This window comes from Hypomesus transpacificus, chromosome 4 (assembly GCF_021917145.1).
Source record: "Hypomesus transpacificus isolate Combined female chromosome 4, fHypTra1, whole genome shotgun sequence".
NCBI classification, from domain to species: domain Eukaryota; kingdom Metazoa; phylum Chordata; class Actinopteri; order Osmeriformes; family Osmeridae; genus Hypomesus; species Hypomesus transpacificus.
The window spans coordinates 535,790-677,258 of NC_061063.1; the positions used below are offsets into that span (position 1 = coordinate 535,790).

Genomic DNA, 141,469 nt, shown 5'->3' on the forward strand with positions numbered 1-141,469 from the left:
ACCCACTCTCTCCCTTTCTCTCTTTTTACACTCCCCCCTCTCTCTATATTTCACATCTGCTGATTATGTTTTCGGGGGGGACAAGGGAGACGAGCTATATAAGGAAAAGAGAGAGAGGGGAGATAAGGGAGAGAGAGAGTAGACTGTAGAGATAAGGAGATGTATAAAGGAGAATGAGAGATGTTTGAGAGACTGAAAGCCCAGGTGCAGTGCGAAGGGAAGAGTGAGGATGAGATGATGCAAGTCAAGTGGAGACAAAAGCGTCTGCTAAATGAAAGTGAATAAATGTTCTCATAATGATCCGATGGAAGAAAAACTCCATCCAGCTGTTAATTTAGGCCCACAGCAGCTCCCAAATACACCAGACTCTGATCCTTCGACCGCACATGCCCCAGTTATTATTTCAGACAGGCATTAACCGCGTCTACCATTTGAGCCAGTTGGCGACGCCAAATATAGCCAACCTTAATGCATGTACCGTACATCGTTAACTGTTCAGACTGCCTGACGCTCCAACTAGACTGTCATCATTTGTCACCACCATTGTGAAGGAGTTAGTTAACCGATTCAGGCTTCACGTTCTCTAAACTGTATCCACGTGTCACGCCATTGTCACAAAAATACATTCATTCGCGAGGTAAATCAAGGTATAGGCCTAATACGTTCATTGCACAGCCGACACAGTTCAAAAAAGTTTGTGAAGCTTAAAGAGGGACTTACTTTACGATTAACTTACTGTCTGATGAACTTACTTTATCGACAAATTCGGCATCTCTCTGTCGTGGATGTCTATGCTTCGGTTTGTCCGGTTTGTCCGGTTGTTCCGCGGCACATAGCGGTATGACCAGGCACAGACAGATGAGCAGGCAAGCCGGTGTGCCGTCCATATTCCCTTCGTTATTACAGCATAAAGAAGCCCAGGGCGCCGGTCTCTCATCGTCTCTCCCCCCGCCAGCGGAGGTGGGGTGGGGGCAGGATGTGGCGAGGAGAGACGGGTAGACTAGACCCAGAGAGCAGAGAACAGTGCACGACTCATTCAGAAAACCCCGAAATCCGTCCTCGGGGATTTCTGGAATTTTCAATAGTCTCTGTCAAACTTCCAAACGTGATGGAGAAGTACTGAAGCAAACTCCACAAAGATAAAACAGCCGCATCAGCGAATCCATGTACACATTCAGAAGTTGCAATAGGCCTACCTACCTACAAGTGGAATTAGGTATTTGCTTTACTATTAAATATTGGTAATATTTTAATGTGTATTTTAATACTAACTAATACTCCACTCTCTCTTTCTTTCTTTCTCTGTTTGTATCTCTATCTCCACTTATCTCACAATCCTAGGTCTGCAATAAACTTTTCATGATTACAGTCATTCGCTGCGCGCGGCACGCAGACCTATGATTATGATTTTTAATTGATGTTCTTACTGTGCTCGGCTGTGCAATGTGACTGCAGCGTGAACCCCGCGCTTTAACACCCGCTACTGTAACCACCGCAGTACAGCGAGCTGATTGTATGAAGAGGGGAGGTGTGAGTGTGCGGATGGAAAAAGTGGATATGTGTGTGTGTGTGTGTGCGTGTGTCTGTCTGTGTGTCTAAAAGGGATTGTGTGTGGTGTGTTTGTATGATGTGTGAGTGTGGGTGTGCGCGCGGGAGAGTTATATAACTCAGGTAATGAGTCTGAAAGCATCCCCACTGCCAAGTGACATTCGGTAGGTATTGTGGGTGTATGGGGGAGAGGTGAGGAGGGGAGAGTATGGGAGAGGGTACAGGGGGGAAGGGAGAGGAGAAGAGGGGAGAGTGAGGGGAGGGGAGAGGAGAGGAGAAGAGAGGAGGGAGAGGGGAGAGGAGAGGAGGGGAGACAACAAAAAGGAGTACATCAGAGCTAGTTAAAGATAGTTGCCCAGAACTGTGAAGCTAAGCTACCTCTTTGAAGACCCCATCTATCTCCACTTGCCACATTGGTCCTGGCCCTGGTCCATGGTATTGTGGGTGTATGGGTTGAGGTGTGTGGGGGGGGGGGGGGCTACATACACACTGGTATTGTCTGTCTGAGGTTGTCTGTCTGTAAGTCTGTCCGTAGGTCAGTAGTCATGTGGAGGTGAGTCTGGGGTGAGGTTTAGGTGTCTGTGAAGGCGGTTCCAGAGGTCTTCTCCCTCCACAGGCTCCAGCATGCTCAGAGGAGACTCCAGCTGCAGCCCCTCTCTCACCCCTGCTCCACCAAGGCACTCTCTGAGGAGCGGTTGGAAGCCAGTGCCCAATGTTGAGCCCGTTCCTTGCGTTTCGACAGCAAAAGCCTTGGCTCCTGGCCAGGGCCGCCGTATAGGGGGGAAAAGTTAGGACGATTCTAAGGGCCCCTGACTGACAAGGGCCCCCAAAAATAGGCAAAAAGTAATATCAAATTATATTAAATTATATAAACCATCATCAAGTATATGATACATTTAAAGTATAATAATACAATGAATGATCTCTTTGTTTTCACTTGTGTTTGGCAATAAAGGTTCAATATCCCTATTGACCAAATGGGGGGGGGGGGGGCCATGGGGCCCGAAATTCCTGGCGGCGCCCCTGCTCCTGGCCAGGAAAACTGGTTCCAAAGCGGCACCAACTCTGAGCTGGTCTCGAACCGTTCCACTTACGTCAGGGGCTGGGGGTGAGGTTATTGTGACTCACCATGACCTGAATTTGTGACAGCCTTTTTAAAAGAAAATAAGCTTTAGGGAAGAATTGACATTGATTTTGCTTCTACTTTAGTTTCAGTAACAGCATTTAACATCTACACAGTGGTAAAAGACTCCCCAAAAACTTGAGGGGAGCTTCAAGAACAAAGCTTGTATTTCTCAAAATGCATCACGAGATGGCTACGGAGGGGTCAACAGAAATGTCGGACAAGTAAACAACAAACTAAGGAAGTCACCATAGCGCTAGTTTTTCTGACTGTGTAAATCGGCACTAGCAATAGCCCAGTGCCAGAACTAGGTTTGCGTTGGTGGAATGAGGAGATATCTATGGCGACACCTACACAGGAAGAGCTGAAAGGACTGGGGTTGAGGGAGAGAAGGCCGGGGGGGGGGGCTTATGTCTGTCTGTGGTAGTTAAGGAGAAAGATTATTGTTTGAGTGATGTGTGTGTGTGTGTGTGTGTGTTTGTGTGTGTGTGTGTGTGTGTTTGTGTGTGTGTGTGTGTGTGTGTGTGTGTTTGTGTGATGTACTGAGACGCCTGAGATCCCTGAGGACCCGTCGAGACAGTGGAGGGCTGAGGCAACATCAAACAGAGACCATCGTCCCTGCGGCAGAAACCCGACACATGATCTGCCGCACAACAGGGGGGCCACGCCGCAGAGCACAGATGAAAGAGAGAAGCACGCGTCTGTGATGGAGCTGGGGAAGACAGAGAGAGAGAGGGAGAGAGAGAGACAGAGAGGGACATCACACACCATCGGGGCCTGCTTCACACCCTGACAATTGGATCAACTGCTACACGTTGTCCACTCTCACGAGTGTCCTACGCAGTACACTCAACTGACCAGCAGATGGCACTTTAACTTAATAATAATAACCAGTTGGACTCCGCAATAAGTCTGTAGGACTTCATCCAATTTATTCTGCTTTAACTATGGAGAAATACCAGACCGGGCATGAATCTCAATGTCGGATAAGGGTTCAAGAACTTCCGCCTCTTTTACTTCACCCTCACTTTTTCTTTCTCCTTCTCTTTCACTTCCTCTTGCTTCACCTCTTCCCTCTCCTCCTTTTCCTTTACCTCCTTTTCACCTCCTCCTTTGCTCCCTCTTTCTCGTCATCTTTGTCCCCCTTCTCTCCCTCTTTTCCCTCCCCTTCCTTCTCCTGCTCCACTTCCTCCTCCTCCCCCACCCTTGTGTTTTCATCCATCCAGGGTACAGAGTCAGGGAGGCCCCGAAGACCCCACTGACTCAAGCTCGTTAAAATCTCGGCAATTCGGAGCTTTGCCGAGTCAAGTCCCAATTCAGCTATGAGATGTTAACTTGCCGCGTGCTAATGAGCGCCCGCTTGATGCGATGAATACTAAGTGTTAATTACTAATACGACACGGAACACAGTGGAGGAACAGGCACGTCTGACGGTCGCCTGGAAAACAGCCGATACCTGGAACACTGTTGCCTGTCTCCGGGAGGTGGCACTCCATGTGCCATGTGACGGCCGGGCAAGTTGTCTTTTGACTCTGACAAAATCTTTTGTCGTTTCAAAAGAGACAAGACGCGAGGTTGTGTAACTGCCTTTTTTTGTAAGAAAAGGGAAGGTCCGTCTTCACTACTGGTGTGGCTTCTGTCTCGGTCGTGGAGTTTATAAGCATCTATCAGCAAGTAACAGTAAACACGGCAAACACAGCGCTAAGAAACAACAGCTTTTCAGCAGGTCGATGAATAATTAATGAAGTCCTCGTATGTGATGTCTAAGATGGTCCTGACGTCTTTCTTCCTGGTCTAAGCAAGGGACACAGGGACACTGGCTAGACAGAACCACAATACTGCAACACAGCAATCGCTGTCTATCAATATAATAACAAGACAAAACAAAATAATAGTATTGAGAAAACAATATCAATGAGACTGTCTGTAGTGTAGTCAAATCCATATTGGTGTCTGTTCTTTGAAGCCATTGGTGATAACTAGCTCTGGACAGTTCACCTCCCTGTCCTTCCCCCCATTGTTCCTAACCATGATATATTTAATAACTCTTCTGTACACTCACTCTCCTCTTCACCTTTCTTCTGTTCTCTCTCTATTCCCATCTCTCTCTCCCCCCTCTCTCTATCTCTCTCTCTGTTGCCCTCAGTGCCTCATGGTCCCTCAGACCTGGTCTTAGAAACCCACCAATTAGGAGCTGAGCTGTGGACCGCAGCCGTCGCCATGCCGATACATCTTTGGAGACATTAGAGATAAACCCTAGTAGGAACGCACCACACACACACATACAAAAGACACCCACTCACAGGCACACACATTCCCAGGACACACATACTCACAAGACACACATACATACACAAGGAACACATACACACAAGGGACAACTAAGAGGGATGGAAGACACACAGACACACACACACACACACACACACACACACACACACACACACACACACATGGTCTGTCTGTTCCTGTAAACAGCCTGAAGGCTAAAGTCTGTGATTGGCTGCTTCCAGGTTTCTTTTGCTGACCTGCAGGCACAGTCCTCAGATCTTCTCCTGGTGGGTCTCGAACCCACAACCTCCTCAGCTGGTGCACCTGTGTCATGTTTATTTGATTGAACCTTTATTTAACCAGGAAAGGCTCTTGAGATTACAAATCTCTTTTTCAAGACCGTCCTGGCCAAGATAGGCAGCAGCGAGTCGTTTCATAGTCACAAGCAGACAACAAAAACAAATGGAAAGTCTCAATAATTAATCAAAAACCCAACAATGATAGTTAAAAACATTTACAGGACAAGGAATCAGCTTTCATCGATGACTTCAAGACATTTAGTGGGACAAGTCTTTCCATTTGTAGGCTACTTTGTAAGTCATTCCAAGCCGATACATAAAAGCCCCTTTTGCCACGATTAGTTCTAGCATTAGGGACAGTTAGTAAAATAAGGTCCTGTGATCGAAGTGAATACCAGTTATATTTAAAACAAACAAAGATTCACAAATAAGATGGGAGACACCCCAGAATGGCGTCATAGATAAAAAACGATGGCAGTGACTAAGTCTACGGGTGCACAGAGAAGGCCAGTCAACCCTTTTCTATCGAGTGCAGTGATGAGTAACAGTTTTACAGTTCAGAACGAATCTCAATGCTCCACGGTAAAGGGTGTCAATCGATTTCAAACACTGTACAAAAGCATTCATATTCTAAAAAGTGGCTAACACCACCCTCCTTTTAGGCTCAGAAGAAAAACAAGCCTTATTTCTTGACTAAAATCCTAGTTTTAGCATCAGTGGTTTTGTAAGTTGCTGAATATAGGGGTTGAAAAAAAAGACTTTGTCTTTTAGTCATCAAGTAAAATCCCAAGAAATGTATATGAAGTAACAGAGTCAATTGCATCGCCCTGAAGAGTAGAAATTGGGAGAAGCTTCTGGGCCTTTTTGGTTTTGGTCTTGTGAACGGTAAGCACAAGCTTCAACTGCGACAGGAAGGTTTGAATAGTAGCATTTTGCCCATTTTTATCAAGATCATTTGTATATAAACTGTAAATAAGAGGGGACCGAGGACAGAGCCGACAGGCACCATTACAGACAACTGTTTTGTCAGATGAAAGATTCTCAAATTGAGTGTACTGTGTCCTGTCAGACAGATGGTTTGCATGTTCAGAGATACCTATATTCACCAGTCTCTTCTTCAGGATTGCAAAGATACCTGTATCAGAGTCACACACGGTGTCATTTTTTACCAAGAGCATCCGTGGTATCATTCACCACCTTAATGACTGCTGTAATTGTGCTATGTTTCTTTCTGAAGCCTGACTGATACATTGATAAAATGGAATTTGCGTACAGAAACTCCTTAAGCTACCCACTAACAAGAGTTTCAAGGATTTTTGCCAATGGTGACAGTTTTGAGATTGGCCTACAATTGTTTTGTATAAAGTGTAGGAAAGGTAGAACAAATGCTGACTTCCAGATCCGGGAATTTAGAGGTTCAGCTATGAAGTTCGGGTGTAAATGCTTTTTGTAGTTCAAAGTTTGTTTGGCAACAAGAAGACCAGACAGCATGGTTCCTGTGGTGTGTTATGCAGTTGGCAGACTGTAAGTATCAATTGGGCATCCAGTTTCCCACAACACATGTGCCAAGTCAAAGTCTGAAGTATTTTCAGAAGTTCAGCCCTGATTGGAGCATGTGATCTTTGTTTCCCAGCTCTGTGAACGAGAGGGTTACCATCAAAGGGCCTGCATGATGATTTGTCCCTGATTGGGCATCTGAGTTGAGTGTGGGGTATGGGAACAGCAAGATTTCTCTCTGCAGTGACTCAATCAATCCATCCCATAATAGAAGCTTCCTTTTGCTCAGTTTCCAAGGCAACCAGGGGTTGAAGGCGACTGTTACGTTCCCCAGTGTTGTGGTTGTGTGTTTGTGTTTCCCCAAGGTTCCCTCGCTAATTGAAGCGCTGGCTCCTCCCCCCCCTCATCAGTGACTGCAGCTGGAGCCACGCGTATAAAGACCGCAGCATAATGCTTCTCGGGTCTCTTTTTGTCTTGGTAGAGCTGCCCGTTGACTGTGGTCTGTTTGGTTGGGTTGCGCTATTTGGTTGTATTGGACTATTCTGCTCTGTGTATATAATAATTATTGTTCTTCTGTTCCCAGGGGGAAGGGGAAAGCGCCTTGGGGAGTGTTAGGCAAGAGGCCCATGGGCACACATCACCCGTAGCTGAAACCTTGTTAAACACACTAGGTAAGACCTGGGCGGACCACCCCCTGTGTTTCTGGTTAGCGCGCCGGCTGGCGTTTGAGTTAGGAGTGTGACTTCTTTTACTTTCATTGTTTTGGTTCCGTCCAGCCCTTTCCCCCCCACTACCGTGTTTGGCAAAATAAAGCCCCTTTTAAACGGTACCTCGGCCTTGTCTGTTCTTACACCTGCGACTCCATCACGCCTGTTCTCTGGCTACCGGGTGGGCTCACTAGCAGCGGGGCGTTGCGTCCCCTCTAACAAGAGGCGCACGTAACAGCGACCATAGCCCACCGAGAGACCACCAGGTTGTGTGGCGTATTAAACCCCCCTAAATGAACCATGGATCTCTCTCATTGAGTCCCTCCATGTATTCATTCCTCCTTGTTCTTCATACAAGTCAAACCAAAAAATGCATCCAGTCGTTTTGGACTTGTGAACCATGAGCTGGGGTCTGATCAGTTTCCAAGGCAAGTCAAAGGTATCTGCTGCAGAGGTCACCTGGTTATGTACATATATTAGTAAGGATTTATCCAGAAGCATCTAGAAAGTTAGCTAACTAAAATATGTATGTGGTGAGTCAAATGACAACCACAATTCTTCCGACCCTGTGTCGATGATATAAATGAAGGATGAACAAATAAATAAAGGATTCCTGATTTGTCCAGGAGCATCTAGTGAGGTCGGGGGGGGGGGGGGGGGGGGGGGGACGACACACAGACATCAGAGAGAGAAACACAGACGCACGGATGGAGAGAACAGAACATAGCTGAGGGAAACAGATTAGAGAGAAGCTTGTCGTCCTGCCATCATCTGCTTGTTAAGAGCAACGCTCTTCTAAGCAGCCAATCCTGGGAGGCGGTGGCTCAGCGGAACCTTGATTATGCAGATTTATGGAGATGGCAGGCCAGACTGACTGTGAGTGACAAAAGAAGAAGAGAAGAGAGAGATTTTCAAGCCAATGCGCCGAAACAAGTTCTGGATGCAATCACCTAATTACATCTGCCATCTTAATGACATCAGACTCTCAGCCAGTTAGACAGCCAGCCATCCTGTTAGCCAGTCAGTCAGTCGGCCAACCAGTCAGCCATCCAATTAGCCGTCCAGTTAGCCAGCCAGCCAGCCAGTCAACCTTGTCAGATACGTAACCAGTCAGTCGGTGGTCCAGCCATCCAACCAGTCAGTTAGCCATTTAGTATCCACGCGAGTGTCATACATCTAGTGCATCTAGAAAGTACAGCTGAACATCATGGATCAGAAGTAGTTCTGACCGCATTTCCGTGGTCAGAGTCTGGTCTGTTCCTGGCACAGTGCAACAGTGACCACATCTCAACAGGCATCCATCCATCCACCCATCTAGCATCCATCCATCCATTTCTAGGTGAAGCCAGTCCAATTGCTGTCAGTCAGCTGGTTGCTGTTGCTGTTGCTGGTGAAGCTGTAAAGAGAAAGCTTTGCAGAGTCAGAGGCCTCCTGTCCATCTCAGGACTTCTAACGTATCTGTTGGCAACCAAGACCGGTTGCTGGCATTGACTGACTGGCTGGCTGGCAGAGTTGCTAGCGCATTAGCTAACTTGTTAGCTTAGCAGATGAAAAGGAAACCGTCTGTTGAGCCTATTAGCATTGACCTCCCACACCTTTGTTTGGTACAGAGCAGGGAAGAGGAGAACAGAGGACGGGAGGAGGGGACAGGAGAGAAAAAGAAGGTAGGAGAGGAAACAGTTGAGAGGAAGGGAGAAGTGAGGAGAGGAGAGGAGGGACAGCAGAGCTAGTTAAGTAGATAGTTGCCCAGCACTGTAAAGCTGAGCTACCTCTTTGAAGACCCGATTAGCATGAGCTCTAACGCTGGCATTGATCCTGGCCCTGGTCCTGGGGAAGAGCTTGCAGTCCGGGCCTTCGTATTGATATTAAAAAAGGTTTTTAATCTCAGGGGAAACATATGCAAAGTAGCTGAAATTTTACTCTGGTGCAATTACTTTGAATTGTGAGCTGTCCTTGCCAGAGAGAGAAAAAAAAGAAAAGGTTTTATGTTTTTGTGGTGTGTTATGGTCTATGAAACTCTTCAAAAGAAAGGAAATTCAAAAGACCACCACAACCCTAACGCAACCGATGTACGAGCGAGGTGTTTTGTGTGACAACTGCAGCGCTGTAACAGGTGTAATGGCTGTGTAGAGGAACAAACCTTGTTTGTGCGTCGCTAAAGTTTGTGTTGGCACCCTCTGTTTCCATGTTAACACTGCTGAGAACGTGATTATAAACGACATTTCATGGCAGCTTTCATCCAAGGATGTTGTTTGGTACCACCCTGTGGAGACCAGAAAAAATGGGTTTCAAGGCAGCAACCTGCCAGAACTGGAAAACCATTTCTCCGTTTAATCACCACGGTCACTAGCCAAGCAGGAAATGACATTCCTGGGTTCTGGATTGCTGATGCATATCTCTCCAGCACCGAGGCAGCAGGAAGTTACGTAATCTCGCAGAATGGGGTCAGAGGTCGGCCTGATGCCCCTGTGACCTGACAGGAAGTGTGTGCCAGGAGGAAAGTGGGTCTTGGACTGTTGCAGCCGGTAAAACAAGATGAAGGTGAAGACGCAGGGAGGGTTCGATGTAGTTTGTTTTTGTGGATGTTTGATTTAAAATGAGAACATTCCACAAAGGCGCTCCATGGACAGACCGAGCCCAGTGTGAGTGAGAACGTTCTGTGTAACACAACGCCACCAAATATTTCTCTTCCCTCTCCCGGCCCCGCGACAGACAAACATCAAAGCAATTCACATGTTGACGATGTCGTGAAGGTTGGAGCTAAGATTAGGTACGATCTACTCTCAGAGGGGAGTGAGAGGAGACACATGGGTTGGCACGCACTTGGTTGCTACTCCCTGTTCCTCTCTCCTGCTGAAGGATCTGCTCTAGTTCCTCTAGCACCTCTAGTACCTCTAGTACCTGTAGTACCTCTACATTTACATGTATTCATTGAGCAGATGCTTTTATCCAAAGCGACTTCCAAGAGAGAGCTTTACAAAGTGCATAGGTCACTGATAATAACAACAAGATAGCCCCAAAGCATTGCGGGTAGCCAAAAACAAGAAGCACACATTGTGAACAACCAACACATAAGTGCCAAAGGGAAGTACCTCTAGCTCCTCTAGCACCTCTAGTTCCTCTAGTTCCTCTAGCACCACTAGCCCTTGTGTTGTCTTAACATTATGTATACTCCCCTTGTCTTAAGGGTCAAAAATGACCCACCTTCAAAAAAAAAACTAATATAAAGCAGCTTGGTTGGATTTTAAACCCCTAATATATTTAGCATTAGGAAACAACCTGTCATTCATCACAAACTTTGTGGATATGTGGGTTTTACTTCTTCACATTGCAGAAAGACTGCATTTAATCAGTGGACAACTATTCATTTTTGTTACAACAGACCTGTCATAACTGTTTTCTTTACTAAAGTAGAGGTGTAATATTGCATCATGCTCTGGGTTGTATTATTCCCCATTTTCTTCTTCATATACCTCCTCTTCTAAATCATTGTTCTCTTGTTCCTTCTGGACATCTGAAAATATCAGTAAAACAACCTGTAGATCTGAGAGATGAGACCCTGACCCTGTTGGACACTGAAATATGCAGTCATGGCTTCAGCAAATAATACTGGAGGTACTGTCATTTGCAGGACCTTTGTAGCCTCTGACTGCATTCCCCATTAGTATACAATGCTTAGAAGACATTTTTATTTTGTCAGAAATTTGGTTTAGTTTGTCAGAAATGTATATTTTGTCTGTGAACTTGAGTCATGTATGGGATCGTGGAAGGGAGATGCCACACCTGCACACGGACGTTTTGGTTTTGTCTGAGTTCAATCAGTATCACAAATAATCTAAATATCTTATTGTATGTGTGTGTGTGTGTGTGTCTATGTGTGTCTCTCAGTTGTTTTTGTGGTGTGTATAATGGTTTTATAACTCTACCTCTAGCACCTCTAGCACCTCTTGTACCTCTAGTACCTCTAGCACCTCTAGTACCTCTAGTAATTTGTCCAGTACATCTAGTTTCTCTGGTTCCTCTCCTGCTGCAGGATCTGCTCTATTACAATACCATTACAATTTTCCTTTCACAACTGGGGGGAGAAGTTGGACACTTGCCTGATCCCGCCCTCGAAAACCAAAAAAGGCATCATGGGAAAGAAAGACAGATTGTGCAAAGCATTGTGGGAATCAGGAACACAGTCAGCGAAACTGCTGGAGTGGGTTCAATCTAACAGCAAATCTACTATAATTGTATGTTTACATAGTGTATTTGTTTTCAGGGTTGTGGTACAGCTTTGATGTAGGGTGTGTCTAGAAGGAGAAGTGAACCATTATTTGGACAACTTTGATGTGTACATGTATATGTCCATCCTTTTAGATTTTTGAGGATTAGAATGCTTATGGTGACAAGTGGGCTTCCTGTCTCTGGGTTTCAATGAAATGTCTGCTGTGCGATGTGACTTGAACGGATGCTGTCAAAGCACAGACACACATACTTAATCCAAATCCAGTCGATGTGCGCTAAATATTGAGTGTTTGTGGTGCCTTTGAATGTCATTGCTTTTAAAAAAAGAAAATCTTCCAATCTCATGGAAATACCTTTTGATCAAAGTTTGCCATGTCTGTTGACAGGAAGTGTTCCCGCTGGATCCTGTCCGTCAGGTGTGTGGAGAGAGACATGATCTGTAAGCATAATCACTGGGGACTAACTCTCTTACACACTAAAAGATAGCGTGTCAAACAGCAAAGTAATAGCTACATCAACCAGGACTCTAATCAAAGCAGCACTCGGGGAGAAATCACTTTGAAGAGATTGGTTACCATGGTTCTTGAAAAGTAATGATTTGGTCTTGGTACTCATTTCCCTCCAATTATATCAAGTGAAGTGTTTCCATCATGATTTAGCCCACTCAGGGCTGAAGGGTGAGGAACGGCAAGCCGCCTGGGACAAACCGAACCTTCAGAGAATGCAATTAATTTTCCAGGTGGCTGACATTAAATGGTGTGAGATAGTTGGGATACTCCTGAGAATGTTCTACTCTCTACTCACCGGAAGACATACGAGTTTTGACCCCTGCTAATTACCCGGGAGGGGACTGACAGAGATTCAGGGACAAGGTGTCCATTCGTCACCTTTATTTGACAGATGACATTAATACTACATTCATGCAGGTCCCCACCAGTGGACGACCAACGTGACACAACGAGCCACAGACAGAGGAAGCAGTCACAGGCATCAGCACAGATCAGCACCAGCAGCTAGCAGGGGAAGGGGGTTGGGGGGTGAGGGGAGGTGAGGGGAAAGGGGAAGGGGAAGGGGAAAGGGGCCTAACCTGGAAGTAATTCCAGGGGCATACATTCACAATGTACTCAGATTAACTGTGATCCAGAGATTACATTTGTCAAATACCATCAGGCATTCCACAGAAACGTCTCCTATGTATGAAAACAAAAGGCAACACAGTTTCATAATATCATAATATCATATTAATGTACTATCATAATATCACAACAGCATATAATCCTATTATCATAATAGCATAACATAATTTCATGATACAGTCAGCATTTCACAATACCATAGGATCATAGTACATATTATCATAATACATATCATCACAGTATATTATTGATGTGTCACGACCATCACAAAACATTCTTTGATCCATCATTTATATGAACTGTATACACACACCCCACCTTCCCTCTTCATAACAGGAGTACTTATGCAAGCCAGCTTTACACACAACCACAAGATACAGCACATATCCACAGGTCAATAAATATTTCTGTATATACCACCCAGTTGAGAAATAATACGTACAAAACAGGAAACCTATTATGAGAAAGTCCCCAATCCGCTGGGCTGGGAGCTGTTACAAAAAGGTCAATTGGACACCACATCTTGGAGGACTCTGTGTGTGTGTGTGTGTGTGTGTGTGTATGTGTGTATGTGTGTGTGTGTGTGAGTCAGACATGGTAGTCTGTAGGCCTGAGGGGAAATCATTATTGTCCATTGCATATAGATGAAACAGTTTGTAAATATAACCTGTTACATGTCTCTTGGGCATGTTCTTAGTCATCCCTCTCTCTGTCTTCTCTTCCTTCTCTCCGATTCTTTCCTCCTGCCCCTGGACCTCCCTTTGAACCACAGCAGAACTCATTTCCGGAACAAATCTTCAGTTCCCAAAAGAATCAATAAGGACCCTGGTCTCTGTCAAACAGCCTTCACCCTCTGGTGTTTCGGCCACAACCTGTCTGTCTCACCTGTCTATGTCTCACCTGTCTATGTCTCACCTATCTTTGCCTCACCTGTCTGTCTCACCTGTCGCACCTGTCTTTCTCACTCCTCACACCCATTTTTCTTTAGTGAACAGACATTTTCTCCACCCTTGCGATGGACAGTTGTATTTGCAGGAGCAATGTTTACCATTTGTGGATAGAGAGAAAAAAGTCTGACCTGAGCCTCCTTTAGTGATCATTTATGATTACACCATATTCCCAGTGTTCTTGAACATTCTGTAACTTGAGGTAAAGGTAACTGTGTGTTGTATATGTGCGTGTGTGTGCATGTGTCTATGTGCGTGAATGTATCTACGTGAGTGTGTGTGTCTATGTGCATGTGTGTGCAACAATCCTGACAACCACGTCAACAAACTTCTTTCCAGGGTTCGACCCTTATCTGGAACCCCTCTCTTCCTGTAGAGAGGTGTAGCTCAGTGATGTCATCTGACTACAGGTCATGAGGTCACATGTTCAAATCCCCCTGTGTGCTGCTTTGGCTAAAAGTGCTAAATGAACACAATGATGTTTTCTGTGGGGAACAAAGGATTCACATTTTCACCGGGTTCTGAAAATGGTGGCCCATACCTTAACCTCCTGACACCTGAAACACAAAGCTGTTCAAATGTTTACATTTTACATAACATCAATTCTTGGGTTTGGCAAAACAAACATGTTTATAAGAAGAAGAAAAAATGCAACAGAGTTTTCTTATTGGTTAACAGTTCTGCATCTATAACCTAAGGAACCACCTAGGATTACATGCTACTCCTGAGGTCGTCCATATTTGTGACTTCATCAGAAAACCCATGGGCGAATTAAATAAACACAAAGGGCTGTGTGGTTTTCAGGATCGTCCAATCGTCTTTCAAAGAAGGACCAAACATAGATCCTTCATGTCAAGCCCCTGCCCCAACATGGCTCAGCAGTGATATCTATGCAGGAGAGTTGGGGGCTGCTCATTGGCTTAACACAAGTGATGTCATTAAACCGAGAGGGGTTCCTTACAGAATGACAGTTAAAAAAGACAAATCAAAATAAAGATCTGTGAGAGTGTGTGAGACAACATGGTTTCTTTGAAGAGCCCGCCAATGTTTGCAGAGATTCAAATCAAATCCAACTTTATTGATTATCCATGTTCTTGTTTAACAAGCAACAGCACTCCACTGTTGCACTCTGGGAAGGTGTTGGCAGTGAGATGAGTCCACTGAGGTAATCGACTGTCACAGCATTAACAACCTGTTTCACCAGCTGATCTGGTCATTAGATTGTATCTGCAGTGTGTGTGTGAGTATGTGTGAGTATATGTGTGTGTGTATTTGTATGTGTGTGTGGGTATATGTGTGCATTTGTACGTGTGTGTATATGTATGAGTATAGGTGTGTGTGCATTTGTACGTGTGTGTGTGTTGCCAGATGAATCCTCTGTTTACATCTGGATAAAGTTCAAAAGCATAATTGCGATTATTGACACAGAAGGGATCGTCAAAAACAATTATACCACACATGATGACAACATCATATACGAGTTCATAATCCTCCATTTCTCTTCTTTAAATAGGGAAAGGACATAAGCAGGACATTTCTTCAGGTCAGCACGAGGTCAAACCCTTACATGTACACTATTTACACCATATTAGTGGAGGCTGAAGAAACCAGCAGGCTGTACATAAGTGAGTTACTGAAGACTTACTGAACAAGTTTACCTCAGTATATCGTGCATCCTGAGACAGCCATGAAACAGCTTTACCCTGGATGAAAACCATTTAGTCACACGCACACACTCACGCACTCTCTCTCACACACACACTGAACGGGCTCTTTCATGTGGAGCTGCTAGGGTTGCGTGTCATGGGACCTGGTTTGCACCAGCGGTGTTATGAGTGTTTACAAGGGGGTCATGTGGGCCCAGCCCGCTGAGAGCCCAGTCATGCTGAGCAGGCACGGTGATTAGAATCCACTGCTCTGGGGGCAGACATACACTTTATTATTAGGACAGTGGGGTGGGAAGGGGGCTATGTCATGTATACTATTAGGAGGGTAGGGGGGGAAGGGGGAGGTCGGAGGGAGGTTAAGGGGAATGGAGGGTTATTTATAATATTGGGGGCATTCTGTATCATGTTAGGAGGAGGGGTAGGACATGTACAGTGTGTTGTGTGTGTAGTGTACTATATGACATGAATGTGGAGGATTCGAGGTAGGGTTTTTCTGGTGTGGGTGCATAGCCAGGAGATAGGATGGCAGGGGATAAGATTCAGGCTGTTAGGTGGGCTTGTCGTTTGTAGTCTTTTCAGGTTATCAGCGTGGAGGGTGAGGGGGTGAGGATGAGGAGGGGTGTAAGGGAAAATAAGTGGGGGAGGAAATGAAGAGGGGTGGAGGGGTGAGGAGGTGCAGTACACAGTGAGCACATGATCAACATTCAGGCTAAAATACTGAGGTCACTTCCTGAAATTGAACCTGAAAGTCCCATGGGGGGGGGGGGGGGGGGGGGGGAGCTGTTGTAGTCACGTGACCATCTCAGCCCCTTCCCCCTTACAGGTCAAAGTTCATTAAGCTGAGGTCAGAGTTCAGCTGAGGATTGTGGAGTTTGGCATGGTAAACAAAACCCTGTAGGGCTTTTTAACACCTGTAGAGGGGCGCAATTCTAGTTCATGACACCACCTTGACCTCCCATATCCAGATTCCAGCACTGTAGCACTTTGGTCCAGATCCCAGTCTGAAGACCAGATTAAAAAACCTCAACCTCGTTTTCACTCGGCATAAAACACAACAAGGACGACCCCCCGATCGCCTGGAGATCGTGTGGAGGTGGTGCGGAGCTCGCGGTGACGGCAACCCGGAGGTCATCCGCTGATGTTCCTGGTGAGCCCCAGGTTGCTGCAGACGTTCCTGACGCTGTAGCAGCAGATGATCTCCCTGAAGGTCTTCCTCATCTCCTGGCTCCTGAAGGCGTAGATCAGGGGGTCGATGACGGAGTTGCACATGATCAGGATCAGGTACATGTTGAAGTGGGACATGAAGCACACGCAGTAGAGGTTCCGCGGGCAGGAGATCATCAGGATGAGGTGGAGGAAGAAGGGCGCCCAGCACACGATGAAGATCCCCAGGAGGATGGTGAGGGTGATGGCCCCTTTCATGCTCGTCCGCTGGTGGATGGAGTTGTAGCCGGGCAGCGCGGCGATGCGCTTGACGTGCGAGCGCGCCAACATGAACATGTGGCTGTAGAGCGAGGCCATGAGCACCAGCATGGCAAAGAACATGGACACCAGGCACACGATGACGGGCGTGGAGTCGGAGTAGACGATGAACACGATGCCGCAGCCGGTGCAGAATGTCCAGATGGCGGCGATGATGGCGGCGGCGCGGCGCAGGGTCATGATGTTGTGGTAGCGCAGCGCGTAGAAGATGGTGACGTAGCGGTCCACGGCGATGGCCAGCAGGCTGCACATGGACGCCACCACGGAGATGCAGATCATGGAGTCAAACACGTTGTCCATCTGGCGGATGAAGTGGTCGTCCACGACCAGGCGTCTGGGGGCGGGACAGGAAGTCAGGTTAGAGAACCAAGGGAAATGATCACTGGCCGTCAGGAAAATAGACCGTCGCTAGCTAACATTTGCCAATAATGAACACACTGAACTCATATCGACCAACGTTGAAGATCGTAAATTAATATTGACCAATGTTGAAGATCATGAACTCATATTGACAAATGTTGAACAACATACACTAATATTGACCAATTTTTAATGAAACTGACCAAGAATTATTCAGAGCATTGATTATCCTTAACCAACATCAACCAAAAATGACCAGAAGTCACAAACATTAAAGAGTTCACACCAATGCCAAATAACACATCGACCAACATTGCATCCACCAACATCACATCAGCCACCCATGTCCTACTTGTTGTTGAGGAGGTAAATGATGATGGTTTCCCAAGCGTTGGACACACTGACTAGCATGTCTGCCACGGCCAGACTGCACACAAAGAAGTACATAGGAGAGTGCAGGTTTTTGTTCTTCACGATGGCAGCAATCACCAGAATGTTCTCAAGCAGACTGATGATGCCCAGAATCAGGAACACCTGGAGAGAGAGGACAGCAAAAATGTTAGCAGTATGTAGGATACATGTCGTTTTGCTCTTGACCCATCAAAACTTTATCGACACGTCTGTGAGGTCACAAGTCGTCTCTCAACGCATCCACGCGTCCAGTGCCGTAGGGATTTGAACCGCCCACCCTCTCACCTCCACAGCGATGTTGAGCTGCTCACAGGCCTTTGGCTTGTGGATGGAGGGCGGGGCCTCAGTCGTGTTGCCATAGTAACCGTCGTCGTAGTGAGAGCTGTGATTGATGTAGAGGGCCCAGAAGGGTGGGTTCAGGGTGGCGTAGGAGGAGTTCATGTCCGCAGACAGAAGAGGGGCTCCACTCGTCTCTGGCTGGGCAGGGAGGCTACAACAACATAAAAACAGCATAATGCGTTTAGAAATGAGATCACATATATAATAATAGTCATATTAGAAAATTGCTTGTCTTAGTTCCGTAATAAATCCTGACAAGCGGAAACATAAAGTCCACATCGCAGCCAAACTGGTTTATTGGGTTTGTGTTTTATCAGTAGAATCTGCGACTGTCCTGCCGGCCAGTAAAGGGATTCAGGGGCACTTTACTCCCACTACAATTTAATCTTCCTTCTTATCCGGTCAGACACAAATGGTTGGCTGATTTCCCCTGATTTATTTGGGATCATGTAAACAACCCTACTGATGGCACATGGCTGTCCTGGGGCTAGCGGGTAGCTAGTAAGTTCCACACTGTAGATACAAGGGTTGAGCACTCAGCTAACTGGGTACAGGGCGGTACTGCTAAAAGATGCTAGCTGGCCCCTTCAGAAGATATAGAAACTGAATGCTAACAGCATGGCCGCGGGAACTAGGGGTGCTGAAGGTGCTGCAGAACCCCCTGACAGCACGAGAGTAAAAAATGATATGACTCGAAAATCCACCACCGCGCCTGCGCGGCACAGCCCGTGAACTGTGAACTGGTGAACAGTGAACTGGCCATCGAGAGCACCGGGAGAAGAATAACGAAGGAAAACCAGGCTAAGAAACGTAAGGGTGGGGCTGAACAATTAAGAGACAAAAAGACATCACCTTCACTAAACAAGGTTTTACCAATTGAAAAACGGCTATGTTTATTTTACATAAAGCTCAACTATTTTGCTGTTCAAATAAAGGCCTAAAAATGTGGGTTGCGCGCTAGGCGCGCTCGCATTAACTATCCAAATTCCGAACTAGCATCACATCAAACACAGAATGTGCTTGCATTAGCAGGGCTAATGTAGATAGCCCCCTCAGAAGACACATGGACAGAAAGCTAATAGCTGGCTAGCTAGACCCCTTGGAACATTCGTGGACCGAATGCAGATAGCTAGCTCGTACCCTCAGAAGATACAAGGACTGAATGCTAATAGATGGCTAGCCACCCTGAGAATATACAGGGACTGAATGCAAATAGCTAGCTCGTACCCTCAGAATATACAGGGACTGAATGCTGATAGCTAGCTACAGGTACAGTGATGAGATACAGAGGGCCCTCTGTCATCTGACCAGGAGGAGGATGAGCTGAATCGTGAAGCTAGATCAGCTTATTAACTCTCTGCTGGATGTGAACAGTTCTGGGATCGTGACTGTCTGCCATAGAGTCTCCTTTATGTTCTTTCTAGGTCACGGAACAAACAGACACACACAGAAGGACATGGAGCGACACACACGCTGACACACCCCACACACACGCCAATGCTAACACTCTCCCACACTAGCCTTTTCCAGCTTGGCATGCTGAAGGCCGTGAGACACATCTCAGTGAGATAGAAAGATCTAGACTGTATCAGACTGAGTCACCTGTCTAATTGGTTGCTGGCAATGGGTTGTGTGTCCTTGTAATGGAAGAACACTGCAGAGGTGGGGAATTGAATGCAGAGTTATATAGCCAATTAGAATTAAGCATTTGACCAAGCAGTAGAGCAGGATATTATGAATCTCTTTCTTCTTATTTATGTTTAATTAACGTGTTTTTTTTACGTGACTGAACTGCCAGACTGGAAGGTACATTCGATAGATCTCATACCTGCAGGTTCCCTGCCTTCTCTTCCTACACACAGCCACACACACACAGCCACACATACACACAGCCACACATACACACACAGCCACACACACACACACAGCCACGCACACACACACAGCCACACATACACACACAGCCACAAACACACAGCCATACATACACACACAGCCACACACACACACACAGCCACGCACACACACACACACAGCCACACACACACAGCCGCACAGCCACATACACACACAGCCACACACACACACAGCCACACACACACACACACAGCCACACACACACAGTTACCTACACAGCCACACACACAGCCACACACACAGCCACACACACAAACAAACGCAAACTCATGCAAGATGCACAAGGACAAATAACCTTCATACTGTTCATCTGTAGACAAAAAGTCTAATGATCACACACATAAACAGACAAACACACACGCAGACGCACCTACACACATCATGTGTTTCTCACTCATACAGGAGATAAAGCACAGTGTGGCCCCGTTCCCATCCCAATGTGCAATTGACACACACACACGCACGATGGGCGGCTAATAATAGCAGAAAATAAAGTAGTCACAGGGTTATGTGACAATGAGGCCCTCCGAATGAAAGGATGTGGAAGTTCCGGAGAACACACTTTCTCTCACTTCCTCTCTTTCTTTCCAACCCCAATCCCCCCGCCCCCCCCCCCCCAACCCGCTGTCACCTCCGCACCATTCGCCCACCATTACCCCCCCCCCCACCCCTTCAAAGTCCTGGAGGCGCAAGCAGGCGTGAGCTCCAGAGAACACACATTCTCTCACCCCCCCCCCCCCCCCCAACGACAACATTGACAGTTCACCAGTAACACCTGTGACAGTGGTGCCCGTTAACTGGTTACAACTAAACTGGGGGTCACGTGGTGTGTGGGGGGAGTCAGGGGGAGTCAGGGGGAGTCAGAGGGAGTCAGAGGGAGTCAGGGGCAGTCAGGGGGAGTCAGAGGGAGTCAGAGTTTACAGTAACTTAGTTAACTCTTGGTGTCAGTGAGAGATGGTTCTGGACACGTGTCAGAAGACTTGACACTGAACTGCAAAGAGAAAAGATGAGGAGAGGAGAACTAGGAAAGAGAGGAGAGGAGATTAAGGGAGAGAATTGGTGAAGAGAGGAGATGAGGGGAAAGGAGAGCTAGGAAATCAGGGAGAGGACAGGATGCACCCAGGCAACATTGAAATCATCACATCTTCTCAGAAGGCGAGCATTCGAACCTAATCCACTGTAGCAGTATTATGGGATGTTGTGACCTGCAGGTGGTGATAGCATAGTTGGGATGTGCTGTTAGACAGCTGAAGTGTGTTACTGTTCACTGTTCCTCTGTTCCTTGACGGTTAATCTCTGTTAGTTGTCCTTCTTCTGTCTTCCTCTCAAAACAGGTCACATATATGTTATCACACAAACACTATGGTACGCTCTCTCTCTTTCTCTCTCTCTCTCTCTCTCTCTCTCTCTCTCTCTCTCTCTCTCTCTCTCTCTCTCTCTCTCTCTCTCTCCTCCCCCCTTCTTTCACTTTCTCTCTCTCTCTCTCTCTCTCTCTCTCCCCCTTTCTCTCACTTTCTCTCTTTCTCTCTCTCTCTCTCTCTCTCTCTCTCTCTCTCTCTCTCTCTCTCTCTCTCTCTCTCTCTCTCCTCTCTCTCTCTCTCTCTCTCTCTCTCTCTCTCTCTCTCTCCTTCACTCATCTCTGCAACCAAGTAGATAGTCCTGTGTGTGTGTGCACGGTTGCATGTGTATGTGTGTGTGCATGTATGTGCATGTTTGTTTGTACGTGTGTGTATGTATGCAATATCCTAAACACTGATCCTCTCATAGTTGTGTGTGTGTGTGTGTGTGCAAGCATCTGTGGGAATGCTGAAGGCTTTTATGAGACATCAAAGCAATAATTACAGATAAATCACAGGGACTATTATCACCGTGACAACACCATCGTCAGTGCGACATGTGACCCTGCTGGGTAAAGAGTGTGGTCCCAGCTACACAACAGCACACTCACATGAGACCCACGAGCCACCAGCCGTCTCCTCCCTTCCTACCCTCCTTCCCTCTCTCCCTCCCTCCTACGCCTCCCTTCCTACCCTCCTTCCCTCTCTCCCTCCCTCCAACCCTCCCTTCCTTCCCTCCTTCCCTCTATCCCTCCCTCCCACCCTCCCTTCCTACATTCCTTCCCTCTCTCCCCCTCCCTCCTACCCTCTTTCCCTCTCTCTCTCTCTCTCCCTCCCTCCCTCCTATCCTTCCCTGTCTCCTCCCTTCCACCATCAAACCTTCTTACCCTCCTATGCTCGTTCCCTCCCTCATGTCTCAGTCTCTTCCTTATATCTCCTTCTACTTCCCTCTCTCTCTCTCCCTCTCTCTGCCCTTCCCACTTTCCTTCCAAGTGACTTCATGGAACACAAGTCTAATTCTTGAGCCTTTAAACTCCCACTCCTCTCCGCTTAACTCCACAGAGCGTGTCTGCCCTCCCCTCGCCACCCCATCCCCCTCCTCTACTGCACCCCACCCAAGCAGAGTACAGAGCACACCCACGCATGACTGACTCAATTCCTTCTCTCCCTCTCTCTCTCTCTGTCTGTCTGTCTATCTCTCTCCCTTTCTGTGGCTCTCCCTCTCTCTCTCTCTCTCTGTCTGTCTGTCTGTCTGTCTGTCTGTCTGTCTGTCTATCTCTCTCCCTTTCTGTCTCTCTCCCTCTCTGTCTTCCTCTCTCCCTCCCTCTCGCTCTCCCTTTGTCTTTCTGTCTCTTCCCCTCTGTTTCTTTCTCCCCCTCTTTCTCTCCCTCTCTGCAGCACTCTCCCTCTTTCTCTCTCCTTTCTCTCTCTCTCTCTCTCTCTATGTATATATCTCGATCTGGATCTGTATCTCTCGCTATCTCTCTCCCTCTCTTTTATCACACAATCTCATACACACACACACTTTTTCTCTCTCACACACAAGTGAGCTCTCTCCATCACACCCACACACCCTCCCACCCCCCACCCTCTCAGTCCCCTACCTAGGTGTCTGTGTGCTGGCCGGTTACCAGAGACTCGTCTCTGGAACCGCTCGTGTCTGTGGTGCACCGCTGCACCACAGAGACAAACACAGACAGGACGGCTGTTGACACAACAAGCAGGGCAGATGGTCCAGCAATGCTGTCAGGACACACATTACGCTCATTCAGCTTTCATCACAGGAGACGTTCAGGTGGTGGCTGTAATGAGACAGCCACCACAATGTAACTGACCTACTGTTGTTGAAATGGTATTCGTTCGGCAGAGGTCTTCATCCAAAGTGACATGCAAATAGTGTATACAGAAGGTAGCCTGCAGCCAAGGATCCGAAATGTGTGGTGCTTCTAATAGTGTTTCAGTGGTCAGATTTAAGTGAGTCATCTGACAGCATCTTACTGCAGATCAAGAGGTAGTGGTTTCGACACCCAGTCTGTCTATTTTGAATAAAAGCGGCTAATTAGTATATAAAGTGTTAACAACAAACATCAATCATGCATATCAATAACTACACCTATTTAGTCCACTGTTGAATATTGTCCACACGAGATCACTTGTAAATCCCTTAAATCTAAACAAATATTTAGCCTCCAGTCGCATCGATCGGTTCCATCCCCTTGTATTGATTACTCTGGCGGAAGAATGGTGTTGTTCTTTCTGATGTCGCTTTCACTGAAACAATGGAAACAACACAGTGAACGACTGACAGCACGTGAAAGCTAATTAGTCACTACCGTCCTGCAAACAGTCAATACCATCCCCACCAAACCCCCTCCGCGTGGCCAAACCCCCTCCGCGGATTTCAGCACCAACACTCACGGACAGCAACCGATTCACCCCGATGTTCTCTGAAAGTCTGTCTCTCTCTCCATCCATCCCTCTCTCAACCGCCCCCCCCCCCCACCACCACCACCACCACCACCACCACCACCATGGATCTGTCTCTTGCTTTGTCTTGGTCTCTCTGTCTATCTATGTCTCTCCTTCTCCCTATCTTTTTGTCTCTACCTCATCTCTCTCTCTCTCTCTCTCTCTCTCTCGCTCTCTCTCTCTCTCTCTCTCTCTCTCTCTCTCTCTCTCTCTCTCTCACTCTCTCTCTCTCTCTCTCTCTCTCTCTCTCTCTCTTTCCCGATCGGGAGGTTGAGTCGCCTATAGACGTAGCCTGGTTCTCGTTCTCATAACGGCGGGGACAGACAACATGTCAGACAACGAGGCAAAAGCAAATAACGCGCCAAAAGTACCCTTAATGTAAATACAACGTCACCAGCTACTTAACGTTAACAGAGTAATAAACAAAACAAAACAAAAAACATTATTTTATAGTGCACCCTACCTCACACCCGCACGGTTTCCATTGAGATGGTTCGAAAGGACGCGCTTGGCTGGCTCGTGAAGCGTTAGTAACAGAGCGCACCGGTAGTCCTTCTCCCGCGCGCGATTACACACAGCCTCCCGGTATCCTGTCCACCGCTTCCAAAGAGCGCGCAGGATTGAACTTGAGCTATATATAGGCTAGATGCCGGAGGAGTGGAACCCCTCCTTCGTTGCGCTGTGCCGTCAATAGCCTACGACGTGCCTATGCAGGGCAGCACTTTCATACCGATTGTGCTCGCTGTGGGAGAGCACACATCTAGCGCTCAGAACTATTTACACTAATAAAAAGTCTCAGCGGAATTGTTCAAATTTCATGTGTTTTCTTTTTATGGAACAGTTCTATCAGTAAGAATAATTTACTGTTTTGAACAAACAGCAAAACGGAGCTGGGAGGTGGTCTCTGGAACCCTATTTTCGGGCGTGTAATTGTCCATTCTTGCAAATTGTTTTATTTGGGCCTAAAGTAGGCCTACATATTAATACGCAATGGAGACCTGTAAAGCCCGATATCCATATTATAGGCCCACAGCTTAGTTCCATTGAATAGGCCTGCTCTGTTCAAATAAAATAATTAGGCTACTCTTTAGGGTTATCAGTCTAATGTCCTGTTAAAAATAATCAACATTTTTAAATAACCAACCATTGGTGAAATATGAGTTATTTAAATGAGTAGGTAAGATCGTTTCCCGCGTTCAAAAGGATTTGTTTTCAAGTGCGTCCGCACCAACGTCTAACTTTAAGTTCTCTCTTCGTTAAGTCATGTGGTGCCACATAAAGACAGCATTATTGTAGAACATAAAGCAGACAACAGTCGCATTTGGAAAAGCCTACTATTTTCGGCATCAGTGTCCTTTAGTAGCCTATGCAGGACATATGCAGCGTGATCAACAACATGTATGCTACATTTCTTTCATTAGCAGACGCTTTTATTCAAAGCGACACACAAATAGTGTTTACAGAAAGTACAGCAGAAGACCAAGGGTCAGTAGTGAATGGCAGTATTTCGAGTTGAGGACCGTCTGTGAACAATACGCTAATGGGCCTATCCTCCTTATACTAGGATTACCTCATAATGCATGCAAGTGCTACAAAAAGGCCTATAGGTCGATCTTGCGTGTGACAACACACAGATGGCACACACACAAACACAGACGCCCTGGACACGCACTCCGTGTACGATTACGCTTCAGTTTAGGGCAGAGAAGGTTATATTGTCTATTCGGGAATTTGACGACCATATCCACCAAACATGAGACAAACTCATAATTCTATGAACCAAGCCGTGCAATGCAGATGTTTTGACAGCCGAGTTCTGAGTTAGGGGAAGGTTTTCCTTACACAGTTACGTAATAGCGGAGCTCTGTTACGCCACTGGATTTTGTCCATGTCACCTCGCAACATTCTGTTGCTTTAGTTACGACGTGACTTGTGGCCTGTAGCCTACTAAATAAATAAATACATCTAAATAAAAAAGGCCGACTCTCCACTCAAAAAATGTGAGATGACATTAGCTATAATATGACCTATTCATACAGTTCGATTTTCTACATCACATGTTTACAGAGTTCCATTGATTCAAGCAGTTGCAAAAGAAAATAGTGCCGTTTTTAAAACATGCCTTGAAGGAAATAAGCACTGTATGTTTCATTGTAAAAATGTGTAGCAAAATGTTGCAGGATGTTTCTGTGCATGTTGAAGATTACCCTCAGTAGCTCTTTTTCCTACACACACATGTACACACACATGCACAGACACACACACTCACACACTCACACCTGTCCCATAAAACAGGTCACACATATGTTATCACACAAACACATTGGTACACACTCTCTCTCTCTCTCTCTCTCTCTCTCTCTCTCTCTCTCTCTCTCTCTCTCTCTCTCTCACACACACACACACACACACACACATTTTATCACTAACGTTATCATACACAGATATACATTATTTTACATTTTACATTTAATCCTTATTTCTCACACACACACCACACACACCGCACACACACACACCTGACCCAGAAAAGAGGTGGCGTGAAACATGAATGAGAGAGAGAGAGAGATGTCAACATCAGCAGGAGACCACATTACTGTAATCTGTGTTGGTAAGAAGAGAAGGAAGGAGACTGAGAGGGAGACAGGGAGGGAGACAGAGAGACAGGGAGGGAGACAGAGAGACAGGGAGGGAGACAGAGAGACAGGGAGGGAGACAGAGAGACAGGGAGGGAGACAGAGAGACAGGGAGGGAGAGAGAGAGACAGGGAGGGAGGGAGAGAGACAGGGAGGGAGACAGAGAGACAGGGAGGGAGACAGAGAGACAGGGAGGGAGACAGAGAGACAGGGAGGGAGACAGAGAGACAGGGAGGGAGAGAGAGAGACAGGGAGGGAGGGAGAGAGACAGGGAGGGAGACAGAGAGACAGGGAGGGAGACAGAGAGACAGGGAGGGAGACAGAGAGACAGGGAGGGAGACAGAGAGACAGGGAGGGAGACAGAGAGACAGGGAGGGAGGGAGAGAGACAGGGAGGGAAACAGGAAGGGAGAGAGGGTCTGTTGTCACCAATTAGTTGGTGTTACACCTATGGCGACACCTAAACATCTCACCTCTGCTCTGATACACACATACACCACACACACGAACACACACAGAAGCATGAACACATACACAGAAGCATTAACACACACACACGTACACACACCTCGTTCTTTGCTGTCTGCAAAGGTACTGTACTGTGCCCACATAGATCACAGTCTGTAAAAGACTGTATTCCTGTTCCCCACGAGTCTCACACACACACACCACACTCTCCGTAATGGACATGGACCATAGTCATCTCACCTTCGACATACAGCACACACATGCAGAGCACACGCACACACAGACACAAGCGAAACAGCCACACACTCTCGCAACCCCCCCCCCCCTCCTCCTACCTCCCTCTGCTCTTCTTCTTCACTTAAGAGGGAGGAGGGGGGCTGAGTGATGGCTGCCAGATGGGAACTGACCTATTGAAGGGAAATGACTCATGAGATAACTAGTTCTCTTGCTGAAAGACTCCTCGTCTTGCTCTCTCTCCTCCTGCTCCTCCTCCTCAGTCTCATCCTCAATTTCCTCCCATTCCTCCTCTTCCTCCCCCTCTCCCTCTTCCACTTCCTCCTCTTCTGTCTCCTCCTCTTCCTCCAACCGGTCAGACACAGCTCTCTTCATACAATCAGTGAACGATCTGCGTCTTGTCGCCGCGGGCTACGGTCCAGACTCCTGTTGTTTTCAGATCTGCCGTCCAGATCCTGGTTCCTCTCCAAGCTGCAGAGCCCTCCGGCTGCCATCCTCCAGAGAGACTCCTGCCATACTGCATACTGTAGATATGACATCATTCTAGACAGCCATGTTCGGTTTAGAGCTAATCAAATGCTGTCCGTCATGAAAGCGATTGCAAGGGTGCTTCATACATACACACACACCAGAACAAAAAAGAAGTCACTGGGAGAATGAGGTAGACAGATAAAAGCATACTTTGAAAAAGAGAGGGACTGTTCCAACAAACTCTCTTTCTCCCTCTCTCTTTTTCTGTTTCTCTCTCTCTCTCTCTCTCTCTCTCTCTCTCTCTCTCTCTCTCTCTCTCTCTCTCTCTCTCTCTCTCTCTCACACACAACACACATATACTTTCTCTTCCAGTCTCAGGAATCATCCATGTGTATGTGTTTGTGTCTCCATAGCGATCTGTGTGTGTGTGTGTTTGTAGTGATCAGCATTCATGTCTCCAAAGTGATCAGGGTGTGTGTGTCTGTAGTGACCAGTATGCGTGGGTGTCTCCATAGTGACGTGTGTGACAGCTTCCGCTTGCTGTTGGAGCATCTTTAATCATACATAATAGAGAGTGTTGATGTGGTGGCGGAGTCACAGCACACTGGTGATTGGTGTAATTAATGCTCATCAGCACTGACTGAAGAGGCTTCCTGGTGAGATGCACTGGAGACATACAGTATATGGAATATTTATAATTAGCATACCAACCTATAGGTGTTAGGCCTCTGTGTTTCAAAGTGTTCACTCAACCTAGCCTAACAGAACGAGAGCAATCACAACACAACACAAACAAAAGCATTTCAAATAGATCAATTATAAAATATAAAATAAGGTTGATGGAGTATGCGACAACAACTAAAAGGGTTGGTGAAAGAAGCTTCACGAATCAGTTAACGTTAGCCGACGTGAGGTGTAGATGAACGGATGCTGAACTGTTCAGCAACTGAACGGTCGGACAACGTGTACTCTTTCGAAAACGGGAGGTTTTACATATTGAGATTTACATACGAACGTCTCAAGACCATTTCCCCTAGGGGAGAGGGGTGAAGAGGGAGATGATGGCAGGATGATCAGTCCTTAAGTATCTCGAGGCCTTTTCTGCAAGGTGGGGATTTTCTAAATGTCGGAGAGTGAACTGAGTTGGCAGCCAGTGACTTTTGAGGCAAAGCACCGAGTTGCAAGCATGCTGTCTGCATTGCGCTGCTGTTATACTGCCAGACCAAACAGATATTGAAAAAGTGAGGACACTTTTCATCACAGCCAAGTAGAGACATGGAGCATCCCTCTTCCAGGCGTTTATAGCTAGAGCAAGAAACAGAGTCTTGGATGTACTACACACAACACGATCAGAACCAGATGGGTTACATAACATGGGCTACCGTCTATCTATCATGTGTGGGAGAGGGGAAAGGAGAGGTTGGAAAGAGAAATAACTGATTAATGACAGTTATTGTGTTATAACAACGATCTGATTAACGGCTTAAGGTTTCATAACTGTACATTTACATTTATTCATTTAGCAGACGCTTTTATCCAAAGAGACTTCCAAGAGAGAGCTTTACAAAGTGCATAGGTCATTGATAATAACAACAAGATAGTCCCATTGCGGGTAGCCAAAACAAGAAGCACACATTGTGAACAACCAACATATAAGCGCCAAAGGGAAGAACCTACGAGCATGAGAGCATGTAGTTAAGCAAGTTACAATTAAACAACATGAATCTCTAAGTGCAATTGTACCTGTAGAAAAAGCAAGCAACAGTAAAAATAAAAATAAGATTAACTAAAATAGAATATTTCGCAGCGAATACAACAGTTTAAATCAGTTACCACTAACCAACAAGGGCAACAAAGTCTCTAAGCAAGAGTCATTGTGATCCATGAGGAAACAAGCATTGGGTTCAGCAAACCATTCCTAAGTATCGTTGTACTGTAGTTACAGCTTTCTCAATCGTTTTGGTTCAGTTCTTAAATTCACATTATTTCGTACTTTTTTCAAAACAAGTTCAAATATCTAAACAATGAGTTTTGATTTTAGCATATTGCATGTTTTGTGAAAGAGTAATTACAACCGTGTATAATTTGCATTGTGGCCTGCTGATTAAAACGGATGAGTCGATTCTTAGTGAAATTCTCCTACTCTTCACAACTTCTTGGTCATTCAACATGAGAGCCATCACATGGAAAATTATCCATTCAAATATCGAAATCTGTAAGACATGCATGTATAGTCTATCAGGGGCGTTTCTACACGGGGGCCCACAGGGGCCAGTGCCCCTGTAAAAATGTCCCTGGCCCCACCTGTGGCCCCCCTGAGCTGACTGAAAAAAACATGTTTTTCTTCTTCTGGTAGTCATCATGAACCGAGGAAGGGACATTGCAGCCTTTTTTGCCCCACTAAATAAAAAAGTTAGAGAAACATATCAAGGTATTGAGAGAGTTGAGGAGCTGGAAGAGGGAGAGCCAGCATTTTGTATAATTTTTATGTAAAGCAAAATTAAAGTATTTATGTTTAAATATCCTTTGTGTCTGTTTTTTAATGTGCCCGTCTGATTAAACACTGCCCCCCCCCCCCCCCCCCTTGGCCCCCCCAGTAAAATTAGTCTAGAGCCGCCACTGAAGTCCATTAATTAAACAGGGATCCACTTGATCTCCATCATAACAAGTATAACAGTGTTCTGTCTTTGTGAGTCCTTCTCAAATTGCTTTTGCCTTGATAAACACCACAAGCACTCAACACGGCAAACAAAATTACATTTGGTCTCAATGGATACAAATCATTTATATAGCTGCGAGTCTCTTCTGACCACGTTAAACCTCTTTGCACAATTGTTTATCCAGAAATCCCTCTTCATTCATGCATAACAGGTATAGCCTACACCCTGCAATGCGCCTTGTAAGGAGATGTTTTCCTCACTGCGTTGACGCATCCAGTGTAGCTGCTGATAGCATGTGGTTGGAATGACAAGAAGGAACAGAGCCATCAACCAAAACATACATCTAACATACATCCAACATAAAAACATACATCCAACATAAAAACATACATCCAACATAAAAACATACATCCAACATAAAAACATACATCAAACATAAAAACATACAACTTTGTGTGTTTTGGATTTGAATTAGTTACATTGAATTTTTTATTATATTGGGAAACCACAAAGACTGTGGCTCGAGATACTGCAAAGACTGCAGCCTGTGTTCAGAAGTATTTTTTAAACTTTGATTACTTATAATATTGTTTTTATGGATTTCATTCAAAGCACTTTGAGCTGCAAATCTTGTATGTATATAAATCAATTCCATAAAGTCCATACATAAAATGAAGTTTTCAAATAATGAATCAATACACAACAGCCCAACAAATACTACCAACCAATCACAGCAATACACCCTGACATAGTTCCCCCTCTTTTATCTGCCTGAGCCATTTATTGATACAATAAGATCAGCTTATCCCCTAAAAGAATGTTACACATTAGACTGTCATTTCCCAAAATGACTGTTTTTTTACAACAGCAGTATTACTGCTAATCAATAGCGGGAATATCCAGAAACAAAAGGCTTTGGATATATACAGTTTACACCTTATTTATTTACACACAAAGAAATACAAACAACTGTAAAGAACAATGAGCTACTAGCAATGTACAAAAGCAGTTGCACCGTGAACAGGCAGTCACATGTCTGTCTCAACTTACTAATACTGGCTGCTGGCTGTTTCCATAACAACTTCCTGTCTCTTTTTCCAGATTTTATTTGAAGCAATTGATCTGTATCTCATTGTTACAGCAATAACAGTTATTAAACTGTTCTTTGAAGCTGTGGATCAGCTTGTTATTATTGATAATATTTGTTGAGCAGTTGTTTGAAGGTGCTGATGAGCTTGTCAGCTCAATCGCTTTGTCCGTGTTTCGGTTTGCACATCCATTGTTTCATATTTCATACACATTAAGCCGTAGAGTAAACAGAAAATCTGTCATAAAACGACAGATTGGTTTAAATAAAAATCCACAATGAAAAAACCTGAGGTAGTCCATGTAATTTCATGTCTTGAACATTAAAGTACCTCAGCAATGAAAAAAACAATTTCATTATAGTAGACAATATAGGCACAGAACTGTTCAAGAGGATAAACTATTTCAATAGCTGTATGTACTTATTGGTCATTGCGTAAGGATTGATGGAAAAACCATGATGGTTTGATGAAGGTTGTTGACTTTGTGTTAGGTTTGTGTTTTGTGACCCTGGGTTTCAGTTCGGGTCTGCATGTGTTGTGGAAACCATTGTTCCTCTCCTCTAGAACAGTATAAATATCAGTTGAGGTTCTAAAAAAAAAAGAAAAGCTTATTAGACAAGCAGCTGACGTGAGAGTTCCCCCAGCGATACCAATAAAGTTTCTCTGAGCCCAGTTAACGGAATTCATAGTGAATAGATCCAGCAATAATAACAGACAGCCAACAGGTGTTCGGTATTCAATCAGGGGAATATAACATAATGGAGCAGGCAGCCATGGTATGATGGGAAGGAGGAGCACATCAGGTCCACTAGAAACTAGGCCTGACAAACTGGTCAACTGTTCTGACAACTGTTCTATACGGGACTGTCACTAACACATATTACATCAGAAACACATAACAAATAGACTGTTGCTCTTGTTGGTTAGTGGTAGCTGATTTAAACTGTTGTATTATATTTAATCCTATTTTTATTGCTTTCCTACAGGTACACTAGCACTTAGAGATTCATGTTGTGTAATTGTAAGTTGCTTAACTACATGCTCTTATGGTTTCTTCCCTTTAGCACTTATTTTTTGGTTGTTCACAAAGTGTACTTCTGTTTTTGGCTACCTGCAATGCTTTGGGGCTATCTTGTTGTTATTATCAGTGACCTATGCACTTTGTAAAGCTCTCTCTTGGAAGTCGCTTGGATAAAAGCGTCTGCTAAATGAATAAATGTAAATGTAAATTTAAGATGGAATACATGAACAGATACAGTATGAGGCAATAGCAAATCAACTAATGATTAACATAAGAACATCAAATCTTTGATTTCTCTTCACATATTCATTGTGATGAAGTGAATTCTGTTTGGAACAATGTGCTTAAGCAGTCGTTAAATGGTACAGGAGAGAGATAGTGTCCTGGTGTTTCAAACAGGGTCCAAGCTTCACAGAATCCTCTCCAACTACAGAAGACACCTGCTGGAATCAACACTCAGAATGAACTAGTTTCAAGTCAGAAAGAATCATTCAGTGTTCCAAGCAAAACCTCTTGCAGAGCTGAAACAATGTAGTAGAACATTCTGTCTGTATTATTTTGGTCCAAATTTAGTCATTTACTTAGACATGAACATTGTCATTAAGTTTGATGATGTTAGCAGACGATTTCATCCAAAGCAACATCCACATAGTGCAACAGTCTGTGTTTACCAGACACAGGGCTGAGGAACAGTCTGTATACCAGACACAGTGCAGAGGAACAGTATGTATACCAGACAACAGTGCAGAGGAACAGTATGTATACCAGACAACAGTGCAGAGCAACAGTCTGTGTTTACCAGGCACAGCAACATTTTGGGTACTACGCATGAGATTAGTTGTTGTTGTGTATTCCTGCCTTCTGAGCCCCGGGACATTAAAAGGAAACTGACAGTTAAGACATAATGGCTGGCACCTTTATCCTCACAGCTGTGGCCCTGAGACAATACATAGCATTACGCTATCACACAAACTTAATTAGCTCTATTCAATGTAATTTCCTGTAGGATACATTGTGTGGGTTTTACAGTGTGTGCATATGTGTGTGTGAGAGTGCAAACCAGTGTAAGCGAGAACTTGTGTGTGTGGGTGGGTGAGCAGCTTTCTTGCTGAGGTTTGGACAATCTTTCCATCAGTGTTACAAAGCAGGTTTGTTTAATGAAGCGTTTGAGTTAATCTGGTGCTCAGACAAAGGTCCAGACACACAGCTGATGCTGGAACAGTGTACAGTGCCTTGGTGAGAACCACCAGGGACACGCTTCCCTCCCTCACACTACCTGCTACAGCCCCCTCCCTCACACTACACCCCCCTCCCTCACACTACCTGCTACACCCCCCTCCCTCACACTACACCCCCTCCCTCACACTACCTGCTACACCCCCCTCCCTCACACTACACCCCCCTCCCTCACACTACCTGCTACACCCCCCTCCCTCACACTACACCCCCCTCCCTCACACTACCTGCTACACCCCCCTCCCTCACACTACACCCCCCTCCCTCACACTACACCTCCCTCCCTCACACTACCTGCTACACCCCCCTCCCTCACACTACACCCCCCTCCCTCACACTACAGCCCCCTTCCTCACACTACCTGCTACACCCCCCTCCCTCACACTACACCCCCCTCCCTTACACTACACCTCCTTCCTTCACACTACCTGCTCCACCCCCCTCCCTCACACTACACCTCCCTCCTTCACACTACCTGCTACACCCCCCTCCCTCACACTACACCTCCCTCCCTAACACTACCTGCTACAGCCCCCTCCTTCACACTACCTGCTACATCCCCCTCCCTCACACTACACCTCCCTCCCTTACACTACACCCCCCTTCCTCACACTACACCTCCCTCCCTCCCTCCCTCACACTACCTGATACACCCCCCTCCCTCACACTACACCTCCCTCCCTCACACTACCTGCTACGACCCCCTCCCTCACACTACACCTCCCTCCCTCACACTACCTGCTACACCCCCCTCCATCACACTACACCTCCCTCCCTCACACTACCTGCTACACCCCCCTCCCTCACACTACACCTCCCTCCCTCACACTACCTGCTACACCCCCCTCCGTCACACTACACCACCCTCCTTCACACTACCTGCTACAGCCCCCTCCCTCACACTACACCTCCCTTCCTCACACTACCTGCTACACCACCCTCCGTCACACTACCTGGTCATACATGTTTGTAATTTAGGAAGGAATGAATAATCAATGGCAGGAAAGGTAGGGGACGAAGGATCCCAGAAGGGAAGGAAGTAAAGCAACAAGGACCAAGAGAAGGAAAGAAGGAATGAAGGAAGAAAGGAAGACAAAGTTAGGCAGGAAGGACGATTACATACTCAGGGCCTCATTTACTAACAGGCGCCCATTTCAGGCGTAAAATAGTGATTTCTCCCGTCTTTTATTGGCGCGCTAAAGGCGGAGTAGGGCGCTGATTGCCCGACGAGGATCTGGTTTGATAAATACCACGCAAAATGTGGAAATACACCCTGCGCTATTTGCGGTTGGGCAAAGGCGCAGATTAAGCTGCCGTCGCAATGTTAGTGAATGAGGCCCTCAGTCTCTTTAGCAGCATGTGAATGAGTGTCTCGTCTGTACGAACATCCCAGCTTGTGTAAGTATGTGAGGTAGTTAGGGTAATGTGGTTGTGTAAGTATGTGAGGTAGTTAGGGTAATGTGGTTGTGTAAGTATGTGAGGTAGTTAGGGTAATGTGGTTGTGTAAGTATGTGAGGTAGTTAAGGTAATGTGGTTGTGTAAGTATGTGAGGTAGTTAGGGTAATGTGGTTGTGTAAGTATGTGAGGTAGTAAGGGTAATGTGGTTGTGTAAGTATGTGAGGTAGTTAGGGTAATGTGGTTGTGTAAGTATGGGAGGTAGTTAGGGTAATGTGGTTGTGTAAGTATGTGAGGTAGTTAGGGGTAATGTGGTTGTGTAAGTATGTGAGGTAGTTAGGGTAATGTGGTTGTGTAAGTATGTGAGGTAGTTAGGGTAATGTGGTTGGGTAAGTATGTGAGGTAGTTAGGGTAATGTGGTTGTGTAAGTATGTGAGGTAGTTTGGGTAATGTGGTTGTGTAAGTATGTGAGGTAGTTAGGGTAATGTGGTTGTGTAAGTATGTGAATAGCTAAGGGATGTGGCTGGTGGTTTCTTCTCATAAGTGTCTTCTTAGATGTTGGGCCGAGAGGTTATCTAAGTTGCTGTGAATTGATTTCCTGTTCTCAGTCATGATACACGAACCCTCCTGGGCATAGTACAGGGAGGGGCCATTGTGTAACTTTGTTCAGTGTCCAACCCAACACACACCACACACTCTGACCACAAACACACCCGCCAACGCACATATACGCTCCCACTCAAACACACCCTCTCCCAACACACCCCTTTCATAGACACACACACACAAACAACGGGCTAACTAACACACGCACGCTCGCGCGCAAACCGAAACGACCTGCCTTGTGGTCACATGATGATGCCCCTGCCCTGAGGAGAGATGATTTCAGCCAACTGGCGTGTCACTTCCTCCTGAGGGCAGGAGCCAATGATTGAGGCACGGTGATGAAGCATCTTTATTCAGCTGTGAGTAGATCATCCCAGACATTGTGTGTTCCTTCGGACCGTCACACACCCTCCCCACCACACTGCTGCCTGTGTGAGCCGCGAGAAGAGCCTTGTGGCATGACTAACCAGTACTGAGAAGAAATGACTGTGAGTAATGAGGCTGGGATGAGAGAGAACACAGTCAATCTTCTTGATAAGAACACAGGAAATCGAGACGCTGCCAAACCATAACTCACATTCAGAGATTCAGAAAGAAAACAAGAATGGAGGAAAGGAGGAAAGGAGAGAGAGGGAAGGAGAAAAGGAAGGAGGGAGGAGAGAAGCGCTATGTTACAATCTACAGGTCTACACACTTCCAGACCTTTAGCCCTCTAGACCTCCAGACCCCCGGTCCTCCAGACCCCCGGTCCTCCAGACCCCGGTCCTCCAGACCCCCAGTCCTCCAGACCCCCAAACTTTCAGTCCTCCAGACCTCCAGTCCTCCAGACCTCCAAACCTCCAGTCCTTCAGACCTCCAGTCCTCCAAATCTCCACTCCCCAAATCTTACAGAACATCAAACTTCGTGACCTCCAGCCCTACAAGCCTCCAGGACAGCCCTTCATGCCCCTGCTCAGATCCAGATGAAGAGGACGTAATGATGGGGTCACCTCCTTTGTAGTGTTGCTCCAGCTGTGATTCCCAGTGCCTGCTTCTGTTTAGCTTCACGCTGTGTTTATGTGATCTGTCCATTGTGTTAGGTGCGTGTTTATGTACTCTGTAGGTTAGGTTAAATCCCTTCCTGTGCAGTAGCTACAGTAGCTGATCTCCATCCTGTGAATTGAATGGCAAAACAGCTCGTCAGCAGAACAGCCAGTCAACTATTGGCTGCCAAATCGAACTGGGGCAGACAGTTCCATTCTTACCGACTGGCGCAATCTTGCTGACTATTCCAGTCTTGCTGACTGTTGAAGACTTGCAGACTGTTGACAGTGGAGGTAATACATACGAGACTAGAGCACAGCCCTGCTCAGAGAGAACAGACAGACAGACAAGCAAACAGACAGGCAGACAGACAGACAGACAGGCAGGCAGGCAGGGAGGCAGAGACAGACAAGCAGACATACATACATACATACATACAGACAGGCAGGCAGGCAGGCAGGCAGGCAGGCAGGCAGGCAGGCAGGCAGGCAGGCTGACAGACAGACAGACAGACAGACAGACAGACAGACAGACAGACAGACAGACAGACAAACAAGCAGACAGACAGACAGGCAGGGAGGCAGGGAGGCAGGGAGGCAGGGAGGCAGAGACAGACAAGCAGACAGACAGACAAGCAGGCATGCAGGCAGGCAGACAGGCAGGCAGGCAGGCAGGCAGGCAGGCAGGCAGGCAGGCAGGCCAGCTGACAGACAGACAGACAGACAGACAGACAGACAGACAGACAGACAGACAGACAGACAGACAGACAGACAGACAAGCAGATAGACAGACAAGCAGACAGACAGACAGGCTGGTAGGCCTCCCTCTCCTCTTTCTTAGCCTGGTCCTAACCAGACTCTCGTACATTTCATTTGTACTATTGGATCTGCCTAGAGCCACTCAGATCTGCCAAAACCAATTACTAGTGTTCGTCTTAGTCAATTCCTTCACTACTGTAACAGAGCTAGCTGCCGTAGCTGGAAAATCCAACTGTTCCCGAACCCCGTGGGGAGTAGGGCCACAACATCATGGCCACCAACAAAACTCAGCAAAGCTTGTTCTTGCTCCGGCTTTAGTTTATGGATATTTGGCAGTGTTGCCACAACGGACCGAATGGCTTTGCTCGCATCTTTCTCCGCCGCCATTACCAAACTACAACACAAACTAGCGCACGACATCAACGTCATCGTTGTCAGCCACTCCCTTTGTTCTGGAGACATCTGACTTACGTACATCATGGCCAGACCTAGTACAGAAGCAAAATCTAAATTGAGCGGAAGTACGTAGGAGGGCAGAGCCAGGCTACCTCTTTCTACCTCTCCTCTCTCCTCTACCTCTCCTTTCTCTGCACCCTCTCTCCTCTCTCTGCCTCTTTCACCATCATTTTCTCTCTCTCTAGCGAGGTCAATGTGTGCTTTCCCGTAGATGGATAGAAAATAGAAATTCCTGGTCTGATTAAAGTCTTCTACTTCCTGGAGAAAAAAGAAGCTACGAGGAGAAGACATCATCGTCTCTCTCTCTCTATCCAGTTCTCATCGTATCATTTAACCTCTCATTGCCTTTCTCCCTGTTCCTCCATCTCCTTTTCTCCTTGAGCCCATGGTGGACAGGGAGGAACAACCGTTAATAGAATATCCCGGTGACCTCAGGCGACTAGAAAGGCCACACGTTCATGTGTGTTAAAGGGCAACTAGAAAAGCACGTCTTGAATGAAACGCTTGTGACTGTATTCTCTCATGTCTTTTCACATGTTATACAGACAGACAGAGGAGGGCATCCCGACTTGGCTGTGGGACACGCCTCGCAACTCAAGAAGATCCCGAATCGTCCAATACAGAGCCTCTCCTGGAGGAAGCTGCCATTTGCAAAGGGAGGATTGTTGATTGGTTTCCTGACACATTCAAAGAAGAGGAAGGGACAGGAGGAGGACAGATGAGGGGAGGAGAGGAAGGCAAGATTGAGGATGACTAGTTGATGTGTGGCCTTGGGAGTCTGTTTAGTCAATACAGGTTGGGAGAAAAAAACGAATGATCCTTTGGAATTATACATGGAACATAAGATGTTTTATTGTAACACGTGCACACCTGGAGAAAAATGGAGAAAACATAAATAGTTCAAGTTCAATTCTTTTAATGTCAGATGCACAGAACAACACAGGGTCAGACTGGGCACTGAAATTCTTAGGACAAGACAACACAAAGCAACATGGCATAACATAAAACAAGTACACAGAACATAAATGCAGCAACAATGAGAATAAAGTATTTGATAATTGGAGTAGCCTTGAGTAGAATCAAATAGAACAGTAGAGCAGAGAAAAGTCGAAGATACCAAATAAGAACAGAGTACAGCAGAGCATTCGATTCCCATTGGGAAGGGATTTTCTATCACCAAACTAGCAATTTAGCACGATTACTAAAGGACAAGGTGTAATGGCGGCTGGAAATGGTGCCTGTCTAGATTTGATCAAACTCGTTTTTCTATTAGTGATGGTGGTGTTTACATTAGATTATGTCAGTAATGTTCCGACCATAACTTGTGATCAATTTAATAACAGTACCAATTTATTTCCTTCAGAGCAAAATCTGTACACAATTTTTGCACCCCAGTGTACATATTGTTAGGTTATTCAATTGTCAGATGTTAGGTGAATTAAGCAGTGTCATTCCAAAGTCTTACTTTTTAAATTGTCTCGTAGATTGCAGGTTAGGACAGTATTTAGTATAGGTTTAGATATCTGTTTATTGGTATTCCAATGTACCTGTCCTTACATATGGCAACAAAGTAGAAAAACCCAGCTATGCAGTAACTCACCACAACAAGTCGTTATTTGCCTTTGACAAACAGAATATTTTTCTTAGACGTCGATAACAGTACTTTGATTCTAAGAAAAAGGAGACAGGGAGAGAGAAATGCAACAGTGACCACGTTGTCCTCAAGGGAGACAAGATATTTCCACATCTTATCTGTAATCCAATTCAACATCCCAGGAACATCTTCAGAGCCTCTGCTCTGAGTGTGAGACCGTTCCGGTGGTGAACAGCGTGAGCGGGTGACTCACGGCCAAGCCAGTGCTCTCAAAACAACATTAACAAAACAACAACATTAACCCCCCCAGTAGACACAGAGTTCTTTAATTTGATGAACCAGCGCTTATTTTACTATCACTGTGGTTCCATCCAGCAGGGTGGGGAGGTACAGGAACTGCTCATCAGCCGATGAACTTGTTTGTTTCCAACTTCTCTCCTCCCCCTTCAGTTCCCTTCTCCTCGTCCGCCCAGGCCTCTCTCTCTCTCTAGAAGTGTTTATGGTAATGGATGATTCAGGTGAGCCCTAGGGGATATTGATTGACAATGTGTGCTTTCAGTCCACCGCTGAGCGCTAAGACACAGTCAGATGAAAGCGGCATTGATTTCGCTTTCAGGGAGGCGCGGAGGAGACAGACTGGGAGCGTGTGTGCCGAGCGTGTGATGCGTGTTTAGCAGCGAATCCCTTACAGAACCTTGAAAGGTGTGCGGAGGAGCCCTCGGAGGGGTCTCCATCTCACAGCAGGTGTCAATTCTGCAACAGGTCCACGCACGCAAGCCCTTCCATGCATGTGGACTCTCTCGACACACACCAGTATACCGTCTGCGCACACACACACGTCAACGATATTGTCTTTCTACACACATCCACTCCAGTCTACCATTATCTCTCTACACACCCACACAACCAGCAGAGCCACTCCACAGAGTGGCATTGAAAAGAGGGCCTGTCAGAGAGGATAATAGACTTGTCTGAATCAACGCTGTCGCCCAGGATCACTGAGCAGGATCACCGGCAGTAAACACCATTCAGCTGTGATCTGTGGGGGGGGGGGGGGGGGGGGGGGGGACCTTGCTCTCACACACACACACCTAACAGTTCTGGATGTACACTCAAGTGAGCACTAAACATGTCAACACTGCAGGTATGAAGGTGGGTCTACGTCAAAATGAGGCGCTGTCCAAACACATTTACACAACTTTTAAGTTATTTATTCATGTCCACGATTTTCCCAGACAGGAAATCTCTTCTTTTTTTTTTTTATTCCTGGTTTTCCCTCATTAACCAGGGTTACAGTCCCAGCTGGAACAAAGCCTTTGTCTTGAATCCAGCACAGTCAAACAACAAGAAATAAACAAACAAAACACAAGTTGTTATGTCAATGTTGATGCCACTGCCAGGTTAGCAGACGGTTACTTCCCAGACATCCACACACTCGCTCCCCTCGCCCACAAACATGCACACACACCATAACCCTACACACACACACACACACACAGAAGACTGGAGGGAATCTGCAGTCCAGAGGTCATTCTACAGCGCCGGATGCTGTGGTGAAACATCAGGACTTCTGCTCCATCTTCTCAAACACAAACACCATGTATATACCTGAGGGAGGAGGGGAGGTAGGAAAAGGGAGGGAGGGGAGTGGTGAGAGAGAGAGACAGAGAGAGACAGAGAGAGGAGACAGAAAGAGGGAGAGAGATGGAGGGAGGGAGACATACAGAGAGGAAGTGGGGGGTGGGAGGGGTCGGGCAGAAGAAAAGTTTAGAGGAGTTCCTAAAGATGTAGAGAGAGGAATAAGACAGAAACTCCCTTTATTGACGTTTTGATGTGGCCCAATCAGTCACGCTCACTGGCCCAGAGCAGTGCGAGTTGAGCTGGGGTCAAGACCACACCAAAGCATCAAGCCATTTCTGGTCCCCCTCATCACATATGGACGTCAGCCTCGCTGCTTGGCCCCCAATGACTAGTCAAGGAGGTAGTGACTATAGGGGCTAACCTACAACGTAGGGACTAGGGAGTTAAAAGGTAGGGGAGCTAGGAGGTAAAGGCTAGGGGGCTTGGACTTATGGGCTAGGAAGCTAGGAAGTAGGAGCTAGGGGACTAGGAGGTGGGGACCAGGTAGAGAACACCTCCAGTGTCCTTCGGCGGTGGAGGGAGGATGGCGATGGTGTGTTTGTGCTGGCGAGTCGTGATGGCGAACTAACAAACAGAGGGAGAACATACTTACTTGTGGCCTCCCACTCCGACTTGCTCAGCGTCCCCTGTGGACCGAGACACAGTGGGTTAGAAAGGACACACACGGACACACAGTCCTATAGAAAGGAGAGTTGTGGAGTGTGCTGCAGTGTTTGTATGACTGTGTCTGAGGCTGCTTCGTAATCCAGTCAGTTGAGGTCCAGGAACATTCAGGTCTTTGTCTCGGGGGCCCTATTGTGAGGAGTCCTTCAGGCTGCCGCCTCCTCCTCCTCCTCCTCCCTCCTACTTCTCCTCCTCTCTCCCCCCCCTCCCTCTCTCCCTCCTCCCCCTCCAGGTAGGGGTACACACCAGGGGCATGCGAGCTCCCGGGGTTTCAGAGTGAGTCCTGGCGTGTTCGTACTGCTCAGGGCTGTCTGGACACGAGGCCTTGGTCCTGCTGTCTGCTGGGTACGGCTGGGGAGGACACACACACACAATTGTACATCAATGCTGGAGATGCCTGAGGACACTTGCTCCTGGTGTGGGCAAGACTATCGTGTGACTATGACAACGCGCAGCAGCGGCCATCTACATAATAATCACGGTTTATTTCATAAGGACACCTTTCATGTCTACGTGGTGTAAATCCTGTGGGATGAGTAGTGGTGGCTTTAGTTAAGTATTATTATTATTTATTATGAGAGATAACAGTAGTGTGCCTTGCTGGTATTAAGCCCACTAATATTGCACATTTAACACATTTAGAAAACACACACAAACCCTCACCCTAACCCCAAACATGTCAAATGAGACTAAAACGGTTCAAACTACAACTGACAAGCATAGTGCTCTAGCACAGTGGTTCTCAACCCTGGTCCTCGGGACCCCCTGTCCTGCATGTTTTAGATATTTCCCTGCTCCAACACACCTGATTCAAATAAATGGGCTTGACAACGACCCATTCGTTTGAATCAAGTGTGTTTGAGGAGGGAAACATCTCAAACATGCAGGGCAGGGGGTCCCGAGGACCAGGGTTGAGAACCACTGCTCTAGCAGGTAGTGCAGAGCCTGTCGTGATTCGTTCGGGGTGGTGATGGCGGAGGAAATGATAGAGTTGCCGAAGCGTTTTCTCCAGACCAGGGGAACTGAACAGTCATCTGACGGCCGTAGCCGGGTTGGAAGAGCTTCCTAATGACTGACGGGGTGTGCAGCTCAGATAGGGGGGCTTTACTGCTGACCTGATGAACTAGAGGAGATGGACACAAGTTCTTATTAAAAGGATATCATAACACAGAGGGGCTCTCTTTCTTCCTCTCCTCCTCCGCCTCTCACCCTGGTGTGCCGTGCCTGCTGCTGTGGGAAGAGGCCTCACCTCATTATCCCTGCTTCACATGAGCCTTTCAACTGGACCAGCGTTTCAAACGATAGTTCATGTAATAATTCATTTGGGCCAATCTGAAGGTGTTACAGGTGTGTGTGTGTGTCATATCATTATGCTGCACCAGTGTGTGTGTGTGTGTGTGTGTATGTGTGGAAGGCATTAGAATGTCACCAGAATGACTCATTCCAGAGGCTGGGCGAAAGTAAACATTCCGATGTTCAGACTAACAAGATGAATCAATGCATTTTCTGATGTTGAGACCGTTTGACCCCCATCATAACCTTGACAGATTAGTAACCCGTTACATAAACCTACATTATCCCCCGACAGACTCTTGTTAACCTACATTATAACCCCTCACAGACTATGAATTGAAACCATTATAATATGACATGAACCAAATCCTATTTATTAACCTGACACATTATTGACAGGTTACATTTTTAGTACTATAGCACAGCCGAGTCGGTAATACCTTCAGTACTTGGCTCCTCTGAATCAGGATTAGTATACAGTATAGTATTAGTCAGTTTCATATTTGTTCAGGATTAGTATACTTTCTGTATAAGTATAGTAGCCTATAAATATTAGTATAGTATTTAAGTATGCCAGACCTTACCTCCAGGGCCTGCATGCGCTGCATCAGGTTTAGTATTCAGTATTCCAGTACAGTACTAGTCAGTGGAGCCTACCTCCAGGGCCTGCATGCGCTGCGTTAGGTTTAGTATTCAGTATTCCAGTACAGTACTAGTCAGTGGAGCCTACCTCCAGGGCCTGCATGCGCTGCATGAGGCTGCGGTGCTGCTCATCGCTGATGTGCTTCTGGAAGAACTGGGAGAAGGTCTTCTTGTACACCAGACGCATGTTGTACCGCTTCGCCATCCTGCCAACACCACGACACACACAAGCCGCCAAACAAACAACCCAGTCAATCACACAATCAAGGATTCGTAGTGATGGCATCTGTAACTACCAGGTAAATATCACATGAATTTAGACAAACAAATCAGAAAATGTATCAATTGTATTGTGTATGGACACATCAGTTGCCATAACCCTCCTAGTTTTAGAATTGTCTGCTAGGTGAAGAAAAGGGAACATGTATCAGTGTTAGCCGCATGTCGGATCTACTCCAGCCCTTGATCGCCATCTAGTAGTAAAGATTGGAACTGCATGGGGGAAACATTTCCACAGCATGAGGACCAGGGGCCTTCACTACAAAGCAGGATTTGGGGATTACTGAGGGGACTACAGGTTTAACCCTGGGTCTTCAGTGTCATGACATGGGGTTCACTTTTATCACCATGGTAACTTATGCTGCACATCTAACGTGCTCTGGAGCAGGATACGTTTGAGATAACAGGTCGACACGTATGAAAGCACCGCCGACTGGCCAATCAGTTCTCTTGGAAAATGGCATAATCGTTCCTCGAAGATCATGTGACCCCGGTGAGCGAATGAGCGGGTCTCTTAGGAGGACGAGAGTATTTAAGAGACTCTTTCCTGAAGACTATCTATCTGAGACCGGATTCTCAGGTGGTGGGAAGGGCTTCCTGATCCGTACGTTGCTAGTGTGACACGCGAAAGATGGGTCGAAACATGGGTTCTGTGCGCCGCTCAGACTCACTCCTGGAGCAGGGGGAAGTAGACGAGGAACTCTGGGACGTTGACCACGCCCTCCAGGTTGAAGTCGTACTTGCAGCCGAACAGCGGGTAGTCGCCCTTGTTCTGGAACGTCACGCTGAACACCTCGTTACCAAACGAGCAGGAGGAGGACGCCTCCACACGCTTCCTGGAGGGAGGGAGGGAGCAGGTGAGGTTGTGATTCTTCAGCGGAAGCTGACCCAATTCTCTTTCATAGTGTCTCTTAAAAGGCAGGCCCGCCCACACACACACACAGGCGTCCTTACACCAGCTCGTATGCGTCGGGCGTGGTGCCGATGAAGAAGCCGCCGGGCCGGAGCCTCTCGCAGGCGTTCCTCAGCATCATGTCCGCCTGCTGCTGCGTCTCAAACGAGTAGTGGTACACAAACTGACAGCTGCACACGTCGAAGCTCATGTCTGGGTCCTGCAGCTTGTCTGACAGCAGCTCCTTGAGGGGGGGGGGGGGTTAGTGAGGAGGGATGCAGGGAGAGGAGAAAGGAGGGTAGAGGAAAGGAGGGTAAAGGAGGAGAGGAGATGGATGGATGGAGGAGAGGAGAAGCGGAGGACAGAGAGGGCGAGGGTACCTTGGTACAGTCCGCTGCTATGAACTCAGCAGAGAAGATGCGGTCGTGGGGGTTCCCCCTCTTCTTCATGTCGTCATAGCGACTCCGACACTGGTCCACCGACACCTCTGCTATGTCTGTTGATCACAAACACAAGCCAGGGATGTCACACTCCTTTGACCCCAGTCCTATCGCAGTGATGTGCCTACACACCAGTAGGCTGCTGGGTATTGTAGTCTAGAAGTACTGTACCAGCATAACAAGGTTGCTGCTAGGTAATGTAGCTCAGCAGTACTGTACCAGGATACACCAGATGGCTGCTGGGTATTGTAGTCTAGCAGAGTACTGTACCTGCACAGACCAGGTGATTGATGTGGCCCTTCCTCCACTTGAGCAGGTCTCCTCCCTTCCCACAGCCCAGGTCCAGCACAGACACCTGCCTCCTGTTCTGACGCACCTTGTCCATGATCTCACCTGGGGGGGGTGGGGGGGGGGGGGGTGGGGGAGGCAGAAGGTTTAAGGTCTCAACCCTGAGCGAGGCCACTCACAGCCTAGCCAGACCGCTCACACAGCCCACATCCCCATAAGGCGGTTGAGCTCGGCGGGTTGGACGACAACTGACCAATGAGGACGCTCTTCAGCCAGTTGTTGAAGTTGCGCATGAAGAAGATCCTGCTCTGGCTCCTGGCCCCCAGCCCCGTCTCCTTCAGAGCATTGTAGTGGCTCGCTACCTTGATACTGTGCTGCTCACCCACTCCCTGGGAGAGGGGGGGATGAGAGACAGAGAGAGACAGAGAGAGACAGAGAGAGAGAGGACAACAAGCCCACCATTCAACTGATCCTCCATCACAGCCAAGAAATCCTTCTGTTGGAACTCGGGAATAGACAAACCCTCCAAGCTGTGCTCTGTCCCCTGCCTCACCTCCTTCTTAGTGGGAGAACCGTCCTCTCCGTGGCTGCTCTTGGTGACCTGCTCAGACGTCATCTGGGATGGAGGGAGGAGAGGGGGGGGGAGATCGAGGGGATAGAGTGAGAGGGAGGAGAGATTTATATTTACATTCATTCATTTGGTCAACGCTTTTATCCAAAGCGACTTCCAAGAGAGAGCTTTACAAAGTGCATAGATCACTGATAATAACAACAACAAGATAGCCCCAAAGCATTGCGGGTAGCCAAAACAAGAAGCACACATTGTGAACCACCAAAAAATAAGTGCCAAAGGGAAGAACCATAAGAGCATGTAGTTAAGCAAGTTACAATTAAACAACATGAATCTGAAGAGATAGAGAAATGGTTATGGAAAGATCGGAGGGAGGACAGATAGAGAGGGAGGGGGAGAATGATTAGAGAGAGCAAGAGAGAGAGATGAGGGAGAGATATAGGGAGAGATGAGGAAGGCAGAGAGAGGGGACCAGACTCAGATGCAGACGAGAAGCTCATCATTCAACCGTTTAATTACAGCATGCAAATATTTCACTCGCTGTTCCAACATCCTCCCCTGCTAGCCTAATAGCCTACAAATCATATAGCCTAAAATTACTGAAAGCTCTCATCTGTCCATACCTGCTTCTTGGTAGGGGAACCCTCCTCGTCTTCCTCGTCATGCTTCCTCTTGGTGACCCGCTTTTGCGCTGGACTGTCAGCCACAGAGCTCCGCGGGAATTCTGCCTCCCCCGGTTGTCCGCCTTGCTCTGTCCCGGACGGGTCCTCCGCGTGAGCTTCCTCCATCTTCGGTTAGTTAGCTACTTAGCTTCGCCAAAAAGAGTTCCGTAGCCAATATTTACGTGGATAACGGTAAGTTACTCGTCAACTTCAGTGCGTCACTAGAGGAAAACAATAGAGTATGTTTAGGATCTTCTTTAAACTTTCGGTGTAAATTAATATTAGGGAAATGTGTCTTCTTATTTCACCCGGCTTGGTTAATAAGTTAGCTACCAGTCTACCTAGAGCTAGTCAGTACAACGGCATTGAACGGTCCGTGCATTACACTAGCTGGCCACAATGAAACGCACACACCTCTGCCTCTGGTTCACCAGTACAGTACACTAAAATAAAATGTAAATGTCGTTGAATTAAAGTTTAAGCGTAAGCCCTACGAGAGAGACGCCATGGTACAACGTGCACAAATCACACACAACTCTCTTAAGTTTTCCGCCATTAACAAGCCAGCTACCCCAGTGCTTTGGAGTCCAATTTTGCTACTCAACAAAGGGTACGCTGGTTTAGCGCCACCTAATGGCGCGGAGTGTTAGAGGAACCTCATAAATAATTAAAATGAGCGTGCACGTTCTATGAATTCAATTTCTAGACACGCGAAGCCCCGCTAGCACCTCCCACATACCGATGTTGACGTCCCGTCAAAGAGGACTGTGGCCACATCACATCGACCCCGTATAGCTGCACCGGCAGAACGACGTTCACCAACACCTGAGACTGACAAACGTCCCGCGCAATGTCAACCATTTGAAAATCTGTGTCTAACGCAAACGCGATGGGCGACAAAAGCACGAGTCGGGGCCCGGTAACTCGTCACAGGCGAACAACTATATCCTGTGCTGCGGCCGCGGGGGCGACTTACGCCAACGGGAGCAAGAAACACTTAAGCCCGGGAGCAAAACCTTCCTCGTTATCAGTCGGACACAGAAACGGGAAGGTGAAGGATAAAAAGAAGACGGATGAGACATCCGTCTCGCCGCGGAAGGAGAGCAGCAAACACGAAACGGCGGTGGATGACAGACTCAGGTACGGTTAGCTCGTTGGCATCAACGCACTACAGCGGGGGTAAACCGGTGGTCAAAAACGCTCGCGTGCCCTCAAGTTTAATTGTGCGGACCCTTTACTGAAGAGCTTAGACATAACGCTTACTGAATGTGTTTATATTTCTATGCATATTAAAGGCCAATGAATACTTGTATAGAATATTAGATAGGTTAATGGGCGTTCAGAAGTTTATTTTGGTAGCTTGTTTAAAAAAAAGTATTAGTGTTAAGTATAGCCTAGAATGAAGAATGTGCCGGAGGATAAACTGAGGGGGACTTGAACATGTGGTCAGCTCAGGGTCTGACCCTGTGCCCTTCTAGAGTTCACAATGGAGCGTGTTTGATTCACCCACACCCACATCCCTGTGCGAGCCGTCTCCTCCCCTGTGTGTCGTTCTGTGTCCTGTCTGTCCCACATTGCGACACAGGATGGTGAAACCATGTGACTCTGTCCTGGGTTCCATGCCAACGGGAGCCACGAGTCACAGAGGTGCAGCTTCCTGGCCTTCTGGTTCCTCTGGAGTTCGAGGACTCTCTAGGGTTCTCGGGTCACTATTCATCCTTCTCTGTTGGAGTTCTAGAATACATGGTATTCTAATACAGATCTAGAACCCTGGGCTGGAGGCAGGGCCAGTCCTTCCTACAGGTGACGGCAAAGGGCGCCAACCGCGCCACGTCATATGTCCGTGTTGTTGTTGGGGGGGGCGGCACCCACGAGGGGGGGGGGGCAGCACCCCGTTTTGCAATGGGGGGGGGGGGGGGTGATAAATCTTGCCTAGGGCGCCAAATGTGCTAGGACCGGTACTGCCTGGGGGTATTGGTTCTGCTGAGTTCTAGAATGCATCAAGGGGTGAATTGTTGGAGGAGAGGAGCCAGCTTGTGTGTGTGTTGATGTGACACTGTGTCTCTTTAGTTCTTAGAGTTATTGTGTCAGATCGTTGTGAAACCCCACCCCCCTCCTCCGGCTTTTTCAACTGTGACCTTGGCCTTGAATTGTCTCCACTGTTTCTCCACTGGCCCCTTGCTCTACAATCGAGCCCACTCACACATAAACAGACACACACACATCGACACCCTGCACCCTTCTACACACACACACCCTCTAGACAAGACACACTCCACACACCCTGTACCCCTTTACAGAAACATAACTTCCACACACACACGCGGCACACTGTATCCTTGTACATACACGATCTCTAAACAACACACACTCCACACCACATACACTTGTTTATGTTCCACCCTGTACACACGCAGATAGAGAGGAGAGGAGAAATGGAACAGGAAGGAGGAGAGAGGGACCACGTACAGAGGAGTAGACAGACACACAGACAGACAAACTGGTGGATAGACAGGCAGATGGAAAAACTAGACTGTCAGAGACAGGGAGGCAGGCAGGCAGGCAAACAGACATATTTGCAAACAGACAGAAGGACAGACAGGGAGACTGGCAGGGAGACAGACAGACAGACAGACAGGGAGACTGGCAGGGAGACAGACAGACAGACAGACAGACAGACAGACAGACAGACAGACAGACAGACAGACAGACAGACAGACAGACAGACAGACAGACAGACAGACAGGCAGACTCCACTTCTAGAAAAGTTGACAAGTGATACGTACTGACATTATATATTTCTCTCTCTTCTTCCTCTCATCCCTTCTCTCTCCCCCAGTTGCCATGTCACCCAGGAGTCTCTCCTGAGCTCTGCCAGTGGCTACAGCAACTACAGAGGCGTCCTCAACTGGTGTGTGGTCATGCTGGTGAGTTACACACCGGCTACACACTGCTCTTACTGCATACACTGGTGCTGAGTAGACTATGCACATCTGCCACATTCTGCTTCTACTAGATGGACTGGTGCAGTATAAACCTGCCACATACTGCTCCTTTTGGATAGACCAGTGTAGTGCAGACCTGTTATTTGATTTAGAGAACCTGCTAGCCATAGTCACCAGTCTGCTAGCCACAGTCCCAGTCTGCTAGCCACGGTCACCAGTCTGCTAGCCACAGTCACCAGCCTGCTAGCTACAGTCCCAGTATGCTAGCCACAGTCCCAGTCTGATAGCCACAGTCCCAGTCTGCTAGCCACGGTGACCAGCCTGCTAGCCACAGTGTGTGAATGGGGGTGGAGTTGTTGTCCCTCATTATCAAACAGGATCAGAGGACTCTGGACCAGGAAACACTGGCATCTTGGCAGTCTCTCTCTCTCTCACACACACTCACACACACACCATTTATATTGTGGATCGTCAGGGCCAAAGGTAGTTGGTGTTAATAGAGCAAAGGTCTTTAGCAGACAGGCATACAGACAGACTATCAGACAGGCAGGCAGACAGACAGAGCTGTAACAACACACTCATCGCTGGTCTGGATGGATGGCTGGAAGCCAGTGGTCCTCTACACATTCAGCTGTCAATCACAGTCTCTCATCAGATTAGTGACTGCTCAGTGGACAGACAGATGGGAGAAAAGGAAGGAAGGAAGTCAGGAAGGAAGGAAGGAGGTAGGTAGGTAGGGAAGGAAGGAGGGATGGAAGGGTGGTAGAAATAAAAGAAGGAAACATAATAGTATTGAAAAGCAGAGGAGGCTAGGCTAGGGCTAACCTGGGGCTAGGTTAGGGCAGATCTAGGCTGGGCTGACCCGGTGCTTAGCTAGGGATGAGCTAAGCTAGGCTAGAAGGGCTGGCCTGGGCAGAACTTGGCTAAGCAATAGTAAAGCTGACTTGGGGCAAGACTAGGTTATGGCTGGACTAGCAATGGTCTAGGCTGGGCTTCTGTCTATCTGGTTATCGGAGAGTAGATGGTGATGGTTTTTCTCTGAGATCATAAACCTGCCTGGATCACTGGGAGATTAATTTACAAACTTTCACCTTCAACCTGTTGGGGGGGGGGTAAGAGATAGAGATAGATAGAGAGAGCGAGAGACAGAGAGAGAGAGGTATTTATAGAGGGAGAAGTAAACCATATTATTGCACCACACTCAGACTCCCTCTGTGCTGCAGGTGTTGAGCAACGCACGGCTCTTCCTGGAGAACTTGATCAAGTAAGTGTCCCCTCTCCTCCTCGACACTGCTGCCAACTCTGGTACCCCTGAGATGCCTTCCCCTTTGACTCAGTGGGCTCTCATCCAAACGGACATGCTGCACCACACTGCACTGACTTGAAGAACCTGCTCGCGCTCCTCCGTGACACAGAACTCCTCCTCCCGTCCTCTGGCTCCCCCTCCATCCCCCCTCACCTCTCTTCCTCCTCACCTCTCCCCTTCTCTCCCTCTCCTCCTGCACCTCTACGCCTCCCCCCCCCATCTCCCCCTCCCCTCTATCCTCTCCTACCCCTCCTCCCCTCCCCTCCTCTTCCTCCCAGGTATGGGATACTGGTGGATCCCATCCAGGTCGTCTCTCTGTTCCTCAAGGACCCCTACAGGTGGCCAGCATCCTGCCTGATCATTGGTACGGATTAGACACACACCCACACACACACACACACACACACACACACTCGCAGCTCTAGGGATCATGGTGTTGTACTCTGTTCCAGCCTCCAACGTGTTCATCCTGACGACCCTGTACGCAGAGCGCAAGCTGGCAGTGGTGAGTCACGTGCTATAACAGGCGTCGTAAAGGTTTTCCAACAGGTGTTGTAAAGGTGTTCTAACGGATGTTCTAAAGGTGCTATGACAGGTGTATCAAAGATATTATGATGGGTGTTGTTGGAGCTGTTATAACAGGTGTATTAAAGGTGCAATGTTGTTGTGGACCCTCAGGGCACTATCTCAGAGAGAACAGGCAGATTCATCCACTACACCAACCTGGCAACCATGCTGTTCTTTCCCTCTGCTACTGTGCTCTCCATCTCCTCCATAACCCCCGGTGAGGACAACACACACACACACACACCAGATACTCTATATTGCCAAAAGTATTCGCTCGTCTGCCTTCACACGGATATTAACGTGAGTGGCATACCATTCTTAAACCATAGGGTTTAATATGATGTTGGCCCACCCTCTGCAGCTAGAACAGCTTCCTCTCTTCTAGGAAGGCTTTCCACAAGGTTTAGGAGTGTGTTTATGGGAATGTTTGACCATTCTTCCAGAAGTGCATTTGTGAGGTCAGACAGATGTTGGACGAGAAGGGCGGGCTGACAGTCTCCGCTCGAATTCATCCCAAAGGTGTTCTATCGGGTTGAGGTCAGGCCAGTTAAGTTCTTCCACACCAAACTCGCTCATCCATGTCTTTATGGCCCTTGCTTTGTGCACCTGAATTCAATGATTTGGATAGCTGTGTGAATACTTTTGGCAATATAGTGTAAGTATAAATACACACATACATACATACACCTACATGTTTGTGACATTGTCTTTGATTACTTTTTTTAAAGGTTGTGTCATACACACCCACTAATCGATTTAGATACACACACACTTACATATACACATCCACACTTACCCCAAAACTATGGGTTTCTGCTGGTTTTTGTGGTGCCTGGAGAACCTGTTTATATATATATATCTCTGTGTGTGTGTGTGTGTGTGTCAGTTGGGGGTGTGTTTGCTCTGGGTGTGTACTCTGTGCTCTTCTTGAAGCTCTTCTCCTACAAGGATGTGAACCGGTGGTGCAGAGAGATAAGACAGGCCAAGGCCCGCACCCTGTCCCGCTCACACTCCTGTAAGTGCACTACAAACAGCGTACCAAACACAGCATACTACACTCTACATACTACACACTAAGCCCTACACTCTACACACTGCCTACTCCAACCTACAGCATAAGTACTAACCTGCACCCTACCCTCCGCCCTACACCCTACCCTCCTCCCTTCACCCTACCCTCTTCCCTTCACCCTACCCTCTTCCCTTCACTCTACCCTCTTCCCTTCACCCTACTCTGCCCCCTTCACCCTACCCTGCCCCCTTCACCCTACCCTCTTCCCTTCACCCTACCCTGCCCCCTTCACCCTACCCTTCTCCCTTCACCCTACCCTCCTCCCTTCACCCTACCTTCCTCCCTTCACCCTACCCTCTTCCCTTCACCCTACCCTGCCCCCTTCACCCTACCCTGCTCCCTTCACCCTACCCTCCTCCCTTCACCCTACCCTCCTCCCTTCACCCTACCCTCCTCCCTTCACCCTACCTTCCTCCCTTCACCCTACCCTCTTCCCTTCACCCTACTCTGCCCCCTTCACCCTTCCCTCCTCCCTTCACCCTACCCTCTTCCCTTCACCCTACCTTCCTCCCTTCACCCTACCTTCCTCCCTTCACCCTACCCTGCCCCCTTCACCCTACCCTCCTCCCTTCACCCTACCCTTCTCCCTTCACCCTACCTTCCTCCCTTCACCCTACCTTCCTCCCTTCACCCTACCCTCTTCCCTTCACCCCTACCCTGCCCCCTTCACCCTACCCTGCTCCCTTCACCCTACCCTCCTCCCTTCACCCTACCCTCCTCCCTTCACCCTACCCTCCTCCCTTCACCCTACCTTCCTTCCTTCACCCTACCCTCTTCCCTTCACCCTACCCTGCCCCCTTCACCCTACCCTCCTCCCTTCACCCTACCCTCTTCCCTTCACCCTACCTTCCTCCCTTCACCCTACCTTCCTCCCTTCACCCTACCTTCCTCCCTTCACCCTACCCTCCTCCCTTCACCCTACCCTCTTCCCTTCACCCTGCCCCCTTCACCCTACCCTCTTCCCTTCACCCTACCCTGCCCCCTTCACCCTACCCTCCTCCCTTCACCCTACCCTCCTCCCTTCACCCTACCCTCCTCCCTTCACCCTACCTTCCTCCCTTCACCCTACCTTCCTCCCTTCACCTTACCTTCCTCCCTTCACCCTACCCTGCCCCCTTCACCCTACCCTCCTCCCTTCACCCTACCCTTCTCCCTTCACCCTACCTTCCTCCCTTCACCCTACCTTCCTCCCTTCACCCTACCCTCTTCCCTTCACCCCTACCCTGCCCCCTTCACCCTACCCTGCTCCCTTCACCCTACCCTCCTCCCTTCACCCTACCCTCCTCCCTTCACCCTACCCTCCTCCCTTCACCCTACCTTCCTTCCTTCACCCTACCCTCTTCCCTTCACCCTACCCTGCCCCCTTCACCCTACCCTCCTCCCTTCACCCTACCCTCTTCCCTTCACCCTACCTTCCTCCCTTCACCCTACCTTCCTCCCTTCACCCTACCCTCCTCCCTTCACCCTACCCTCTTCCCTTCACCCTGCCCCCTTCACCCTACCCTCTTCCCTTCACCCTACCCTGCCCCCTTCACCCTACCCTCCTCCCTTCACCCTACCCTCCTCCCTTCACCCTACCTTCCTCCCTTTACCCTACCTTCCTCCCTTCACCCTACCTTCCTCCCTTCACCCTACCCTCTTCCCTTCACCCTACCCTGCCCCCTTCACCCTACCCTCCTCCCTTCACCCTACCTTCCTCCCTTCACCCTACCTTCCTCCCTTCACCCTACCTTCCTCCCTTCACCCTACCCTCCTCCCTTCACCCTACCCTCCTCCCTTCACCCTACCTTCCTCCCTTCACCCTACCCTCTTCCCTTCACCCTACTCTGCCCCCTTCACCCTACCCTCCTCCCTTCACCCTACCCTCCTCCCTTCACCCTACCTTCCTCCCTTCACCCTACGTTCCTCCCTTCACCCTACCCTCTTCCCTTCACCCTACCCTGCCCCCTTCACCCTACCCTCCTCCCTTCACCCTACCCTCCTCCCTTCACCCTACCTTCCTCCCTTCACCCTACCTTCCTCCCTTTACCCTACCTTCCTCCCTTCACCCTACCTTCCTCCCTTCACCCTACCCTCTTCCCTTCACCCTACCCTGCCCCCTTCACCCTACCCTCCTCCCTTCACCCTACCCTCCTCCCTTCACCCTACCCTCCTCCCTTCACCCTACCTTCCTCCCTTCACCCTACCTTCCTCCCTTCACCCTACCTTCCTCCCTTCACCCTACCCTCCTCCCTTCACCCTACCTTCCTCCCTTCACCCTACCTTCCTCCCTTCACCCTACCCTGCCCCCTTCACCCTACCCTCCTCCCTTCACCCTACCCTTCTCCCTTCACCCTACCTTCCTCCCTTCACCCTACCTTCCTCCCTTCACCCTACCCTCTTCTCTTCACCCCTACCCTGCCCCCTTCACCCTCCTCCCTTCACCCTACCTTCCTCCCTTCACCCTACCCTCCTCCCTTCACCCTACCTTCCTCCCTTCACCCTACCTTCCTACCTTCACCCTACCTTCCTCCCTTCACCCTACCCTCCTCCCTTCACCCTACCTTCCTCCCTTCACCCTACCCTCCTCCCTTCACCCTACCCTCCTCCCTTCACCCTACCCTCCTCCCTTCACCCTACCTTCCTCCCTTCACCCTACCTTCCTCCCTTCACCCTACCCTCCTCCCTTCACCCTACCCTCCTCCCTTCACCCTACCCTCCTCCCTTCACCCTACCTTCCTCCCTTCACCCTACCTTCCTCCCTTCACCCTACCCTCCTCCCTTCACCCTACCCTCCTCCCTTCACCCTACCCTCCTCCCTTCACCCTACCTTCCTCCCTTCACCCTACCCTGCTCCCTACATCCTGCTTCTCTCCCACAGGCCCCTCGGTGGCTCAGTTAAACGGTTCTGCCGTGCATGCTCACGTGACCTACCCCGGCAACCTGCGGCACAGAGGTATGCATGACGACAGACCATAATACTCCCCGCCCAAGCTTCAGTACACAACACGTAGCCGCAGTCACGATCCACACAGATGGGTAATGTTTGAGAGACTGACATTTAACAGATCGTTCCTTACAAAATGCAACAATGGATCTGTGTATGTATATACTATAAGTATGTATACAGTTGGGTCTAAATATCTGACACCACATTGAACATTTAAAGGGCAAATTGAAGATTTGGGCTCTACAGTAGATGTGACTCAGTGGGCCCTACAGTAGATGTGACTCTGGGGGCCCTACAGTAGATGTGACTCTAGGGGCCCTACAGTAGATGTGACTCTGGGGGCCCTACAGTAGATGTGACTCTGTGGGCCCTACAGTAGATGTGACTCTGTGGGCCCTACAGTAGATGTGACTCTGTGGGCCCCACAGTATATGTGACTCTGGGGGCCCTACAGTAGATGTGACTCTGGGGGCCCTACAGTAGATGTGACTCTGGGGGCCCTACAGTGGATGTGACTCTGGGGGCCCTACAGTAGATGTGACTCTGGGGGCCCCACAGTAGATGTGACTCTGGGGGCCCCACAGTAGATGTGACTCTGGGGGCCCTACAGTAGATGTGACTCTGGGGGCCCTACAGTAGATGTGACTCTGGGGGCCCTACAGTAGATGTGACTCTGGGGGCCCCACAGTAGATGTGACTCTGGGGGCCCTACAGTAGATGTGACTCTGTGGGCCCCACAGTAGATGTGACTCTGGGGGCCCCACAGTAGATGTGACTCTGGGGGCCCTACAGTAGATGTGACTCTGGGGGCCCTACAGTAGATGTGACTCTGGGGCCCCACAGTAGATGTGTACTGTGTTGTTTTCTTTCAGACATGTACTACTTTGTGTTCGCTCCAACTCTCTGCTACGAACTGAACTTCCCCCGGTCGCCACGGATACGCAAGAGCTTCCTGCTGAGAAGGCTGTTTGAGATGGTGAGTCTTTATTGCTACCACACACAAACACACACACAGAGTTACAGTTGTATTCCCTTATCTACACAGTACACACACACACACACAGATACCGGGAGACCAAAATACAGTATGTTGTAACATTTGTCTTCCTTTATCTACACCTACACGCGCACACACACACACACACACACACACACACACACACACACACACACACAGATGCTGGGAGACCAAAATATGTTGTTACATTTGTATTCCCTAATCCACACACACACACACACACACACACACACACACACACACACACACACACACACACAGAGATGCCAGGAGACCAAAATATGTTGTTACACTTAATGTATTCCCTTGTATCCACACCAACTCACACACACACACTCAGAGACATTGCTAACCCTTAACCCTTTGTATTCCTCTTCCAGTTGTTTCTTATTCAGTTACTGGTGGGGTTGATACAGCAGGTGAGCTATTACCTACCGAGCTGATCCGACTAATGACACCTAATCCAACACCTGTTAATGCTACCTATTTTTTTACTCCTAAAACACACATTCATGACCTACTATCTATACATTTAATAACACCCAATAACTACCTTCTACCTGACTACTATACCTAATAACACCTACAACATGACTAAAACACCACAATAACTCTTATTAACAACCAAATGCTGAATTCTAAGTTGTATACCAAGAACTACTACTAACCTTTCTTAAACACCCAAACACTGCATCCATTACTAATCTTTATTTTACTGTAGACCCAACCAGACAAATAATGAATACCAGGCTCCAAAGAAAGAACTGCCTTACATTGGTGTGTGTGTGTTGTTTGCAGTGGATGGTTCCCACCATACAGAACTCCATGAAGCCCTTCCGGGTCAGTATCCTTCTAGAACATTCAAATCATTAATACTCTGGGAAGGTTCTAGAGCCTGTGTGTTCTGCTGGAAGTTCCACATCTGGTGGAAGGTGACCATGTGTCCTTGTCTCTCCCCCCCCCCATGACAGGAAATGGACTTCTCCAGAATGATGGAGCGCCTGCTGAAGCTGGCTGTAAGTTCTCAGACATCCGTCAGACCATAATACCCCCAGGCCCGTCTCCATAGCAACCTGATGCTGCTTCCCTGCCACAGCCCCCCTCTCTCCAGCATGTCCTCGTGTTCTACTAGCTTAACCCTTATTGACTAATAGCCCAAGTCTTCCCTTCTTCCTCTCCTTTTTCCTCCATCCTTACCCCTCTTCTCCCTTCCTCCCCTTCTCTCTCCTCCCTCCTTTCCTCCTCCCTCTTCCTTTCTTCCCCCTCCTACATTCTCTCCCTCCCCCCCTTTCCTTCATCCTCCACCCCCCCCCCCCCCCCCTCCTCACCTCCCTGCCCCCTGGCTCTTCCTCTCCTCCTTCCCCCCCCCCCCCCCCCTCCTCACCTCCACTGCAGGTTCCTAACCATCTAATATGGCTCCTGTTTTTCTATTGGTTCTTCCACTCCTCTCTGAACTTCGTAGCTGAGCTCATGCAGTTTGGAGACCGGGAGTTCTACAGGGACTGGTGGTGAGTAGACCAATCACAGCCCACATGTAGGGGGTTGCTCTGGTGTTACAGGGCATAATTAGACTGAATGTGTCCCATTGGAACCAGAAAGGTCTGGAAAGTCTGAATATTGACCAGTACCAGGCTGACCAGTATAGACAGGTTGACCAGAATAGACAGGTTGACCAGTACCAGAATGACCAGTATAAACTGGTTGACCAGTGCAAGGCAACCAGTATAGATAGGCTAACCATTAGACAGGCTGACCAGTATAAACAGGCTGACCTGTACCAGGCTGACCAGTATAAACAGGTTGACCAGTACCAGGCTGGCATTATACAGGCTGACCAGTACCAGGCTGACCAGTATAAATAGGTTGACCAGTAGACAGACTGACCAGTTCAGTCTCTCTCCTCTGCTACAGGAACTCTGAGACGGTCACTTACTTCTGGGCTAACTGGAACATTCCGGTCCACAAGTGGTGCCTACGGTAAGAACCAACTCTGAAAAACAACAAAACAACCAGCAGCCTTTCTGCCTGCCTAGCTCTTCCTGTGGAGAGCCTACTATCAATACACATCGCATATTTTGTGGAAGGAAATTGGTCATGGTTTTCCTATGGATGCAAGATTAGCCAAATTTGGCCTCTTAAATCTACACTAGGTAATATTATATATAATTTAAATATGAGAAACCGCACCCCTGTCTGAACTTGCTTCAGCTCAAGTTTGATTGACAGTGGTTCCACATAATAAGCCAAGGAGGAAAGCCCACTTCGCCAAATCCGATTGGCTGACCTGGAACAGGATTGCTGAAACATAATTGGCTGGAAAGAAGCGGGCTGCTCCAAAATTAGAGATTGACATTCCACTGGCTCTGAGCTGTCTGTGTTACTAAACAACTCTCAGAGGTCCTCATTAATTTACACATAAAAACATGTTTATATGGGATGAAACTTGTATTTTTCTTCTTTAATGTAGTCTACCTTTAAGTTGATTTACCTCTACAAACAGTAGTTGGTTATCATCATATATAATTCCACGAGATTCAAGATATTTTGATAACATATTTTACAATAACTTGTTTAACACGATCACTCGCATGAGAAACTGAACCTAGCTTGGTGCTTGTGATGAAGATGTGTGTTCTGTGTCTGTAGTCATTTCTACAAGCCCATGATGAAGAGGGGGGCCAACAAGCTGTTGGCTCAGACCGCTGTGTTCCTGCTCTCGGCCTTCTTTCACGAGGTACACACACACGTATGCACACACACACACTCTTTACCACACATGCTCTCTCGCCCGTCTCTGATTGTGTGTGTGTGTGTGTGTGTGTGTGTTTATTTCAGTATCTGGTGAGCGTTCCTCTGAAGATGTTCAGGCTGTGGGCCTTTATGGGCATGATGGCTCAGGTGAGATCCCACACACACACACACCGCACACACACACACACCTACAAAGAGGAACACACGCACACACTCTGTCCATACCACACACACAAACATGCACTCTCTCCATACCACACACACACACACATATATACATACACACCTCACACACACACTGTCCACTGCACGCAGTGTCCACACTTGACACACACTCTCTCCACATTACATAAATATTAGTGTGTATACTATATTGTCACAACTGTTAGTTCCAACCAAGTAATTTGATTGGACAAGAGGCATTCCATAAGTGCTTATGTAGGGTGTAACAGCTGTGGGACTTTTTACTGTACATGTATCACTCTGCTTTACAGGTGTACTAATAACCGTTAATTACACTAACCATCATTATTCACCACCAAAGCAACTGTCTACAGACAGTTTTTGTCTGGCTACACAATCAATTGGAAAAGTACAGATAAACATGGGTGACACAAAGTGGCTGAACTGTGGTAAAGTTGCAGGCTCGTGTGCAGGAAAGTGTTTGTATCGCTTGGCAACAGTTCAGTCTCAGTCCAGTTGGAGAGCTATTTGTGTGGGCAGAGCCACATAAACAAAGTAAACAAATCCTAATCGTTTGTCATTTATTACTGTTAACTAAAATGGTGCTTGTAGAACTGCTGTATAAAAGCAATATTACACCCAAGGTCAAGCTGAAGATATTCCCAGCTGAGCTGTATTCAGTATATATATTTATATAGACATTATATATCGAACTAACCTCCTCTTCTCCTTGGTTCAGATCCCTCTGGCCGTGTTCGTGGGAAAATTCCTGCGTGGTAACTACGGCAATGCGGCGGTGTGGATGTCTCTGATCATTGGACAGCCAGTTGCCGTGCTGATGTATTTCCATGACTACTATGTCCTTCATTACGTGCCGTCCACATGAATACAAACCCTCAAGAAACAGAGGAAGGGACTGTGTGTGTGTATGTGTGTGTGTGTGAGAGAAAGTGGTGTGTTGTGATGGTTCCAGGTGATATATCTGTGATATTCTGCTTGTATTTGTTGATGCACTTGAACACTGTAGAGAGTAGCTGTCTCCAATCTGCTGTCTGTCACTGCCAAAGCTACAGGACAGGGTCACCCTCTCTCTCTCTCTCTCCCCCCTCTCGCTCTCTCTCTCCTCCTCCCACATCCCCCCCAAAACCCCCATAGAGAACTGTCTGTTCTCTCCCTCCCCCTTCCCTCTCTCCCTGTAAAGATCAATGCAAGGCCCTGTTCTGTCTATGTTAACTAGACTCAGCCTGTACAGGTGTCTAATAGTTCCAAGTCTCAATCTGACCAATGATATTGTCGCCTGAGTTCTAGAAGTTGCAATCCGGCCGAAGATTGGTCATCTGACTTTTAGAATTCCCATTCTCTACGATGATTGGATAGAGTTCAGTTGTAGCTGAGGTCACACATTTACTACGCTCCATATGTTTATGTCATATTTTGTTTGACCAAATATTGTATAATCATAGTAAATTTAATATATAACTTGCTAATTATTTTTCAATTTAAAATGCATTGCCATTTGCCAAGCAATATATATATATATATTTATTGTCTGCTCATTTCCAAAGTTGTGAAACGAGTTAAGTTACCATATCAGATCAGTAGATGTACTGTGGTTCCTGGCTGCAGTCAGCAGTCTGCATGCAGTATGTGTATGTTTAAACACACAGCTTCTCTTCTGTAAAACCGTTTATGCCTGCATGTCTGTGCCTTGAGACTACATTACCCACAAAGCATGCCTGTGTGGATGGGGACTCCAAACGACAGTACGGAGGCCGTCTCCATCTGAACCCCTCTTACGTTTAATTCCTCCAATGTTTTTGGTGTGTTCCGTTCCAATGTGTGCCGTCAGAAGTGAAGGTGGAGTTCCGTGTTCTGCAGCTTTTTCCTGTGTGACCTCTGGCGATAAAGACAACCACCTCAGAAGGCTCCAGAAGGTGTCGTTTTCCTGCGAGCTCAGAGACGTTAACGAGCCGCCATCTTGACTTTTGATAAAGATGTTTCTACAAGTCACCAGCTCCAGTTCTATTTTTCCAGAAGCTGTGAGGGGCAGTGTGCAGCTGGACCTGAAGGGGGCGCTGTCTGTGTCGCTCCCTGTTGCACTGATCTCAGAGAACTTTGTGTGTTAGACAGGGACCCAGTGTCTGTCTGTCTGTCTACCTGTCTGTCTCTGTCAGCCAATCCAGCTGGCCTGGGAGTTCCTCTCCAAAGGCAGCTGTGGAACCAGCCTAATAAAGCTGCCTGTCTGTGGACGCCAGACCTTCCATTTCTAGTCTCCTGTTGTCACCTCCCTCTGCCAACAAGTGGCGCCACTCCACCACTCAGTCCCCCGGACCAATCACTACCCTCCACTCAGTCACCTTCACCAATCACTACTCTCCACTCAGTCACCTGCACCAATCACTACTCACCACTCAGTCACCTGCACCAATCACTTATCCTTGTACCATGACACTGATCACAAGGTGTGTATAAAATGTTTTATTGTGCAGAATAAACAGAAATATAGATTTGGGAGAAAAAAAACACATGGTTCCAAAATAACAAAGAAAAGCTACAACAACACATCCAACAAATGCATCATATTTTTTAATTGATAGAATCTGCAACACAATTTCACATCTGGAATAGAGTGGTATGGTCCTGCATTGCTATTGCTGTGGAGACAGAGAGAGGGGGAGGGAGGGAGGGAGGTAGAGAGGGAGAGAGAGAGAGAGAGAATGAGATTACCAACGAGGCTGTAGCTCTTAGTGTTGTCTTGGCTTGGTGAGAGGTGTGTGTACGTCTCGGAGGTGTGTGCGGAGGAGAGGTGTGTGTGTGTATGCGGCTCACCTTGGCCTTGTTCTGAACAGGCAGGTACAGCTTGAACTCTGCAGGCAGCTCATCCTCCGAGTACAGTCTGTCCGAGAAATACACCCTCCTGATGCGGCAGTTAGCATGGATCTGAGGAAAGGAGACAGACATGAACCACACCTATCTCCCCATCTGGTGTGTGGCAGTGTGCACGAGAGGGTGAAGGGGTGTGTGTATGTGCGTATAAGAGAGAGGCCGAGTGCGTGAGTGGAAGAGAGAGTGTGTGCGCGAGAGAGGGAGTGAGTGTGGGGTGTGAGAAGGAGAGAGACTGCGTGGAAGAGTGTGTCACAGAGAGACAGTGTGTGTGTGAGAGAGAGAGAGAGTGTGTGTGTGTGTGTCTGGTTGAGCCTGTCTGTCTGACCTGCACACGGAGGGTCTCTATGTAGTTGGTTCCGTAGGCGCGGCGGGTGAAGTCCGACAGGTTGAACTGGATCTGGTTCCAGCCGTCATCCAGCCTCATGGGCATGGTGCAGATGAAGGGCTTGACCCGGGTGGTGCTCTGGTAGTTGCTGGCTCGGAACCGCCGCCGCACGTTCTTATCATCCAGGACCTGGGGAGACGGAACCGGAGAATGTTCATCCGGGAGGGAACGGGTTCCGGACAGCCGGATGAGCAGTATTGTGTGGCTGCCTGCAAGCTCAGAGATCCGTGTTATTGGCTGGTGTCTAAGAACAGTGTCACTCGCGTGTGATAAAGAGCTTGAATGCTGACAGGAAGGTTTGGATCAGTTTGAGGAGCTTTCCAGGCCTGGAGTGTCTGGGGGCGTGGCGGGAGGACACGTACCTGGACCTCGAAGGTGAAGTACTTCTTCAGGTTCTTGATGATCATGACTAAGAACGGCAGCTTGATGCCCAGGGTCTTCTTGGGGTCGGCTGGACAGGTGATGTAGGTGGTGCTGTGAGAGGAGAAGGGAGGGGAGAAGGGGAGAGGGGTGGAGGAGAGGAGGGTGGAGGAGAGAAGGGGTGGATGAGATAGGGGTGGAGGAGAGAAGGGGAGAAGGGTGGAGGAGAGAGGGGTGGAGGACAGAGGAGAGGTGGCATGGTTAGATGATGTGAGGGTGGACTAGCCTGAAATCGCTAGTTGTAGTCGACTAGCCTTGAGATTGCTAGTTATAGTCAAGTTCATTTCAAATGATACTCCACCAGGTCATAATACCCTTTCCAACACAAAAAGTGCTGAACATGCATGATCAAATGCCATCAAAGTATCAGTCAAAACGCCCCGGAAGCCAGAGGGATCTGATGCTCAACACCAGCTCGAGACGAGCAGCCTACCTCACATTGGTTCCCTCCACTTCCAGCACGAGCGACTGGATGTCGTTGTCTGTGATGCGCTTGATGTGGCCGTTTCTGACCTGTTGAAATGTAACATAATACACTGTTTGCCAGCTGGCTAGCTAACCAATGGCTTTGCATTGAGCTAGTGAAACCGGTTTGTATGTTAGCTAAAGTTAGCAAACTAGCTATCCTGTGTGGGGGTGTCAGTAACACATACATGTTCGCAATGTATGAGGAGCACATAATGTACTGTACTATTTTCAACATCGTAGCAAACCTAAGCTGATTCGTGTATGGTACAGTACTAGCTAACAAGCTCGTGTTGAATTCAGCAGATTACTGTGTACCAGTAACATTGCTAAAGATGTATCTTACCTTTTTATCCCATATCTGAAGAGGTTTGCTTCCAATGCTATATAATATGGATAAAAACCCACTTTGAAACGTGTTTTTAAACATAGTCTGCGCGTCTGTAAGACAGACTAATGCACATGTGTTATTGTCTTCCTGTTGCTAACGTTACGCTTGTTTGGATATAGATTTTGCTATTGGGTCTCACAAATTCCGTGTGATACAAAATGAAAGATTTTTTCGTTCCGACACTCAAAGCAGGCACGATGAGTGACATCCGCTACTAGCACGCAAAACAATTTCAGTGAAAACAAAAATGCCAGCTGAGTTGCTGTGTGATCTCTCTGACTGCCGACTTTAAAAGAATCACTTGGTTGAAGTTGCTATGAAACACAATGCGGACCTGCCTTCATCACCTCGGACTTTCATTGTTGACGCAAATCGGTTTCCATAGAAACAGAAAGCTAACTCCCTGAAGGATGCTGTCGAGTCAAATGACTTCTCTTTTTCAAACATTTTCCTAATTTGGTTAAGTATTAATTATGTTGTCTTTGTATTAAATTATATTATACTAAATAAATTGCCATCATGATGAATACTTGCGTTTGATTTTGCTATATTTTTACTCCCATACATGCACTGATGCACAAACATTAGCCTATCAAACTGGTAAAAAAAAAAAATGAAGACATGAAATTAACCAAATACTGTATGCCCAACCACGCATTGGAATAATGATCCGTGGAAAGAATTTGCGTTTCTAAAATGCTAAAATCTAGTTTACAACTTCCATGTCAGGAGGACAGAGTATAGGTAAATAAGCATATCAATAAAAAGCATTATTATTGTCATGTGTAAAAACATGTTTATGATGTTGATGATGAGGAAATGTGTACAGTTTATCTCACACATTATCAAATGTATCAACAAACTGGCACACTAATTTCCTCGATCGTCATGAACCACATGCACCAGCAGTTGGTTACAGAGTCTGATGACATTTTGGAGAATAAAGGATTCCACGCATCAAGACCACAAAGGCGGAGTTAGAAAAGTTTAACTAGCGTAGTGGGCGAGCGTAGTTAACGGTGCGCTTTCCTTACTGTTCTGAACCCTAAAGTTTAAGATCTATCTTAACCACGCTTAGAATGCTGCTTGCGCAATTCCACCTGCCACGGGGCATTTCGTCTTTTCACGGACTTTGAGAAAACGATCATGATATATCCTCATCAAACATGGGCAATTTGTAAATAAAGTGTACGGAGCGCTTTGAGGGGTGGAAGAAGATGCTGCTGCAGCTGTGCCTGCGGGGAGAGTGGCTCGCGCTGGAGCAGAGCATCAAAGGTCTGGACCGTGGAGACCCGGAGCTGAGCGCCGTAGATGAGGTAGGGTACGGTGGGAGACATCAGGCGGAGGGGAATGAAACACATGCCGTAAATGTCTTGTAAATATATTAGCACTCTGCGATATCAAAGACCCTCTTCCGTTGTGGAAATCATTAATAAATACATGAACAGACTCATCAATCATTTTGTATCAAACATGATAGGCAATGGTTGGTTGGTGGGTGGTGGTTAAGAACCCTGAGGACCGTGTGTGGGTGGAGGGTTGGGGCTGGGGCTCCTCCGAGCAGGCGTGAGGGTGTCGTCTCTGCATCAGGAGTCAGGGCTGACGGTGCTCATGGTGGCGGTGAGAGAGAACCGTCTGGCGGTGGTGGAGAGGCTGCTGGAGCTGGGAGTCAACCCTGCAGACAGGAGCAAGGTGAGGAGATAAGGAGGTAGCACTGGAAGGTAAACCAGTAAACCCAGTGATTTCTCAGTGTTGGGTGATTCTCTGCCCAGGTTGCTCAAACCAATGTTAATGACCTGTCAGGAAACTATGATTCAGACACACCTCCCACTCCCACACATAGCCACTGTATCAGAACCCTCCGTGTGTCTGCGTGTGTGTACGTGTGTCTGGGTGTGTACGTGGACCGGTTTGTCTGTTGGTGTGCCAGTGTGTCCAAATGTCGGTGTGTATTTTGGTGTGTGTGTGTTTGTGTGAGTGTGTGTGTGTGATATGAGCTCATGTTTCCCTCGGTTTGGGTGAGTGTCTCCCTGTGCTGAATCTGCAGTCTATTGTTGTCTCTCTTTGTGTAGGTGTGTGTGTGTGTGTGCATGTGTGTGTGTGTCCTTCATCATCTCACTCTGACGTTTCATGGAAACCCATGGCGTGACTTATAGTTAGTTCTCCTTGCGGTTTGGGTGTGTGTGTGTTGAGGTCTCGTCTCTCACCACACAGCATCCCCAGACCGTGTAGGGTTGCATCTGCTGGGTCAGAGCCTGTAGGGCTGATTCATGTGTCCAGATGAGGACACAACACACACACACACACACTCACACTCACACTCTGTCTCTCACACACACACACACACACACACACACCCCCACACACACACACACACACACACATACCGCTCACACTCTCTATCTCTCACACACACACTCACACACACACACACCACACAAACAGGAGCCCCATGCCAGAAACTCCAGCTTTCAGTCGATCTATCACCCAACAGGTCAGTCAGCCAGACAGATAAGACAGATGTTCAGTCAGTCAACCAACTACATGTCAAGGAGCTGGACAGACATATTGTCAACAAGCCAACAACCAGTCAGTAAGTCAGACAGACAGTCAGACAGCCAGTCAACCAGAAAGACAGTCAGCAAATTCAGTCAGCCAGTCAACAAGCCAGCAAGTCAACCTGTCAGGAAGCCAGGGAGACAGCTTTTCTAGGTTCAGTGCAGACCATTCTTTTGCCAGGGAGAGCTGCTTAAGTTTCCCCCAAAGGCTGGGAGCAGCCAGGGAATGTGGCCAGGGAATGTGGTTCCAGTCTGGGCTGAGAGCTCCACCACCCTCCCACCTCACCCCTCACCTCCACCTGCCAGCCCTCACCTCCACCCCGAACCCTCACCTCCACCTCCCAGCCCTCTCCTCCACCCTGAGCCCTCACCTCCACCCTGAACCCTCACTTCCACCCCTCACCCCTCGCTTCCACCCCTGAGCTCTCACCTCCACCCCCCTCCCCTCACCTCCACCCTGAGCCCTCACCTCCACCCTGAACCCTCACCTCCACTTCCCAGCCCTCTCCTCCACCCTGAGCCCTCACTTCCACCCCTCTTCCCTCACTTCCACCCCTGAGCTCTCACCTCCACCCCCCTCCCCTCACCTCCACCCCAAGCTCTCACTTCCACCCCTTACTTCCACCCTCGAGCCCTCACCTCCAGCTCCCTGACAGCCTACTTTTCTGGGATCTGCACAGCTCAGGCCCAGCAGAACTTAGCCTTTTGTTGTAATAACTTCTGACTGCACTGGTCAGATGGCTGAGCGGTTAGGGAGTTTAGGGAGGTTGCTGGTTCAATTCCCGGCCGTGCTAAATGACATTGTGTCGCTCTGGATAAGAGCGTCTGCTAAATGTAAATGTAATAAATATACCACTGAGAGGTGGTATTTCCAGTAGTGTGTGTGCATGCCTGTGTGTGTCCGTATGAGATATTAATATCCTGTCTCTTTCCAGATGTGATAGTTTAGCCCAGTAAGACAAAGACCATCACTCTCTCTTTCTATTTCTGTCCCTTTCTTCCTCTGCTCTCCTTTTCTTTCTCTCTCTCTCAAAAGAGAAGAGAGAGGAAGAGAGGGGAGGACAAGAGAGGAGAAGGGAGGAGAGAGTTGGAGGGTAAGAGCTCCTTCTAATGGAGGTTTGATGGCTTGGGTTACCCTTGGTGACACAGCAAGAATGTGGCATTGTCTGTGTGTCTGGGGTGTGTGTATCTGCTTGTGTATGTGTGTGCTCTCTTAGGGATTTGTCCTTGTTGGATTCCTGTCTCTTACACGATCCGTTTCTGTCCAATAGGATGGCAGGACAGCCCTCCATGTTGCCGCCGCCCATGCCAAGGATGACATAATCAAACTTCTGGTCAGGAAGTCAGATCCCAACACACCTGGAGGGGTAATACCTCTCTGTCTCTCCCTCCCTCTCTCCCCCTATTTCTCTCTCGCTTACTGTCTCTCGCTCTCACTGTCTCTCCATCTCACCTAACTCTCTCTCCCTCTCTCTATCCCTCTCTCTTTCTTCCTCCCTTTCTCTTTCTCCCTCCTTCTCCGTCTCTCTCACCCTGTCTTTCTCTCTTTCTGAGTGTGAGTTTTTCTTGTGAAGAAGAGAGACCCCCTGCCTGGTGTTTGATTGGAAGTTTCCACCAGAGGGGCTGAGCTTGGCTAGCCTGTCGCCAAGAGCTGTGAGATCTCCCACGGCAACCAGTGGCGGGAAAACTGGCGCCAGAGTGCCATAAGAATACCGCCCAACATTAGCCTTGGAAAAGTAGCCATCATTATTCCCCCTCTTTTCTCTCTCCATCTCCCTCACACGCTCTCTCTTTCTCGATCCCATTCGCTCTCTCATCCCCTTCACCCCCCCTTCTTTCTCCTTCTCTCTCTGTACGTCCCTTGCCCTCTCTCTTTTCTATTCCCTTCTCTCTTTACATCTCCTTCACTCCCCGATCCCCATCTCTCTCTTTCCCCCCTCCTTCTCTCTCGCTCTCGCTCTCTCTCTCTCTCTCTCTCTCTCTCTCTCTCTCTCTCTCTCTCTCTCTCTCTCTCTCTCCCAGCCCGGGCATCAGCTCCCTCTCCACTACGCTGCATCCAGGTGCCCCCCCTCCCTCCCCCCCCTCCAGACCCTCCTCCGAGCCTCCAACAGAGACGCACGTCTGACCCCTGACAAGGTACACTCTCCTCCTCCTCTCCCCCTCTCTTTCTTCACCCCTCTGCTCCCCCCTCCTCTCCTCCACCTCCACTCTCCTCCTTCACCCCTCTCCTCTACTCCTCTCCTCTGTCACCTCTCTGTCTGTGGGTGTATATACAGTGCCCTCCAAAAGTATTGGAACAGTGAGGCGAATTCCTTTATTTTTGCTGTAGACTGAAAACATTTGGGCTTGACATCAAATAATGAACGTGAGACCAGAGATCAACGTTTCAGCTTTTATTTCCAGGTATTTACATCAGGATCTGATGCACAACTAAGAAAATATCACATTTTGTTTGAATCCACCCATTTGTCATGTGATCAAAAGTATTGGAACAGATATACTTAAAACATATTTAAGTGAATAAGACTTAATATTTAGTTGCAAATCCTTTGCTTTCAATAACTGCAGCAAGTCTGTGACCCATTGACGTCACCAAACTTTTGCATTCTTCCTTTTTGATGCTTTCCCAGGCTTTCACTGCAGCCTCTTTCAGTTGTTGTTTGTTTTGTGGGGTTCCTCCCTTCAGTCTCCTCTTAAGCAGGTAAAATGCATGCTCTATAGGGTTTAAGTCTGGAGATTGACTTGGCCAGTCTAATACCTTCCATTTCTTGCCCCTGATGAACTCCTTTGTTGTTTTGGCAGTGTGTTTTGGGTCGTTATCTTGCTGCATGATGAAGGCTCTGCCAATCAGTTTGGTTGCATCTTTCCTTAAATTGGCAGACAAAATGTTTCTGTAGACTTCCGAGTTCATTTTGCTGCTGCCATCATGTGTTACATCCTCAATGAAGATTAATGAGCCCGTCCCAGAAGAAGCCATGCAAGCCCAAGCCATGACATTACCTCCACCGTGTTTCACAGATGAGCTTGTGTGTTTGGGATCATGAGCAGTTCCTTTCTTTCTCCAAACTTTAGCCTTTCCATCACTTTGGTAAAAGTTAATCTTTGTCTCATCAGTCCATAAAACTTTGTCCCAGAATTTTTGAGGTTCACCTCTGTACGTTTTGGCAAATTCCAGCCTGGCCTTCCTATTCTTCTTGCTAATGAGTGGTTTGCATCTTCTGGTGTAGCCCTTGTACTTTTGTTCATGAAGTCTTCTGCGAACAGTAGATAGTGATACCTTCACTCCTGCCATCTGGAGGTTGTTGCTGATCTCACTAACAGTTGTTTTAGGGTCTTTCTTTACAGCTCTTACAATGTTTCTGTCATCAACTGCTGATGTTTTCCTTGGTCTACCTATTCGACGTCTGTTACTTAGTACACCAGTAGTTTTCTTCTTCTTCAGGACATTCCAAATGGTTGTACTGGCTATGGCCAATGTTTCTGCAATGGCTCTGATTGATTTTCCATCTTCTCTAAGACTCACAATTGCTTGTTTTTCACCCAAAGACAGCGCTCTGGTTTTCATGTTGTTTTCACCTCTGAATACAGTCTGCATAGACAAAACCTATCTTACCCAATCTGAACCTGAGTGTAGACATTCAGTGGTATTTATTGATTGAATAATGTATGTAATAGGACACACCTGGGCAACAAAACACACCTGTCAGTCACATGTTCCAATACTTTTGCTCACGTGACAAATGGGTGGGTTCGAACAAAAAGGTGATATTTTCTAATTTGTGCATCAGATCCTGATGTAAATACCTGGAAATAAAAGCTGAAACGTTGATCTCTGGTTTCACATTCATCGTTTGATGTCAAGCCCAAATGTTTTCAGTCTACAGCAAAAATAAAGGAATTGGCCTCACTGTTCCAATACTTTTGGAGGGCACTGTATGTGTATGTTTATATGTTTCTCTGTGTGTGAGTGTGTCTGTATGTGTGTGTGTATACATGTATGTGTGTTGCTGTGTGTGCGTGTGTTGGTGTGTGTGTCTGATTCCAGGATGGCAGCATTGCTCTCCTCCTAGCGGTGGAGGCAGGGAATGTGGGAGGAGTCAAGGAGCTGCTTGGAACCCTGCCAGAGGCCCAGCTTGGATCTCAGACACAGGTAAGATACACACATACACATACATACGTACACACACACATACATACGTACACATACACATAGCTCCGGAATAAAAAAAAAAACACTGCACCTTGTTCTTTCCTTTCCCAGCGTTGAGAAGGAAAATTGAGAGTGAGGAACAGAAGGGTTCACTTTAAGAGGCCACTGCAAGTTGAACCCATTTGTTCCTCACTCAAACTGTCCTATTTAAATTATTTGTAAAGGAAAGAAAACGGTGCAGTGGTCTCTCAACTTCCTCTGGAGCTGTATACACACAGACACACAGGCACAGCTAACTACGGACTTGACATCACTTCCTGAGTGGGTGTGATTCTATGCCTGAAGGAAGGCATCTCATTATACATGCATCCCATGATGCCCTTGTATATATCCCATCAAATATCCCATTTAAGGCCTCCCTCTATATCCCGTAATGCATCAGAGTATATCCAATAATGCCTCAATAATGCCCATCATGCATCGGTGTATACAGGTGTGTGTATATAATGTGTGTGTGTGTGGTGTATGTGTGTATGGTGTGTGTGTGTGTGTGTGTGTGTGCAGGTCGGTGGAGATTCTGCTCTTCATGTCTGTATCAGGAGGAAGGACTTGGAGATGGCCAAGGTTCTACTGGACCATGGAGCGCAAGTCAACACACAGAACGTAGGAGCACGTGTGTGTGTGTGTATGTGTGTGTGTACTGACCTCTCCCTCTCCTCCAGATGTGTGTGTGCAGATCTTACCCTCTTAATCTGACGGCCATGTTGAAACAGATTAATAATAATAAGACTTTATTTATATATCGGACATTTCATACAAGAATTGCAGCTCAAGCTCCTTTACATAAAATCAATTAAAACAATAATACAAGTGAAAAAAGTTATAATTAAAACAGCAAATCTATAAAAACAATAATATAACTAATAAAAGTAGTAAACACTTCTAAGATAAAATAAGTTAAATGCTTTGGTAAAAAGGTAAGTTTTAAGCTGTCTTTTAAAAATGTCTAGCGTGTTTGCTTCCCTATGGGTAATTGGTTCCATAGTTTTGGGGCGTAATTGACAAAGGCCGCATCTCCAATCTTCTTATGACTCCTGGTGACCTGTAATAGGCCTGCATTTGATGATCGCAGTGTTCTAGCTGGTGTGTACTTTATAAGAGAGTTAGCAATGTAGCTAGGTCCTTGTCCGTGTAGAGCTTTGTATGTGAGGAAAAGGACCTTCAAGTCAATTCTGAAGGTAACAGGGAGCCAGTGTCAAGTAGCTAGAACAGGACATATGTGTTCTCTCCTTTTAGTTTTGGTTGATAGTTAGGTCTCATTTGTTTAGAGGATCAGTGTCAGTGCACATTTATTTTGACACAAAAGCCGGACATCTGGCGACAGGACAGTACAAACCTCCTGAATAGTTTTGCTTATTGCCAGTGTCATACATTTAACGTACTGATACATTTCTAACGTGAATCAAATGGTTTCATCTAACATTCAATCATGTACATTTGATTATTACTATTACAAATGGCTCAGCTAAATCAAAGTCCAAATCATCTGAATCATAAAAAGAGTGGACGTTGAACACCAATCGGATAGTCATAGTAAACAAAATCATGGATCATTCCTGTTGTTCACAGTCTTCAAAACATCCGCATTCTAAGCATTCTGTCTCCCCCTTTAGGCTAACATTCATAGCAACACCATCATGCATTTCAGGACAGCCAAGTTCAGTGGGTAACATCCGTATGTACGCGTGCGTGTGTGTGTGTACGTCTATGTGTGTGTGGCAGGGTGAAGGTCAGTCTCCTTTCCATATCGCTGCGTTTGAGGGTGATGAGATACTGCTGAAGCTTCTGTACCACAACAAGGCCAACCCCAATATCACTGACCAGGTACACACATACACATATGAGCGCACACTCTCACACACAAGCGTATACACACAGCCTACACGCATATATACACACAGATGCAGTAGACTCGCAAACACTCGCACTCTCCGCAGAAACCTTCCCCTGGAACTAGGGTCTAAATGGAGTTCCAGGGAGTAAAACGCAGGAACCATTCTAAGTCCCTCCTCTGTGGGCGGGTCTCTCTGGAACGTTTCACAATACACTCCCTGGAGAAGCTTTCTGGGGAAGCTTCTTGGGTTGGAAACACAGAAATGCTGCTCTACACATACATTCATTCACACACACATACCACCCTCCCACACACACACACACATTCCACACTCACATACCACCATTCAATACACCTACACACCTGCCCCCCCCCCCCCCCAGTTGGAGCGCTCCCCTCTGCACATCGCCGTAGAGAGAGGACACGCCCACGTGGTGGAGATCCTTACGGAGAAGTTCAAGTCCAACGTACTGGCCAGGACCAAGGTACCACACACACATACCCATACACACAAACACATACACACACGCTGCCTGCAGCTCTCCCTCTCTTGTCCTCCTGGTTCAGGATGGCAGCACGCTCCTCCACATCGCCTCCCAGTGGGGTCACCCTGACACTGCACTGGCCCTGCTCAGGAAGGGGGTGCCACTGCACATGCCCAACAAGGTACTGCTGTCGCTACTGCACATGCTCAGTAAGGTACTGATGTCCCTACTACACATGCTGTCCTCTGAAGATCATCAAAACAAAAGCTTTAAGCACTCTGCTTCACTTGGACCTCTCTCTCCCCACCCTCTCTTTCCCTATCCCTCCCTCCCTCCCTTTTTTCTCTTAATCTCCCTTTCTCTCTTCTTTCCCTTTCTCCCTTTTCCTGTCCCTCTCCCCTTCTCTCCCCCCTCATTCCAAACCCCCTGCCCCCTCCAGTCAGGTGAAGTGTGTCTCCACGCGGCCTCCAGGCGTGGCCACGCGGCTGTGGTGCGTGCTCTCCTCCAGAAGGGGGCGATGTTGGACAGCCGTACTCGTCAGGGCCTCTCGGCACTGCACCTGGCTGTGCAGAGCTGCAGGCCCCAGGTGGTGCAAGTGCTGCTGGGATACGGAGCCTGCGTCCAGCTGCATGGAGGACAGGTCAGAGGCTGTACTGGGATCTGTACTAGGATCTGTACCGTAGTGGGGTTTGTACTATGGTCTGTCTTTACTTCTATGCTCTACTTGGTTGCCCCCCTCCACACACACACACACACACACCAGTCTGGAGAGAGTCCTCTCCACATGGCGGCGCGGGTGAGAGAGGGCGAGAAGGTGGCAGAGATGCTGCTGAAGAGCGGAGCAGAGGTCAACGCGGAGCAGCAGGTCAGGTCTCGCTGACACACACTCTCATAGTGCACATACACTCACACGCACACACATTCACTCTTAAACACACACATTCACAGTATATGAATCCCACTCGCATGCCCCCCTTCCCCAGGACGGAGAGACAGCGGTGCATGTGGCAGCTCGACATGGAGGTGTGAAGATGCTGAGAGCCCTGCTTGAGGAGGGGGGAGACCCCACCTGGAGGTCAAAGGTAACAGCCTGACAGAGGAGGGGGGAGGAGGGAACAGCACAGCACAGAGGAAGGAAGATGATGACGCTTTATCATTTACGGTGTGTGTGTGTGTGTGCAGGCAGGGGAGAGTCCTCTCCATGTGGCGGTGCGTCACCGGCACGCCCACGTGGTGGAGGAGCTGCTCCTCCATCTGACCAATCAGAGGAGCCGAGAGGAGGCGTGTCGCTGCGTTTGCCAGGAGAACACGGTGGGCAGGAAACACTGATGCATGATGGGCATTATTGAGGCCTTTATTGGACATATATGACATATATGACTGATGCATTATGGTATATAGAGTGAGGCATTATTTGGGATATATGATGGGATATACACAAAGACTTCATGGGATGCATGTATAATGAGATGCCTTCCTTCAGGCATAGAATCATGCTCACTCAGGAAGTGATGTCAAGTCCGTAGTTAGTTGTTAATGTGACTGTGTGTACGTGTGCGAGTATGTCGTGTGTGTGAATGTGTGAGTGTGGTGTATGTGTGCAGGGCTTCTCTTCATGGATAATCCCCATTTAACAGAAAGAGAAGAACGTCCTGATCAGGACATTATTATTTCTGCGCACTGATTGTCCCTCCTGTCTCCCTGTCCTGCCAGAGAGGGGAGGCGTGTCTGCACCTGGCTGTTTCTTCAGGGGTCAGGGGTCAGGCAGGAGAGGAGGAGGAGGGAGAGGAGGAAGGGCAGGATGTACGCATCATCAGAACCCTGATGGAGTATGAGGCTGACATCACTGCTGTCACCACTGAGGTGTGTGTACGGAAGTGATGCACGTATGGATGTGTGTGTTTCTGTATGTCTGTATGCGTGTGTTGTGTTCCCTGAACCAAGGAGTGTGTGTGTGTGTGTGTCCCAGACCGAGGAGACTCCGCTCCACTACTGTGCCAGACAGGGCGACACCGCCGCCCTGCTGGTGATGCTGAGCCTCGTCGCACCCTCCCTCCAGCAGGGGGCCGTCAACAAACACTACAAGGTACGCAGGACCTTTATATTAACCAGAGAAGTCCATTTACTAGTCAATTTAATTCTCATTTACAATGTCCTGATCAAGGGACAGTGACAGGATCAAGTCCACACTAGACATTAAAACATAGATACAGTTAATGCAAGAAAACAATATTAGACTAAAGTAAAATCACAATATATACAACTCTCAACTGCGTGTGTGTCCAGAAGGGCTGGTCTCCCCTGCTATTGGCTGCAGAGCAAGGTCACCTGACAGTGGTGAGGACCCTGCTGCAACACCAGGCCAGAGTGGACGTCTTCGACCAGGTCCTGACCAATCCCTGCTGCTCTCTCACTGGACCGTGTTAGGATGTGTGTCAGTTATTGAGTGTGTGTGACACAATCTGTATACCATCAAATGATGATTAGCTGGCGTTGTGTGTGTGTATGTGCTTGTGTGTGTGTGTGGTGTGTATTTGTGTGCAGGAGGGGAGGTCTGCATTGCACTTGGCATCTCAGCGAGGTCATGTGGACATCGTAGACGTCCTGCTATCCCACAATGCATTTGTGAACGCCAAGACCAAGCTGGGCCTCACCCCCCTTCACCTGGGCGCTCAGAGCGGCTCCGCCCACCTTGTCTCCCTATTGGTCACAAAGCACCAGGCCAGCATCGACGCGCTGTCATTGGTCAGTGTCGTTGTCACTGGCATGGGTCTTTCTTTCTCTATCTCTCCCTCCCAGTCCCTCCCTCTCACTCTCTTTTCCACCTTCTCTTTTTCTCCCCCCTCTCTGATGTCTCCCTCCCTATTCCAGAGCAAGCAGACCCCCCTTCACCTAGCAGCAGTGTGCGGTCATCTGGAGGTGTGTTCCAGGCTGCTGCAGGTGGGAGCCGACATCACAGCCTCGGACATAGTGAGTCTCCTACGTTAAGCTGTGTGTGTGTGTTCTTATCCGACATAGTGAATCTCTGACATAACGAGGCTGTGAGTCTCCCATGTTTGGTTGTGTGTGTATGTTCATCCACCTGTGTACATGTTTTTGGCGGTCATGTGTGTTCCTGTGTCTGTGTGCGCTCATGCGTGCGCGTGTGCAGCGAGGTCAGACCCCCCTCCACCTGGCAGCCGAGAGTGACCACTCAGAGGTGGTGCAGCTGTTCCTACGGCAACGTCCCGAGCTAGCGACGCTGGCTAACATGGAGGGCGCCACCTGCACGCACATCGCCGCGGCCAAGGGCAGCCTGGCCGTCACCAGGGAGCTGCTCAGCTTCAGCCTGGGAGGAGCGGCACTCTGCAGCAAGGTCAGGGGTCAACTTTGGGAGGTCAGGTGTTACCCTGGAAGATCAGGGGTCAGACTGGGAGGTCAGGGGTCAGACTGGGAGCTCAGGGGTCGATCTGTGCTTCAGTTACTGTAGCTAGTCATTAACCTGATACAGTAGTATCACTTAAAGAACAGACTATATTTACATATCACGACCCTTATCACAGATAGGATTTTAATATAAAATGTCCTGTAATCATACATACTTATTTTTATTAGTGTTTAATATATGCGAAAATTGATTTTGAAACCATTGACACCGCATCAATGATGATTATCTCTGTGTTTGAGTGTTGCCCTCACTTCATATAAGCAAGTCCCTGGTACGGATGCTTTAGAGATCTCGGTAGAGTGAGGATAGAATGCAGAGTTTGGCCTGAAATGTTGAAGGCTGCGGTGCCAGTAAAAGCAGCCAACAGAACGGTGGAAATAGACATGTCACTCTCCTCACGGACTCGGGGGAAGTTTGCAGAGTATCTTTGATGCGTCTGTGTGGATGCACTTGATAAGGTGTGATTTGCCACCAGTTACCAAGTAGAAAAACTGATCAGGACTTCAGCCACAAACGCGTTTTGTGCACCCGTCTTGAACTGTATAGAATACACAGGCTTGTGTCTGGTTCAGGCTTTTGTACATCTTTCTCATTTGTGCTTGACCTATTTTGGGAGCTTCCATTGCAGCTGTACTACCTCCTCAATCTGTGGCGTTGGTGCTACATTCAGGAACATCATCTTGTTCGTTATGTTCTTCAGGGTGTACTTCCTCCCCTTCTGTAATGCGTTCCAAACAAACCAACTCTTTTGCTGGAGCCAGCAGCCATTGTGTGCAAACTCCTCAATAGCCTTTGAGTTGTCTATTGCCGTCTTGTGCCTTTCATACTCAGCCCTGTTTTTGTTGACTAATATATAGTGTTTTAACTAGCTGGCAATCGTCAATGTCGAGTGTAGCTAGACTGACGTTAAAGTAATGTTAGAGCTAGGTGACTGTATGAATTTGGCTAGCGCTAAAGGTAAAGTTAACTTCCAACTTTGAATATTAACACCACAAACACTGATTATAAATTTACATAATTTACCTATGAATTTACTTTGCTCCTCTTCAGTGACCTCTAATCCTAAACAAATGAACTCTGATTAATGTCCAAGCGCCATCCTCCCGACTTTGATCGACAGTGACTGACAGTTCGACCACTGTTGATTCACTCATGTATCCTTCCGCGCTGCAATATTTATGCTGCCGCCGAGTCGACCTCTCTATAACCTGTAAGTAGATCCTTTTAATAGAACTCAACTTAAAGCGTCAACAATTATTGGTCAGTTTCATTATAATATAAATAGGGTAAAGGGTTTGAAAATTGAATTTCATGACATTAAGTTTTCAAAGCGGTATAGATTCACAAAGGAGTCATACCTCAATGGGAAGGTTGGACCAGCAATCAAGCATGGAAGTGAGAGGAATTTTTCTGTGCCGGTGTTACGTCCCAAATGGTTCCCAATTCAACTGGTTCCCCAGCTGTGCGTGCACCTATCAGTCCGCCTCCATCACCAGATTCATCACAAATTCGCAAACATATTACTGGCGATTTTCAGGTCGGATCTCATATTTGCTGCGGAAAATATGAAAGTAGGCCAATAGCCTACGTGCGCACTACATTAGGCTACCATTTGCGACAAAATAAATGGAGACAAAATAAAACATTTGCAGGCTCGTATGAAGTGGGATTCGATCCCTCTAGAGCAAAAATATGATCACATAAGTCCGTTGACTTACACCGCGTGCCATACCAGCTTTGTAATGTGAGCAAAATGATTACGTACTTGTTAACTATGTTGGCCTTCAGGTAACATTTTGATTTGGCTTCTTCTGAATCAACTGGTTCCCATCGACACTACCCGAATGTAGGCTACTAATCACATATTTGGGGTTGTTTGGAGGCAATAGCCATATTTACTACGACATCAAAGGTCTTTCTGACACCACATAATAAAAATTCATACTAGGAACGTCGCTGCTAACCCAGACAATACGATCAAAATACGCGTAACACAACATGGAAACATTCGTTTCCTATGCGATTTGTGTAGCCTATGGCTGAGTGTTTCTTCGCTATATCTTTTGAAATCAATTCATTTCATAATTGAATATTCTGAATAAATGTAGTGAGCGCTACATTACAGCCAAGCACATGAATGGAAGCTAAGATACCACGAGCAAAAACACCTGTATTATTACATACCATTGCATTATACTGTGAGCCACTGAAGCACATGCATGAAACGGTCACAACGTTTTTAAGAACGTTGGCCTTCAGGCAACATGTTTTGGTTCTTCTGAATCAACTAGTTACCGTAGACACCACCCGAATGTAACTCTTCACGTACTTGGAGTAGTCTCAAGGCCATATTAACCACGATATCACAGACTCTTAGGCTAATGACACCACATATTGCGAAGTAATACTTAAATCGTCGCTGCATGATATAGAAACGTGCACGCCTAACCCATGGGCACAGACATGATCATACTTCTGATAATCATGGCAAAGTAACCCTAACAGGTAACCAGCTGTTTTGGGTGAACTCCAGTAGCCTAACCCCAAAAGATGGGTGGTTAATATGGCTATTGCCTTGAGACAACTCCAAGTACATGATGAGTAGCTTACATTCGGGTGGTGTCTACGGTAACTAGTTGATTAAGAAGAACCAAAACATGTTGCCTGAAGGCCAACGTTCTTAAAAATGTTGAGACCATGTTATGCATGTGCTTCAGTGACTCATGGTATAATGCAATGGTATGTAATAATACAGGTGTTTTTGCTCGTGGTATCGAATCCAACTCAAATCTTTTATTTTCTTAGCTTCCATTTATTATGGTGTGCTTGGCTGTAATGTAGCGCTCACTACATTTGTTCAGAATATTCAATTATGAAATGAATTGATTTCAAAAGAAATAGCGAAGAAACACTCAGCCATAGGCTACACAAATTGCATAGGAAACGAATGTTTCCATGTTGTGTTACGCGTATTTTGATCGTATTGTCTGGGTTAGCAGCGACGTTCTTAGTATGAATTTTTATTATGTGGTGTCAGAAGGAGCTTTGATGTAGTGGTAAATACGGCTATTGCCTCCAAACAACCCCAAATATGTGATTAGTAGCCTAAATTCGGGTAGTGTCTATGGGAACCAGTTGATTCAGAAGAAGCCAAATCAAAATGTAACCTGAAGGCCAACGTAGTTAACAAGTACGTAATCATTTTGCCTTCATTTCATAGCTGGTATCGCGTTGTCAGTCAACGGACTTACGTGTGTATGTATTTTTGCTCTAGTGGGATCGAATCCCACTTCATGCGAGCCTGCAAATGTTTTATTTTGTCGCAAATGGTAGCCTAATGTAGTGCGCACGTAGGCTATTGGCCTACTCTCAGCAGGCAAAGATCTTACTTGAAAATCGGCAGTAATATGTTTGCGAATTTGTGACGAATCTGGTGATGGAGGCGGACTGATAGATGCACGCACAGCTGGGGAACCAGTTGAATTGGGAACCAGTTGGGATGTAACACCGCCACTTCTCCAGCTCCTGGTAGCGAATTTATTCTACAGGGTGTTTTCAGATGGTTTTCAGACCCTCCTTCTCTAGTGTACTGCTGTCAGTCCTCTTATCCTCAATTGTTACCCCAAACTCCTCCATCAACTCAGTCAGCAACATCTTTTCAAATATCGAAAAGTTTGACGCTCTTTGACGTGCCATATTAGCTAGGCCGCTGAAGTATTGGAGTTTATTATAGTGGTGTGTAGCCGCTGTAGTGGTAGGCTATAAACGGTAACTAACAGTATCAGTAACTGATTTTTTTTTGTTACTGCCATTTTAGGAAAAAAGCACATGCATTAATTTAGGGATATTTTGTTCAGTATTTGTTCAACATACATTGTGAATTTGTTTAAATGTCATCGGAATCCATCATGTTGAACATGAACTGATCCTGTTTTAACCCTTGTTTAAACTAGTTTAACCAAATAACTTATATTGACAAGAAGTGAAAGCCAATAGAACGTTCCACACCAGCGCCCAGTAGCAGTGTTACGCTTCCGCCATTTTGGGGTGAAAGCGACTAGGCAGTCCACTAGCTTATTGCTGTCGCTTTGGCAATATCAGCTGCTTTCTTAAAAAAACAGTATGATGACAACAGAGAATAGCGTTATCATTAGACCAGTGATCATCAAATCCCCTTTAACAGTTTATTTCACAGGCAACTCTTCCATTTATTTCTCACAAAACCTTAATTTTCTCATTCTAGTCAGATTATGAGTCTGATAACTCTCCGTTGGGCTGAGTTACTCGTCAGAGGTGAGGTGGTTGATTATTGTTGATCATCTGTCCATCATCGTATAAAGCCGCCCTGACAATTTCATTGGTCCGAACAGCTCCTGTTCGGACATAATTTTCCCCCAACCGAGCTTCCCCAGTTGCCTGGCTCTGCCCTCCTAAGTACGTCCGCTCAATTTGGATTTTGCTTCTGTACTAGGTCTGGGAGTTTGGCTCTGAATTCGGTTTTCAGAAACACATTTTTTGTAGGTCCAATCAGCGAACAGAGGGAGTGGCTGAGAATGATAATGCTAAGGTCGTGCACTAGTTTGTGTTGTAGTTAGTAATGGCGGCGGAGAAAGATGCGACCAAAGCTATTCTGCGGTTGTGGCAACGCTGCCGAATATCCATAAGTTAAAGCCGGTGCAAGAACATTCCTTACTGAGTTTTGTTGGTGGCCATGATGTTGTGGCTCTCCTCCCCACGGGGTTCGGAAAAAGTTAGATTTTCCAGCTACGGCAGCTAGCTCCGTTACAGCAGTGGTGAAGGAGTTGGCCAAGGTGAACGCTAGCGATTGGTTATGGCAGATCAGAGTTACTCTGGGCAGATCCAATAGTTTTAATCTTCAACAGAGTACCTGCCTTCAAGGAAGTTAACGCTCATCAATGGAGCGATCCCAGACCCTCTGTACAAATGAAATGTACGTAGGTCTGGTTAGGACCAGGCTACTTCCCCAGACCCAACTTCCCAACAATTTTTTTTGTGGGCGGGGCTAAGTTGTGCTGACACTAACTAGTTTCTCATTTAGACACAATAACGCTCACCTCACCAGTGGCCAGTTCACACACACACACTGTCATCAACAAGCAACAACCAACAAGCAACAACCGTGTCCCATAGCAACGTTTGCACAAGTTTTGTTGCGTTCACAGTTGCCTATTATCGTCAGGTGAGGCTGTGATTGGAATACGGGACAAATCAAAATCACCCATAATTTGGGATGTCCCGAACAATTCGGGACGGTTGGCAACCCTAAGACCACACCTTAAATAAATCCTCTTGTAAGTAATAAGCCCCCATTCAAGTGGTGAGCATTAAATTAGTGTATTTAATTATTGGATTCCACAATCGATAACGAAAAAACATATAAAAGACAATACAGCATTTACTGTAGGTGTAGTAAGTGAACAACATTTACTGATGGCTTAATTTAAGAAATGTTCTATTGCGCTTCTGATTTGGCTGTGAGATTCGCTGATTATGGGTGCGTAAGATATGGATTCTGATCTGTATCAATAGTCTAACCATGTAGATAAGTGACTTTTTGCACTTTTGTGTCACACACTACTCATAATGTTAACAATAAGGCATAAGTTTCGCCTCGTTCTTCTATACTCTTTGGTTTCAGTAATCCAAAGTTTAAAATGAAGATGTGCAACACATCTCTGATTAATTATAAATCAGTTTAAACCTAGATTTACTAACCCTATTATTAATTTATAGGGTTATTTTAATCCATGTTGGTGCAACCCAGCCTAAAAAAAGCAAAAGTGTCATCATTCACAAATCAGTGAAAGGTTTAATCAAAGTGGAGATTGCCATAGTAACAGAAAGTCGCTAGATTTGTCGCTACCCAGTTAGCATCAGACCGACAGGCCATAATCTGATTTACAAATGTATTTTCAAACAACACTTTTTCCCTTCAGCACCCATAACTACCTCTTTTTTTTGCTACACATCTTACATTTTTGGGCAAAGTACCCATATTTGTCTACTCCAAATGGCAACAATAAACTTATGACAATGACAAATAGAAGGTGGTCCTTTGTTACAACCTACCCCACATACTGGGGTAAGTTGTAACAGGTACACAAAATGCACCAAAACTAAGTGATATGCCACAACAATTTTTTTGTTGTTGTCATAATGGTGACAAATGAAATTGGTCAGGCCTGGAGTGCATGCCTGGTGGGCCCAATAGCTACACAAAACACACTTGACCCACAGTTCTTTGGGTCTTGGATTTCTAGATGGTTCCATGCAAATGACACAGAAATCTTCCTCTGCTGAAGAGAAGTTATCAGCCTTCACCCTTTGCCCAGCAGGTAAAAGGTGCTTGACTGAGCTGCACTCCTGTGACCTCCTGGTTGATTGTAGAAACAGCTACCAAACCCTGAAGACACAAATACATTCAGTTTCATCCAGGAACAGTAGGATCAACCAAACGCTTTGTTTGTTCCTGCTCCGTATTTTCTTACCTCTGGGGTCACAATGTCACAGTGGAGATGTCTTTACCACCACAGCTGGGTCCGATTGTCCATGACAATACTGATTTTCTGCACAACCTCCTCCAGGGTCTGTAAAGAGAAGAATCCCTCAGTATCAGTGCAACATGTTGGGGATTGAACTTCAGTCTCCTAATTGCTAAGCCAAACATACCAATTGACTAACCACTTACCTCTACTAGTCACTGTAGGGTGTGTGTGTATGTGAAGTGGTCGATACAGAAGGAGAAAAGTCTACATGACAGATGTCTGAATTATCTGCAGAAGTTCAGTGTAGCGCCTGGTCCAGTGCAGTATGCCGACTTAAGAGATGTAACATTACAATTTGTGGCAAGAATTTACCAAATCGTGGTTCTATTTAAGTACATTGCACTAACCTGTCTACCAGTGTCGCAGAATTTGCAGGGTTGTCACTGGCTTCTTCAGTCTCTCCAGAGTTATAACGACTAACAACGTTATTAAATCGATTTGCCAAAGCTTGTAGCCTTTGCTGTCGGTCCATTTTAAATACAGTAGCCGAATCTTGCAGTTACCTGTGTGAGAGGCAGATAGAAAGCAATAGGGGTGGGTGGATCGATCTACGGAGGAGGCTGTGATATGTCCACTTCTTGAGCAGAGAGCTGCTTTTTACCTTTAGTAAAGTGAGGGATCCTAAGGGTAGCACCACGTGTGGCAAGCTCATCTCTGATGGTAAAACCAAGATCTGCCAGTATCTCATAATTATGCTCATTCTAGAAGGTCATAAAATCCAGACTCAGCTTACTTACCTTACTCACCTTAGCAGTCACTCTGGATAAGAGCGTCTGCTAAATGCAAAATGTTAAGTCTGTACACGAACGTCAATTGGCACATTTTGTCCACAACGGCCTGCCATACCCCCGTCCCTCCTTTATGTCAAAATTCGATGGTGGAATCTTATGAGATAGGGCGCCTACTCTAGCCTTTTAGTCCTCTTAAATGTTATAAAGCATTGAGGAAATGCAGAAACACAAAACAGCAGCTACATATAGAAAATACAACAACAACAAATATCGCTTTGGAGATGCGCCCCTATTAGCCGCATATAGCGCATATTTTTTGCGCCACTCCCCACGGGAAGCCTGGATAGACGACAGGTAGAAGCAGAAAAGAAAGGGGAGGGTGACGAAGATGGGCGAAGCTAGAGATGGGCTATCAGGTGCTTCAGCACCCCCAAGAAAGACCAAAGCACCCCGATAGCCCCCCCTTAAATATTTTTCATTTAGTAATACTACTCAGGCCCGGAGTTGCCATCGAGAGAATCGGGAGAATTTACGGTGGGGCGCTCTGCCCGCCCATAAATGTGGCTTTCTCTTAGTTTTTTTCACACATCAAATAAAACGATTTGTGTTAAGTTTGTTAAGTTACTGTGTGAAAGTTTCTTAAGTGACAGTCTGATAAGTAAGCTAATAGGCTACACTAGGTTTTAATCTAAATAAGCGAATGATCGTCCAGGGCCTTTTCCAGAACATGGCAGCGCTTGTCCTTCTCCTTCCAGTCGACTTGCAATTTGGTCATGACACCGGCCATCTTCATCAGGTTTGCCTCCTTCTTCTCACTGGACAGGACGATGATCTTCCCATCCTTTGCACTTTCTGCTCGGAGGTTTCTCTCCAGCGTGATGAGATTTGCCCTGGTCATGTTGCATTTAACATCTGCCATCTTTCTGGCTGATTGGGCCGCACAGATTTCAACTCTGAGGCCAGAGAGCTTCGTCTGGAACTCTCCCCCAAGCTGAGCTAGTTTGGGGGCTGTATTTCCCGCCTCCAGCAGCTTGGCTGTGGCCAAAGTGAGGCCCTGCTCAGACAACTTCAGGGCTGATCTCAGCTCCTGCCTCTCCTTCTCCCAGGATCTGAGGTGAGGGGTCTAACCATCCTCCAGATCCTGTAGGGCCCTTTGGAGGTTCACCAAGTTTGCTGTTGCGACGCTGTTCATCTTGGCGGCGGCGGCGCAGCCCCTTAGGGTGGTCCGAGCCCTGGCCAGGGCTTCTGCTTGAACACGAGCTTTCACTTCCGTCAGGAGCTTCCTCTATCATGTTCTCAAAGGTTCTCCTCTCCACCTTCATCTTCTCAACCTCTCTGGCCAGATTCCTCTCTCTGGCAGTGGGCTTCTCAGCCTCAGCTGTGGCCCTGACAACGTCTCGACGCTTCTCCTCGATCATCAGACAGGTCCGTCTGGCCATCTTCTCCCTGTCCCCTGCACCCTTTTTCATTTCACAGGCGTTGGTCTTCCTTTGAGGTTTGCTCACTGTTTTGGAAGATGTCACTTCTGACTTGAAGTGTCCTTTGTCAGCAAGCTCATGTGAAAGGCTTTCCCCAGTGGCCTTTGAGAAAATTGAGACAATTAAGTGACTTGCATTGACACCCTCAACACTCAATATAATATGTGTTAATATGTAATTGTGTGGTGAATAAAGAATAATAGCAATAATAGGTTTTTATGATGACAGTTGGACTCACTATGGCTTTTTGATCTGCCTCAAGGTCTCGTTGGAAAGGCTCCTTCTCCTGTGAAACAATATAATATGAAAAATATATTGAGTTCACTCCACAAACAACCATCAGGACAGCCATATCAGTCAACTGTTTAAATAATCAGTGTTGAAAGGTTGACCTACCTTGTCTTTTTTCTTATCAGGATTAATTGTTCCTTTGCTACATTCATAATAAATTGAAAATGAGATATTTCATGAAAGATGCACAAAAATAAGTACGCGCTGTGCTACTGATGTGTTGAAAGAATATCGGACGTCACTCTGTTCCTTTAAACATTCTAATCATTACGACGTAGAACAATGATCTGGATTGGAGGCCAAACTGGAAAGAGCCTGTTTGTAAATCTGCTGTTTAGACTAAAAGGCCAACATTGTTAAAGTTTTTTTTTTTTTTTTAAGTAGCTTACATTTTGGATCGAGATCTAACCTTTATATGTTTATGAGCGCAGATATGATTGTTTTTCAAATACATTCAAAGTACATTTTAAACAAATGTTTTAAAGTAGCTTACATGTTTGATTTAGGATCGAGGTCTTACCTTTATATGAAGTGTTCATGGATCTGAGTATAAGTCGAATGCTTGTCACTTATAAACAGGGAATGCATTCATGACATCTTCAATGTGTCATCATGTTACCATGGTGATTGAACGTGAACACTAGTTGCCTAGATAGTTGCCTAAAGTCAATTACTACAACGTCATGAAAACATCCTAGTCATCTCTTTCTGCCAGAAACAGACCCCTATCTCTGAACACAGCCAAATGCACAACATATTTCAGACCCAGATTAAGAAATCAACAAATGGTGTTCCACTTGTAATGGGTAAATAAAGTATGGTATTGTGCTACATGTAGGTAAAAAACTTGCTTATCTAGCTAGCTATAATTATAATGTTTGCAGAAGGATCTTTGTGACTTAACTAAAGCTATTATAGTCAGAGAATGCCTCATGAGGGTGCTTTGGCCACTGAAGGGAAAACTTTGGCAACTCTGACTTAGTTTCCTCTTCCTCGAAAAAAACCTTATGTTTATTTTGTCTGTGGAACAGTCGATGTCTGAAGTGCTAGCTGCAAGCGCAATGCGTCGATCAAAGAGTATGGGAGTTGAATCTGCGTGCGTGATGCTGTTTGTCTAGAAAACGCGGAGTGGAATTCTATTATTATGGGTATTCTCCCTACTGATAAAGTGGAACGGATTTGATTGTGAAGCAATGGAAAGATCGCTGGACTAGATCGTAGACCAGTCATGCACTAATATTTTGATCTCAAATGTGTGGGGGTCCAAACAACTTTTTAAGTGAGGGGGACGTGACCCCCTCAAGTTACATTGAGGCGACGCCCATGCATATAGATAGATAGATAGATACTTTATTAATCCCGTGACGAACATGCCAGCACAAGGAAGGAACGAAGAGACTTTATGCAGACCTCGTAATTGAAAACGGGCAGTTCGAGGTTCGGTTGCACTCCTTCGTACTTCAACTGATGCGTATGAGTTGATTGGCGTGAAGGAGGAGTCAAACTTCAGTTAATCTAACTCCATTTAGTCCCACTCCTCACTAAAATCCTCAGAAGAAAGTACATTAAAATGACTATACTCAAATAAGGTGTTTCATAAGACTAGCAAAGCTACAGTGCTGTCAGGTCAATACCTGGGTACTGTACTGGAATAAACAAAAATGGTTTTCTGCATCAGTAGATTTAGGATGAATTTGGCTTTTAACAAACCTTAAGTCACAACTTTAAAATAGATTTTGTTTTGAATTTCCATAGTCTTTCAAACCTTTTCATAAGGGCTTTTCTTAAATCATGTGTCCCCAGACCAGTGGCTCTGGGCCCCTCCACCTGGCCTCCTCTGGGGGCCATGCAGAGGTGGTGAAGGTCCTGCTGGAGGCTGGAGCCCCCCCACTCCTGGAGGATGCTGTGAGTCACACGCACATTGAATTAAACACACATACACCATGCACACACATACATTTACCAGCATTTTCCTGTGTGTTTGCAGGAGGGGATGACTGCAGTTCATCTGGCAGCCAGAAGGGGGCACACTCACCTCCTGGAGGTCCTTAAACACAGCCTCTCTCTCAGCATCAGTAGCACCAAGGTACCGACCCCTGTCTCACCCACAACCTGTGTGGGCCTGCGTGCTCATAGACTACCACTGCCATATCACATCCCTGTAAGCAGTTTGTGTGGTGTGTGTGTGTGTGCAGACAGGGCTGAGTGCGCTGCATGTGGCAGCGTGTCACGGGCAGGTGGAGGCGGTGAGGGAGCTACTGACCCAGGTTCCGGCCACCATGCGCAGTGATGCCCCTGGTGCAGGCCCCAGGGGTGGCCCCCCGGCGGAGGTAAGCACAGGGGGTTGGGACGGATATACCTCAGGGGTTGGGCATTTGACTGCATATCATCAGGTTGTAGGTTTGAATCCCCCTGCGTACATGGTGTTCTGACAGAGCATCTGTCAATACGTGTGAGTGGGAATAAGTAACAGGGTAGAGAAGCTAACAGGCTGCTTTGATGGAATACTCACCTGCGTGTGTGTGTGTGTAGTCAGGATACACTCCTCTCCACCTGGCCGCCCAGTCAGGTCACGAGGGAGTGGTCAGACTGCTGCTCAACTCTCCAGGTGTTCAGGCTGACGCACAAACAGATGTCCAGGTACCCCCCCACTTCCCAGTGTGTGTGTATTAGTGCATGCTCTTGCCTACGCGTCCAAGTGGGTGCTCTCGCTGACCCCTCCCCTTTCCCCCAGGGCTCCTCCCCCCTGCACCTGGCAGCCCAGCGTGGCCATGTGACCGTGGTGGGCCTGCTGCTGAGCCGCTCCGCCCCTCTGCTACACCTGAGGGACGAGGCGGGGCGCACCTGTCTTCACCTGGCCGCCGCCAGCGGACACGTCGCCATGGTGAGGCAGCTGCTGGGCCAGGGGGCCGACATCAACATCACTGACCAGGTGAGAAATAGACTGGTGAGACAGGCGGGTGAGTCCAGGAAGACAGACAGGTAGACAAACAGCTCCAAGACAATATGATTATCCAACTTGCTAATCTAGCTAACCCAGTTAATAAAGTTCATAGCTCTTAACCAACCTAGCTAACCCAGTTAATCAAGTTCATAGCTCTTAACTAACCAAGCTAACCCAGTTAATCAAGTTCATAGCTCTTAACTAACCTAACTAACCCAGTTGATCAAGTTCATAGCTCTTAACTAACCTAGCTAACCCATATCCTAGCTAACCTAGCACTTAGCTAAGCAGATTTTAGCTAACCAAGATCTGAGCTACCCCGTCCCTTTTCCTGTGCAGGCTGGCTGGACGGCGCTGCACTGTGCTGCCCAGGCCGGCTGTCTGGACGTGGTGCGCCACCTGGTGGAGAGTGGCGGCAACACAGGCGTGGAGTGCCAGGCGGGCAGGACGCCACTCCAGTACGCCGCCATGGAAACACACCTGCACAGCCTCAGCTTCCTGCTGAGGCGAGCCGACAACAACACACTCCGACTGCTGGAGGACAGGAAGGTCTGGACACACACATACAAACACACACACACATCCATACTGAACAAACAAATGTATATATATATGTGTGTGTGGATTTGCTCCCCAGTTTGTGTTTGACCTGATGGTGTGTGGCCGTTTGAACTCTGACCTCTCCCTGGACGAGTTCATCCTGTCGTCCCCCGCCCCCCTGGACACCGCCGTCCGCCTCTCCCGGGCGCTGGGATTGGCCGCCCTGCGGGAGAAGGAACGCTCCGCCGACCTATCCGCTGCGGCCGGGCACTGCGAGGGCGTGGCCTCGGACCTGCTCAGTATGGCGTCCATGAGCGTGGCCGGGCCCGGACCGGGGTCCGCACCAGGGTCAGGACTGGGCACCGGGGTGGTGCTGTGCTCGGTGGACCACAGGGGGCTGAGCCAGCTGGACCTGCTGCTGGAGGCTGGCCTGCAGGGGGTGGTGGCCCAGCCAGCCGTCCAGGCCTACCTGTCTGAGCTGTGGCTGGGCTGCCTGGCTCACTGGGACCCCTGGAGGCTCCTGCTGCTCTTCATGGCCATGCTGCTCTGCCCCGCGCTCTGGGTGGCGCTCTCCCTCCCGCTCACACACAGGTAGAGTGAGACACACACACTCCCACAGTGTCAAGTATCAAGTGTACTCCTAATCTATCAGCTAACACTGTCCCCCCCCCTAACCCCTCCCTCCCACCAACCCTCCCAGGTACAACACTGTGCCCATCGTGAAGTTCATGTCCCACCTGGTGTCCCACCTCTTCCTCCTGCTCCTCCTCATCCTCACCACGGTGTACCCCCCCCTCAGCCCCCCCCACCTCGGCCGGCTCACGCCCAGCTGGACTGACTGGCTGCTGTTGTCCTGGATGGCTGGGATGCTGGTGGGTGTGTGTGGGGGGGGATATCCTCCCCCAAATACAACAAACAAACTTCTCTTTACTTCTTACAACCACGGAGACATATGTGGCTGTAACAGTGTGTCTTGTATGTGCGTCCAGGTGTCAGAGCTGAGCCAACCAGGAGAGAGGGCGGGGCTAGCGTGGGTCCGCGTCCTCGTCTTGCTCTTCGCCGGCTCCGCCCTCCTGTGTCACTTCCTGGCTGTGGTCCTGCAGGGCTTCAGCCCCGCCCACCTCCACTGCCTGTTCGCCCGGAACGCACTGCTGGCGGTTGCCATGGCGCTGGGCTTCGTGCAGCTTCTGGACTTCCTGTCGTTCCACCACCTGTTCGGGCCCTGGGCCGTCATCATCCGAGACCTCCTGAGGGACCTGGGGAGGTTCGCTGTGATCCTGGCTCTGTTCCACACCGCCTTCACCCTCAGCCTGACCGCGCTCTGCCAGCCTGTGTACCCCTACAGACACCCTGACCCCGCCGTCACCCCCAGCCCTGGCCGTGAGTACACGCACCCTGACCCCCTAGCCCTAACCCTGAACCCAACATGACCTTTACCCCTAGATCTCGCCGCCTCCCCCATCCCTGTCTCTTGAGTACGCAAACCTTAGACCCTGCCTTGACCCCCCGTGACAACCACCAAAAGGATTTCCTGTCTCGTTCAGACTTCCTTGACAACGCCACGGCCCCAACATCGCCGGGGGACCAGCCAAGCGTCGGGGAGGAGGAGGAGCCAGAGCCAAGCCACACCCCCCTGGAGCTGTCCGTCCTGCTGTTCTTCGCTCTCTTTGGTCTGACCGACCCGGAAGCCCTGCCCCCTCTCCGCCAGTCCCCGCCCACCGCCGCCCTATTGGCCCGCCTGGCGTTCGGCAGCTACCTGGTTGTCACGGTGATCGTGCTGATCAACCTGCTCATCGCCATGATGAGCAACACCTACCAGAGGATCCAGGCGCGCTCCGACGCAGAGTGGAAGTTCGGCCGGGCCGTCCTCATCAGAGACATGAGCCGCAAGTCAGGAACTCCCTCTCCCCTCAACCTCGTCACGCACCTGTATCACTACGCCAAGGTGCTCTGCAAGCACGCAGGTGAGCCGGGACTAGATTCAACTCTCTAGCGTCCGCTCTGAGGGTTCAGCTTGGTTCTAGGCGCTGATCTGAGGGTGGAGGGTGGTTATCTTTGAATCTCTTGGTGACGGCTTGTAAGAAGGACTATACACATTCAATTATCTGGTATGGAACGGGTTTTACTGGAACATAAATGTTTACCTGTAGAGTAAATCCTAAACTGTGTGCATGTGGACTCGTGTATATGTGTGTGAGTGTCTGTGTGTGCACACGTGTCTGTGTGTACGTGCTTGTGTGTGTGTGTGTCCCAGGTAAGGTGTGTCCTGGGGAGGGGGGAGAGCTGAAGTCTGAAGAGGAGGATCCAGAGGGGGGGGGCAACCGGGGGCCCCGGGGGTCTCTGGACCTGCTGACTCGCAACAGAACCAAGAAGAGAACCCAGATCCAGCCTGAGGGTGAGCACACACAAGTTCCACCTGATGTTGTTCTTGTTACCATGGTTGCACTCCATGGTTTTCCTACAACTCTATGGTTCTCGACAGTCCTGTGCTTCTAAGGTTCCTCTGGGTTCTCAGGTGGGCTTCCTGGCTGCTGGAGGCAGGCGGGCCAGGTGAGGGTGGAGCAGGTGTCAGACTGGAGCCTGGTGGTGCAGCGCTACCAGGCCCTGAGGGGGCAGAGCCCTGGGGGGGGTCACCTGGGGGTCACACCGTGACGGAAGGAGATGGGAGACTCTCCTTCCACGATACACTGCCTGGCTGTCACACACACACACACACACTCACTCTGCAGTGTGGAAGAAGCATCTGGTGACCAGAATCAGGAGGGAGACTCTGAAACTGTGTGAAAACGTAATCAACGACTAAAACACTGCCAATCACTTGGTATGACATCTGTCTGACTTGGGTGTTAACTGTACATCTGCATGTCTGGTGTGATTATAATAACTATACAACACGTTCACATAGCATGTGTGTTTATCCAGAGGGACGACAGAGGGGGAATTTGAACCTGCAAGCATTTGATCTGCAGTGAAATGCTCTAACCACTGAGCTCCAACCTCCCAGGATGTATGATGAGTGAGAGCCTGTGTTATGTGAGCTGAATCCCCCCTGTAGCTGTGTGTGAGCTTGTAAATGATGAGCTGTGTAATCCCTGGAGCTCGAGTGGGACGCTACATCGTAATAACACTGAATAAACTAACTGTATGGAAATAAACATCCTTCTGTACTAACAGGTGTGATGTCATTTATCTCTGTTCGGGTCCTTCTTTTTTCTCCCCTTTCCCTCTCTCTCTCCCCTCCCACACTCTGTCCCCCCCCCTCTCGCCTCCTCCCTCTCCCCCCTCCCTTTTCTCTACCGTCTTCCAGTTTGTCCCCTTCTCTTTCCCCCTCCCTCCCTTCTCTCTCTCCCCTCCTCTCTCTCCCATCCTCCCCCTAATCCAAACAGCGTGTCAGCAGCACTCTCCTCCGCACAGCGTCAGAGATGGAGGGACGTTTCAAGGAGCTCTCTGTCAGGAAGTGTTTGAGCCCGGGGAGGGGGGGGGGGGGCAGATGGTGGGAGAGGGGGGTCAGATGAGGAGGAGGGTTGGGGGGAGGGGGGGGTCGGATGAGGAGGACAGTGGGGGGTAGGGGTGGTCAGATGAGGAGGAGGGTTGAGGGGAGGGGGGGTCGGATGAGGAGGACAGTGGGGGGTAGGGGTGGTCAGATGAGGAGGAGGGTTGGGGGGAGGGGGGGTCAGATGAGGAGGGTTGAGGGGAGGGGGGGTCAGATGAGGAGGAGGGTTGAGGGGAGGGGGGGTCAGATGAGGAGGAGGGTTGAGGGGAGGGGGGGTCAGATGAGGAGGAGGGTTGAGGGGAGGGGGGGTCAGATGAGGAGGAGGGTTGAGGGGAGGGGGGGTCAGATGAGGAGGAGGGTTGAGGGGAGGGGGGGTCAGATGAGGAGGACAGTGGGGGGGCGGCAGGCATAGTGCCCTGGTAACTGTCACAGACACACGCATGAAGAGATGGACTCACAGACACACGCGTCGGAGCCACTTTGTGGACAGCAAGACTGGTGAGTGTCACGGTGACATATGTTTAACTTCCCCGGAGCTCCCCCAACCCCACACACGCACCCTTATATCCCCTTACACACATGCTTATACCCCGCGACACACACACAGGCCTCTATATATCCTCCCTGGCTATGAGAGAGCGATACCCTGAAGAGATTTAGAGAGGTAAGGAGGCCCGGACAGAGACAAAGTCGAGAGAGAGAGAGAGAGTCCTCAGACTTCTGCTGAACAGGGGAGGAGAGCCTGTGAGGAAGAAAAGAGAGGTGATGATGAGGAAGGGAGTGGCTGTGTGGGGGAGGAGGGGGGGGGCAGGGTGGAGCGCTGCCGGAATGAAAGGAACAACTACGTTTTCTACATCCCAAGAGATACACAGAAGAAAGTGATCTCCTGTGATCTGTCTCACCCTCTACAGATCTCCTCCAACACCAACCGGACTGGTGAGTTGAGAGAGAAGTATTGAAGTATGGATTATGTTTTGATCAAGTATTGTTGATGACCAAGGTTTTGATCTTCAGAAAACAGTTTTCTCAGGTGAACAGGAGTCGCAGTGTTCCTGCAGAGATGATGTCATCGTCTCTGTGACTCCAAACCTCAAACCATCTTTTAAATGGCTCTTACCATTTTGGCCAACTGGTAAAAGTTTCCATATTCGCTAGTTTAAAGACCACACCAACAACTGGTTATGTTTGGTGATGGGAAAGGCTGTTGTTTTTATAGCAGGCTACTGACTGGTGTGTCATTAACCTGTTGATCAGGTGAGTAGACAGTGTGGCTGATGGGAGTTGTAGTCTTCTCCCTCTGGTCCTTGGTTTGACTGCATTTAGAGTAGTGCCTTCGTCTGTCTTCGTGACGTCTTCAACCAAGCGGGGAGAGAGGCTGGACCATCTTGACGCTTCACTTTATATATATATGTTTAATACACCGTAAGAAGGTTTGATGCTGTTGTGTGTGTGGGTGTGGAAGTGGATAATTCCATCCCTGATGATTCCATCACCAGATGATGGGCTTTTCAACAGAATCAGAAAGGGGTTTTAATCGCCATGAACGTTTGCACAGACAAGTAATTGACTTAGGCAGGAAGGTGCATACATTCAACATATAGGGATCATACTTCTGGAATAGTGGTGTGCAAGTGAAACTATACTAACGGTACAAAGTCGAACTACTACCAAGGGGCTGTAAGAATAGAATTTTAAAAAAATAGACTCAAAACAGACCAGGCTTTGAACCAGCTTTGTGTGTGTGTGTGAGGCGGGGGGATGTTAAAGTTGTGATATTGGCATGTGGTAGCAGCCGGAGGCTTGTAAGTCAGTGTTTGGTGTGAAGCGCTGACCGCTGTTGACCACTCATCACTGTGGCGTCCATTAGTAGCGCTGTTTTGTTACTTGTTTCCAGTCATCATTGTCAGGCTTCATTCCTGGTTTGGAAAGCTGTAAATGTTTACATGACGGGTAATGACTTTGTGTGCGTGTATCAAATCACACGTAATCCAAATGTATTGAGTATTTGTATAACCTTGTATAGCACCCTTACTTCACCCTCCTCCTCTTCACACTCAACTAAGACCCTTCACCCTTCTTTCCCCTACCCCATTTGTTCCGGAATTGACTCAGTTCCAGATCTTTCCTCGCAGTCACACATTTTTCCCTGTTTCAGGAGCTGAAGAAACACACAAGACGACATCCGTCAGCGTTTCTTCATCATGGATGCCTCCTCCGTCTCCACCCCCCCCTCCTCCATCTCCACTCCCCCCTCCTCCATCTCCACCCCCCCCTCCTCCATCTCGAGCAGTAACACTCCCCCCCCAGACCTACATTGGGCACCAGACCTGCACAGACTTGCACACCTGGACCAAGCCCTGTACCGGGACTTCCACTCCCTGTGGGTGTCTCTCATGGTCCTAAACTCCCTCATGTTCGTGGCAGGCGTGGCCCTCAACAGCCTGGCGCTCCTGGTGTTCTGCCGCCACCCGCCCCCAAGCTCCGCCCCCGTGGTGTACACCATCAACCTGGCGGTGGCCGACCTGCTGGTGGCGCTGTCGCTCCCGGCGCGCGTGGCCCTCTACCACAGCGAGGGCTCCTGCTGGCTCTGCTCCTACCTGCACTCCTTCAGCTATTTCGTCAACATGTACTGCAGCATCCTCTTCCTCACCAGCATCTGCGTGGACCGCTACCTGGCCGTCGCCATGCCGATGCGGTCGTCGCGTCGATGGCGGAGCCCCGCCGTGGCGCGGGCGGTGAGCGGCGGGGTGTGGGCGCTGGCCGTGGTGGTGACGTACTCCCTCCAGAGCCCCGCGCTGGGCCCCACGTCCTGGTCCGTCCCCGCACTCTTCTCCCTGGCCGTGCTGGAGTTCCTGCTCCCCCTGGTGGTGATGCTGGGGTGCACGCTCCGCGCAGCCTGGGTCCTGCTCAGCCACCCCCGTGGGATGGTGCAGGGCCGGGGGAGGCGGGGCCGGGCGGTGAGGCTCCTGGTGGTGGTTCTGGTGGTGTTCACCGTGTGTTTCGGCCCCTTCCACGTACGCCAGACACTGGTCTACTTCCGGGTGTTGGGGGAGGGACCTGGGCAGGTGCTGGCCTATCACGCGACGGTGACCCTGAGCAGCCTGAACAGCTGCCTGGACCCAGTGGTCTACTGCTTCGTCACGGACCGCTTCCGGGTAGCGGTGCACCGCGCGTGCGGCCGGGAGAGGGGGGAGGCCAGCGAGGGAGCGAGAGGAGGAGGAGGAGGGGGGGGGGAAAGGAGCTTTAGAGAGTCTGAGAAAGCTGTGGCTATCACTCAGAGTGTCGTCACTCTCAACCGCCTGTCTAAGATGGACTAGCCCATTTACAGACCAAACCCCCACACCCTGGCTAACATGGACCAGTCCATTTAAAAAAAAAAACGACTCCACCACACCCTGACCAACGTGGACCAGTCCATTTATAGACCACACACACACACATACACTCCACACAAACACACACACACACACACTCCACACACTCACTCACTCTATGGGTGTACTGAGAGCATGCTGTCAATGCTTGCTGTTTTTAGTGTCTCTGACACTGAACTTGATATTCTGTATTCAACACTAAACCATTAGGTAGCTTTCTATACAATGACATCATTGGGTCACTAGTTTTACAATAGTTTAAGTGTTCTTTCAAAGTAGACACATACACACATGTACACACAGACCACACACACCCCTGTGGCCTAGCCAGCTTGGACCAGTCTATTATCGACCACACACACACACAAGTGCACTAATGGACGTTAACTAATGTGTTTGGGTGAGGATGTCTGGATGGAGGAAAGCACTCTGTTTGACCATGCTCCGTTTTTAGCATTAGGGTTAGTCGTGTTTGGTTTTAGTCATGTTGTTTTAATCATGTTTGTGTCATGTTCTGTTGTCGACATGTTCATCTTTTTGTCATGCTCTGTATAAGTATGTGTAGGTACCATGTAGGCTGAGGTCTCAAGGCAGCGGCTGTTTGCCTGACTGAAGAAGCCGAAATGTCAGCCATTTAAATGCTGTTAATTTGTCTAACAATGTTCATCTTTGTCATGACAATACATTTCATAATATGTTAAGTATTGTTTCGTATTTAACAGATTCAACTAAATGTGGGTTGTCTCTGGTTTCCATCTTGGTGTGATGATTTAGGACCGGCTGTCTGGTACTACACATTCATGACCACCAGGGGGAGTATGACACCAATATGACTCGGTGGGTTCTCTGTTTTTCTGTCTTTCTCTGATTGTCTCTCTCAATCCCTCCATTTCTCCTTCTCTCTCCCACCCCCCCCCCCCCCCACACACACACATTTACCTCTCTATCTCCCTCTGTCTTTCTCTCTCGCACACTCTCTTTCTCTAGTCAAATCAGGTCAGTTTAAATGTTTGAAGCAGAGATCTGTCGTAAGGTGAGATCCAGGCTTTCCACGCAGCTTGACGGGGTGAAAGTCAAGGTCAAAGCGATCTGTTTCTACAGTTGACCCCTGTCATTAAAGCCCACACACCTACAACAAGTCAGCAAACACAAGAAAGGAAACAGAGACAGTATTTTGGTTAAGTAGTTTAAAAGTGCATTCTGTACTTTCATGGTTCTAGATAGGAAAGCTCAAGCATATATTCACAATATATGTATGTATATATATATATATATACACAATCCTTATAGAAAAAACATTTACTAATGAAAATAATCAGCTTTTTTATAGCAGCGATAAAGAAACGAAAATAAATATTTAAATTTTTTTTTCTTCAATGACAAGGCATATGATGCACTGCAAATGTCTCGGCCCTCTCTCTCTTTTTAAAGTTGCGTCTGTGACGCCTGATCCGTGACTGGTAACAAAGAACAAGGATTATACTGTTTTAAATCAAAGGGGAAACAGAGAACACGCGATTAATCTATGTTATGAGAATCTTTAGTAGTATGAAGCAGTTTGACTTATAGCTTGGAGATCTTGACAAGGAAACAGGTGATTTTGGAGAGGAAAGAACAGGTACATAATGAGGTGAAATTGCAACACGTGCCCGAACGCGTGCACACATACACACACGTGCCCCGCACACACACACATTCCAGTCCTGTCCCACAGTAACACCCTCTCTCTTTCGTGCTTCCTGTAAATATATCTCTTTGTATCTACATATTCTTTAAATAAAGCTTAAGTATCTTTTTAACGAGAAAGAGCTCCAAAAAAATAAATATCCACAGTTTCGATTTTTCTTTTTCTGTTTTCAAGATGATTCTGTTTTCAACTTTGTATGTGCAAGTTCTGTGCCACCTCAGACCTCCTCTTCAAACAATAACAACAACAACAACAGCTTTACATTCACCACTTAACTTGGTCACCTGATGGAATCAAAGGAACTGCATCTCCCAGCATGCTGAGCGGAGGCCACGCTGGCTCAACATTCCGAAGTCGACGACAAGAGTTTTGGGACAAACCACTCAGATGCTTCTTCGCATCTTGAGAAACACTTCAAGTCACACTTCAAGTATTCAAGGCCTGGTTCTTGACTCAAACCAAACCACTGCTTTTGCTTGAGCTACAAGTACATGGTTTTCAGAAACATGGATACTCACATATCCAGCCATGCTTTGGAAAAGCCCTCCCACCCTCAACACCACCCACCCCAAACCACCCCACCTCCTGCCCCTAATCACCCACCCCCCATAGCTGAGCCGTAAACCCTGCCCAATCCCCCCTTACATGACCCCCACCCCCAACTGAGGCAGAACAGTAGAATTATTGCAGCGTCTTGATTTGACAAAAATCTTTCATTTTGCACTCACTTTGTAGTTTGGTTAAACTCCTTCAGATGTTCTGGAAAGATCTCAGATTATTGTTTAAGGTCTAACACACACTCAAATCTCTCTTATGGCATAGACCTACACAGCTGGAACAACAATAGTGCCAACAGCTTTGACCAGCTCTAACCACCCATAAGCAGTCATAACTAGACCCTGGCCTGGCACAGAAGGTCAACAAGTAAAAGCGCCCTCCTCAACATAGATTTAATGTAACAGACTGGCTGGCTACAACCCCTTACCCAGCAAACACTCCGGCCTTAGACTAACCCAGAAACACAGCTAAGCTAACCTCAGCACACAGCTAGGCTAGGCTAAGCTAACCCAGCACATACCTATTTAAACAATGCAACAGGTGTATAGTATGTAAACTGACAACCTGTGAAATGATCTTTCTACATATTAATCATACTCTCATTCAGTTAGAAAAATAGAACAGAGATTCTATGTGGGTGGAAAATAAAACCATGTATCCCTGCACAGCTTCAAGTTCTGCCTAAGTGCTGTAGGTATGTGGGAGGGCGGTGTGTGGATGCGCCCCCCCCCCCCACACACACACACACACACCTCACCTCCCTGGCCCTCCTATACCTCCCCCTCTCTCCCTTCTTCTCTCACCTCCTCTCGAAAATCAGGCAATCGGTATGACCAACAGTCATTTCCAACCGTAACGTTCTAATCTTCACTGGCATCCTCATCACCATGAACTCACATTGTGCAGCAACATAAGAGGAGAACATTTTTAAAAGACGACACAAGATAAGAAAGGAGAAGCTTTCAAGTCCACGTCCGGCTTCCTCCATCTCCCCCCTTCGTTTGGTTAGCTATCCTCCTCTCCTCTGCAGCATTGAGATTATTGTTGTAACATCGAGATAAAGTGTCTGCACCAGTAGTAATGCCCTCTCCAAACACCTGGTATACTTTACAATGTCAACCTTACACCCGCCGTGTATGCGTTCCTGTGTGGACTTGACACATATACTATTTGTTTTACAACGTAAACTTTACACATGCACCGTATCGTTTACCGTGTAAACTGTACACATGCCCCATATACTTGTATGACGTAGACTTTACACCAATACTTTTCGCCGGTTCTGTGTTGACATCCTATCTGTACTACACAATAGAGCAAAACCCATCAACTCTGTAGGCTTATAGCGACAGGAGCAATGGACAAGTGTATGTCAGTCCGCAAAGGAACAACCATATATCAATTATACTTTTGGTGATTACAATGTTTCCTTCCCTAAACATTGAAGTCGACATAGAGAAGGCTCTCACTAAATAGTAAACTCAACATCATCATTCAAAAGGAAGAGCTGAATTTGTCAATATTTTGAAATGATTGTAACTTTTTTGAAGTAAAATATTCATCAATTTATATATTTGACTGTGTATTCCATTATCTTGACCCAGGTTTGGAAGTCAGAAAAGTATGCGCAGGTTTGTTTGTGTACATGCGTGCGTGGGTATGTGCGCTTGTGAGAGTTTGTGAGAGTATGCGTGTGTGTGTGTGCACAGGAGTGTGTGAGTGTATGTTGATATAGAAGTGTGTGTGTAGAGTGTTCGCCCCTGAAGTGTCCTGTCCAGGCAAGCGGCCCTCTGGCGCCCCCTGGTGGCCCTGAGAGAGAGACAGCTTTCATCCTGAGACCCAATCTAGCCCAGGTTGAAACTGACCCATGATAAACTCCTAAATTAAAATTGACCCAGGATTAACTCACCTGGGTTAACAAGCAACCCAAGTTTAAAGTGTCCCGGGATGAACTCCTGGGTTAAAACTGACCTAGGATAAACTCACTAAGGTTAACGACTAACCCAGGTTGATAACTGACCCAAGTTGACAAACTGACCTAGATGTACAAACTGACCCTGGGTTATTGAAGATCCAAGGACACACATTTTGCAAACCACATTCGGTTTAAAACATTTTGAAATCCCGGTCCTTTCAAGTCTCTGAGAGAACTATAACTCCCATTATGCATTGTCTTGTGGTAGCTGAAGGTCAGTTATCCCCATTGTTGTGGGAACGTGTCTGCCGTTGCCTTGGTAATCAACAGCAGATCCATCCGGCCTCATTGTCTCGTCCAATCAGAGCGTGGACTCACACTCCAGCCGGCAAGTGGTGGTTTTAGCCACGCCCTTCTTCGTCAGCTTCAGAACGCTCGGCTTCTCCGTCACGTCGTTACCGGAACCCCCGTTGCCAAGGGGCGCGGTCAGGGCCTTTTGCTCCGCCTTGGACGCCTCCCCCTCACCGCCCTGCCCGGGGTAGATGACCAGGAAGCAGGAAGTGAGGAACCCCAGGAAGGAGCCCCCGGAGGCCACCATGGGGATGACGCGCACGCTGCCCACGGCCTCCACCATGGCGCCCAGAGCAGACGCCACCAGGATCTGGGAGATGTACACCTGGCAGGACAGGATGGCACAGTCGATGCCAAAGCCCCTCCGGGAGTTCCCTGGGCTGTGGTGGATGTACTGGGGGAGGAGAGGAGGAGGTTAGTGTGTGTGGAACGTCTCCCTCAGTCTCGTGGTACTGGCCCGGCAAGGCATAGGGGCGGTAGGAGTTGATTTGTGTGCGTGCGTGTGTGTGCTCACCTCCTTGATCTCGTGGTACTGGCCCAGCAGGGCGTAAGGGCAGTAGGAGTTAGACATGGAGATGATGCCCATGCTGCTGATCATCACCATGGCGACGTACACGTTGGGGAACATCGCCATGACGGCGGTTCCTATGGAGAAGCCGAGCGTGCCCAGGATGTAGATGATCTTTATGCTGAGGTCAAAGTTGTCCAGGTACTTCTGGAGCATGGCTGTGGGAAGACAAGGGGAGGTTTCGTTTACAGCACACGCTTTCATCCAAAGTCACATGCAGTTCCCAGTTAGCTAGGTAGCTAGTTAGCTTTAATAATATCTACTGTGTGTGGATGTGTGTGCAGACCGTATCCTTTTTAGAATAACTGCTAGTACATCAATTATTTAACCTGGATGTGTGTGTGTAGATGTGTTTGTAGCTGGGTGTGTGTGAGTGTGTGTTGGTGTACGTGTGTGTGCCAGAGTGTGTACGTGTGTGTGAGTGGGTAGGTGTGTGTCTATAGCTGTGTGTGTGTGTATACCAGAGCAGGCAGCAGCAGTCATAGCGTAGATAACCAGTCCCCAGCACCCCATCTGGACCCCTATGTTGTAGTTCTGCAGATCTGTGGAGTTAGCAGGAGCCTGGGGGGGGGGGGGTGGTGACATGGTTACTATGGTTTAGATTTATGTTTGTAACATAAACCAGGTGCGCGTGTGTACAGAGTTTGTGTGTGCTCAGAGCTTATGTGCGCGTGTGTTCGCAGCGCGTCTACCCTACCGTGGGGTCCCCGTGGTAGATGACCTGCCCCATGAAGTCGGTGTAAAACACCGCCTCGGCGATGACGGCGAACCAGGTGAGCAGGTGGCACACGCACAGCCGCCACAGCTCCGGGGGCATCTTCAGCATGGACATCCACAGCAGCTTCACCGTGGTCTCCACCTCCTCCTCCTCGCTCTCCGTGTCGCCGCTCGACACCGTGTTGCCGCTCGGGTGGCGCGCCCGCTGCTGCTTCCGCCGCTGGCGAGCCGGCACCTCGTACAGGTCGTTCATGCTCCGCGACGACTTGATGAGCAGGGCGGCGTTGGCGCGGCGGTAGCGATAACGGTGAGCGCCCACGCGGCCGTAGTAGGAGAACGTGCACGAGGGCTGGCGGTAGAAGGTGTGGCGGCGGCGCGCCGAGGCGGCGGCGGAGGCGGCGGCGTTGTTGTTGTGGGCGGCGCGTGAGGCCTTGAGGCGCGCACCGGCGGCGGCGGCGTTGCCGTTGGCGACGGTGCGCCCGTGCGGCGCCAGCGTCTCGTTGAGCTGGTTGTTGAGCAGCGTCTCCTCGCCATCGCGCTCCAGCTCCTGCAGGAAGGCCGACAGGCGCGACACCTTTGAGCGCAGGTAGTCCTCACTGCCGGCGCTGCTTCGGCGGCGAGGTGGCGAGCCGTGATAGGACGACAGGCGCTCGGAGAAGATGGACGGCTCGATATGGTGCAGGAACAACTCCTGCTGCTCCAGGGAAGCGTCGGCCATGGCCAGCACGGAGTCGCTCCGGCTACGGACCAGCTCCACGTCCAGGAAGTGCATGGCGAGGTTGCGCTCCGAGCCGCAGTCGTCCTTGTCCACCGTGAAGCGTCCCAGGGGGTCGTAGGGGTCCCCGTCGACACTCTGCCGGGGAGAGGGGCCTGCCAGCAGCCCGTTGGCTTCCGGGGAGGGGTGGGCGGGCTCGGCGGATTCCTCGTCCAATCGGTCGTTCTGGGGGCTGTACTGCTGCTCCTCGATGCTCACCAGGTGCAACGCCACGGAGACGGAGAACAGGATGGCGGCGAAGAAGAAGAGGATTTGTTCCTGGGATTTGAAGGCGGAGCCTAGGAAGGTGTGCGTCCAATCCAGGCCGCCCAGTGCATAACCCACTGCTCCACCCAGACCTGGGGACACACACGTGCACATCCACAGAGTCAGTTTGAACGTTTGTCGCCAAGTGCATAATGGGTTGTAATGGATTCACGATGTCGATGTTGCTGAAGTAAATGCATGTGACTGTGAGTGCGTGTGTTTTTGTTTGAGTGTGTATGAAGGTGTGTGTGTAGGTGTGTGTGTGTATTTGTAGGTGTGTGTAAGTGTGTGTGTGTGTGTACCAGAGGAGAAGGCGTGGATGTTCAGAGCCATGTCCTGTTCCTCTGTGTCAGCCACGTCTAGAAGGTAGGCTCTGATTGGTCCCTCCGTGGCGTCGGCACAGAAGTCCAGCACCACCACGCCCAGAACTGTTAACACGATGCCGATTGGCTGGTTGTTTGGCACGTCTCCAATGGCCAGCCCTGGTGCATTGTGGGAGAGACAGTCCAGGTTACAGCAATGATGTAATTTAGCAGTGAACACACACACGCACACACACTCTCTCAGAGAACAGCAGTACAGATATTGATTGTTGGGAGTCAATAGACCCTGATCAATACCTGATTAGTGACTCACCCTTCTGGGACACATGCAAGCACACAAACAAGAGTACACACACACACGCAACCACTACATGGCCTAGGTCAATGCCTATGTCCCACAATACTTTGCATTGCGAGTAACCTTGGGCATTGTCTGAGCTTTGACTTTCGTTTGAACTGGTTCTACACATACGCATTTTTACCCTGTAGCTGTTTTAGTTAGACCTAAACTAGGCCAGCCAGCTGAGAAACTCTGACACATAAAATCCTTTCCTCTCCCACCCCACTCTACCCTCTCTCTTTCCCTCTCCTTCCCCCTCTCCTTTCCCTCCCCTCTCTCCCTGTCCACCCCACCTCTTTCTCCCCTTCCCAACTGCTCTTTCCCCCACTCTCTCCTTCCCCTCTCCTACGCTCCCCTGTCCTCCCCCTCTTTCTCTCCCCCATCTCCCCCTCTCTCCCTCTCCCCTTCCCTCCCTCCCCTCCCTCCTCTCCTCGTCTCTTTCCTACCCCTCTGCCCACAACACCCCCTCTCCTTCCCCCTCTCCTCCTCTCTCTCTCTCTCTCTCTCTCTCTCTCTCTCTCTCTCTCTGTCTGTCTGTCTGCTCGCTTCTCACCACCAAATACAGGTCATTATTCACCAGTATTTTTCTCATGCAGGAAACAACACATAATAGCCAATCAACAACGGAGGGCACAAAGTGAGAAGCTGACTAAACAGTGGAGTCAGCGGGCATGAACCTGTGTGTGCGCGTGTGTGCACGCGTGTGCGCGCGCGTCGTAAGCCTTTCTTCCTGACAATAGAGACGCCACAGTGCTAGCTCACGTCGGAGACAGGAAGTGGATTGTGATAGGCTGAGAAAGGTGCCACAGCGGGCACAACAGGAAGCTGTTCCCTGTGAACGAACTGCTGGTGCTTTCCCATGTGGTCCCTGGACTGGCAGGGCTCTCACACACACACACACACACACACACACACACACACACACACACACACACACACACACACACACACACACACACACACACACACACACACACACTGGACCAACCTCAGCACACACACTCACCATTCCCAGATATACTACTTTCACATTCACACACAAGTTCATGCCCACTGATACACACACACACAGGCCATGCCCCTTGTCCAGCAGCTGCTTGTTATTGATGACTCCCTCCCTCTCTCTCCCTCTCTCTCACTCTCTCTCTCTCTGTCACTCTCTCTCTTTTTCACTCTTCCCTCACTCTTTCTCCCCCCCTTCCTCCCTCCCGGCATGGTGTGTGTGTGTGTGTGTGTGGGGGGGGGTGTATTGGCCTGAGATCCTGCATCAATGTGATCAAGTAGGTTTTCTAACGTCCAGGGTGGTGTAACTGCTGGGTACCCTGTGGCTGCCTGCACCTGTGTCTCGTTAAGTGTCTGCGTCAGGTTTTCAGTTTGCTTGTGTGCTAGAGTTAGGGTTAGGGTTTCAAGTGATTTCAAGCGATTTCAAATGTGATGGTTTTACTGCCTTTTCTTTCAGTTTTATAGCAGGCAAGGCAAGCCATGCCTGCCTGATCAAGACTATCTGGCGAAGCAGAGATTCTTGTGCCTAGCTAAAGTGTCAGGTCTTCTTTGGTACTTCTACAGGAATAGATTGCTGACAGTTGATTTGTGACCTAATTGTCTACATTGTTGTATTTCTGTTTCCTGACAGAAAACTGTGTTGGAAACAATCATTAGGGATTCCTAAACCCCAGATTAGCCATCTGCATTCTCGCCCTACAGGTCAAGCCAGTCACACACAACCACACACACACACTCACTATTACAGACATACACGCACTAACACCAATCAGAGACCACCCGGAGACAACCGTCTACCAATCGCAAAGCCCTAATATTCATACTAGCCTATCAGAGGTCACTGGTGCTCGGACACACCAATCAAAGACCAGTCCAGAGGATGCAGAGCTCGTTTTCTGGGGAAATACTGACCAATGAGAGAGCCGTTGAGGAAGAGGGCGACGCCCAGCAGCACACCCACGCAGAGCGCCAGGATGAAGGGCCGTCTCCGCCCCCAGCGTAACGTGCAGCGGTCGCTGGCCGAGCCAATCAGAGGCGTGAAAATCAGACCCAGGATGGGGCTCAGGAACCAGGTCAGGCTGTAGTACTGCTCTGGAAGACCTGCACACACACACACACGTACAGAGAGACACATCAATCAGAGAAGGCTGATACTGTAAACATATAGCTCTGGGCCGGCAGGTTTGACTAACATAACAAAGAGTTCTTAACATGTGTCTGTTTGTATGTGTGTGTACGTGTGGTTAGATGTGTCTGTGTGTGTGGTTATGTGTTTGTTTGGTGGTGGTGGTGTGTGTATGGTCATGTGTGTGGTTCTGTGTGTGTGGGGTCCATGTGACATGGCCCAGTGGTAGACAGTGTAATCTAATCCCAGACCAGCTCAGAGCAGATTGGGACACAGTCCAGAGTTACTGGACACACTGTTCAGGAAACCTCCTCACCTAAACGACTTCCCTCTGCCTCCTTTACCCTCCCTCCCTCTCTCCCTCTCTCCCTCTCCCCTTCTCTCTCCATCCCTCTCTTCTCTCTCAATCTGGCACCCCCTCTCTCTCAGTCAGGCCAGACCCAAGTCCACTAGTGCTACAACAACTCTCATTGTTCAGGAACATAGAGAGAGTTACTGCAACAGTCACTACAAAGTGTGTGTGCCTGTGTGTGTGTGTGTGTGTGTGTGTGTGTGTGTGTATGAAACCAGGATCAGAGAAGTTGAGGTAAAATGGGGATAAGAATAAGCTCAAGCTTTCATCCCTCAAACACACACAAACACAAAACAATTCCATCATACACACACTCAGGCAAACAATGTTTCCTAACACTCGGTGCTCAATCACATCCTCAGCAGCCAAAACAGCCCTGACCTGCATTCTAAAACCACAACCACTACACACACACGCACACATACACACATATTGTACAATCGGGTAAGAACATCATGATAAGATTGATTGTTTGTGTGTACATGTGATGCATCTCGTGTGGGTGTGTGTGCATGTGTGTGTGTGTGTGTGTGTGTGTGCGTGTGTGTGTGTGTGTGTGCGTGTGTGTGTGTGCAAAGCCACGTTTCCACTGCTGGAACCAGAGTCTAAATTGAGTTCTGGGAACCAAAAAGCAGGAACCATTAAGTTTGCTAGGGGGGTGGTACTTTCCAAAATACAGGAAAGTTGGGCCTTGCAGCACTGATTATTTCTGATTGGTCGAGTCCCTGCAGCAACAGACAAATAGTTTTCAATTAATATGTCAACAAAGTGCGTCCCGTATAACTTTTCACCTGTATCCTATCTCTGGCTAGTTCCTTTGGTGGAAACGCCGCAGACAGTGGTCTGAAGCAACCTTCTGGCTCCTTGAAAAAGACTTGCAGTGGCAACAAAGCTCATGTGTGTGTGCGTGTCGTGGGTGAGTGTGTGTCGGGGGTGAGTGTGTGTGTGTCGGGGGTGAGTGTGTGTGAAAAAGACATGACAAGGCTCAGGGTCATACGTTTTCATACAGACCTGTACAGGTCACGGTGACACACACACACTCTCTCACACACACACACACCTGAGTAAATCTTTAAGCTCCACCGTTGACAAACAAGGATTACCCTCCCTAAACAGCATCCCTGTTGGCACCAGGGTCGGCATGTGAAGGTTGAAACGACACTGTGATCACGTCACGGTAGTTCACCAGCAGTGACCCGACCCTCTGTTCTACACTCAACTCCTTCTCAACATGATGACCACCAACCCTGTAGACGTAAGTTCACTTGGAGGCTCTACCTTAATGCATCCAGTTAGCCGAAGCTGGGCCCATGAGCTTTCAAAAGTATGCAAAGGCTCGTGGGTAATCAGTCGATCTGTCAGATCCTTCAGATCTTGATCCTAGTTTTTGGGCCTGGGAGGTGACTGGGTCCGTCTGATAATGCACATGGTGACTTGTGAAAGACTTGATTTATTTACTAATTTGACCTATTTGGCGTTAGTCTGTTCTGTCACAGCCGAGAACATGTGTGACATCGTGGCAGGGGCACTGTCACTCCATCTCTCTCCTCACTATCTCTTACTCTTTCTCTCTCCCTCTCTATCTCTCCATCTGTCTCACGCTAACTTTCCATCCGTCTATCCTTCTCCATCCCCCGCATCTCTCCCTTCTCCATGTGAGATTCAGGTCACAGTCTGGTCAGCATCGTGACCTGAGGTCTTGGGAATCCAGCTGCCACCAAGCTTCCAACAACGACACAACTTCCTGTCTCCTACTACAACTTCCTGTCTCCTACTACAACTTCCTGTCTCCTATCACAGTCACATGACCTGCCCCAGGGTATGTTATCACTCACCTACAAACACACACACAGACACACACACACACAGAGAAGGAAAACACAAACAAATAGCTGAATGTGAATGTGTTTGTGAGGAGGTAAACAAGCCAACAGGAAGTGAGGTTCTGGTACAGGAAGTCAGGTTCTGGTAAAGACTGTTCTGGTCCGTTCCCAGCGGGTTCCTGAGAGGGAACAATACTGAGAGCTGTTCTACCAGGAAGCTACAACAGACTAGCTCTCTGTGATACACACATACACACACACCAGACTTCTCTCTCTCTCACACTCACACACATACATATCCAGACCCATACACACACATACAATACTCATCTACATGCATTCACACATTTCACACTCTCACACATACATACATACATACACACACTCACATACACACATCCCTCCTCTTCCCTCCATCCCTCATTCTCCCTCCATCTATCCTTCCCTCTGCCATTCTCCCATCTCTCTCTCTCCCTCCCCCCCTCTCTTTTTCCCTTCCACCCTTCCTCCATCCCTCCTTCCCCCCTCCCTGGTGGAGGCCCTCCACATGACTACAGGAAAATCTGCCAAGACAGGGTGTGAAAGGTGAGAGTGTCACACAGGGGAGGCCTGCGGTGAGCTGTAGTAGCCCCTCTCTTCCTTCCCTCCCTCCCTCCCTCCCAGAGAGAGAGAGAGAGAGAGAGAGAGAGAGAGGAGAGAGAGAGAGAGAGAGAGAGAGAGAGAGAGAGAGAGAGAGAGAGAGAGAGAGAGAGAGACAGAGAGAGAGAGAGAGAGAGAGAGAGAGAGAGAGAGAGAGAGAACTAAAAGATAAAGAAAGAGCGGGACAGAAGAGAGGGGGGGGGGAGAGGGAGGGAGGGAGGGAGGGAGGGAGGGTGAAGAGAATGTGTACGGGAAGGTGACCGGATGAAATAGGGTGATGGATGTGTCGTACAGGAGAGTGAAAGGAAGGGGTCAGAATGAATCACAGCCTTTCCAGCAGTAAAAGGTTACACACACACTCACACACTCACACACACACACAGTTGCATAAATGCAAGGTGGGCAAAGAAGGTCATTTGTAAAGTGTCTAATTGGATTAAAATCGAGAAAATGGAAAGAAAGAGAGAGAGGGGGCGTTAGAGGAATGGAGAGAGAGAGGTAGAGAGAGAGAGGTAGAGAAAGAGAGAGAGAGAGAGGGAGGAAGGGAGACTGAGTGTAAGAGGTGGTCTCTGATTGGTTCCCAGTGTTAGGGGAGATTTTTTTATGCGGCAACCAGCTGGCTTTACATCCAACCCCTGCAGGACACTATTAGAACTGCATGAATGCCAAACACACATACACGTACACACACACACGCACATACACACACACGTACACCACTCCCATACATATGAATGCACACACACACTTTCTCCAACCTCTACCTTGTAGTTCCCTCCACTCTCTCCTCCTTCTCCTCTCTTCATCGCTCTTCCTCTCCTCATTCGCTCGTCCCTTCCTCTCCTCTCATCCGTCCCTATCCCAGAACTACATTAGCTAGCTGGTGACTACTGCAGTGTTACGCAACACTGCCGACGAGCACATGTGGAAGTGTAGGAGAGTGTGTGTGTAGGTGTGTAGGTGTGTATGTGTGCATTTGTAGGTGGGCGTGTGTGACTATGTGTGTGTTTGCGTGTGTTTTGTGTGTGCACGCGTGAATGTGCATGCATGTCTATATGTGTGTGTACATGCGCGTGCATGTGTGTAAATATTGATGTGTGTGTGTGTGTGTCCACCATCTGCTCTGTGGTTTCTCTCGGAGACACACTGCTGTGAGTGACAGCGGCAGGCCAGGCTTCCAGGAGTGACTGACCTATCAGCGTTCCTCCTGCAGGACCACTTCCTGTCCCGTGGGAGGGAGCTTCCTGTCAGCAGGCAGATCGATGACGGTCCTGTGTGACCTGTTTACCCTCATAGACTCACTAATAGCTGGCCAGGGGGTATGTATGTGTGTTTGTGCGTTATTGTTTGTCTGTGAGTGTGTGTGTGTGTCTTCTATAGCAGTATAGATTTGACTTCTGTTTGGTGTGCTGCAGCACGCTTTGCTCCAAAGCCATATGGAAAAGCTGACCTCTAGGAATGACGTAACCATGGAGATGACACCAGATGTCCCTTGTGACAGACAGATAGACTGATGGACAGACAGGGAGGCAGATAGACAACTGTACAGATATGATGTAAAAAAAAACACTGATATTGGTCTATGTAATAGAATTACATTATGATTCATAAATAGCCTTCACACACACACACACACACACACACATACTAACATTGTTGGAACCTGTCCATGTTTACTCTAAACCACACCCTGATCTCATGATCAGCCGTGTGTGTGTTGATGTCATCCCCCAAACATCCTCCCAGATTAACAGAGCTATGTGCCGACTCATTCATTCTCCTGTGGCATTCCTGCCATACCTGCACTTTTTTAACACACACACACGCACACACAAACACATTTTGTGCTATTGTTCCATTCCTAGCATCTCCTTGTCATGACCTCATCATGTTGCAGAAACACACAAGTCTATACAGCTGTGTGTGTGTGTGTGTGTGTGACGTATTTTGCACACAGTGCAATGTGTACTTGGCAGGTTACAGGAGTGTGGTACAGGGTGTTCCATTGTTGTTGAGTGATGTGTGTGTGCGTGTGTGTGTGTGTGTGTGTGTGTGGGGGGTGGTTTCATGTGGGTGTGTGTGTGTGTGTGTGTATGAAACATGATGACGTTGATGAATAAATAACCATGATCCTGCTGCAGCTATTACGCAATCGTTGAACTACAAATAGACACCCACACAGACACACACACACACACAGACACAGACAATCATCACAAGAAATTCCTGCTGACTTTCCAAACACCATACTGTGAAACCTGGAGGGAAGGAGAGGAGAGGAGAAGAGAGATGAGAGGAGAGATGAGATGAGAGGGAGGAGAGAGACCTCATCCAGATTAGCAATGGTAACCTTGACCACTGGTTTACGTAATCAAAGGGATTAGCACTCTGGGATTACTGCATCACTTCCTGAGACTCACTGATGCACTCCAGAGGTGAGGGTGAGTGTGTCAGACACCAAGACAACCAGCCAGCCAGTCATCCAGCCAGTCAATCACCCAGCCAGCTACCTAGCCCGGTCATCCAGATAGAGACCAAGGCTGAAATAAAACGCTGGGAGCTATTTGTCCCCTGAGAGTCAAAACCCATCTGCTCTCAACACCGCAACACAAGTAAACAATATCACAGGTGTATACAAAAGTATTTCTGTCAAACTGTGTTGCATACAACACTGATGATCAGTACCCATAACTTCTCTGAGCAGAAGGAAAGAGAAAGGGGAGAGAGAGTGAGAAAGAGAGAGAGAGAGGGATAACAGGGAGAGGGAGAGAGATGATCCTAGATTTGTAAACAAGGTTATAGCTGAGTCAAAGTTGTCTTTCTCTCCCACCCTTGCTCCCTCTCTCCCCTCCTCTCTCTCTTCCCTCTCCTCCACCCGCACTCCCTCCTCTCCACCCCTCCTCTCTCCTTTCTGCATTCTCCTCTATCAACTGGTTGTGCAGGCCTGACAGTACCAAATATGTGTGGGTATGTATGTGTGTGATTTGATTTTGATTTGATTTATTCACAATACCACTTCAAATATTACAATAATAATACAGTTGGGGTACAAGACCAATTGGGTAGAGTGAAAGTGTCCGCCAAAGAAGCTAGGAAAGCTTATAGGAGGGGGCCGATGATTCATGTAAGGGTAGTGGTACAGACTATAGGATACACAATACCACAGATGACGCACAGTGTGCATGTCAGGGTGTGTGGAGGGGTAGGACCCAAACGCAGGAGGGTTGCGAGGCATGGCGTGAACAGAGGATTTATTGTGAAAAAAAGGAAAACAGCTAGGGTACTCACACGGACAGGTCGTCGCAATGACAAGTCAAAGACTGGACACAAAACAGAAACCCAAATACACAGAACCAAACGACACACAGGTGGACACAGTGACGCTAACGAGAACGAGACACAGGTGAAGACAATGACACTAACGAGAACGAAACACAGGTGAAGACAATGACACTAACGAGAACGAGACACAGGTGAAGACAATGACACTAACGAGAACGAGACACAGGTGAAGACAATGACATTAACGAGAACGAGACACAGGTGAAGACAATGACACTAACGAGAACGAGACACAGGTGAAGACAATCACATTAACGAGAACGAGACACAGGTGAAGACAATCACATTAACGAGAACGAGACACAGGTGAAGACAATGACACTAACGAGAACGAGACACAGGTGAGGACAATGACACTAACGAGAATGAGACACAGGTGAAGACCATGACAGGGAAACACTAGGACAGGGCAAAACCAACAACGACAGGGGGGCACGGCTGTGGCCGTGACAGTGCATGTGTGTGCGTGTGCGTCTCACCTATTTGCAGCAGGACAGGTGTCACCAAGGCGGTCTCCATGGCGTAGCAGAACTCTCTCCCGAACATCACGGCTCCGTGCATGACCCACTGTCTGAGAGGGATGCGGTCTATGGAGCCCTCGCTCACGCACTCCTCCGTGGTCTCTCCCGCCTCCCCCCTGCCTCCCCCCTTCCCCCCCGCCGGGCCGTGCCCTCCCCCCAGCCCCCGCGGCACCACCATGCTCTCAGTCTCTGTGTTCTGGGGCGCCATAGCGGCCGGCATGCACCCGTGTGGGACAACACGCCAATGACACGCCAATGGCACGCGTCTCCTCCCAGCTGGTTCCCGCGGCGACGAGGAAGGTCACCAGGTCACCAGGTAGCAAAAAATAAATATCAAATATCAAATATGGACCTGTGTTGCTGTCGACACGGCGATCCGAGCCTTCTGGATTCTTCCGGAAACAAAGACGGCCTCTCAGAGGCTACGGGTACATTCCAGGTGCGTGTGGGAGTGTGAGAAAGAGTGTGTGTGTGTGGGAGTGATGTGAGTGTGTGTGTGGGAGTGATGAGAGTGTGTGAAAAGAGTCGGTGTGTGTGGGAGTGTGTTGTGTGTCTCCACCCAACAGGGGCAGGTTGATTTGGTACAACACAGGTGTGTGCGTGTGTTGTCATGTGATTTACAGTCTAGATGAGGTAAAAATCCATATTAATGGCCATTCAGTCAGCCACAGTTTCATGTTGGGGGAGGGCAGAGGGGAGGTTAGGGGGGAGGGCAGGGGGGAGGGCAGGAGGCGGAGGGGAGGGGGGACACGGGCCACGCAGGAAGGAGCTCCTCGGAGAATCCCCATTGATTGGCTGATCAGTCTGAACACGTCACCCATTGGTCAGGGCAGAAGAGATGGAGCGACGTCATTGGTCAGAGCAGAAGAGACGGAACAACGCCATTGGTCAGCACAGGAAAGACGGGGCGATGCCATTGGTAGAACATAGGGGAAACAAAAAGACAGATTGTTAGCAACCTCCGGTACACACACACTCCTACACACAAACCCTCCTACACACAAACCACACACATACACACACAGCTCCAGTTCTCTGTTCCATCCTGATCCTGAACATGAACGTACTTTTTAGAAGCTTCCTTGCAAGCTGGCTGGCTTTCATGATCTTAAAAAAATGTGTGTGTGTGTGTGTGTGTGTGTGAGTTTGAATGCATGTGTGTGTGTGTGTGTGTGTGTGTGTGAGTGTGAATGTGTGTGTGTGTGTGTCTGTGTTTATTTGTTTAGTCTGGTTCACAGAGATATTACAACCCACAAGTTCACATACCAAACCCCAGTTTAGAACCCCCATCAACCTGACACACACTAAGATCCAACAAGTGAGCACACACACACACACACACACACACACACACACACACTTACACACACCTACACAACTCCACCTTCACACACAGACACACCTCCACATACACACACACTTCCAGCTACACACAAACACACTCACATTTACACTCACACACAGAAGGACAGTTCCTTCCTAACCACAATATAACCTATTTACAGCACACAGAGGAGGAGGAGAGAGAGAGGAGAGCCGCTACAGTTATCTCCAGAATGAAGCGAGGACGGAGGAGGAAGGGAAGGAAGGGGAGTAGGAAGGAGGGAAGAGGAAGGAGGAAGGAAAGGGAGTAGGAAGGGAGGATGGAGGATGGAGTAGGAGAAGAGGGAGGATAAGGGAAGGCAGAAAGGGTGAGGAGAAGACAGATGCCTTAAAGTTCAAGGTTAGAAACAAATTAAGACGTGTTGGTCCTCTGAATGTATTTGTAGCCCTTGTAATACAAACACACACAGTGCGCACACACACATACACACACAAATGATGCATGTTAACGCTATTCAGCGGTCAGTGGAAACAGCCTAAACTAGAACCAAACCTGATATTGCAGAATGAGGCCACATAAACTCCTGTGTTCAAGAACAGACAAGCAGACAGGCAGACAGGCAGACAGGCAGGCAGGCAGGCAGGCAGGCAGGCAGGCCCCGGTCACACAGAGTTCATCTGACTGTAACAGTGCATTATTTAAGCAGATGCTCTTACACAAAAATAACATACATGGGGAATTTGTACCTGCAACCTCTTGATCTGCAATCAAATGCTCTACCACTGAGCTACACCCATCCCTCATAGTATCTTCTAGTATCTGTATGTGGCAGGTCTATACTGCACCAGTCTATCCGGTAGGATTATGAAGGTAAATATTAGGGGTGGGGGAAAAAGTCGATTCACATTCGAATCGCGATTCAGTCTTCTAGCGATTCACATCGATTCAGAACTTTCAAAAATCGTTTTTTGTTTTATCTTGTAGAAATCGTGAATCGATTTTGAATCAATTCGTGACCCCAAGAATCGAATTGAATAGTGAGGTACCAAAAGATTCCCACCCCTAGTAAATGTGTAGCAAAATGCAAGATGTTGAAGACTTGATGTGGGAAAACACTAAAAAGCGTTAATTGAAATTCTCACACAGGAAGCATGTGTGCATTTGTGCGTGAATGTGAGTGTATGTGTGTGACTCTGTGCGTGTGTGAGTGTATACGTGTGAGAGTGTGTGTGTATGTGAGTGTGTGTGCGTGCGTGCTGACCCATATAGAGTAGATATGGATTACATGGCAGGGGGGCTTCGGGACGACAGAGCTAACTTTGGACTGGGCTGGGGGAGGGAGGGCAGGAGGCAGTGTGGTGGTACCAGGTTACAGTCGTTGTTATTATATCGCAACCACATTTCTGGGTACATTGTGAGGTGTGCTTGCTTGATGTGTACTGAGATCAGCTGCCAAACCGAGGTCGACACTGCTGATGTGGCTGCTGTAGCTCGCAACACTCCTACAACTGGAACGCACACAGCTAGCTAACGTGGCTACATCTCGCAGCTCCGGAACCCGCTCTCTACAGACTCCAGACGGCGGGTGGGGCCTCCTAACGTCAAAGACGTTGCCCATTTAGTCCGAGGTCCACGGCGACACCACTGCTGTGTCCAGTCTGGCTGTGGAGGCGCTTGGTGACACACAGCAGGGAGACGTTAAAGAACACCGGTGCTAACACACACCCCTGCCTCACCCCAGTGCGTACAAGGAAGGACTCCACGATTCGTGTCCGCCTGTGGCCAACCGAGCAGTCAGCCCATCGTGGAACTGGCGGAGGACGTTAACGAATCGGAACAGCCAAAGCCAAGGAACACATCCAATAGAGTGCTTTGCACAGCGTCAAACGCACCGGAGAGGTCGACTAAGACCATTACCAGGAGATGTTGCTCTTGGCACTTTGGCGGAAGTTGCCGGGTTGTGAAGATCATCCATCATGCTCCTGTTCTTCTTAAATCCACACTGCAATTCAGGCAGCACTAAACCAGTGATGTTGCTCACTAGCCTCTGAAGGACGACCACAGCCGGACCCTGAACAGCAACAGAGAGAAGTGATATGCCCCTACTATTACCACAGGTGGCTTTGCCACCCTTGTTCTTAGAATTGACAACGATGTCTGTATCTCTTTCGGGGCTGTGGGATGTTGTCATTGGTCCAGACCTTGGTGGCTGGTAGAGTGATATTGGTGGAATTATGCATGCTGAGCAGATGTCATTCTAGACAATTCTGTGGTTCAAATTTTGCGGCCAGAGTTTGGGGAAGGCCCTTTCCTGTTTCAGCTTGATAACGCTCCCAAGGCACAAAGTAAAGTACATACAAAAAAGAAAAACGATTTGACTGGCCTTCACAGCTCCCTGAACTAGTTTGAACACCATCAAACACATTCGGGATCAATTCTACCAGGACTAATCAGCCAACATCATTGCCCAACCTCCCTAATGCTCTTGTGGCTGAATGGAAGCAAATCTCACATCAATGTTTTAATGTCTATTCGAAATGGAATAGAAAGCCTTTATTGTTGGGAAGCCTTTTAAGAACAGTGACTGCGGTTATAAAAACAAAGTAGGAACCAACTCTTATTTGAATGCCCATCATTTTGGAAGGAGAGGTTCAACAAGCTGGTGTCTGTGCACTGAGCTGTGCCTTTATCCTATTGGCCATATCGTGGTAGTAGTATCGTTCCAAAAGTTTGGGAAAATGTGTCCAAACTTTTGACCAGTACTGTACGTGTGTGGGTGAGTGATTGTGTGCTTGTGTGTGTGTGTTTTAGTGTGTGACCTGTTCCTTGTTGCTGTGGCGAGGTGACAGCCAGCTTACAGGACTATTATGGGCTATCATCCCTGGTCTTATATTTAGCACATGTTTGGTTGTCCTAATTCCATGATGTTAGCTTCTCTAGTCAGGACATCTAAACTGTCAACACTGCACTTCTGACACACACACACAAACAATATACATACACCGATGAACACACAAATACACAAACATACATGGGCACACACACATGCAAATATACACACACAGGCATGCATATATTCACATGAAAGCACAAACACACAGAATTCATGGTTTAACTGTCTCTTAAAACATCCTAGCTAAGTAACCTAAGGTGACCTTTTGCATGTTGAGGGAGAGGGGGCAGGAGGGGGGACAGGAGGGGGGGCAGGAGGGGGGGCAGGAGGGGGGGCAGGATGAAGGGGACTGCCATGGCCCAGTGCTTGTGGGAGGGGTCAAGTTACAAATGTATGGGGGGGGGGGGTACCTGAAGTTCCGTAAATAACAGACATCCTTCACAAAAGAGAGAAACAGGGAGAGAGTGATAGAGAGAGGGAGAGAGAGACAGGGAGAGAGAGATAGAAAGAAAGAGAGAACGCTAGGAAGAGAGAGTGAGAGAGACTGCAGGGACTGTAAAATGAAACTGCACATATGAATTCAATTCAAATCATGTCAGCAGGTGAGCTGGAGAGATTGTTGCTTCTACACACAGGATCTATATGATGGTTCTGTGGAGTGTAACCATACATGACCATGTGTAACCATAAATCACCATTTATAAAATTGGTAGCTCAAAACAAGCAATCTGGATCATATGGTGGCAGACTATCTTTATACTATTCAGTATCACTCCATATCTGTTAGCCTAACAAACTACGATAGTTAGCTAGCTAACAAAATGCCAAATCATGAAATCAGTATAACGCTAGCCTGTGATTAAAAAAAACAATATACTTGTTGCTAGTGTGTATGTGCAGCCAACCAGGAGGGCCTAGTTGATTAGTAACATTATTATTTATGAATACAAATGATTTAAACTGTGTGTATTCATTTAATATAGACTTACTTGGTAACTGTTTTATACAGGGCCTATCGTGAGCTACTGAGCTGTGTTTAACCACATACAACCTTATATAACCATAACCTTGACTTCAATTCAGGATGAATACATGCACAAACATGACGTGCCTGACTATGCCCCGCCACTGTTCTGTTTTGCAATGCAAACCTGTAGCCTCTGCACTAACTAGGAAACACAACAATACAGACAGCAATGCACAAACACACACACACGCACACACACACACGCATGCACGCACACACACAGCTCAATAGTAGAGCATGGGGATGGGTATAGCTCAGAGTTCTTTTTTTTTACCGCATACCAAGAGGTTCCAGGTTCAAATCCCCATCTGTGGGTTACTTTGGTCGAATGTGTGTGCTATTTATTCGATTTTTTTTTACCAATACTAAACCAGAATAACATGCAGGGGAGGAGCGAAATGTCTGTTCATGTGTCATGTGCTGAGCAAAGCATAGCTGCAGTCATGTCATGTCAAATCAACACAATATCACAACGCTGTACAACACCCCATGATACCACAACACTGCACCACACCTGACACCAGCACAAAACAGACACCAGCACAACACAGCAGCCCATAATGCCTCCCAGACAGTTGCTAGGCAGTGGTATTGTCTGCTGACCTCCCCTGCAGGAGCCTGGTCAGGTTCTCTGAGCTCTTCAACAGCACTGTCACCTGACACCCCCCCCCCCCCCCACACACACACACACTTATACACACTACACATACACACATACACACCACACAAACAGACTGACACACAGACACGTGCACACACATGCCACACACACATGCCGCACCCACACGCTCACACACATTCACACATTCACACATTTATACAACTACACGCACACACTCACACAGGGTCACACACACACAGACCTATCTGTGTGTGTTTATCCTATCTAGACCTATGTGTGTGTAGATGTATCTGTGTGTGTGTGTGTGTGTGTGTGTGTGTGTGTGTGTGTGTGTGTGTGTGTGTGTGTGTGTGTGTGTGTGTGTGCGCGTGTTGTCCTCAGAAGAGTTTTCTTGGTGAGAAGAAGCTGAGATAAGGACTTCTATTGACTAAAGTTGCTGAGGATACAAATAGACTTGGGGAGGCAAACCCACACATTTCTGTACACACACACCTACACACAGACACAGTGAGCATGTGAGAACTAGTTGTCCATGGCCTGTACTAAGAAAGAACAACCTGTCTCCAGGATACAGGTTCCCCTCAGGTCAAAGGGTTATATGTAGTGTGTGTGTGTGTGTGTGTGTGTGTCCAGCTGAACCCTTGTAAGGCTTGATTCCAGTCTGGTCATCTGGGCGCAGCCAGACAGAACACTGTAAACATGAGTATGTTTGTGTGTGTGTGGGTGTGAGTGAGTGTGTGTATGTGTGTAAGTGTGTGTGTGTGTGTACGTGTGTGTGTGGGTGTGTGTACGTGTGTAAGTGTATGTATGTGTGTGTGGGTGTATGTGTGTGTGTGTAAGTGTGTGTGTAAGTGTATTAAGTGTATGTAAGCGTGTGCGTGTGTGTGTTTGTATGCTGACTCAGCTGCAGAATGATCTCTGCATCAATAGTCCTGATGGGAAGTTGCTGGTTTCACTTCAGCAGAGATCCAGACCACAACCTCTCCACCACCACCTAGTCAGCAGGGGCTTGCGTGTGTGTGTGTGTGTGTGTGTGTCTGTGTCAGGTTGGGTTTGTCTGTGTGAATTTGTGTGCGTTTGTCTAGGAGTATGTGTGGGCGTGTACTATGTCTGTGTTTGTGTGTAGGTGTGTGTAGATGTGTGTGTGTAGGTATATGAGGGTGTAGGTTTGTGTGGGTGTCTGTGTACAATTACCAAAAGGCCTTGAAAGCTTCATAAATGTCCTGAGACTCTGTTTGACAGCCGTTGTCGTGACAACACTGAACTCGTATTCCCGCGGAAACACTGCAGCTGTCTAGCAGGCACCTGAGAAGGACAGACAAACAGAGCCGAGGTCAACACACACACTTATACACACACACTTATACACACACGTACACGCACACAAAAACATATATTCACACACAAACATACATACGCATAAAAACACACATATATAGCCTTCATACACATACACGCACCCTTACACACACCTACATAACAACAAACACACACACACTGAAGCCTGTGTGGCATGGTACTGTGTAGTACTACCTCCAGTGATGTAAAACTGTATTTTAGATTTATTGATGTACCACACAATTCAAGACTAGTGATGTACCACAGAGTTCTAGAATTCTGTGGTGTACAACAGGGTTTTAGACTTTTAGATCTTGTCCGGTACACCGTGAAAACAGGGAGCAGGGCGAAAATACCGGCACGGCGCCAGAGCGGCAGCTACGCGTTCTAACACACTGGTCTGCTAGCCTGTCAGTCACGGGGCACTGCCTAAAATACGGCTTACATAAAGAACCAGGGCAGCGAAATTAATGGACAAATACGAATTATTGTGCCCCGGAACTCTGTCCTGTAGGACCAGCTCCTGTCAAGTGGGCCGATTCACGGGGCCGAACGACGCATTAAGAACATATAACATTTCTGACAGTTTTTATTTCGGTGGATGAGCCGCCTAAATACGTAAAAGGTTTAGATAAATTGTTGGATATAATTGATTAGGCCTATATGTTTCACTGGAATAGGATGTTAAACTCGCTGTTTAAGTTCGAGTATACTCGGTCTGTCTCACTGGCACTGCCCATTCTACCGGGAATTTGGGTGGAAAATAACCAACAACACGGCTTAGCATTTTCTATGAATAGCTATCAGGATTATTGAATATATGAATTCAAAGGGGTTCCGCTCAGACCAATGCACGAGCCAGTCGGTAATTCGTCTAATTATGCAACCTGCCCTTTTGGCTGGAACATCAGTGCGAGCGTCAGCGACATTCACAGGCAAAAAACGGCTCGTGGACCACTGGAGCGCAGAGCTGAAATAGATACGCTAGAAAGGGCCGGTGACATACCGACTGAGAAATACAGTCTTTCTAGGATACAATCATTGTACGATCGCGGAGATGAGCGGCACCGCTGAATGTATCTTTAACCATAGTTCTTTCTCATCAAAATAGCACCAAGTCAGTGGAACAGCACAGATGCAATCCTACAAAAATCCCACTATTATTTTAAAAATAAAAATAAATAAATAATAGGTATACTCGATGCTTGGTAATGACACATTCCTTTTTAAAACTTTAACCAGCTGATGAAGTATGAGAAAAACCTGGAAACACTGAATAAACCTAAGTCGACTCTACTGATGTCATTTAGAATGAATGACTAGGGTACTTTTAAGTTTTACATTTCCGATAAAGCTTGGTACTATGTTGTTGTTTTTCTACCCAAACAGTGAAACCCCTTCACGTCAGACTCAACAAGCACCTGTGAGAACTTTGCCAACAGAACATTTGTTGCTTTTTTTAACACATTCCTTTACTCCGATAAACAGCGTTTTTCCCTCTGAAACTTGACGTGCAAGAAAACCTGTCTCACTGGTGCTGTGCACCACAGCCGTGTACAGAACACTGGTGACAGACACTACGGTGTTGTTGACCATCTCGCTTGTCTCACAAACGCGAGAGTCAAGCAAGAGGAAAATACATACGCCTTCGTAACGGAATGCTTCCCTACGCATTACTCATGAATCTTTATACTGAGCGCAGTATCGAGGGGAGACATTCAATAATAGCCGCATCACCATTAGTAGAGCCGCAGAGGCAGAGCGTTCAGATCTGAGATGCGCCGTTTCTCCACAGACGCCGAAAAAAAAAAAAAAATACGGTGGAAAGATAGTGTAACTGTAATTACAATGACATCGTTTAAAACATGCACCTTACTTACCCATCTGCTGTTGCCTCTACGAAGGAAGACAACCATTTGTAGGGGATTGTTATTATTGCAATATCTATTTACCGCCCCCTCGCTCAGTACCGAGCTCGATATTTTTTGTTTTGGTGCATAGACTGGTTCCACCGGGACCTCTTGCAGAACGGCCAGTGCTTTAATACCCCTTTAAAGGAATATCTGTCGGAAATAAGCCGTCCACTCGCTTCCGCTGACGGGTGTGTGTGATTTACATAAACGGGCGGGGTTTAGTGGTTTTAAAGGGGAAAAGCCTGGTGGGCGTCCCTCACGTTGCTTTGCATATGCAATAGGCTACCGTATGGCAGCTCACGGGGAGATAGAAAGGGGCGGAGCAGTCTTGAGGCCGGTTGTTTTTCTACAGGTCTCTAACGATGTGAAGTTCTGAACTAGGTCAATATGCACTGGGTGTTTCCTGGGTTGATAATAAGGTGCCACGATACAGTAGTCATTAGATAATGACAGTAGGTCACAGGAACACATTATCCATGGAGCCAATCTGTCTGCCTGTGTGCCTGTGTACCTGTCTGTCTGTCTGTCTGTCTGTCTGTCTGTCTGTCTGCCTGTCTGCCTGTCTGTCTGTCTGGGAGGCTAGAGGGCTAGAGTTAGTGACTAAGAGAGGCTGCAATACCAGCAATACCTGAGGGCTAACTGAACCATGATAGGTTCATCCAGCTGTCAGTTAGACTGTCCTCTGCAGCATCATCCTCCATGACACCTGACAGGAGCCAGCCCCGCTCCCAGAGCACACAGGCAGCTGACTGCTCACATTCTTCTCTGCTTTCTCCTCCGTGTCTGTCATCGCTATCTCTTTCTCACCTACCCGCCCCCCTCTCTCTCTCTCTCTGTCTTTTTCTGTTGCTCTCTCTTTTTCTCTCTCGGTCTCGTTCTCTTTTTCCCTGTCACCTTTCCTCTTTCTTGTTCAGTCTCTTCTTTATCTACCCCTTGCCTCTCTCGCTTTCTTCCGTCCACCCCTCTCTCTCCTCCACCTCTCTCTCTCTCCTCCACCTCCCCCACCTCTCTCTCTCTCCTCCACCTCTCCCACCTCTCTCTCTCTCTCTCTCTCCTCCACCTCCCCCACCTCTCTCTCTCTCTCTCTCTCTCTCTCTCCTCCACCTCTCCCACCTGTCTCTCTCTCTCTCCCCCACCTCTCCCACCTGTCTCTCTCTCTCCCCCCACCTCTGTGTCTCTACTCTGTATTTGTTCTAGACAGATGAGTGCGGTGATAAGAATCTTACATAAGGCTTGGCATCCAGTTTGTTAAGACAATGGCTTTAGAGAGCGAGAGAGAGACAGAGAGAGAGAGAGAGAGCGTGTGGAGGAATGAGGGGGAAGAGAGAAGGAATGAGTAGAGATAAAAAAGATAAAGAAATAGAGAGAAGATAGCCAGGAAGCGATAACAAGAGAGAGGGAAAAAGAGAGGGATAAAGGGTAAAAGAGAGAGGGAGAAAATGAGAATGAAAGAGAAAAATGAGAGAGAAGACGGTGTCTCTGGTGTCTCTGGTGTCTCTGGTTTTTCTAGTTGCTGGTCTTTCTGGTCTTTCTGATTGTCAAAATCGCTGAAATCCAATGGTAACGTTATCACACAATTCCTTATGATTTCTTTTAACAATGTGAATTCTACATAATGACAGGAAACCATGTCTATATAAATCCACGTAATGATTTTTAGCCAATCATGACATCCGCCGTAACAGATTCCGTTACTCAGAGCTGAACCCTTGTTTCTGCCCTGAAGCAAAGTGCTCCTACAAAATGTCCTTCATATTGACCCCAGGCTCTCTACAGAAACAGGTTGGGAGGCAGAGATCCTGGAGAGTGACCTTTGACCTCAGAGCCCAGTCCCCAGACTCCGTAACCTGCCCACAGACCAGCTGCCTGATGACACAGCAACACACAGGACGGCTTAACTGCAACTCATCAAATCATTATAACTCCAACATTACTGTGAAAACTTTAACTCCGACATTAATGAACAAACGTTAAGTCCAACATCACTGTAAGAGCTTTCACTCCAACAATTGTGAGAAAAAAAACGGTAACTCCAACATTAATGAACAAACTTTAACTCCAACATTAATGAAAACATTTGAACTCCAACATGAATGAACAAACTTTAACTCCATCATTAATGAACAAACTTTAACTCCAACATTAATGAAATTACTCCTTCTGTTCTGATCCCACAGCACAGCCTGGGGTGACACTAAGTCACTTTAATATAAATGCCACCTCATTAAATGTGTGTGTGTGTGTGTTTTGTGCGAAAAGGCACAAAGAGCTGAACAAAGGAGTAAAAATCGACTTCAAACAACGAAGGCATGGGGGGGTTGGGGTTAGCACACTGCAGATTACAGGCTACTTAAGTGTTTATGTAACCCTGGTCACAGACACACACATCAACACACAAATACCAATACACGCTCACAACCAAGGTTGTGGGAAATGATTTCCAGGGAGACGAGTCATGGAATACGCATTGAAAAAAGTATTTCAGCAAACTAAAGGTTTTTCCAAACAGTTGGATGTGACAGTCAGGTACATCAGCAGTGTTGGGAGCGGATGTGTGATCAGAGGTGTAGGGGGCTGCATGGTAACCAAACAAAGGATAAGGGTGTGGCAACTGAAGCATAATCAACATGTGCTCGCGGTGAGAGACCTACTCCGGTACTGGAGAGGTCTAGCTTATAAAGGCCAGGTCACAGGTCACAGGTCCCAGGTCATAGGTCACGGGTGTGTCCCATCACGAATCACGGCTCCTCCCCTTGCCTGCCATCCTGCATCTGAAACACACACACACACACAGGAACAGCAGGCAGGGAGAGGAGGCTGTGCTGTACACACACGCACATATGCACACCAACACACACAAGCACACAACAACATGGACGCTCCTCTCCTGCTGTCACACTGGGCAACTGTGTTTACCAAGCAGACATGAGATGGTTGTCAACATCATTGTGTGTGTGAGAGAGGGGGAGAGGGAGAGAGAGAGAGCGTGAAAGGATGTGTTTATATTGTTTGTGTGCGTCTGTAAATGTGTGGGCTGTGCATGTTCCTTTTGTGTGCACCTTTCCAAAGTCAACCTCCCCTCCCGATGATTAAATTAGAGCTTAGCAGTAACCCTTGGGCTCTTCAGCCTTTTAACAGTACCTCCCTCTCTCACTCCTTCTCTCTCTTGGCTCCCTCTCTCTCGAAAGGCTTTGTGGGCAATACAAATAATAGTTGAACTACAAACATTAAGAAAAAGTACTGCTATTTCAAATCATGTACATTTACTATACACATGAGGAAATCCAATCGAAAGTATACATATGCAGTCCCCTCGTAGCCGACGATTTCCTATGTTTTTCCAGCCAGGCTTCGACAGAGCTGTACTAGTTGGATGTGGGTTTGATCACGATGGTTTCTATTGGGGTATGAGGACAAAGGGAGCCTGACATCTCCTGGTAGTGACCTGCTTTTAGTTTGCCCACTTTGTGTTTGGAGAAAGAGTCTAGCGTCGATGTTTTTCCCACTGGAATCGATGAGAAGGCTTAGGGCCAGAGTTCAGTCGGCCTGGGAGGACTTGATTGGTCAGTTCCGTGTTGTGGAGGTTGTGATCCAGGCTAGGGCCTGTCTGTCCAGTGGGAGTGGCCTCAGAGTGTGAATTATACAATGACAATCGGGGGGGTCGACTTCTTCTCGAGGGCTTCTCCCCCCCCGACCTGTTGTTTTGACCTCTTTTGGGGGGGTCCAAGTCTTAATTAGGGGCGTCAGACCCCCCCCCCCCCCAAACCCCCCGGTAATTCGCACTCTGAGTGGCCTCTGCTTCAGTCTTGTGACGCTCGCTCCCTCGCATCCGCTCTATGACTTCCTCTCTTCCTCTCTTCCTCTGGGGCCTGCTAGCTGTTACTCTCAGCCTGCAGTCTCCTCACTGCAGTGCAGACCGCTCTCTTCTGACTCCATCTCTTCCTTACCTTCTCTGGACTTAGCTGAGGGCATGTTCCTCTGTTGTTCTTTGTACTTCTTCTAAGATTGATCTGGTTTCTTTCGTCCTCTTGGCTAGTATTAGAAACTGCAAGTGGCAGCTCGGATCTAAGACGGATTCGAGAGACCGCAGATAGAGTGCAGCTAGTTAGATCAACATTTGTATTATTGTTTTTGTTGATTTTATGTAAAGCACTTTGAGCTGCAATTCTTGTATGAAAAGTGCTACATAAATAAAGTCTTACTTACTTACTTACTCTCTGTTGTACCAGTTCTATGTCTAGCCCAGGGAACCTTTTCCCTCAGGAAAGAACCGTGTGTTAGGGGGAGCCGTTCCTCACCAGGGTTTTCTGGTGTGGCTTCCTCTGGGATGCACTGCTGGTGGGTGCCCACATGTGGCTCCAGGGTGTCTGGGGTGCGGGAACTGTTTTGTGGGCAGTGGGAGGTTCTTTTTCCTCTTCTGCCATTGAAGCTGTTGCATCACTTCCTACTTTGTTGTTCAAGGAAGTAAACTATTTTCATACTCTTGGAGACTTGAGTGGTTGCCTTGAATTAAAACTGTACCACTGTTAGATATGCAGTCTGGGCCTTCATATAGGGTGATCTAGCAGCTTTGGCAAATGCCTATCTTTTGGGAGGGGTAGTGGTCATAATCCTTTTCCATTTTACGTTAGGTATAAAAAATCTAGTTGCTTCCTTTTTGGCTGATGAGCAGGCCCAAACGTAATAGCCTACAGGGCGCAGAATTCCGACGAAAACCCGCGGATTTTCAAGTCGAACGCATTGGTCTGAGGCTAAATACTTTTCAACTCATATTACGGCTCTATAATTACAACTTTAGCAAAAAATGCTGAGAACTGAAAAGGAAGCACTTATCGACCAAAATTACAGCAAGAGACAGGGCCAGGGAGTTTTCAGGCCATCTGTATGAGGATGGATCAGTACTTTTTTGCAAAGTCTGTCAACATTCAATCGACCATATTCGGCATCAAACTGTTGTGGAACATCTTCGGTCGCTCCGACATAAGAACAGGAAGGCTAGCGGAATTCCGCAGATTAGGCCTATCGCAGATTTTCAGTCTGAATAGCTAACCGCAGAAAATTTGAAAAAAAATCTGCGTATTACGTTTGGGCCTGCTGATAACTCCTCAGGGTGTCTGGTGTTCTTTTATAGTTTATTCAAAGTTCGATTTGTAAACGTTCTATTATCTTGATTGCTAATCTGCTAGCTAGTTAATCAACGGCGTTTCTTGTTTCACTTTCTCTGTTGGGGTTCTTGTCAGTTGGTTACTTGAGTTTCTCTTGCTGTTTCAGCACTGGACAGTTCCGTTGCTTTGTTGCTCCGGTGGTCATATGTTAATTCAATATGTTTGTGAATCATCTGTCAACACACGCGTTTTTCCCGGGGTCTCCCGTATGTCACACCCATCTACCATAATACATATTGTACAATTGTCAACCCATTTGTGACATCAACCTGGCAACCTCCAACCCAGTTGCACTGTTGATATCTGCGCAGGTAGACAGGAGAATTTGAATTGTAGACGGGGGAATTTGAATTAAGAATCAGTGGTAGATATTGCATTAAAAGTCTCAGGTGGTGTTACGGCAACAAAAAAAAACTAAAAATGGCTGCAAATGTAACAATATATGGACGGAGGAATTTAATTTGTCATCTCCAAGCCGCATCGACAATTCCCATGCCTTTAGCAAAGTGTGTCACACAGATTTTAGTTTCGGTGGAACGGTGGGAAAAAATGATGTAACGCAGCACAATAAATCAGAGAGCTCTGTCTCTAACCCATCCCCCCCACCCCCCACCCCCGTTCTGAAGTGTCCTGGACTTTAGTACTCAGTTGACAGGTAAATGTCGTTTCGTAAGTAACCTACCAACCTTCACAAATTCACTTCAGCTATATTGTCTAAATTTCTCTCTCTCTCTCTCTCTCTCTCTCTCTCTCTCTCTCTCTCTCTCTCTCTCTCTCTCTCTCTCTCTCTCTGTCTGTCTGTCTGTCTGTCTGTCTGTCTGTCTGTCTGTCTGTCTGTCTGTCTGTCGCTATGTCTGTTTGCCTGTGTGTCTCTCTCTGTCTTTGTCTCTCTCTGCAGGTGTTGAGACATTATAGAAAATGTGCAGACACACACACACACTCTTCTTGACATAACTTCCTCAGAGACCCGCTGAGTCGCCGGTTTCAGGGACGCCGCTGAGCAGCATGATCCGAGATGCTGACTACGGCCACCACGGTGACGGAACCTCACACGGAGCACGCGTGACCGAGGGAGAGGGGTGGGGGTGCACGGGGTTAACATGGAGCGCTAACTTTTCTGCCTCCTCCAGTTCATGTTCGAGTTTATTTGCCAATAACGGATAGCTTCAAGGCTTCCTCAGAGCAGACAAAAATATATGTATTAAACTATTTAACTTAGTTAAATGTTTAATTAAAAGGTACAGTATTTAGCTAGAACAAAATAAACTAAGGTCAAATAAAATATAAAATAGAAAGGACTGAATAATAATGTTGAATACAACGCACATAATTATCTTCAAGAGGGCTCAGGAGGAGATGTTTGTGTGTGTGTGTGCGTGTGTGTGTTTGGGGGGGGGGGGGGGGGGGGGGGGGGGGGTAAGTGAATGTTTGTAAGGAGCCAGTGATTATGGTGTGTGTCTGGGCCATGTGAGTGTTATGGCGTGGCAGGCTCTGTGCTGTGGCAGTAGCATCTCCATGTGAACGACGTCGAACCTTGTTCACATCCTGTCGTAGAATCTCACACACACTCCCGCTGGCACACACTCACACTGACACACCCCCTGTCTCTCTCTCTCTCTCACACACACACACACACACACACACACACATACTTACACACGTACATTCACACATACTGACACATCTCCCCTCTCACGCACACATAATTCAAACACACACTGACGCAGACACGCACATACTGAAACACACACACGTGCAGAGCTGCAGAAGGCCAGTGTTCGGGGCCAGAGAGGGGTCAGTTGCCACAGGCGGAGATTGTAACACACCGACTGACTTCTCATCAGTCGGACTGACCGACAATTTGTCTGGAAGGATAGCAGCAAGGCCTGAATCTCCTATTACAACATGGATCACTGCATCAAACATTTACACTGATCTGATTTGACTGAGAGAGAGAGAGAGAGAGAGGCAGGGGGGCAGAGAGAGGGAGAGTGAGGGTGAATAAGAAACAGATAGGGAGAGAGATAGAGAGAGAGGGGGGGGGGGTGACGGAGAAAGAGAGAGGGCGGGAGAAATAGAGAGAGAAAGAGAGAGCGAGATGGATGGATGGATACTTCAACATGAGACCAAAGATCACCCTCTCTGCCCTGACTGGAGAGCATATAGGTCCCACAGTCACCCTTGTGTAAGAGCTCCGCCTAGTCGTAATAAATGGGTAGTACAGAGAGACTGACTTACTAAAATCAACAACCAGTTTTTTGGGGGCGAGTTATGGTTTGTTAAATGCCTGAAAATATAATTAATTCAAATGACGGCCACAACCCTAACTCAATTGATTTACAGCACTGAAACAGGTGTGATAGCTATGCACTGTAAGCTAATAAACCTTTTTTGTGAAACGTCGGAAATGTTGTCAATCATTTGGAAGGATTCTAAATGGAAATGGTTCTGCAAGCTGCAAGTTGGTTCCATAATGAACCAACAAATTGCGCCTGCGGTCACCGAAATGTAGATGGCAGTAGGCTATCATTGAACGTATAGGCTAAGTGACTTTAGAACCAAAACCAACACTCATTCACAAGTTTGCGATTCTGATAGTAAGTGGGGTAAAGCGCAGAACGCACATCTCCAAACCTTAAAGTGCCTTATTTTACCATAACAGTTCATTGTTTTGTGTTTGTTTTACGATGCAAATGAATCACAACATAATTGGTTGAATTTTGAAACACCACAGCAACCCACCAGAACAGGAAGTAAGGGAACGAGCGCCCGTATTACAGCAACAAGTCAGTCCGCTCTTCGGTCTCATGGTTCAGTGTCGTCTTCGTCGCTCGCGGCTGCCAACGCGGTGCATAACGTTTACTGAGCTCGCTAAACCAGATTTAGACTGTGCTCTTTCAGTTTGTTGTTGAATGTAATTCGGATTTGACACCGTCGCTAATCCAAGACCGTGGTTGATGGAAACCGAATAGCCTAACTTCAGGTTGGTGAATTCACATTTCCATTAAATTACTTGGCTACGTAACACGCTATCATTGATCGCATTGTTTAAATAAAATAGGGGCTATTGGTTATTTAAAATATTGTAGGCTAATATAACAGACCCACTTTCTAAATAGCATATTATGCAGCCTATAGGCTATCATTATTTTATCTCAACCCTCATCTAAAGTTTAGGTGTTATTTATGATAGGCTAGTGACGGAGACGCCGTACAGTAGGAGCCTAGTATGTGTCTGGTTTAAACAGTCACTGAGTTATAGCCTACATTGTGTAGCCTACCTGTCCACTTGTCAAACTATAAATAGTTCATAATCAGTCTTTTTCCAGCATATCACAGAACAGGACGGGCCGGAGTTTTTGCGATCCTATCATACCGCAACGTCGCGTTTCTCCGTGTCAAATCTGTGTCATGCGTACAGATTTACCGTAACCTATATTCAATGCACATATGTAGTCTTGTATTATAGGATCTCTCTTGATACTGGGATTCCATCTGTCATGCAAATATTAACCGGCTGTGTGTGTGTGTGGTTACAGTGTGTGATATACATCACTTCTCTCACACTCTGCCAGGGGTTGTTTTACAGAACCGCTCAAATTTTCCTTCAGGGAATGAATGAAGTGAGTGTGTTTTCCATGACGGCTAGGCTAGGCAGTGGAGGCATAAAGCCATGCCAAAGCCGTGTTTCAGGCATGGTTGTGTGTTTCAGGTTCATCTGGTGTAAAAGTACAGTACGCTGGGATGCTTGGTCCTACCTCCTCTCAGTAGTGTGTTTTACGTGTAGATGTGATATGGTGTGTGTGTGTGTGGTGTGTGTTTGTATGTAATGTGTGTGTGTGTGTGTGTCAAACTGTGTACTCCCCATGTTTCTGGGAGATGGTGCTCGTCTTCTCTGAGGGTCTAGGTCGGTTATAGGTGCTGATCTGACGGCATTTTGCTTTTACAAATAAAGTTTGAGATTCAATGGTCTATCCCTGTGTTCTGGAACATGTCTCATGTCGTGTCATCTCCGGGGGAACGAGGAGCAGATTCTGTCTGCCCCCTGGAACCGCTGGCTCAAACCTGCTGACACAGAGGATGTGATTCATGAGGGGAAACGTTAGAAACATGTGGAGATGGTTAGATGATTAGAGGGTGTGATTGGACGGTTGGAGAGGGGGAGAGAAAGCGTTCCAGTGATGTTGGAGTGAAGTGTTTAGAGTGTTTCACATACTGTGTGCGCGTGTTACGTAAACAGTGTTGTGGGTAAGATTTCATGTGTGTATGAGTTACATATATCGCGTGTGTTACTTATACAGTGTTTGTGTAGAGTATGTGTTTGCGAATGAACTACTACACTGAGTCATAATAACAAAGCCCTGTACTGCATTTTTACAATTTTAGTTTGTCTTTCTTGCACATCTGTAATTTGTAAGTCCCTTTGTATTTTGTGCCTTGTATTTTTTTGTAACCATATGTTGTCTTCCACATTTGCGCTTTGTCTTGGCCAGGTCGCCGTTGCACATGAAAATATGTTCTCAATCGGCTCACCGGGTTAAAGGTTTTATTATTATTATTATTATAATGTGTGTGTGGTCCTCCTGGCCCCTTGCAGGTCATGGTCCAGCAAACTGTGCTGCTGAGGAGAAGAGGAAGAAAAGGAGGAAGAGGAGAGCAGTGAGTCTGTGTGTGTGTGTGTGTGTGTGTGTGTGTGTGTGTGTGTGTGTATGATGGCAGCCATGGCAGAGTTACCATCAGGTCTACTGGAGGCTTGTGTGGTGGTCGGAGCTTCCAGCGACAAACTGCAAGAACTCTACCAGGTACGACACCTCACACACCTCACACACACACACACACACACACTTGAACAACCTAGTTTGTTTAGTCACATCCTGTTCAAACAGTCATATGACCCAGGGGCAAACTTAACAAATCAAATTGGAGAAACTTGAACTATAGAACTCTAGAAGGTTTGTAGTTTATGAAACTGTGTGTGTGTATGTATGGTGTTTTTGTGTATTGTGTATTGTGTGTGTCCTCAGTTATACAATCAGGGCAAGGTGAAAGAGCTCCCCCAGCTGGAAGCAGAGGTACTGCAGGTCCATGCCCCGCCCTTCGTTACCAAGGAAACCGGTGGCGAGGTGGGAGACCACGCCTTCAGCCGGGTCCAGAGGAGGCGGAGCTTCATCAAGAAGAAGAGGGAGCGGCCAGCCCAGCCCAACGGACAACCGGCCAATCACGGGGCGGCCACGGAGGATATCAGCGTTCCGAAAGACATCGACCTCATCGCTCTGCCACAGCTCTGTTTCCCTGGTAACAGCCTTCGCTACACCCCTAACTCCTGCACCCCTCAACCCAACACTCTTGACCCCCACGTCTTTATCCCCTAGTGTTTGATGATGTTAGTGGGGTGTGTTTTTTTTATTGTACTCCATAAGGACTTGAACAACCAATCTCAATCCCTATTCAACCAAAAAGACCTCCTTCACATCGCCCCCCAAAGTTAGACGATAAAAAGAGTTCAGGTGCACTTGATTTAACATTTGGTGCGCCACCAAAGGCTGCACTGCAGTATTAAACCCTTGCTCCCTGGAGCCCGTAAGGGGAACATTTTGCTGCAGCTTTAGCCTATCACAGTTGTCAAATGAGTCACGATCCGATCATTTGATGTCATCCATGACACCTAAGGCATGTTGGCGAGGATTCTGCAAAGCGTGCCATGGAGGTGTTGAAAGTTTAGGGCGTTTCAGGAGGTCATGCCTGATGTTCAGCTTGTGTGAAACAGAAAAGGTTAGCGCACTCATGTCTACTGTGTTACCTTGACTCAACACGGATTTTCCATGTTAGGAAATCCTTCACTCACCACAGTGAAGGTCTGGACAGGTCGCTGATGGGAAACGGTGACTGTTGCCTAAAGACCTGTCTCATCTGTACACAACCACCATCTTGGAGTCAGTCTCACCGACTTCCAGATGATTTGCGAGAGCAAGATACTAAATGATTGTAATTTTGCGAGTGTTACTCCAGTGCCATAGCTTGTACCCTAGAGCGTTAGCTGGTACCACTGTGCCTTGGCGGTTCAAGTGTTTCATTGTGCGGATTCTCTTTCCCTATTGGCCAGGCGGTCTTCAGATAACCAATGAGCAGAAAGAAGATTCGTACCACTTCCTGGTCTTCACGGACGTGTTGGGCAGCAGAACTCATGGAGTGGTGGTCCAGTACTACAGACCTATACTGGTACAACTTCTCCTTATGGTTCAGAACTACACACCTGTACAAGTACAAAAGCCATCTCCCCCTTTACTGACAGTTTGTGATGGGTCAGTTAAGCTGCTTTCCCATTGGTTGTTTGGTGTCAGGAGGGCGGGATCCAGAACGGCCAACGTTCGTCCTCCAAGTCCCGCCTGTACGCTTCTTACGCAGTGTGTGTCATCTCTAAGTACCCCTACTACAACGCTCTGAGGGACTGCCTCTCCTGGTGAGCACACACACACACACACCCCTTCTCTCTCACACACACACTCACAAGCCGACTGACTGACTGGGTGGCTCTCTGAGTGACTGACTGGTCTACTGTCTGGTTGGGTGGGTGGGTGACTGGCTGAATGACTAGATGCTTGACAGACTGGATGGCTGGTTGAATGGCTGAGTGACTGACTGGGTATAGGCTTGTCAGACTGGCTGGCTGGATGACTGGATGACTGGCTGGGTTCATATGAAGGTGCTGAAGCCCATATTGGCTGTAAAGATCTAGTTTGAGAGAGGGAGAGAGGGAGAGAGGGAGAGAGGGAGAGAGGGAGAGAGGGAGGGAGAGAGGGAGAGAGGGAGAGAGAGAGAGAGAGTCTCACAGCGGTCTGCCCGTCTCTGTGCAGCTTGCTTGGCCAGCTGAAGCCAGGCTGGACGTGTGACTGTGAGGAGAAGGTGAAGGAGTTCTCAGCCACACTGACCCTGGTCCCCATCCCTCCCCCTGGACATCTGCATGTGGTCAGTACCACACACACACATCACACCAAATCTTAGGTTTGGGTAACATAAGCCCATCAGAAGAGTTGCTTCCTTAATAAAACAATAGCAATGTTCCTAGGAACAAATATGTTTTCAAATAGCTCTTCAGGGAAAGATGATTTATGATTGACAATGCAAAAAGTGAAAAATAGTAAGACAAGTCAAATGAAGGTACACAGTGTGATGAAGGCACAATGACCAAACGGGTTCTGGTCCAAAACAAAAGTCCCACAAAGGAGCACTGCTCCGTTGTTGTTCCAAATGAACACTCCTCTCAACCCCTCACACGTTCTGACACTTTCCTGTGGAGTTACACGCTCTGGGCGCCAAACAGCACAGGAAGGGACACTGCCCTTCGTTCCCTTTGTTATTACTGGAGAAGACTGGACACGACAGGGGATCACGTCATGTTGTTGACGTGAAAAACGCTATGTCATGGAGGAAAAACTGGGATTTTTGTAACTGGAGTTTTTCAGGGGGAAAAATCTTTGCGGTCCTACATTGACCAGTTAACTCCCTGCAATTCTCACACAGACATGCACACACACACACACACACACACACACAACCCAGGCTCCAAGGCAAGGCAGTGACAAGATATGGGGCCCATACGCCAAGTAACAAAGCAATTCATTATGAATGGAGAAGACGATAACGTGTTCTTCCTGGTGGCTGTGCAGGTGTTCAACATGAAGCCTCTCCAGGTGGTGCTGCCCTCCAGGGAGGACCAAGAGCGACCTGCTGTGGACCTGGACCTGCACCTGGCCTTCCTCTGCTTCAGACCCGAACAGCTGCTACAGGTGAGTTCAGCCTGGCCCGGAGGAGCGTAGCTTAGCCTAGCCTAGAGTGGCACGGAATAGCATAGCTTATCTTAGTGTAGCCTAAAGTAGTATAGAGGGGCATCACAGCCTAACCATGAGTGGCATAGCTCAGCCTAGCCTAGAGTAGCATAGAGGGGTCTAGAGCATTGCCGAGCTTAAAATAGCATCGACTAGCATAGCATAGAGCAGCATATCTTAGCCTAGCCTAGAGTAGCCCAGAGTAGCATCTTAGCCTAGCCGAGCCTAGCATAATTGACCCTAACCTAGCATAGCATAGTTTAGCCTGATATAGCCCAGCCTAACCTAGCCTGTGTATTGCTCCAGGTGCTGGCCAGCCTGCTGACAGAGCAGAGGGTGGTGTTGTTCTCCAGCGACTGGTCCCGGCTGACCCTGGTGTCGGAGGCCCTGCTGCTCTTCCTGCACCCTCTGTCCTGGCAGCACCCCTATGTGCCCGTCCTCTCCTGCCAGATGTTGGACTTTGTCATGGCGCCCACCGCCTACCTGATGGGCTGCCACCTGCAGCACTATGAAGAGGTGGCAGCGGTGAGACTGGACTGGGCTGGGCTCTGCTCCAATGCTCCCCACTGTTACTCTTTAGTACTCTACTCTAGTCTACTCTGTTCTTACTGTACTGTGTTTCTATCTGTTCTACTTTGCTGGGCTCTGCTCTATTCTGCTGCTACAGTGAGAGGGCTTTCAGCAGCCAGCTGGATGAGATGATGACATCAGTGATGACTGTGCGCGTGTGTGTTGGTGCTCAGAGAGGAGAGGGAATGTCTGGAGTAGTGATGGCTAAGCTGACTGGAGGCTGACTCATCACACACACACACACACACACACACACACACACACACACACACACACACACACACACTAAGGGATGTATGTGCTTTGTCTAAGTTTATCTGAGCTCACTGGACCTCCTGGTCTATTGTTTCCCACGGTGATAGTGACAGGGTCATTATGGGATGAGGGAGGGTATTGTTTCTATTCAACCCCTGGGCTTGCCGTGTGTTATCTGGTGACGGGTGTGTGGCTAATGTTTGTATGTGTGTGTATGTGTGTATGTGTGTGTGTTTGTACGTGTGTGTGTGTGTGTGTGTGTGAGACAGGAGACTGAGGACCTGGTCCTAGTGAACATAGATGAGGGGATGGTGGCGTGCAGCTGTTCAGCGACACTGGACCTGCCCGCTGTGCCTGATGCAGCCAGGGACTGCTTCATCTCCCGGTACACACACACACCCCACACACACCCCACACACACACCACACACACACCACACACACACACCACACACACACCACACACACACACATATCTATATACACACGCACAGACACACACAGAAAGTGTATGTGTGGACTATATCATATTTATAAATATATACAGTGCCCTCCAAAAGTATTGGAACAGTGAGGCGAATTCCTTTATTTTTGCTGTAGACTGAAAACATTTGGGCTTGACATCAAATAATGAACGTGAGACCAGAGATCAACGTTTCAGCTTTTATTTCCAGGTATTTACATCAGGATCTGATGCACAACTAAGAAAATATCACATTTTGTTTGAATCCACCCATTTGTCATGTGATCAAAAGTATTGGAACAGATATACTTAAAACATATTTAAGTGAATAAGACTTAATATTTAGTTGCAAATCCTTTGCTTTCAATAACTGCAGCAAGTCTGTGACCCATTGACGTCACCAAACTGTTGCATTCTTCCTTTTTGATGCTTTCCCAGGCTTTCACTGCAGCCTCTTTCAGTTGTTGTTTGTTTTGTGGGGTTCCTCCCTTCAGTCTCCTCTTAAGCAGGTAAAATGCATGCTCTATAGGGTTTAAGTCTGGAGATTGACTTGGCCAGTCTAATACCTTCCATTTCTTGCCCCTGATGAACTCCTTTGTTGTTTTGGCAGTGTGTTTTGGGTCGTTATCTTGCTGCATGATGAAGGCTCTGCCAATCAGTTTGGTTGCATCTTTCCTTAAATTGGCAGACAAAATGTTTCTGTAGACTTCCGAGTTCATTTTGCTGCTGCCATCATGTGTTACATCCTCAATGAAGATTAATGAGCCCGTCCCAGAAGAAGCCATGCAAGCCCAAGCCATGACATTACCTCCACCGTGTTTCACAGATGAGCTTGTGTGTTTGGGATCATGAGCAGTTCCTTTCTTTCTCCAAACTTTAGCCTTTCCATCACTTTGGTAAAAGTTAATCTTTGTCTCATCAGTCCATAAAACTTTGTCCCAGAATTTTTGAGGTTCATCTCTGTACTTTTTGGCAAATTCCAGCCTGGCCTTCCTATTCTTCTTGCTAATGAGTGGTTTGCATCTTCTGGTGTAGCCCTTGTACTTTTGTTCATGAAGTCTTCTGCGAACAGTAGATAGTGATACCTTCACTCCTGCCATCTGGAGGTTGTTGCTGATCTCACTAACAGTTGTTTTAGGGTCTTTCTTTACAGCTCTTACAATGTTTCTGTCATCAACTGCTGATGTTTTCCTTGGTCTACCTGTTCGATGTCTGTTACTTAGTACACCAGTAGTTTTCTTCTTCTTCAGGACATTCCAAATGGTTGTACTGGCTATGGCCAATGTTTCTGCAATGGCTCTGATTGATTTTCCATCTTCTCTAAGACTCACAATTGCTTGTTTTTCACCCAAAGACAGCGCTCTGGTTTTCATGTTGTTTTCACCTCTGAATACAGTCTGCATAGACAAAACCTATCTTACCCAATCTGAACCTGAGTGTAGACATTCAGTGGTATTTATTGATTGAATAATGTATGTAATAGGACACACCTGGGCAACAAAACACACCTGTCAGTCACATGTTCCAATACTTTTGCTCACGTGACAAATGGGTGGGTTCGAACAAAAAGGTGATATTTTCTAATTTGTGCATCAGATCCTGATGTAAATACCTGGAAATAAAAGCTGAAACGTTGATCTCTGGTTTCACATTCATCGTTTGATGTCAAGCCCAAATGTTTTCAGTCTACAGCAAAAATAAAGGAATTGGCCTCACAGTTCCAATACTTTTGGAGGGCACTGTATATGTGTGCGTATCTATGCTTGTGTACGTGTGTGTGTGTGTGTGCGTGTGTGCGTGCAGGGTGGGCACCCTCCACATGCACTACGACCTGGAGCGCTGCCACCAGGGCGCCAGCACGGACGTCAACGAGCAGCGCTCCCGGCGCAGAGCCTGGCAGAGGAGGCTCAACGGCCAGATCCTGAACATCACCCTGGAGCTCATCGTCAACATCTTCAGGTGCACCCTGCACATTCCCTCCATACAGGAAGTCAAACTGAGCCCACAGGAGCCCTACGCAAAGACTCACCACACAGGAAGTCTAGCTTACGCTACAGGAAGTCCTAATTAACCCGACAGGAAGTTGAACTAACTTGACAGGAAGTACGGGTGGTGTAACTGACCCTACAGGAAGTGATGTCGTAATGATGTGCCCCCAGGCAGGTCCAAGAGCATCTGAACTACGAACATCGCGTGTTTAACAGTGAGGAGTTCCTCCGGAGTAGAGAGCCTGCTGAACAGCCCTTCTACCGCAAGGTGCACGCACACACACACGTCGACCACACACACGCCCACACCACACATATGTGCACTAAGCATGTGTTCCTGTGTGTGTATAGGTGCTGGACACACACATCTTCCACTCCTTCCTGCGGGATCGTCTGAACAGAAAGATGGACGCCTTCACTCGGCTTGAGCTCAGCTCACGGACTGAGGCGTACAGGTACACACACAGCCTCATCCACACGCACACCCATACCCAAAACACACCCTTAGATACAAATCACACACACAAACATCCTGATGTATGCACCCTCGCGGCCCCCTGTCGCCCCCCCAGACTGCGTGCGATGACGGAGTCGCCCCGCAGGCCCACTATGCAGGAGGTGGCTCGCTCCTACACCAGCCCGGACACGCGGCTCAGCAGCAAGCTGGGCCACAGCATGCCCAACCTGGCAGGGGCGCGCCCCACCACCCTGCCCTTCAGACAAGCCTCCCTCAAGAAGGTCAACGCCGACAGCGGTGAGGCCCGGGGGGGGCGAGGCCTCACTTCCTGTTTCTCCTCAGTGGGGTCTCTGAAGGTGTTTCTGAAGCTCTTTTTTCTCCTCCTCTCCTCTTCTCTTCTATCCTCTCCTCTCCTCTTTTTTCTCTTCCTCTCCTCTTCTCCTCTCTTCTTCTCCTCTCCTCTCCTCTTTTTTCTCCTCCACTCCTCTTCTTTCCTCTCCTCTTCTTTCCTCTCCTCTCCTCTCTCAGGACTGAAGATTCTCCAGAAACCCGTCAAGATATTCCGTCTCCCAGAGTTCCCTCCCCCGCTGGCGTACCACTACGTTCAGAACTACTACTCTGAGATGATCTCGCTGCTGGGGAGGGCCATCAGCGCTGCCCCGCCCGAGGACTCCGCCCTTCTGGCCAGGTGGGTGTGGGTGTGCGGGGGGGTTCCGACGTGTGTGTGGTGTTGGCGGGGGGGGGGGGGGGGGGGGGGGGTGGTCTCAGCCCATCTCGCCGTTCAAGGCCTCAAACGCAGGCAGAACGAAACATCCTTAGCTCCCTCGGTACAACAGTTACGCGTCGAGCCACGAGCTAAATCCCTCGTGGCAGTTGAAAGCGTTGCGTGACGCCTGAAATCTCCCTCCCCATCCCCCCCCTCCCCCCAGATATCACTACCTCAGGGGCCTGGTGTGCTCCGTGGCCGGGCGGCGCCTCGACGCCCTGGACGACTTCCAGACGCTCTACAGGACGGACACGGACATCTTCCCTGCCGCGCTGGTCACGGCGCTGGTCGACGCGCTCCCGCCGGCGGAGCGGGGCCAGGCGGAGCGCCGGCCGGAGCTGCAGCGCCTCATCAGCCGCGTCAAGAGGGACACGGAGCAGGAGCGCGCCCTCCACGGCGACCAGGGGGCCGTCAAGCGCTTCCAGCTGCCCAAAAAGCACATGCACCTGGAGCAGTTTGTGAGGCACGTTCAGGAGTCTGGCATCGTCAAGGACCAGGGCACCATCCTCAGGCTGTTTGACGCCCTCACTGTAGGTAAGGATGGACTCACTACTGGCACCGGGCCCATAGAGTAAACACTCATACATATAAAGTTACTGTTAGAGTAGACGTTCATAGATATAGAGCTACTGTTAGAGTAGATACTCATAGATGTATGTAAACTGTCGACTGGTTATTATGCCTGTGAAGGTTGGGTCACACAAACAATCTGGACTCTTCTCATGCTTCGAAAACCGCAAAGTATCAAACACAATATTACTGACTTGACAATAAGAGTAATGTCAGGTTTTTGGACCCAACAGAGAGGTGAGGAATTCATGGGATTGTGGTCAGCAAACCATGTTTCTGTGATTGTTCCTCCAAAGGTTACTCTGACCGGAACGTGAAGATCAAGTCACTTCAACAATAATCACCAGCCATGGTTCTTGAAGTCTCTTGTGTTCCTGTCATCTCAGATGACAGGCTGCTTATCTCAACCAACCAGTCTGACCACTCGACTGTCAGATTTTTGCCAGTTGATTTTGGAATCTTGGAAGTCAGGTCAACATTCCATCTCAGACGAGACGATTCCAGGTCCAATCAGACTCTGTGTGTGTGACCTCAGCTGGAGTTTACTGTAGTTTACGACACTTCAGTGTTGCATCGTCTGGGAATTACCCCACTGATTTCTCTCTGAGTCATTCTGCTCCTCTCCTACCCCCCCCCCCCCCACGCCTCCCAGACGATGTGGAGGGGGCAGACTCCCAGTCTGTCTTTTATCTTGACTCCAACCTGGAGGGTAAGATCCTTTTCATTCCCCCCCCCACGTAGTGTGTGCTGTGGTGTTTGGTCCTTACCGCACGGTGTGTGTGCGTGATGGCGTTTGTGTGTGCGTGTTCACTGCACTATCCACCATTCCAAGGAGTTTCTGTATTTGTGTGTTCTGTATTTACGCTGGCTCTCTGTCTGTTGAGACTTGGTAACAAAGACAGAACATGAACACAGCTACAGAGAAGACACCCAGCTACACACATATATGGACACCCACAATCCAAGCTCAACTCTCCACCCAGGAATGTAAAGACAGCTTCTAGACGTTTTCTGTTAGAACAGAGAGTTCTCTGGTTAATCATTCCCTCACTTCTGCCAGAGAACCTCCTTCGAGAGGGGTGGGGAAGAATACAGGGGAGGGAGGGAAAGCGAGGGAGAGGATGGGGGAGGGAGGGACAGAGAGAGGAAGGGAGGGAGATAGTAGCCTTATCATCAGCATGTGTGTGCAACAATCCTCACGTATTCCACAAACTGTTTACGTTTGACACACTGAGGGTGTAACTGAGTGTATGAGTGTGTAGGAAAATAATTGTTCAGCCTTTGCGAAAGTGTATATGTGTGTGTGAATTATCGTTGTGTCAATATTTTCAGTGAATTACAACTGTAGAGGAATGTTGTTGTAGAGTCGGTCGTTCCTTCCTGTCCAAGGGCTGGCTGACCAATAGGGTGCCAGTCAACTGTGGTAGACCCATAAGCCTTAGTAATGAGGTATGTGGGTAAGGATTGGTTTGTGTTTCTACGTGCGTACTTGTGTGTATGCACGGGCTCGTGTGCGTTTTTGTGCATTTGTGAATGTCATGGGTGTGTGTGTGTGTCCAGGCCAGCAGAAACAGGTGGACCCGGAGCTGTTCCGCGTGTTCTACACCTTCTGGAAGGAGACGGAAGCGGAGGCCCAGGAAGTGGCGCTCCCCGCCGGCGTGGTGGAGCAGCTGGAGGCCAGCGAGTGCGTGTTCAAGCTCTCCTCCTCCGTCAAGACGTCCCGCGGCGTGGGCCAGATCGCCATGACGCAGCGCAGGCTCTTCCTGCTGACCGGAGGACGGCCCGGCTTCCTGGAGATCACCAAGTTCAGGGATATCGAGGTGAGAGGGCCGGCCGGGACTACTTCCTGTGTGGTGTTCTTGTGTGGAAGTTTGCGTGTGTGTGTGTGAAGGGGTGCGTGTGTTTCACGAGGAGAGTGTTCCTGGGTGTGAAAATGTGTCTGATGTGTGAAAGTATGTCTGTTCCTGTGAGTGTGAAGGTGTGTGTGAAGGTGTGTGTTCCTG

General features: G+C 48.0%; 9 protein-coding genes across 15 annotated transcripts in view; 4 read left to right on the forward strand and 5 right to left on the reverse strand.

The window, feature by feature from the left end:
- The window catches only part of cthrc1a (collagen triple helix repeat containing 1a), a 5,167-nt gene extending 3,825 nt beyond the window's left edge, over positions 1 to 1,342 (reverse strand). The window contains exon 1 of the mRNA XM_047019314.1: positions 753 to 1,342. Coding sequence (XP_046875270.1) covers positions 753 to 887 — 135 coding nt within the window. The 5' untranslated portion in view covers positions 888 to 1,342. The remainder of the gene's footprint in view (positions 1 to 752) is intronic.
- A 15,117-nt stretch (positions 1,343 to 16,459) lies between these two features.
- mc5ra (melanocortin 5a receptor) lies at positions 16,460 to 24,339 on the reverse strand. Its single transcript, XM_047019811.1, has 5 exons — positions 24,204 to 24,339; positions 23,385 to 23,542; positions 17,964 to 18,168; positions 17,620 to 17,801; positions 16,460 to 17,241 (listed from the first exon to the last, which is right to left on the reverse strand). The coding sequence occupies exons 2-5, from the start codon at positions 23,468 to 23,470 to the stop codon at positions 16,554 to 16,556; spliced, it is 1,161 nt and encodes a 386-aa protein (XP_046875767.1). The 5' UTR covers positions 23,471 to 23,542; positions 24,204 to 24,339; the 3' UTR covers positions 16,460 to 16,553.
- A 16,235-nt stretch (positions 24,340 to 40,574) lies between these two features.
- Positions 40,575 to 47,579, reverse strand: rnmt (RNA (guanine-7-) methyltransferase). 7 transcript variants are annotated; one of them, XM_047019304.1, is made up of 11 exons: positions 46,718 to 47,356; positions 46,077 to 46,139; positions 45,777 to 45,912; positions 45,506 to 45,628; positions 45,176 to 45,291; positions 44,858 to 45,039; positions 44,575 to 44,739; positions 43,713 to 43,830; positions 41,936 to 42,040; positions 41,619 to 41,652; positions 40,575 to 40,993 (listed from the first exon to the last, which is right to left on the reverse strand). In XM_047019304.1, exons 1-11 carry the CDS (start codon positions 46,880 to 46,882, stop codon positions 40,947 to 40,949), a joined length of 1,254 nt encoding a protein of 417 aa, XP_046875260.1. In that variant the 5' UTR covers positions 46,883 to 47,356; the 3' UTR covers positions 40,575 to 40,946. The 7 variants fall into 7 exon arrangements, 6 of the variants coding, with proteins under 6 accessions (XP_046875260.1, XP_046875259.1, XP_046875256.1 ...); XM_047019303.1 differs by lacking the exon at positions 40,575 to 40,993 and adding an exon at positions 47,496 to 47,579 and having other exon boundaries at positions 41,085 to 41,652; positions 46,718 to 46,977; XM_047019300.1 differs by lacking the exon at positions 40,575 to 40,993 and having other exon boundaries at positions 41,085 to 41,652; positions 46,718 to 46,977; positions 47,171 to 47,356.
- Positions 47,580 to 47,643: 64 nt separating this feature from the next.
- dgat1a (diacylglycerol O-acyltransferase 1a) lies at positions 47,644 to 61,898 on the forward strand. The gene is made up of 17 exons (XM_047019299.1): positions 47,644 to 47,896; positions 49,596 to 49,683; positions 50,925 to 50,965; positions 51,286 to 51,371; positions 51,460 to 51,512; positions 51,686 to 51,791; positions 52,461 to 52,589; positions 55,507 to 55,581; positions 56,448 to 56,551; positions 56,974 to 57,012; positions 57,392 to 57,433; positions 57,565 to 57,609; positions 57,989 to 58,101; positions 58,505 to 58,570; positions 59,240 to 59,327; positions 59,429 to 59,491; positions 60,267 to 61,898. The coding sequence occupies exons 1-17, from the start codon at positions 47,646 to 47,648 to the stop codon at positions 60,411 to 60,413; spliced, it is 1,536 nt and encodes a 511-aa protein (XP_046875255.1). The 5' UTR covers positions 47,644 to 47,645; the 3' UTR covers positions 60,414 to 61,898.
- A 92-nt stretch (positions 61,899 to 61,990) lies between these two features.
- On the reverse strand, positions 61,991 to 64,462 carry cfap20 (cilia and flagella associated protein 20). Its single transcript, XM_047019406.1, has 6 exons — positions 64,030 to 64,462; positions 63,652 to 63,731; positions 63,161 to 63,272; positions 62,739 to 62,927; positions 62,357 to 62,467; positions 61,991 to 62,181 (listed from the first exon to the last, which is right to left on the reverse strand). Exons 1-6 carry the CDS (start codon positions 64,111 to 64,113, stop codon positions 62,176 to 62,178), a joined length of 582 nt encoding a protein of 193 aa, XP_046875362.1. The 5' UTR covers positions 64,114 to 64,462; the 3' UTR covers positions 61,991 to 62,175.
- Positions 64,463 to 65,099: 637 nt separating this feature from the next.
- Positions 65,100 to 91,448, forward strand: trpn1 (transient receptor potential cation channel, subfamily N, member 1; the record flags this gene model as incomplete). The annotated part of the gene is made up of 30 exons (XM_047019668.1): positions 65,100 to 65,390; positions 65,665 to 65,766; positions 67,904 to 67,999; positions 68,655 to 68,768; positions 70,678 to 70,782; positions 71,347 to 71,445; positions 72,565 to 72,666; positions 73,060 to 73,161; positions 73,244 to 73,342; positions 73,601 to 73,801; positions 73,925 to 74,026; positions 74,145 to 74,243; positions 74,344 to 74,472; positions 74,875 to 75,024; positions 75,131 to 75,247; positions 75,448 to 75,546; positions 75,706 to 75,906; positions 76,033 to 76,131; positions 76,313 to 76,516; positions 87,458 to 87,559; positions 87,642 to 87,740; positions 87,850 to 87,984; positions 88,187 to 88,294; positions 88,389 to 88,586; positions 88,938 to 89,147; positions 89,236 to 89,729; positions 89,839 to 90,010; positions 90,128 to 90,518; positions 90,683 to 91,102; positions 91,393 to 91,448. Coding segments are annotated over exons 1-30 (4,704 nt in total), but the record flags the coding sequence as incomplete, so codon positions are not given.
- A 1,623-nt stretch (positions 91,449 to 93,071) lies between these two features.
- Positions 93,072 to 95,948, forward strand: LOC124467392 (G-protein coupled receptor 20). Its single transcript, XM_047019670.1, has 4 exons — positions 93,072 to 93,129; positions 93,543 to 93,567; positions 94,922 to 95,792; positions 95,910 to 95,948. Exons 1-4 carry the CDS (start codon positions 93,072 to 93,074, stop codon positions 95,946 to 95,948), a joined length of 993 nt encoding a protein of 330 aa, XP_046875626.1.
- Positions 95,949 to 98,345: 2,397 nt separating this feature from the next.
- LOC124467286 (solute carrier family 45 member 4) lies at positions 98,346 to 121,533 on the reverse strand. Its single transcript, XM_047019520.1, has 9 exons — positions 121,375 to 121,533; positions 119,351 to 119,461; positions 112,249 to 113,094; positions 105,400 to 105,588; positions 103,125 to 103,304; positions 101,782 to 102,914; positions 101,546 to 101,645; positions 101,031 to 101,242; positions 98,346 to 100,910 (listed from the first exon to the last, which is right to left on the reverse strand). Exons 3-9 carry the CDS (start codon positions 112,508 to 112,510, stop codon positions 100,527 to 100,529), a joined length of 2,460 nt encoding a protein of 819 aa, XP_046875476.1. The 5' UTR covers positions 112,511 to 113,094; positions 119,351 to 119,461; positions 121,375 to 121,533; the 3' UTR covers positions 98,346 to 100,526.
- A 7,633-nt stretch (positions 121,534 to 129,166) lies between these two features.
- Positions 129,167 to 141,469, forward strand: part of dennd3a (DENN/MADD domain containing 3a) — a 14,630-nt gene continuing 2,327 nt past the window's right edge. The window contains exons 1-16 of the mRNA XM_047019648.1: positions 129,167 to 129,555; positions 131,170 to 131,374; positions 131,597 to 131,867; positions 132,676 to 132,791; positions 132,914 to 133,032; positions 133,427 to 133,538; positions 134,240 to 134,359; positions 134,705 to 134,923; positions 135,493 to 135,608; positions 137,489 to 137,644; positions 137,845 to 137,941; positions 138,025 to 138,128; positions 138,246 to 138,427; positions 138,659 to 138,818; positions 139,060 to 139,430; positions 141,027 to 141,286. Coding sequence (XP_046875604.1) covers positions 131,282 to 131,374; positions 131,597 to 131,867; positions 132,676 to 132,791; positions 132,914 to 133,032; positions 133,427 to 133,538; positions 134,240 to 134,359; positions 134,705 to 134,923; positions 135,493 to 135,608; positions 137,489 to 137,644; positions 137,845 to 137,941; positions 138,025 to 138,128; positions 138,246 to 138,427; positions 138,659 to 138,818; positions 139,060 to 139,430; positions 141,027 to 141,286 — 2,496 coding nt within the window. The 5' untranslated portion in view covers positions 129,167 to 129,555; positions 131,170 to 131,281. The remainder of the gene's footprint in view (positions 129,556 to 131,169; positions 131,375 to 131,596; positions 131,868 to 132,675; positions 132,792 to 132,913; positions 133,033 to 133,426; positions 133,539 to 134,239; positions 134,360 to 134,704; positions 134,924 to 135,492; positions 135,609 to 137,488; positions 137,645 to 137,844; positions 137,942 to 138,024; positions 138,129 to 138,245; positions 138,428 to 138,658; positions 138,819 to 139,059; positions 139,431 to 141,026; positions 141,287 to 141,469) is intronic.

Excerpts from the sequence above, each read along its gene's own strand:
- LOC124467392 (XM_047019670.1), top strand. The coding sequence starts at position 93,072 with ATGAAGAGATGGACTCACAGACACACGCGTCGGAGCCACTTTGTGGAC. Across the intron at positions 93,130-93,542 it reads CTTTGTGGACAGCAAGACTG|ATCTCCTCCAACACCAACCG; the intron begins GTGAGTGTCACG and ends CACCCTCTACAG. Across the intron at positions 95,793-95,909 it reads CGGACCGCTTCCGGGTAGCG|AGTGTCGTCACTCTCAACCG; the intron begins GTGCACCGCGCG and ends GCTATCACTCAG.
- mc5ra (XM_047019811.1), bottom strand. The coding sequence starts at position 23,470 with ATGCGACTGGAGGCTAAATATTTGTTTAGATTTAAGGGATTTACAAGT. Across the intron at positions 17,802-17,963 it reads AGCTCAACATCGCTGTGGAG|GTGTTCCTGATTCTGGGCAT; the intron begins GTGAGAGGGTGG and ends CTCTCTCTCCAG. Across the intron at positions 17,242-17,619 it reads ATTTACCTCCTCAACAACAA|ACGCCTGGTCGTGGACGACC; the intron begins GTAGGACATGGG and ends TCCCGCCCCCAG.
- rnmt (XM_047019303.1), bottom strand. The coding sequence starts at position 46,882 with ATGGAGGAAGCTCACGCGGAGGACCCGTCCGGGACAGAGCAAGGCGGA. Across the intron at positions 43,831-44,574 it reads TACTTCCCCCTGCTCCAGGA|GATGGCGAAGCGGTACAACA; the intron begins GTGAGTCTGAGC and ends TGGTGTTGGCAG. Across the intron at positions 42,041-43,712 it reads AGCGCATGCAGGCCCTGGAG|CCGTACCCAGCAGACAGCAG; the intron begins GTAGGCTCCACT and ends TGTCCTCCCCAG.
- cfap20 (XM_047019406.1), bottom strand. The coding sequence starts at position 64,113 with ATGTTTAAAAACACGTTTCAAAGTGGGTTTTTATCCATATTATATAGC. Across the intron at positions 63,273-63,651 it reads GTGGAGGGAACCAATGTGAG|CACCACCTACATCACCTGTC; the intron begins GTAGGCTGCTCG and ends CTCCTCTCACAG. Across the intron at positions 62,928-63,160 it reads ACTTCACCTTCGAGGTCCAG|GTCCTGGATGATAAGAACGT; the intron begins GTACGTGTCCTC and ends CCGTCTCCCCAG.
- LOC124467286 (XM_047019520.1), bottom strand. The coding sequence starts at position 112,510 with ATGCCGGCCGCTATGGCGCCCCAGAACACAGAGACTGAGAGCATGGTG. Across the intron at positions 105,589-112,248 it reads ACCTGTCCTGCTGCAAATAG|GTCTTCCAGAGCAGTACTAC; the intron begins GTGAGACGCACA and ends GTGTGTGTGCAG. Across the intron at positions 100,911-101,030 it reads AGTACCACGAGATCAAGGAG|TACATCCACCACAGCCCAGG; the intron begins GTGAGCACACAC and ends CTCCTCCCCCAG.
- dgat1a (XM_047019299.1), top strand. The coding sequence starts at position 47,646 with ATGGGCGACAAAAGCACGAGTCGGGGCCCGGTAACTCGTCACAGGCGA. Across the intron at positions 50,966-51,285 it reads TTCCTGGAGAACTTGATCAA|GTATGGGATACTGGTGGATC; the intron begins GTAAGTGTCCCC and ends TCTTCCTCCCAG. Across the intron at positions 51,792-52,460 it reads CATCTCCTCCATAACCCCCG|TTGGGGGTGTGTTTGCTCTG; the intron begins GTGAGGACAACA and ends TGTGTGTGTCAG.